We start from the raw sequence: 112,919 nt of genomic DNA on the forward strand, positions 1-112,919 counted from the left end.
CTGGGGAAGAGGCCAGCACGTGTGAATGTCTCTCTGCATTGTAGAGATGCTAATCCCAGGATGCTCTGCATGCAATTTCATTGTGTAGGAGGTCCCCAGTGCTTTTTACTCCCCTGTATGTTGTTCTGGACTTGTATGTGAATGTGTAGGGAGGAAAGCTGAAGATTAGAAATGGCATTCCTGGGATCAAGTCACCTCTCCTTTTACTTCAAGCAAGATGTTCCTTCGCCTGTAAGAAGAAGGGAAAGTTACATGGCAGTAGGATCCTTATCCAGAAGTCAATCTAGGTTGGGGCCAGAAATCTCAGGTCAATGTCCAGCTGTACCAGAAACAGATCCCTCTCTTCTCGAGCATTAGAAGTGGGTGTGGGATAGGGACAGAGGACAAAGGAGGTGTGTAGGAAACAAAGACCAGACTCCACTGGATATAAGACAAAGACTACAGATAACACTATACTACAGTTAAAAGGAAAGAAGCACATCTATATATCCAATGTGAAAGAAAGCCCAAGACATATTAAGTAAAAAAAGAAATCACCAAACCACAGAGATATTAAATCCCATTTATGCTTTTTTAAGTCCAAAAAATCTAGGGAAGTGAGTGAGAAAGGAATGAGGGTATAAAGTTTAATGTATTTAAATATTTTGCAATGAGTATAAACTTGTGTGTTACTTGCAATTAAAAAGTATATTTTTATAGCAAAAAGTATATATTTTAAGGCAGAAGTAGGCTTGGGAAGGGAAGAGGAGGGGGTCCCTAGGGGTGGAAAACAGGACTTCCATGAACAAACCAGCCTCTGTCCCTGAGGAAGCCCTTCTCTGTCCCCTCACTGCAGAACATGGGACTATCTTCTATATGGCAACTTAGAAGAGAAAAGTGAGGTCTCTGGTCCTCTTTAAGTCCCAAAGGACCCCAAGAGCCGAACCCGTTACCAGGATGCCCCCAGGGATCCATGAAAGAGACAAACATCCAACTGGTAAGGAAAAGTGGAAAGAGGAAAATCAGGAGGAGGGAAAACTCCCAGATTCTCCAATAGGAAGATTTATTTAGACTCCCAAGTTCAGCAATGACTAAAACAAGCTCCTCATAGGAGGTTTCCACATCCTGTTGCAAACTTAACCCCAGCTCCAGACTAAAGATAAAACTTTCTACTGAGTCACCTGTATTTTCCCTTTTGATTCTAACGTCATGTGAAAATGTCGAGCTCCAGAGATATGAAATGACCTGCCCAAGATGAGACAAAATCTGCCTTCAGAATCCTAACCAATGCTTGCTTGTTTGTTTGTTTTTTTAATCAATGATACCGTACTGCCTTATTTAAAACCCAACATTTGTTTTTGTCAGTTTTCATCTTGACCCCAACCCCAGTCCTAAATCACAGTGGGCTCAGAAGCTTCTGGCCCCAGCCCAGTGGAAGCAGCTAGTTTTGTTTTCTGTCCCTTCTGTCCCATCTCATCAACCAGAAATCTCCCTCCTGACCATGTTTCCTTCTTGAAAAGGGCAATCTCGCATGGGAGGACACGAATGGATTTGTTTGCTGGCCTGAAGTTACTCTGAGGTGGGCAGGCTCTTTTCTGCACATTGCAGAAGACGACTATCACCAGGAGGGCTTTGGGGTTCATGCCAAGTGGGCCACCTCCTTTCTTCTTCCGGATGCCTTACTAAGGCACCCTCTTGACCCTAGCGATGGAGGAGGACCACAGGCTTTCAGTGACCATTGTGCAAGAGCCCAAGACCCTGAGCTGAAGATTGGAAGAGAGATCCCGAAAGATAATTTGTGGTGGGCAGAAATCAGTAAACTGGGACAAGAGCAGCAGCTGAGTCCAGGGGTCAGTGTCTGGGAGTAATTTAGGAAAGTTCAGTGCTGACAGCTGTGTCTGGAGGCGAGCGTCAGGGCCAAACCAGCTCCTGGGCTGCTCGGCTGCTTCAAGCTAATGAAGCTCTGGCTCAGGACACAGAGACAGCTGTGGTGTGGCAGAAGTCAGGGTCCCTGGGGCCCCAGGCTCAGCCTTGCTGCTTCCCAGCAGTGTGACCTTAGGCAAGTCCTTAAGAAAGAAGAAAAAGAAACATCCACTGAGTGAGCGCAATGCCCTTTCATGTGTCATCCTCACTACTGCTTATCGAGAAGGACAATGTCCCTATGTTACATGGGGGTAAACATTCTCCAGGTAACCAAAGTCCTTGTGGGCTATCTGGTTAGGGAGCAGGAAGACAGAAGTGGGATTTAGAGCCTCTAAGCTCAACTTCTGGGCTCTTTCTCCCGAGATTTAGCTTTTTCCCATGTAAAACAGGAGCAAAATGTACCCACCTTATAAATGAAGTCACCCATAGCGGTTTCTAAACCCTACCCTTCTCCCAACCTGGGTCTTGAAGAGTAGTAGCCACCTTCTTCTTGGGAATGGAGTAATCGTTAACTTTTGCCCCTCCCCCAATCCCGTTGGTGGGCACCTTCTTACTAGGAATGAAGTAATCTTACTTTTGCCCTTTACCTCAACCAGGTTTGAGGATCTAGGCCCCAGGAGGTGCCTGTAAGGGAGGGGATTTGGACTCTGGTTTCCCCTCTGCCCCATCCCCAGGCTTTCTCCCGATTCTGGAGGGCTGGCTCCCTCATCTCCTCCTCCACAGTTTTGGCAGGCGGACTGATATCAGTGGGTGTTCCCAGTAAAGGGGAACTCTGAGTCCAGCTCCAGGCGCCCTTTCCCCCACGGCCCAGGGCAGCCTCCTGCCTTAGATACTGCGGGTGGAGAGCCCTCTGAACTCCCAGCCCCTTCTTCCTCCTCCAGGTCGGCGAGAGCAGGTCGCTAACCCCCTTCCTCGCCCCCGCAGCGAGAGGAGAAAGGGCAATAGGGTCCCGGGGGCGGATGCTCCGAGATCCGGGAGAGCCCTGGGCACCACGCAGCTGAGTCCAGGAAATGCATCCCGGTTCTGGGGTTACGAGGGGAGCTGTCCAGCCCCGCAGGGTGAGCTAGAAGAGAGAGTGGGCCAACGCCGACACGGCGGAGGGAGCGGCGGGCGCCAGGGCCGGGTGGGGCTGTGACTCCCCCTCCAGCCTGCCGGCCCCGGGCGTCGCCCCCGCCCCCCACGTGGCCGCAGCCGTCCCAGCCCTTGCGAGGAAGCGGCGCGGCTTCCTGGGGCTTGTGCCGGGGATATAGGCGCCCCCGCCCGGGCCCGGCTCAGCGCCACCGCCCCTCCTCGCCTGCTCGCGGCGCGATGGCCTCGCTCCGGGCTGAGCGCGCAGCCGGCGGCCCGCGGCTCCCTGCGACCCGCGCGGGGCGACCGGCTGCGCTCCGCCTCCTCCTCCTGCTGGGCGGTGAGCGCGGCGCCCCGGGGCCCGGGTGGGAGGCGCGGGAGGCCCATAGAGGAGGGGGCCTGGACGGCCGAGACCGAGAAACGGGCCCTGGGTGCGGGAGGGTCAGCGCTGTCCTCGGGCCGTCCCTTGGCCCCACTTCGATGAGGGCTCAGCGAGAGCTGCTTCCCACTCTTGGAGGAACCTAGGGTCCGGGCCTCGCGGAGAGGTCTTGGGGGTTGGGGAGGAGGAGGAGGATTTGGGTCTGGATGTGAGTGGGAGGGAGCTGGTATCAACCCTCTCTTCCAGTCACTGAGGCACCCCTTGGAGGCTTGGATTATTCATTTTTCTTCTACTGAAAGTAGCCCTGACTTCCTAGGGTCTCACACCCCTCCTCCAGACTCCACTGCTTAGATCCCCGCCATCCCACCTCCCTCTCCCATTTCTGTTCACAGCTGTCCTGAAGCCCCAGGAGTCCCTGGCTCAGGTTCCTCCCACTGAAAGCAGCTTGAAGCCAGAAGGTGTGTACCCGCCGCGGCTCTGGGACGGTGACCTGGGACAGCGAGGAGAGCCAGGTCGGTGGGGAGGGTCCCTTTCCCGCAACCCCAACTGGCAGCCCATTAAACCCCCTTCTGTTCTCTCCTGGGGTTCCTGTGGTCTTTCTCCCTCTCATCCCACGTGACCCGCCCCCAGCTCTGAGCTGGCTCCCCTCCTGGGTGGGTTAGAAGACCCCAGAAAAAGTGTGTGGCTGTTCTCGTGGGGCTGGCACATGGAAGACATTAACATTTTTCTGAACTGAGACTCTTTCCCTGGAAGACTTTCTGAGACTCTCCTGGTGTTTGCCATGTTTGAAGACAGGAGCAGTGGAAATACTTGGACCCGAGGGCTTGGGGGGAGGCACGGGGTTGTGGTCAGTGCGAAGCAATCTGTGCCCACAGAGGACAAGATGGAGAGCTATGAGAGGACTATCCAGATTTGCTGGCAATCGTATAAGGAGGAGATGGACTCTATCCCCAAGGATTGGTGTGACTGGGACATGATTAGCAGGTAGGGGCAGTGCCAGGCAGCTTGGGCCAGGGGTGGGGCCTCCTCCTCCTGGGTGAGCCTTGAGTGAGTGAGGGGCATTCCCCTCTTTGGCCCAGTCCATACTCACTGTAGTCTTCCCTTACCCCCAGGCCTTATAGCGACCTACAGTATTGCCTGGAGCATTTTGCAGAAGAATTTCATCTGGGCTTCCCCAATCCCTGGGCAGAAGAGATCATCTTTGAGACTCACCAGATCCACTTTGCCAACTGCTCCCTTGTGCAGCCCACCTTATCAGACCCCCCGGAGGATGTGCTCCTGGCCATGATCATAGCCCCCATCTGCCTCATCCCCTTCCTCGTCACCCTTGTGGTGTGGAGGAGTAAAGACAGTGAAGCCCAGGCCTAGGGTGGTATGAGTTTTTCCACAGCCATCTTTCTCCTTTTCCTTGCCACCACCAGGTCTCTCTTCCCCTCCCTGCCTCCTTCTGTCAGTCCCACACCTACCACAGATCCTTGGACTGATGAAAGTGGAAACCCAGTGGTGTCATAGCACAAGTTCTGTAATCTTCAAAATAAAACTTTTTTTTTGTACTGTCCTCTCCCCATCCCAGAGTTTCACCATTCACAGCTCTGCTGGGCAGCAGAGCTGGAAGAATCTGGATAGCAGCACTGTTTTGTTCACTTGCCTGCTCCCCACTATCCCCCTCCCCCCACCTGAAGCCTCCCCCCACCCACTCACTGCTTCCTCCCAAGGCTGGGCCTTTCCTGTCCATATCCAAACCCAGCACCAGGAAATATACAGGAAAGAGACTCCCTTCCGGTCTGGACAGCAGCTCGGGAGGGTGGAAGGAGCAAGGGTGGAATCTCTGCTGTGACTTCTGTGAGGAGGAAGGGGGACCACCTAGGAGCTCTGAATTTCCCTCTTCTTCATGCCTCAGTTTACTCCCACAGCCTGGGAATAGGAACTGTGATATGACCAAAAAGAGTCCATCCCTGGGCGCCTGGGTGGCTCAGTGGGTTGGGCCGCTGCCTTCGGCTCAGGTCATGATCTCAGAGTCCTGGGATCGAGTCCCGCATCGGGCTCTCTGCTCAGCGGGGAGCCTGCTTCCCTCTCTCTCTGCCTGCCTCTCCATCTACTTGTGATTTCTCTCTGTCAAATAAATAAATAAAATCTTTAAAAAAAAAAAAAAAGAGTCCATCCCTAAGGACCTCAGGATTGAGGGCAAGGGCAGTGGGGACTTTATTAAGTCCACCACAGGACTCCCCTTCCAGGTCCCTGGCCTCCTCCTATTTTGTCCTGGACCCTTGGGGGTGGGGCCTACAGCCTGGCAGCACACTGCCCCCTGGTGTCCACTAGAGCTAACAGCCCGGAGATGGACATGATCTGGAAGAAGTTCAAGGCTGAGGAGACTGGACCCTGAGATCAGACATCTGTCATCTCCACAGCACTCACTAGTTCTTAGCTAAATCCTTCTATCAGCTTCCTAAGCCATACTGATACTTCCCTAAGACACTTCCCACTTTTCTAGGGACATAGCCTCTGAACTCATCATTTTATATATAGAAACTCTTATATGTTCCTCAGACAGTGAGGCACAGTTGTTTGCCAGAAGACCTTCACCTCCAGTTCTTCCAGATCATCACAAATATGAGAGAACAACTTTGTTCTCCATAAAGACACCTGTTTATTCTTTATGGCACCTGGAGTCTCTTCAGGGACTTTTCGTTCCCTCCTTTCTGAAATATTTACCTCCTTGAGGACATGCATATCCATTTGCTGGGACATGCCAATCTATTCCATAGATATGTATTTGTGTGCTTCCTAGAATCTATCTGTTCATCCTTGGAGACAGACTTCTCCTTTCAGGACATGTCTGTCTCTCTAGAGGCATATCTGTTTCCTGGGCATTTTGAGCTTTCACCTGAGATAAGCCTTTGCTATTTTTTCATTAATGCATTGGTCTTCCCCAGGGATATACCTGTTCTCTTCTTGGCCCATATTTGCCTTCATGTGTTTTACTAATGTACATCAAGGGCATGCTGGTATAAGATACTGTGTATGGTATATTTTGTTGAAAAAATAAGATAGGCCTTGGTTTCTGCTCTCAGTGACTTCCATCTAATAAGGAAGCTCACATGTACACAAATAAACAAAAGCAGTGGAGTGTGTGATGAGAGTCTTGCAAAGGATACAAACCAAATGTTATCTAAGTGCAAAAAAAGGAGGGGTCACATCTAGCTGAGGTGTGATCACAGGAGGGTGATTGTGGAGTTAGTACATGACTAGGCCTTAAGATGGAGTGCATTCCCCTTAGGGAAAGGAGTTAAAAAAAAAAAGGTGAATTAGTAAATTACTGTAATATCCTAGGCTTGAGAAAAAGAGGACATGGGCCAAAGAAGTGATGAGTGAGGAAGCAGAAAATAAAAAGGAGATGATTAAAAACAGGGGAGGGAATCCTCCAATGCCAGGATTTTGGACATGAAGGAGAGGAGAGGTTAGGGCTGACTCAGGCTTTGAATCTGAGTTACTAGGACAATGATGGAAGTAATGATAGAAAATAACTATTGGGAAGAGGAGCTGGCAAGAAGAAAAGGATGTACAATATGAGCTGCCAATAGAACAAGCTTTTATGTCCCACAGAGAGTTAGAAATGGGAGGGGTAGTGGTGGTGGTGGCAGCAGAAATACAGATTTATTAGTGTTTTGCACAGAAATGCAAAGCGAAGCCATGAAAAGGATGGACGTTCTCAAGACAGACGTTGTTTTGAAAAAAAAAAAAAAAAAAAAAAGCTGAGTTAGGTTCTTAGGAAACATGCACATATATTTTTCCTTTTTTCTTTTTTTTTTAAAGATTTTATTTGTTTGACAGAGATCACAAGTAGGCAGAGAGGCAGGCGGGGGTGGGGGCGGGGAGCAGGCTCCCCGCTGAGCAGAGAGTCCGATATGGGGCTCTATCCCAGGACCCAGGGATCATGACCTGAGCCGAAGGCAGAGGCTTTAACCCACTGAGCCACCCAGGCGCCCTGAAACATGTACATTTAAAGAATGGGGGGTCGGGGGGGCAATGAAACAAAGAGAAAGATCAGAGAGACAGTAGCAGAACAAGGATAAAGCAGTCCCCTGGAAGCAAAGGAAATCATGCCCTTTAAAAGAACATAATAAATTGATTGGTTCATCCATTCATGCAACAAATATTTTTTGGGCACTTTGGTAGGTCAGGAACCGTGCACAATGAAGGATGGACTTGAGTGGGAGAAAGGTTAAAGATCAGATAGGAAATTGAGAGGGTGACAAAGTCAAGGAAGCAGTACATATTTTCAGGTACGGGTGACCTGAGCATGTTTGTCAACTAGGGGAGAGGAGACAAGGAAAGGAAAAGAGGGAAGATTATGCACATAGTAGTTGTAGAGGCAACTGGAAAAGAGAGGTAAGAAGATATCCCAAAGTGTTGGTCTTGTAAAGGAAGAGTGACACTTCTTCCTTTGAGTCCAAAAGAAAAAAAGTTGAAGTGGAAAGGAATTCTTGTGTGAGAATCAAGTGTGGTGACAGACAGAGAGGGAACAATTAAGAGGTTCAAATTTTTGACCTCAAGTTCACAAACTAGGAGGGGCCTTCTGCAGAAAGGAGATGGAGACCCGTGGAATGACTTGTTGAATGGAAACATTTGAAGAGTTAGTTACCTGGAGGGATGTTACAGGGAGTCAATAAAAGACAGTGCTGGGCTGCACTGAGAGCCCAGCAGTGAAGTCAGTCAGGGAACCTGGGGCTCAGCCAGCATGTTCTGTGATTTTTTCCAGTAATACAACTCGGCCCAGGAATTGGGGAAGGTGGGTGTGGAATGGACGTGGGGGCAGGAAGCAACAACCCTGGTCTGTTAAGTGACCAGCAGGTAGACAAGCAAGGGGGACAGAATGGGGTAGTCTAGGCTGGGTAAGGAATCAAGTAAGACCAAATCGGGTCCGGAGATTTGAGACTAGCAAAGTGAGAACGTGAGAGATAGCTGTGGTCAAAGCGGGCAGCTCTGAATCACGGAAGCCAAACCTTTTCCAGAGATAAAAGCTACAGATGTGCTCCCACGGGGGCTGCAGGAGACCAGGGAATGGCGGAATCGAAGGACATAGCAACTGAGGAAACCGGGGAATTATGAGGCATTTGTTAAATGCAACCGACACAAATGTTAATATTAAAGGAAGCCCAGCAGAGGGGGGAAAAGCCTAGGCAATTCTACCGTCAAAGAGTGCCGCTTTGGATAAGTCACTGCCCTTCTCTAGAACTGAATGAGAAGACTTCTCGGGGCTCTAGACGGTAAGAATTTTTAGGATAACGGCAAGGGACTGGCTGATCAGCGAGACCCCTTCCGTTGGGCCGTCCCTCTCCGAAGTGGCATCCGGAACCTTTCTGCTGTGCTTTTTGTCCGGACGTGCCGAAGCGGAGGCCGGAAGTCCTTTGCCCGGACGTTCCGGGTTTCCTGGACTACTACAATGGCGATGAGTTTCGAGTGGCCGTGGCAGTATCGCTTCCCGCCCTTCTTTACGTGAGGCTGAGACCCCGAGAAGCCCCGCTGTGCCTCCCTCCCCTGCCCCAGACCCCGGGCTCAGCCCTGATGCTTCAAATGGGGAGGGGGAGAAAGGACCCGGTCGCCACCACTCCCAGTCCCCTACATTGTCCCCCAGACGCGCCTCCGGCAAGTGCTGCCTCTCGCTCTCTCACTCCCTCTAATTCTGCGCCCCACCCCCTTCACCCGGCAGGTTGCAGCCGAACGTGGACACTCGGCAGAAGCAGCTGGCCGCCTGGTGCTCGCTGGTCCTGTCCTTCTGCCGCCTGCACAAACAATCCAGCATGACGGTGATGGAAGCTCAGGAGAGCCCGCTCTTCAACAACGTGAAGCTACAGCGTATCCTCCCTCAGGCTCTTGCACAGCCCACACACATGCACTTCCACGCTTTCCCACATGCCCAGACTTCATACCCTCTTTCACCCTCAGTAGGCAGGTTCCCACCCAAACTGGACTTGGGAAAGAGCCGGTGTGTGTGTTATAGCTGTCTTCCATTTTATCCCCAAACCCCAACGCTAAATGCAACCTCAAACCTCCTTGCCCTGGCTAATGACAAGGACCTGGGTGTCATAGAATCTCTGCCCTGAAGCCAGGTCCCAAACTTTTCAACCCAAGCCCTTTTGACTGTGAATCTCCGGTCCCCTTCTGAGTGAAGCTCAAGCTCTGGTATTACCTTTGGTAATTTTCGCCACCTACTCTCTTCCTCCCAGGAAGTAAAGGTCATTTGTTTTTGCTGCCTGATTCATACCTAAAATATCTGTGGAGAAAGTCTGAAGGAAGGAGAAAGGACAGAGGGCGACAGATGGTAGTACCGTTCATTTTTAAAGTGATTCCCTTTAATTGAACTAGTTGCTCTTTGCCTTCCTCCTCCCAATATCCAGGAAATGCCAATTTATAGCCTGTTGGGGAATTGCACATATACGTGTGTGGGAGGGAGAGGAAGGGGACCGGTGGCTCTCAACATGACATTGGCCATGAGAATTTTTATCCTACCCAACTCAGTCCATTAGTGCCCTTCCCTTAACTTCAAACCAGGCAAGCTTCCTGTGGAATCAATTCAGGTTGTATTAGAGGAACTAAGGAAGAAAGGTGGGTTCAGGGCCTCAGATTTCCTTATTTTTCCTCCTACTTGGCTTTTCCTGAGGGCAGATTGCCATAAGACTTTGCCTTTTTTTTTTTTTTTTTAAGATTTTATTTTTAAGTAATCTGTACAGCCTATGAGGGGCTCTAACCCACAACCTTGAGATCAAGAGTCACCCACTCCACCAGCGGTGCCAGCCAGGTGCTCCACAAGTCTTTGCTTTTAACAACTTTTTTCTCTCCCCTGGCTTGGAACCCATAGTGTTCTGTACAATAGGTAGTCCAATTCCCGGGTCTTTTTTCCCTGTTGGTATTCACCACTGAAATCTCTCCATCTGTGTTCTGAGATCTGGAGAGAGAAAGGAAGAGAATTGGTGCCTTGCAGTTAGTAATAAAACAGATTTTACTTCCTGAGAGCTGGGTCTCTTCCACTGTGTTCCACCTTGGTTTTGCCTTCTGTCCCTTCTTAGCATAAGATGCTTTCATAAGTATCTTTTTTGCAGGGAACCTGGAGTGGTTGGATAAGAACAAGTCTAGCTTCCTGATCATGTGGCGAAGGCCAGAAGAATGGGGGAAACTCATCTATCAGTGGGTGAGACTATTCCGCCATGGTGACCCATGGCAGAGAATTGTATCTATGTTCAGCAGATACCTGGTGTTCCCAGGTCTAGACTGAGCAAAGTGGGCAGGGGCAGAAAGAGGAAGTATAGGTCTTCAGGCATGCCTCTTTCAATGACTCAATTTCCCTGGCTGTGTAGAACTTCCCTGCCTTTGACTGCAGGAGGCCAGAGGCTACATGAGGCTGTGTTTGGAGAATGCAATGCTGGAACCATGAGCGCTATTGTTGGCTGGAGTCTCTGGCCACAGAAGATAAATGAGGAAAGGAAGGGAAGGAAGAGAAAAAAAAAAAAAAAAAGCCTGGGGCCCCTCCCCCTCTGTACCCTTTGGGGCTGTCCACCGTATGAATGAGACATTCTGAACCAGTATGGGTGTGGGGACAAACTCTCTCCCCACATTCACAGCCACCACCAGCCCTAAACTTTCCCAAGGGAGAGAAGAGGGGAAGAAGCATCAACAACCCAAATATAACAAACTCATGCCACCTATTTCTGAACAGGAAAACAGAATGAGAGGTCACTGCTCAGACATGTGAAGGCCTGTGGTTTTAGTGGTTCCGTGTATGTGTGTACATGTATAAATATAGCACCTGTGGGGTTTGTGGTGGTTGGGCCACTCCTGCCGAGGTGACAGTGAGCCTGGTTTGGGAATAGGTACCATTCCTGGGTCAGATAGGTGGAGCCGGTGAGCTCACCTTTTCCCTGGGATTTCAGGTCCTTATTCAACCCCCATTTTCTGTGTCCATAGGTTTCCAGGAGTGGCCAGAACAACTCCGTGTTTACCCTGTATGAACTGACCAATGGGGACGACACAGAGAATGAGGGTAACGCTTCTCCCTTTCCCCCCAGTTTTGTGATCTGAAGCCTCTCCAGTCCTTGTTTGACAGTCAGACTTCCCATCCCTGCCTCTGAATTCCAAATACTGCATAATACAAGGCCTTTTAACCCATGTCCAAGGTTTCCCTAAACTACCTGAATTTATATGCATAATACCCCCAAATTTTGTCTGTGGGGGTGTATGTGCATTATTCTAGGGGTAGAGTCCATATTAAAAGATTTTCAAGGGTATCTGTGACCCATGAAAAGTTAAGAATTACTGGTGTAGATGCTGAATGAGGAACCGGGGCAGGAGATTAAGCTGAAGATCTCATTCCCTGCTGACACAGGCCTTTCTTTCACCCTTTATACTTACAGAGGGCTCAAGATTTGTGGGCGTCAGCTGAAGGGATTGGGCCAACACCCCCATCCCCACCCCCGGGCCTTTTAAATACTTTGGTTTCTGGCCAGGCAAGGATTTGTATACTGTTTGATTTTTACATAGTGTAAATATATTCTTAGCTCTTTTATCTCTGGCTTCACATTCTGATCCCTAGGCTCACCAAAAGTTCCAATCTCAGCTGGGGAAAAAGGGGTACCTCCCCTTTCTGCCAGGCTCTGGCTGCCGTAACAGAGTTTACAGCTCTTGGCTGTTGTTACCCCCTGCTCTGCAGGCCTCTGCTTGCTACTCCCACCATCACCCCATGACTTCAGTGCTGCAGCCTTGCCCAGCCCACCACTCGTGCTGGGCAAAGCTAAAGGCTTCCTCAGAAAGCAAGCTCCCTGACTCAAGAGGTAGGCCCCCGTAGGGGGGGGTGAGGTGTGCGAACCTGTTCAGGCTTGCCACCTGCTTCTCACCTCTCCCTGCAGTATCTTGCCATATCTTCAGATACTCAACTGGCCCTTGGCTCCCAGCTTTGTTCCTTTTAACTAGGTAAGGGCAGATACCTGTGCTGGATCTTAACAGTCTCCTGGTCAGAGGTATGGCTACACTTCTTTGTGTTAGGACAGGTGCTCCTGATGGCAGTACTAGAGTTGGACCCTAATGGGTCCAACTAGGGTCAGAATCCAGTGACAAGGACCTTGACCTTCCTAGGCTTCACTGTCCCCTGCTCTGTGGTCCACAGCAGGTAGTGTCATTCTTGTACATCAGACACTCATGGCGCAGGGCTGGGGGATACATATGAGGGTTGAGTCTGACAGAAGAACCTGGACAGGGAGAATAAGCATGAATTCTCATTTCATGCTGACTCAGGCTTGCTTTCAGCCCTTGCTCTAAGGAGTTTGCAGGAAGGGTTGGCAGCAGCCACAGCAGTATCGATGGCACATGTCTCCCCTGGCTTCAGGGTCTCAGCTTCCAGCTAGACTCTGCTCCTCAGGGGCCTTGAGCCCCCAGAAGCAGAGTATCCCTGATCCCCATCTCTCCCTATCCAGAGTTTCATGGGCTGGACGAAGCAACCCTACTTCGGGCTCTGCAGGCCCTACAGCAGGAGCACAAGGCTGAGATCATCACCGTCAGCGATGGCCGGGGCGTCAAGTTCTTCTAGCGGAGACCTGTCTCCTTTTACTTCTTACCTCCCACCCTTCCAGGGCTTTCAAAAGGAGACAGACCCAGTGACCCCACAGACTGGATCTGTGACTCAACCAGACTCAAAAGGGCTCCAGTCCAGGGATGGGTTTCCCAATTACCCGGTGCGTCTGTCCCTGAGGAAGGGTGAGGCTGAGGCGCCAGGGGAAAAAAAGATGTGCTTCTCTTTGCCCTACCTCCTCTCCCATCCTCGACTGTCCCCGAGCCAGGCAGGGTCTGTAAACCTTTAACTCCACATGTGTTCACACACGTAAGTACATACACACATGCGCCTGCACAAGCTTCTGTCCCTGCCCCTTCCCCACCCCCTTAGCTGCTATTGCCTCCCCTCTCAGGCTGGTGCTGGATCCTTCCTAGGGGATGGGAGAAGCCCTGGCTGCAGGCAGCCTTCCCGGCAATATGAAGGCTGGGTGATTTATGTGATTTACGATATTAAAAAGCTCAACCCCACTTGCCTGCCTGCCTTTGGAAGTTACTACTGGAGTGGGCATGGGGAGGGCTGTGAAGCGTTGCCCCCAGAGTCAATCCCAGCCTAGGAGAGGGAAGAGGCCTATGGCCTTTGTAAATGAAAAGGTCCTCCAGTGCTGGCAGACTCCAGTGGGCCTGTGGTTTTACATCTGCTGGGTGGGCTGTGTGGGGGCATGCTGATGGAACACAGCTTGGGGACAGACTGCTTGCTTTCTCTGAATTGGAGTAACTTAGTGGCTTCCCCTTCCCTCACGTCTCCCCCACCCCATGAAACCCCTAAACCACTCTGAAGCCCCTCCCTCCATCCTTCTGGTCTGGGTGGGGTCGTTGAGGCCTAGGGGAGCTGAAGAGGTGTAGACCGGATGTGGACTTTGGTTTATTGGGAACTTTGGCAAACAGAAGGAGGAGGAAGGAGGGCCCACGTAGCAAAAAACAGCTACTGTGGCCAGGGCCGGGCTTCGGCCAAGGTAGGAGGTGGAGGGGATGGGTGACCGGGTCCTTGGCTTGGGGGAGGGGCTTGCCCTGGGGTGCACACACCCATCCCTGTCCCGCCCAGAGGGACAGCAGCTTAGGAGAAAACCAAACCTTTCCACTGACCTCTGTTTTGTCGGCCTGGGGCTACCCCGGACAAACAGGAGGGGGTGGCGCTACCTTATCTGGGGCGTGCAGGCGGGTGGTAACCTTCCCTTGAACCTCCCCCCTCTTTAGAGCCCGAGAGTCGCGGTCACGTTTCCTCTCCCAGCCCCAGCATCGTGCCTCCTCCGCCCCCCCTGCCCCCCCTACCCCCCCCCGCCCCCAAGCAGGTTTGCGCACTCTGCGAGCGGACACACCTCCGTCTCGCACCCGGTCAACCTCGGAATGAGCCTGTAGGAGGGCGCGCGGGGAGGCGGGGAGGCCGGGAGGGCCTGCGGCCGGGGGCGGGCCGGGGCGGGGCGGCTGAGGTGAGGGGCTGCGCGCCCCGCTCGGCGCGCTGCGGGCCGCTCGGAGGGGGCGGCCCTGGGGGCGGTGGGGCTGGGGGCGGGACCGGGGGCGGGGCTTCGGGGAGGGCCAGCCAGGGACTGGGGGCCCCCGGGAGCTCAGCCGGAGCGCCGCGCACCCGGCCAGTCCGCCTGTCAGGCCGCCTCCTGCAGCCGCCCGGCTAACTGCCTTGTGGCGCCGGCCCTTCCTCATGCTGGCACCCCCGACCCCCGAGACTGCGATCCCCATGTCCCAGGCGGAGGCCGACCTAGCCCTGCGGCCCCCGCCGCCTCTCGCCGCCGCCGCCGGTCCGCCCCGCCTTGGGCCCCCTCCGCGCCGGGTGCGCCGCTTCTCCGGGAAGGCTGAGCCCCGGCCGCGCTCTTCCCGTCTCAGCCGCCGCAGCTCAGTCGACTTGGGGCTGCTGAGCTCTTGGTCCCAGCCAACCTCACCCGTTCCGGAGCCCCCCGCTCCTCCGGACTCTGCTGGTCCTGGCCCCGCGAGGAGCCCACCGCCTAGTTGTCCAGAGCCCCCCGAGGGCACGTGGACCGGGGGAGCCCCCGTGAAGGCTGCAGACTCCGCGCGTCCAGAGCTCGCGGGCTCTGCAGGAGGCCCGGGGTCCCGGGATCCGCCGACAGTCCCCGAAGCCGCGGCTCGGGAGCGGCAGCGGGAGCAGGAGGAAAAGGAGGATACGGAGACCCAGGCCGTAGCAACGTCCCCAGACGGCCGATACCTCAAGTTTGACATCGAGATTGGACGTGGCTCGTTCAAGACGGTGTATCGAGGGCTGGACACCGACACCACGGTGGAGGTGGCCTGGTGTGAGCTGCAGGTGCGGCTGGGCGCCCCCTCTGTGGCACCTCGGGATGGGACCCTGTGGAGGTTTTGGGATGAGAAATCTAGGAGACAGCAGCAAGGGAGAGATCTATCTTTCCTGTCAAATGTCGGGACACTCCTGCCCACTCCCCCTTGCTCTGATGATCAATGGATCTAGCTGATTCTGGGCTGCAGAAGGATAAACTGAGACAGAGGCATAGGGTGGATCCCCTATGGGTTTTGGTCATTCTAACTTTAAAGTCTCTATACTCAACTCTGAGAGTTGGAAGATAGGATGCAAAATCCGTTAGGGTGTCAGTTCAGATCTGAGGGGTGACTGGCCTCACCAGTCTCCTGCAGTGGTTACTATCTCTCCCCTTCCCTTTCCTCTTAGTCTTGAGACCCTCAGTATGACCCTGGTCCTCCTCCTCCTTCACTGTGGATCTTTGCCGAGTGGGAGACTGGGATGATGGAGGCTGGGAGCTGGGGCAGGATCCTCTCCACTTCCAGAAGATTTAGAGTGGTGGTGGCAGGATGCGGCGGCCTTCCCAGGCCCCTTCGGGAGCAGTCAGACTTCTAGATTTCTCCACAGCTGGGGGAGGGGGAGACCAAGTGCTCCAGCCCTGGCCTGAGTCCAGTCCTGCTCCTCATCTCACTGTCTACCTGGGCTTTCCCTTCCCAGACCCAAAGGCACTGAACCCAGTGGGCTCTAGGGGGATGTTGGTGTGAAGGACCTTCTTTCCACTGAAGGAAGAACCCAGTTAAGTCTGAGCCAGCAGCTTTGGATTCAAACTGGGGGGCAAGGCCTGGGTAAGGGTCCTCCCCTCCAGCCCTGGCACTGGACTCACCCCTTGCGCCTGCCAGTGCCGCTCCCCAGGCTCTAGGCCAGGAACAGAAAGGCAGCCAAATGGGGGGTGGGGGGATGAGAGGTAGGCGGGACAGCCATTGGGCAGGGGGTGGTCTTCTGGCGCCTGGTCCTGGATCTTTCTCTGTAACTCCCTCTGCAGCCCTCCTGCCTCCTGTCTGGATCTAGCAGTTCCCAGTTTCTGGGGCCAACCCCCTTGAAGGCCCCAATTCTCTGCCTGCCGTCAGCCTGCTGCCTGCCTGCTGCCTGCCCACTGCCAGCCCCGGGGCGTCCCCTCCCACCCCATGGCTGGCCTGGGAGGCCACAAAGGCGCTATTGAGCTCAGGACTCCTGGACCGGGCTGCATAAAGGCCCTTGTGTCCAGCAGGGGGTCCAAGGGTGGCCCCAGGCCCAGGATGGGCGTGTCCTTGCAGCAGCCTAAGGGGGCGGATTGAGAATTCAGGGTATACAGCCCGTTGGGCAAGTGATGACCTAGCCTCATCTGTGGGTTCCAACCCTCACTGCTCCTCAGCACCTCCCCATGTGTCCCTTCCTCCTCTCCGTGGGAGTCCTGGGCCTGTTGTGACCTTGACCTCCATCCCCTACCCCACAGACTCGGAAACTGTCTCGAACCGAGCGACAGCGATTCTCCGAGGAAGTGGAGATGCTCAAGGGGCTGCAGCACCCCAACATCGTCCGCTTCTATGACTCATGGAAGTCAGTGCTGAGGGGCCAGGTTTGCATCGTGCTGGTGACCGAACTCATGACCTCCGGCACCCTCAAGACGTGAGCTCTGTGCCTGGTGGTAGTGTTGGTTGGTTGGTGGGAGAGCTGTTGGTGGGAGGTCCCCACTGCTTCTGGAACTTCTCCCAGGCTCCTCAAACTCTAGATTTAGGTTCCAGACCGGGTTCACTACCTCTCACCTACCCCTACTGCGTCTCTGCCTGGGTGAGTGGCAGTGTCCACCCAGCATTGCAGCCAAAACTCGATCTCCCCAGATGCCTCCTTTATCTCCACTCTTTGCATCTGTCTTCCCCCATCAGTCTGTCTCCAAGGCCTCCTTATAATTCCCCATTCCGCCTTCCCAGTTCCATCCACTGGCACTCACTGGTTTGGAGCCCTGCAGCAGCACCTTCACAGGCCTTCCCCCACTCTGCCCTCACCTTTCCAACCTATCCTATCTTCCTGCAGTCTGGGGAATCTCTCCTTTCCTTCAAGGCTTCCCACCGCTCTCAGGTTAAGGTCCACACTCTGCCTATGCCCAGATTCCTTAGGATCTAGCCTCATCTTGAGCCTAGGTTCCACAGGAACTGAATTCCCACTACCTCCTCCCACCCCACCCTGTTGCAGTTTGGGTGCCTTTGAGTCAGTCCAGTGTCCTCTCCGCCTGGAAAGTCTCCATCCCTTCCCCTTTTCACCCTTGAACCCCTACTCATCTTTCAAGACGAAACATAAAAAAGTTATTTCCACTCTGAAGCCCTCCCCCATGCCCAAGGCGGTTAGTCATTCCCTTCCCGCGCTCCTCAACCCCTTCGCCGCTGCCCTATCTACAAGTTCACCGCCGGATCCCTTTTGTACTCTCACGTCTAGCCACCACGCCCCCGACTCAGTTTCTCTCTGGAACGCCGCGAGGACGTGAGCTAGAATAATGCTGGCAGAAGATGTGTAGGCGATAGTGCCGGTGGGAGCCGGGGAAGTTCCCAGCCGAGGTCCCCTCCCCCCGCCTCCGAGTTCCCCGACGCGACCCTGGCAACGTGCCTTTCCCCCAGATACCTGAGGCGGTTCCGAGAGATGAAGCCACGAGTCCTTCAGCGCTGGAGCCGCCAGATCCTTCGGGGGCTTCATTTCCTACACTCCCGGGTACCCCCCATTCTGCACCGGGATCTCAAGTGCGACAACGTCTTTATCACGGGCCCTTCAGGTTCGGTCAAGATCGGCGACCTGGGCCTGGCCACGCTCAAACGCGCCTCCTTTGCCAAGAGCGTGATCGGTGCGTCCCTCCAGGAGGTCCTTGCTATTCCTACCTCTCCCCTCCCCAATTACCCCCTCCCCAACAACGTCAGAAGAGACCCCGGGGACCCTTTCTTCCCATAAAGGCTCTTTGAGTTGCACGGAATTAGGAGAGCATGGGGAACATGGGGAGACCTATGGCACCCCCCCAACACACACAGTGGGGAAGGGTCCTCACTAGTATTCCAGGACTCGGGGTGGGGGGGGGGGATTTGCACCTTCCGGCACCCCCTGGCTAGCTGGTGGTACGCCCAAGAGGAGAGAGGAAGCCAGAGGAAGGCTCGGTAGCCTGATGCCCACTGTGGATCCTACAGGGACCCCGGAGTTCATGGCCCCTGAGATGTATGAGGAAAAGTACGATGAGGCGGTGGACGTGTACGCATTTGGCATGTGTATGCTGGAGATGGCCACCTCAGAGTACCCTTACTCCGAGTGCCAGAATGCCGCGCAGATCTACCGCAAGGTCACTTCGGTGAGAGGGGGTGGGGAGGACAGAGAATTCCAGGTCACCTCCCATTTTCCTGCCCCAGTCAGCCTGTGGTCAATGCCGTTTCCCTTAAAGAAAACCGGCTAGACGCGAAGATGCTCTGGTAAACACCAAAGTATAGCGGAGGCACACACGCTCCCCCCACCCCCGCACCCCCGGCCCCCCTCCCCAGTCCTAGCTGTTTAGAATAATGATGTGTGTAGCGCTCCCTAGAGTTTACAAACGGTTTCACATCTGATCTTTCACGCGGAGGGTGAGCAGGGAGGGCCTCGGCTGTGCCCTGCGCTTTACAAACGGGAAAACTGGCTCAGGGAGACCTGTTCAAGGTCATACTGTCGATACGTGGCGGGACGGGGATTTGAAATCGAACCGTCTAGTAGCTGTGGCGGGGCTTTGACGATTGCACGCTCCGTCGCCTCGGGTGGGGTGCGGCGGGGAAGCAGAGAGCTGGGGCGCAGAGGTCCGGAGGCGTCATGCAAACCCCTTTCCTCCAGGGCACAAAGCCGAACAGCTTCTACAAGGTGAAGATTCCCGAGGTGAAGGAGATCATCGAAGGCTGCATCCGCACCGATAAGAACGAGAGGTGGGGTGGAGGGGCGCAGGGTGGGTATTAGGGGAGGCTTGGAGGGCGGGCAGCGGCCAGGCTCGGCTCACCGGCGCCGCCCTCAGGTTCACCATCCAGGACCTCCTGGCTCACGCCTTCTTCCGCGAGGAGCGCGGCGTGCACGTGGAGCTAGCGGAGGAGGACGACGGGGAGAAACCCGGCCTGAAGCTCTGGCTGCGCATGGAGGACGCGCGGCGTGGGGGGCGCCCACGGGACAACCAGGCCATAGAGTTCCTGTTCCAGCTGGGCCGGGACGCCGCAGAGGAGGTGGCGCAGGAGATGGTGAGCAGGGGACAGACTGACCTGCCGCTGAGCTTGGGCGGGGCTGTGGGCGTCGACTGGAGGGCCCCGAGTGGGGTCCCTCGGTGGTGCGACTGGCACCCAGCTCACCCCTCGCAGAGTGTTTTGTAAGCGTCTCCTGGCCCCTCCTGCCTTAACGCACTCACACGCACACCCAGTGTGCGGACTCGCTGAAAGATTTCCTTTTCCAGAGGGTTCTCCAGCCTCCCAGGTTCTCCTGGGTTCTCCAGCCTCCACTCCTCCAGTGCTCTACTTTCTGCTGATCCAGTTTTCCTGGAATGCTCTTCTCTCCAATTTATCTATTTATTTTTCATCTTTTCACCCTCCACCAACCTTGTGTCCACCCCTCCCCTCGCCCCCGTCTTCCTCCATGCTGAGAACCATGAATTTCAGGAAACCCATTCCCTCTAGAGTCAAAATTAAATGCTTCTTTCCACTTCAACAGGTTTTTCAGTACAGGACCCACCACCATCGGTCTTGTTTTATACTAGAGGACATTCCTGTCTTTCTCCTCTACTAGACTGTAAATTCCTTGAGGGCAGAGACTGTGTTGTATTGATTTTTCTGTCTCTGACAGTGCATGGCACGTGGTTGGAGCTCATTAATAATCCCACATTTGTATATGGCTTCAAGCACTTCCACGTGCCTGTCAGTGTTGGTACCAACCCTGCGTGGAGTGATTCTGTCCTGATGTACTGATGAGGAGATGGAGGGCTCTAAGAGGTTGAGTATCTTGTCCAAGGTTCTGAGCGAGTAAGTGGCAGAGCTAGATTTAAACTTGGGTTGTTCAGATTTTAAGTCAGAGCACCCCCACCCCACCTCCCTTACATGCACAGCGAAGCTTGTCCTTGAGATGAATAAGGACATGGTGAACAGAAGCTGCCAGACCAAGAGAGGCATACCTAGGAGGTAGAAGATGGAGAGCTGGTTTAGGAAGGCCAGAGGTGGGGGGGGGGGTAGGAAGAGAGTTTGAGATTTCTTTCTTTCTTTTAAGATTTTACTTATTTATTTGAGAGAGAATGAGAGAGAAAAAGGATGAGAAGGAGAAGGGTCAGAGGGAGAAACAGACTCCCTGCCAAGGAGGGAGCCTGATGAGGGACTTAATCCTGGGACTCCAGGATTTGACTTGAGCCAAAGGCAGATGCTTAACCCACTGAGCTACCCAGGCACCCGAGTATGAGATTTCTGATAGAAAAGTAGTTATTGAGGGGCACCTGGGTGGCTCAGCCCGTTGAGTGTCTGCCTTTGGCTCAGGTCATGATCTCAGGGTCCTGGGATCAAGCCCCACTTTAAGCTTTCTGCTCAGCAGGGAGCCTGCTTCTCCCTCTCCTGCTCACCCTGCCCATGCTCTCTCTTTCAAATGAATAAATAAAACCTTAAAAAAAAAAGGAAAGAGGGGCGCCTGGGTGGCTCAGTGGGTTAAGGCCTCTGCCTTCAGCTCAGGTCATGATCCCAGTGTCCTGGGATCGAGCCCTGAATTGGTCTCTCTGCTCAGCAGGGAGCCTCCCCCCACCCCACGCCTGACTCTCTGCCTACTTGTGATCTCTCTCTCTGTCAAATAAATAAATAAAATCTTTAAAAACAAAACTCTTTTAAAAAAAAAAAAAAGGAAAGAAAGAAAGAAAGATGGCAGTTAAGAGGGTAGGGATCATCTGTGCTAGGTCTGGGTCAGGAACCTGAGAATGTGTGTGAAATGTGGCATAAGAAAGAGCAGGTCTCCGTAGCACAGCTCACACTGGACTTGGGATCTGACCTTGATCCTTTATAGGGATTCTTGATGACACCAGTGACGTCTTTAGGGGACTGTAGAGAATGTAAAGATGTAGAGAAGAATCCCTAGCTTCTGGTCACTAGATGCCAGTAACACTGAGTTTTGACAACTACAAATGTCCCCAGATATTGCCACATGTTCCCCTTTCCCCCCTGAGTGCAGCTGACCTACTAGACACCCATGAACTAGTCACAGCTTTCTTTACGTCTAAAATAGAGCTAAGACCTCCCTTGGCAAGTTGCGGGGAGGATTTCATGATGGTGATGTAACAAGTTGCTGGTTCATCAACGAATGTTAGTGCTCTTTCTCCTGGAGAAATATTCTAGAGCCCCCAAGAAGGCATCCTGATGTGTCTTGGAGCAGAGTCCTCACCTCAAACTGTGTTCCTCCCCCTCTTAACTCCAGGTGGCCCTGGGTTTAGTCTGCGAAGCTGATTACCAGCCAGTGGCCCGCGCCGTACGTGAACGAGTTGCTGCCATCCAGCGAAAGCGTGAGAAGCTGCGCAAAGCTAGGGAGTTGGAGGCCCTCCCCCCTGCACCAGGACCTCCACCAGCAGCTGTCCCCATGACTCCTGGTGGTCCCCCCAGCGGCTTCCCCCCGGAGCCCGAGGAGCCCGAGGCGGACCAGCACCAGCCTTTCCTCTTCCGCCATGCCAGCTACTCATCTACCACCTGTAAGTCACCCTGGACTGGGGGATTTGGGACGTGACCTTGGTCCCAGTACCCTTGGCCTCTGCCCCCTGCCCAGAAGTTCGGTCCAGCAGCACCGTCCCTTCCCCTGCCTTCCGTGTCTAGCTGTGAACTCCTTCTGGGAAGGAACTCCCACAGCGCCAGGCCCCTCCTTGCTCAGGCAGCCCCCCTGCTCTGCCACCATTCCCCTTTATTTCCCCTTTTTTTGATCCTCTCCCTCCCCCACCAGCGGATTGCGAGACTGATGGCTACCTCAGCTCCTCTGGCTTCCTGGATGCCTCAGACCCTGCCTTTCAGCCCCCTGGGGGGGTGCCATCCAGCCCTGCTGAGTCCCATCTCTGCCTGCCCTCGGTGAGAGGGGGTCACTGTGGGGGGCTCCCAGCCATTCCAAGCCTATGACCTATCTTTCTCCCTGTGAAACCCAACCCCATGACCTGGCCCCATGTCCCTGGAAGCCCTGCACTCTGTCTTCATCTTCCTTAGTTCTCTCTGCCTAGTGCCCCAGCACCCTTGACCCCATCTCCCTGCATCCCAGTGATTATTGTCCTCTGACCTCCTAAAAAAATGTCCTATTTCAGGCTTTTGCCCTGTCCATTCCACGTTCTGGCCCTGGCAGTGACTTTTCCCCAGGAGACAGGTAAGTTCTGGTAGGAGCTGGGGTGCTGGAGTGACACATACGGCGCTCTGGGGTCCCGGTGTCCACTTTGACACTCCAATCTCCTTTCCTTTCCCAGCTATGCCTCGGATGCAGCGTCAGGCCTCAGTGATGTGGGAGAAGGGATGGGACGCCTGAGGAGACCCCCAGGGAGAACTCCCCGGCGCAGACCGCGATCCCGGCTGCGGGTCACTAGTGTGAGAAAGGGCTACAGGGGATGGGGAATAATCTGCAGGACCAAGATGGAAACTGCCAGCGCGGGGGGTGGGGGTGGGGGGCGGGGTAAGGGAGGCCAGCCAAAAAAGAGAGGGCAGTATGTGACTGGTACCCTAAAGGCAGCCAGTCTAGTTTCTGATACCAGGCTTTGGGAACGGAGTCTGCTTCTCTCAGTTCCAGTCTTCCCACTGCCACTTGGTTGGAGTAGGCTGGGGACATGTGATGAGGACGGAGGGCCTGACATCCTTCCCTCTGCTGACCTTGAATCTGAAGGTCTCAGACCAGAATGACAGAGTGGTTGAGTGCCAGCTGCAGACGCACAATAGCAAGATGGTGACCTTCCGCTTCGATCTGGATGGGGACAGCCCGGAAGAGATTGCAGCTGCCATGGTGAGGGGGAAAGAGAGGAGGGGACAGAGCCTTTGGTTCCAGGACAGGAATCTCCTGTCTGATGTCTCCTGGTGCTGAACTCCCCCTTCCTCCCGCCCAACAGCAAGGGTTTTTAAAGCACAGTAACACTGAAGACATCTCTGCCCTTGGAAGGTGGGGGAGATTTTTATTTATTTTGTGAGCTTCAGATCCTCAGCTGGAGCAGTCGGATAACATGAGGGTATCCATAAGTGCTGTGGTCAAGTACACGCTACACATGTGATCCTGTGTCTGTGGGTAAAGGGTGGCCTGGGGGCAGCAGGGGGGAAGAGGCAGAACTTAGTCTGGGTCTTGACAACAGCAGTGACGACTGGAAAGGGCGGGTCTGGAGGAAGTACAGCATAAGGAAAGGCATGGAAGTAGGGAGTCACTTGGAATGTGGGGCTTGCGGGGGCGGTTTATGAGGAAACCTGGGTCACTAGAACTAAGGGTTCCTAGAGGAGAAATGTGGAAGCAAGGTTGGGCAGAAAGAGTTAGAGAGTGTGTAGTATGGTGAGAATAGGTTTTAAGAAGACTATTCTTCCAGGGAAAGTGGGAGATGGTTGGTGGGAGGGAGTCCAGTTGGCAGAAGAATACGATAAACTACAAGTGATCCGAGGAGAAAGTGAATTATAGGGAAAGGGAAGAAGAAAAGGAGCGAATCTGAGAGTTATTTCAGGAAAATACATTACTCTGTAATCCAGTCATTTTTTGATGTAGTATGGGGCATGCTCAGTGAACACTTGAGTGGAAATGATAGGGGGTTAGGAAGAAGGGATTTCATGGGTGACTTGTAGTGTGGAGAAGATAGTAGTGGTCGTAGTGGGAGCAGACCGTTAAAGGAGAGGGAAGCTGGAAAATGAAAGCATGTTTTCTTAGGGGTCATGATGAGCTTGAATAACAGGGGCAGGCAAGAACCTCCCTAGGAGCAGGAAGCAGTCAGGCAGGGCTGGATCTAGGATCCAGAAGTGGATCTAGAGTTGCCAGAACAGGAGGGAGAGTGAAAGGAGATGAGCTTGCAAAGCCAGAGGCAGAGAGGGTCTGAGAGTGGGTCTCAGCGGATACCCTCTTTTCTGGGCTGGGGAGGAGTAGGTCCCCAGAAGACACAGAGGTGGAGCCCGAGAGGCTGGAGGAGCCCCTGAAGATGTTAGCGAAAACTGAGTGAACAGAGAGTTTCAAGGAGGTGACATAGGATGAAGCCCGAGACAAGACCACACTGGCTTTTGTCAGAAGAAGGTCTTTGGGGGAGAGCTTTCAGTGGAGAGGGGGCAATGGATGCCAGTAGTGCAGGAGAGGGGGGAAAGAGAGAAGCATCAGGCTTCAGGAACTCTCTTTAAAGCTTCTCCTTCATCATGTCACTCACCTCGTATCAAGGACAAAGACAATATCATGTGGTGCAGAGGCTTATCGTCTTCCCTCTAGCCATACTGGGTTCTGAGTGGTCCTCTGAAGAGGCTGGGTGCCTTTCCAACTTCTGTCTCCGTCTGCTCAGGGCTGCCTTGCCTTGAAAGGCTTCGTTCACCAGGCTTTTAATCCCGCTCAGATCCCACACAGCCAGAGTGAAACCGCCCCCCTCCCCCCGCCCGCAATGGACCACAGGGTCCTCTGCTCTCTTTTCTTTCCCTACCATTGTACCCTCCACTCCTCTGCAGCGGAATTCTCCTGGGGCTTGGATCTGCTCTGGCTTTTTTGGCCCCACACCATTAATGGCTAACCACCTATGGTTAGAGTAAGGTCCCAGTTCTGGAGCATGGCCTTTGAAATCCACAGCACTCCCAGTTCTGCTGCGGTCTTCACTGCATCGTGAATGTGCCAGGTCCTTTCATGCCTCAGAGCTACTACTCACACTATTCTCCCTGCTCTTCTCTTCCCGATGAACAGCATGGAACCGAGGAAGGGCTGGGCTTTCACATAAGACCTGAGTTCAAGGGCAATCCTCTCCAGTCCCCGCCCTCTTCTGGAGATTTGTACTGTGCCTCAATAAACTTTGTATCACTCAATAATGTAGATGATAATACTCATTTTGCCAAGATGTTCTGATACAGCATATACTTTATGAGAGGTGATAGATGTATGAGAAATGAAATTATATAAGAAGTATCCACACATGATAGGTCCTCAGTGAAGGGTGGCTTTCTCACTCATCCTTCCAGGCTCAGCCCTGTGAAGCCATTCCAGCTTCCCTTATCCTCCTGGATGGCATGATCTGCTCTCTCTTGGGAATGGCATTTTTAAAAATTGCAGCAAAAAGCATTTAGCATAAAATTTGCCATCTTAACCATTTTTAAATATACAGTCCAGTGGAGTTAAGTATATTCACGTTGTGATGAAACAGATCTCCAAGACCTCTTCATCTTGCAAATCAGAAACTCTGTACCGTTAACTCTCCCTTTCTCCCTGCTGGGATACCATTTCTCTATACCTTGATCACAATGCCTTTCCTACCACAGGCTGACTTGCCGTATATTATGTGTACGTCTCCCTTTCACTAGATTTTGGGCTTCCTCGGGGTCAGGACCTTGTTTTATGCTTCTCTGTATTCCTCACCTAGAGTAATGCTTGGTACATACTGTGTGCTCAGTGTTTATGAAATTGAATGTTACACTTACCATCCATTGCCTTATTTTTACTTAGCAGATGAGACAGTGCAAAGAACTCGGGCTCTGGCTTTAGACAAATCTGGGTGCACATTTTGTGATTTTAGGCAGACTGAACTTAACCTTTTGGAGCATTGGTTATCTTTGAACTCTCAAATGGGAATGTGCATACAGAGCCTGGGGAGCCATTGTCATCATTAAATGAGATAAGACCCTGGAAGGAAAGATCTGGGGTAGAATGCATCCTAGGAATGTTAGCTCCTGTCCTCCAAGCTGTCATTCTTACACTGCAAGTTGGTGGTTGGCAGAGCAGTGGGGTGAAGGGTTGGCTCTTAAAGATCAGTGCAGGGGGCTAGGGAGAAGTGGGATCACTGAGCCCTCTCTCCCCTTCCTGCTGACCCCTTGCCAGGTGTATAACGAGTTCATTCTGCCCTCGGAGCGAGCCGGCTTCCTGAACCGTATTCGGGAGATTATCCAGCGAGTGGAGACCCTGTTGAAGAGAGACACTGGCCCTGTGGAGGCTGCTGAGGACCCTCTGGGCCCCCAGGTCAGACCCCTGAGGTCACCTCCACCTCTCTGCTCCAGACTTACTCCTCTCTGCCTTCGCCAGTGCCCTTGGCTGTTAACTCCTTCATCTCTGGGACCCTAACACGATGGCTCTTGCCCCATTTGAGAATCTGATGAAAGCTGTGGGCCCTCGTTCTAGAAAAATGTGTTCAATGCATACTTTTCAACTCATTATTTTGATAGGATTTCAGACTTACAGAGAGGAGCTGCAAGAATTGTGCTAAGAACTCCTAGATACCCTTTGCCCAGATTTGCCAGTTGTCAGTGTTTGGTCACATTAGTTTTGTCACTGGCTTCCTCCCTCCCCTCTCTACATGTATGTGCACATATTACTGTTTTCTGAACCACTTGAGAGCAAATTATAGACATGATACTCCTTTACCTGTAAATATTTTAACACATACACTTTTGAGTCCCTTGAAAGTCCTTTATGGACTCCTAGAGGTTCATGGGGTCCCAGCTGAAGCCCGCTCTGAATGTCCCATCTAAGACTCAGCTCTTCCCCACTGTGACCATGGGCCCCATTCTCTCCCTCAGGAGGAGCCAGCACCATTGCCTGCCCTCTCGGGCCCCCTCCCAGACCCATCGCGTGGTATGTACAGAGTTCTGTCCCTACTCTCACAATCCTCGGGATTGTTTCTGGGAAGGGCGTAAGGAATGGGGGACTGGAACTCAACACTCCTTCCTCACCCGCAGAGCTCCAGAACTGCACCTCCCTGGAGCAGAGGAGCTGGGCAGCCTTCTCCACCTCCTCATCTTCTTCTGGAACCCCTCTGTCTCCTGGAAACCTGTTTTCCCCTGGAAACCTGTTTTCCCCCGGAACCCCTGTTTCCCCAAGTCCTATCTTCCCTATGGCTTCTCCCCCGTACTCCAGCCCCTCCCTGTTCTCCCAAGTGTCTTCAAATCTCTCGCCACTTTCCCCTGGCTCTCCACTTGCGTTCTCCCCCAGCGCTACCCAGGTCCCTGACCCAGCCTCTCATTCTCTGCAGAGCTCTGTCCTCCCATCTCCACCTGCCTTCTCTCCCAGTGGCTCCCAGGTCACGCTGACTCCTCCTTCCTTTCCCCCCTGCCCCTCCACATCTCCCCTCCCCTCCACCACAGCCGCCCCTCTCCTCTCTCTGGCTAGTGCCTTCTCACTGGCTGTGATGACTGTGGCCCAGTCCCTGCTGTCCCCCTCACCTGGGCTCCTGTCCCAGTCTCCTGCAGCGCCCCCTGCTCCTCTACCCAGTCTGCCCCCACCTCCCCCCGCTGCTCCTTGTGACCAGGATAGGCCTTCACCTCCAGCGGCTGAGATGGAGAATGAGGTGAGTAGGAAACCAAGAGGTGTGGTTAGGGGCACTTCGTTCTGGATCATTCCCCTCCTCACGGACCCACACTTTGTAGGCCCTGCCAAATCCTGCTCGGCCCCTTCTGGGTGAAGCCAGACTCGAGCCCATCTCTGAAGGTGAGGCTTCTGATCACTGACCTTCCGCCGCCCGTTATTCTCATTTCATATCCTGCCCCTGCTTTCTCTCCCTCCTTCCATGACTCCTTCCTTGTCACTCTACAGAGGGAAAGCCGCAGCTTGTGGGGCGTTTCCAAGTGACTTCATCCAAGGAACCAGCTGAGCCTCTTCCCCTGCAACCAGCATTCCCGGCTCTTTCCAGTTCCCTGAAGCCTCCAACCCCTCAGCTGACCTCGGAGAGCTCAGACACAGAGGATAGTGCTGGAAGCGGGCCGGAAGCCAGAGAGGCTCTGGCTGAGAGTGACCGTGCCGCTGAAGGCCTAGGGGCTGGAGTTGAGGAAGGGGACGATGGGAAGGAACCCCGAGTGGGGGGCAGCCCCCCACCCCAGAGCCATCCCAGCCCGGTATGGATGAACTACTCATACAGCAGCCTGTGCCTGAGCAGTGAGGAATCCGAGAGCAGTGGGGAGGATGAGGAATTCTGGGCTCAGCTGCAGAGTCTTCGGCAGAAGTGAGTCTGGGGAGGAAGGACAAGAGGTAGACTCGGGAGAGCAAAGCGCGTGGCCAGTGCTCATGCTCCTGGTGTATCCTCAGGCACTTGTCAGAGGTGGAGGCCCTACAGACACTGCAGAAGAAGGAAATCGAGGACTTGTACAGCCGGCTTGGGAAGCAGCCCCCACCGGGTATCGTGGCCCCGGCTGCTATGCTGTCCAGCCGCCAGCGCCGCCTCTCCAAGGGCAGCTTCCCCACTTCCCGCCGCAACAGCCTGCAGCGCTCTGAGCCCCCAGGCCCTGGTGAGACTGCAGTGGCCCAGCTCCCATCTTTCCCGGGTCCCCTTCCCTACTGATCTGGCTTTCTTCCAGGCCCTGGGGGTCTGCCCCTTGGTGTGGGGGGACTAGCCCCCCTCTCCCCATGGCCCCTTCCCTCACTCAGTGCTCTCCCTCCCCATCCTGCACCAGGCATCATGCGAAGGAACTCCCTGAGTGGCAGCAGCACCGGCTCCCAGGAGCAGCGGGCAAGCAAGGGGGTGACATTCGCCGGGGATGTTGGCAGGATGGTGAGGGCGGGCCCAAGGGAGGGCGAGCCCAGGGAATGGTAGCTGATGCAGCTTCACCCTCCTCCCATCCCGGAGGTTTCTTCAGTGTCTTTTCTTTTCCCTCCAGTGAATTCAGAACAGAAGCCATGTGTCTCCCCCACCCCAGGGCCCACCATGGAGCCTGTGCTCTCAGAATCTGCTGACCAACACAACTCTGCAAGAAGACCCCAGTACTGAGGGAGTAGAAGGCCAGAGGGGCATGGAGAGTGCTGCTCCATTGTAGGGAAGAGCCAAACATGTGGGAACTGTTTACTGTTTAGAAGGTGCCAGTTCTGCAGCCTACCATCTTCATGCCTCCACCTCCCCAGCCCAGGGTCAACCACTAAGCAATCCCATTCAAGCCCTGATGCTTCTAGAGGGCACACTCTAGCTGAGCAAGTATAGGGGGTGTGTTCACTCTAGAATTCGCAACAGCCAATAAAACTGCTGGAAACTAGGATTCTGTGACACCGTATCTGTTGTGCCTTTAAGAACTGGGGGTCAAGGGACGCCTGGGTGGCTCATTTGGTTGGGCAGCTGCCTTAGGCTCAGGTGATGATCCCAGAGTCCTGGGATCAGAGTCCCACATCGGGCTCCTTACTCGGCAGGGAGCCTGCTTCTCCCCCTGTCTCTGCCTGCCATTCTGTCTGCCTGTGCTCGCTCGCTCTCCCTCTCTCTCTCTGACAAATAAATAAAATCTTTAAAAAAAAAAAAAAAAAAGAACTGGGGGTAAAGCCTTGTGGGGTACGGCAGGGGAAAATTCAGAAGGGACTCTCCTCACAATGGGAATCAAGGCTTGCAGCTCCCCAGCCTTCTGACTTCCTGCCAGCAGTTTGTGAGGAAACTGCAAGGTCAGTGATCCACTCAACCAAACTAAGGTCTCATCCAGACCCCAACTTAGGCCTAGAGAGGCAGGGCCAAGTGTAAAAAGAAGGAAGACTGTCCCTCATCTTTCATCTACTCTCTCTCTCAGAGTGGGAAAAGGCAGGAAAGCTGGAGTAAGGATGTGGTTTTTAAGGGTAGAGGACAGAAGAGTGACCTTCCCTCCCCCAAGACGTGGTTCAGTCTCACACAACCCAGTGACCCCCCCCATGATCTCTCCCTTAAATCAAATGGAAAAGATCTCACGGAAACATTTAAACAGTTAAACATTTACAGCTCCCCGGGGCAAAGCCACTGCTGCAGCTATGGCCTGTGGATCTTTCCAACAGTCATGTCATTTGTCAGCCTTAACACACTCATGTGGCTCCAAGAGAGGTGACTCAGTTTATTACTCTCAACCTAACCCATTTTCCCTACTTTAGGCTCCAACATTACATAGAGCTGCCACCCCCACCCCCACAACAGCTAAACCCCTGGGAGGTAAAGAGGGTAAAACCACAAAGTCAGAAATCCTGAGAAAAGCCAAGGTCGCATAACTCTCAAACAAAGAAACAAAATACAAGGAGGGCTCAGTGACTGGACACAGTCTGTGTAAACTGGGCAATATTCCCTTGACCGGGCCAAATGCAAAAAAATTCTTGGGCTCAATCATCGTCCAAGGTTGAGGCCAACAATGCTGGGTGCAGGCTTCGACTTCTACAGGGTCATGGGGCATCATTCACCACGTGAAGGGGCTCCAGCAGGTTGGAGACGTGCAGTGCCCATCGGGTTTAGGGTCCTGATGCTCTCGCCAGGGCGCGGGCTCGGGCAGCTTTGGCCTCGTCCTCCAGCTCATCTAGGAAACGCTCCTGGGACACGGAGTAGAAGGTGTAGCCATCTGGGAAAGTGGGTTCAGGAAATCTCTTGGGAGTACGCATATTGCCTTTTCCCAGACTCTCTCCACCACCCTTGTTACTCTCTCACCCTCCCAAATCAGTGATTCGATCTTCTGCCTTCTGCTTTTCTGAGCCCTGACCCCGATTCCGTTATTACTAATAAGTCATATTAAAAGAGCATTTTAAAATGACAAAATAAGGTACCTCAAACGCTGGCCTCGGCATCAGAAATGGCCAAGACTTTCACAGCTCGGGCTCTTTCTAGCAGCCCCACATTGCCCTACTACGCGCCTCTGCTCCCCTTCCCTTGTCCCCATATGCCTTCTACTGAGCCTACAGTCTGGACGGATACAAATAGCTAACACCAAGGCCCCGATGCCCAGGCCGGTCACGATGTTCCGGGTCCGCCGCTGTGGCAGATTCTTCTGCCACTGGGCGAGCTGCACCTGCCGCATGAACTGCAGCTGCTCGGGAGTCAGCTTCTCCCGAGTCGGGTCGATGCGCTGAGCCACAGGGCCCTTTCCACTCTTTGCATTGAGAGGGTCACCAGCTCCCGGGGCTGCCATGTTGCGGTTCCGCCCTCTCTACGCCCAGGGCGCGAGGGTTGCTGGGAATAACAGGGGATCCTGGGAGTTGTAGTCCGCGTTTTCTTTCCCGACGCGAGTGCGGCTCTTGACCTTAGCGGAAGAGCGGTGTGGGCGAAGGGGGAGGTGGCAAGTGGCCGAGCTTTCTGATTGGCTGAGGGGTCCGCGGCCGTTGGGGCGGGAAAAGGCTGTGGAGGGCTCGAGGCCGCAGTGGGCATTGGGTTTTCCTCGCTTTTGAGGTGAAGACAAGCACGCGGAAGGCGAAAGATTCTGTCTGGAGTGAAGCTCAGGGGGTGGGTTTATGGATCCAGTGAGTCGCCCAGGTGTCCCCCGAGGCTTCTGAAGATGGACAGACCTGTGAGGTCAAGATTGGCTTCCCTCAGTGATTTCCAGTTCGGAGCTGTCGCCACAGAGACAATCGAAGACGCTCTGCTCCACCTGGCGCAGCAGAATGAGCAAGCCGTGCAGGAGGCTGCCGGCCGGATGGGCAGCTTCAGGGAGACCCGGATCGTGGGTGTGGATGCCGGGCTGGGGAACGAGTTTCATGGGAGACGGGGCCGGTGGGGGGGGGGGGCACCCGTCTTTGAGTCACCGACCTGGAGATTCCGTTTACCTTATTCATCCAAATAAGTGTTGTTAGTAACTACTAGATGCCTGGTCCAGGGGATGTGGGAACGGACGAGACCCCGCAGCACCCCACCCTTGACTTCAGCCCCTACAGAGTGCTTACCCACACACCACTTGGGGGAGAGCGGGGTAGAACCGACATCCAGATTCGAACAAATCTGTAACTGACACCAAGGACGGTTAGATAAGTGACGCACCAGATAAAAGAAGCTTTTATGGGGATTGAAGGGAGTGATAGGGAGAAGTGAGAGTAAGAAGAATTAAGGTAGACCTTGAGGAAGGATGGCATTTTGGTTGGCGAAGGTGGAGGAGGGGGACGGCATTTCTACCCAAAGGGTATGATAACCGAGTAAAGCTATGGAAATAGAGAAGCTTGGGGTGAGTGTGGAAGAAGAGTTGAAATTAAGACCAGAAAAGTCTGGAGACATTCAGTGTGGAAGGCCAAGGGGAAGAGTTTATACATAGCTTACTAGGGAAACAAGACGGCATTGAAGGTTTTCAAATATGGGAGTGATGTGACTTTAGCCTTTGCCCTAGAAAAAGATTATGTTGGCTCTGATGTAAAGAATGATTTGGAGTAGAGAGAGAGAGAGAGGAGGGAGGTGGACCAGAGGAGTCTGTGTCAGTAGTTAGGCAACAGGGCAGATGGAATGACAAGGGAGGATGGATTAAAACATTTCAGAGATAAAATCTGGAGCTCTGCAGTGGATGAATTTAAGAGGTGAAGAAGGTGAAGATGACTGTGCCAAAGGGTTGAGCCTAAGAGAATGGGAGTATAGTGGTGCTGTTAAGAGAAACACACACATTCATTTAAAAAACAAAAAACCCAGGAGGAAACGTGACCTTTGTTTGGGAAGGTAACAGATTTGGTTTGGGATCTACTGAGTTTCCAGTGCTTGTAGAACATCTAAAGTAGAGTGTCTGGTGAGCTGTTTAAAAAATAAGTCAGAAGAGAAGTCAGAACTGGAGATAAAGTTTTAGGAGTTATCTTCATAATGATACTGTTGAAAACTGGCCGAGAATGAGTCTGAGAGGGAGAAAAGAAAAGAGAAGCAGGTCAAGGTCAAAATGTTCCCTAGGAGACATTTTGTGTTCAGGCACTTGTTGTAGGAAGAAGAGTCATGAAGGGAACTAAAAATATGGCTGGGGAGAAAGGAACAGAACCAAGACACCTTGGGAAGCCAAGAGTTTCCCGAAGGATGACGGTCAGCTGTTTCACATGCCTCAGGGATATGAACGATGGAATAAAGGTTGCAAAAGGGTGATGTTATTTAATAATTTGGACATATTTGCTGGCCTTTGAGATCATTGTTGTAGCAAGTTGGGAAAAGTAGAAGCCAAACTGCAGAACAATAGGGAATTCATGAGGAAATGGAAGCAGCAGGTTTAAGCCAGCCTTTCAAGAAGGTTAGCAGTGATGGAAACTAGGGAGATAAAGAGCCGTAGCTTAATAGAAGGGGAGAGTCTTTCAGTTAATAGATGTGTTTATAAGTGCAGGATGGAGAGGCAGTAGGGTAGGGAGGCATAACCGTTATGCATTGCACCTAACCCTACCTCAGTTTTCTTGGCAAGTTAAACTAGAAAATAGAAACAATCACCCAGATAATTCAGACCCAAACCAAAACAAAACCAAACAACTGTATACTCACAAACAAAACAGAAAGGAAGCTTAAACTCCAGCAAATAAAAGGACTAATAACATACAATTATGTGTTTTAGGGTATTTTGCTTAACTGCTTAAGCTAATCTGCTCATTGGCCACTGCTAGCAGGGTTTTAGTTTTTGTAACAGTAACGTTTTGTACATATGTGTAACACATCAAATGGACTGTTCAGCTTTGTGCTAGCATGACTTCCATGTACCTAAGAAAGTCGAACTTTCTCTGAAGACACATGGTCATTCGACTGTGCATAATTCTTTACTGATCAGTGCTAAAAGTCCCAAGTTCTACAGGAGCTTCCTTTGTTAAGAACTAACATTTACCCCTGTTTCCACCCTCTTAATGAGATTGCAAACTAAACAGAATTCTATCTGGGGCTGTTCTTTCAAAGAGAAACAGAGGCAGCCTAAGATCTTGCCAAGGTATCTTGCCCTTCCCACCTTCCCATTGACTTTGCCCCCCCTCCCCCAAAGTGGGCTATGTTCCTGATCTAGGGGATATTTCTTCCAAACCAGCCACTCCATAGTAACAAACTTGTTCCTGGGGAGAAGTTCAGCCACCACAGATTTCACCCAACAAACTGGTGGTGGGGAGAGGGTGTCCAGCTGTAAAGTGAATCGTGTTTGTAAAGCAATGGGAGTTCTCTAGAGGGCGGTTACTAAACAAACACTGTTGTAAAGAATATTGAAGCTCCAGGAGGGCCTTTTTCTGTTCCTGTCAACATTCCACTGAAAACAGAATATAGGGGCTAGGGTTTTTAATCCATCCAAGAATCTCCCTTGAAGCTGGAGTTTCCCAGCATGGTGTAGAGGCCAACTGAGCCAGCTGGTATGTTTGTGTGTAGCTGGCCAAGCCTTTTATCAGCTGGGACCCACAGGAAGGCTCAAGGGTCACTGAGGGGGCTTGGGAAGCCCTTGTCTTTGGCGTTCAGTCAGTCTCCTTTTCATGCCTCTAATCTGCTTGTTGGCAGGAAAGGGAACTCAGCTCAGTTTGGGTTGTTTGAGTCCCCTTTCTCACCCCCTGACCCTCTTCCCTTGGCCCCATCATGGCTTTTACACAATGCCAGGAGTTCACAGAATGGTTTTAGTTGCATCTTGTGAATTAGTCTCTTCTCTCTTGTTTCGGCAGAGTTTGTTTTTCTCCTGTCTGAACAATGGTGTCTGGAGAAATCCGTGAGCTACCAGGCTGTAGAAATCCTAGAAAGGTAAAGCCCTGGGCGTAGTGGTACCTCTTAGAAGGACTAACGTACCCTTTAAACATCTTAAAAAAGACAAAAAAAAAAAAAAAAAAGACAGTCGCCCTTCAGCATGAGACCTGCTTTGGCACCCTCTACTGCTTGCAAATGTCCCGTTTTTCAGCCAGGGACTAAGACTGGAGACTGGAGATAGGGCAGAGCTTGCTGCACAAACTTCCTTTAGTTTGAGTGAGTGTGGATTGATTACTCTCCCCTTCCCTTCCTTCTAGGTTTATGGTTAAGCAGGCAGAGAATATGCACCGGCAAGCCATGGTCCAGCTGAGTGAGAAGAAGGAGCCTCAGAATTGGAAAGCTCTGAAAGAGCAGCTTTCCAGCAAGTTTGTCCTGCGTCTTGTGTCGTGTGTTCAACTGGCGAGCAAACTTTCCTTCCACTACAAAGTAAGGAGCGGGGGTCCCTCCTGGGCACCTGCGTGGTAGCAGAAACCAGCTCGTCCGCAGGCGACTGTGAGAAACTGCCTCCTAAGCTAGGTGTTATGACTCCTGTAGAAATTCCAGAGTGCAATTATGCTTCCTAAATAAGCACACCTCCTACACACACACACACACACACACAGGTAGTTCTTTAATAGCCTACGGTTCTGTTCCCAAAGTGTAATTGCTGGACAGATGCCATCATTTATGCAGGTCACCTTTCCTCCCCTTGGACTCAAGGACAGTTTACGTAAGGTGCCTGAATTGCCAACAGGCCTATCAGTGTTAAAGACAAACAGTTACATTTATAGGGGATAAAATGTTTCCATACCCCTACCCGATGCCTGTGTGGTAAAATATCATTCCTGCCACAAAGATTCACTGTCTTCTGTGGCCAGAGGCTGCACTTGGTGCCATGGGTACAACAAGTGAAAATATTGCCAGCACCCTCAAGGAATTTATTATCCAACGGGAGGAGACATGCAGGCAGATAATGTGGGAGCGCGCTCTGCTGAGTAAATACAGACAGCTATGCGTGTACCTCCTTGGCCTTGGAAAGTCAAGCAAGTGTATTTAAAGAAAACGACTTCTTGAAGGCGGGTAGGTAGGCGTGGGCAGGAGATGGGTGGATGCTAAGAAAGAGGGAGAGGCATTCAGGAAAGCAGGGAAAGAGGAAAGGGAGGAGAGGGAGATCCAGACACAGGAAGCAGCACGTGTACAGGTTTGGAGAGCTGCACAGTCTCAGGAATTGCAAGTAATCCTGTGTGACAGGCGTGGGGCGTGAGGGGCCAACTGCCAAGAGAGACGGCGAGATGAAGGCATGGGCTGGACTGTGAAAAGCTTTGTATGCTACGCCAAGATGCGTGATCTTTAGTCTGACACCTCTCTCTCTCTCTCTCTTTCTCTCTCGCTGTTTTGTTTTCCTTTGCTCAGATAATCAGCAACGTTACAGTCCTGAATTTCCTCCAGACTCTAGGGTATGTGCACAGTAAAGAAGAACTGCTGGAGTCAGAGCTTGATGTTTTGAAGTCCCTGAACTTCCAGATCAATCTGCCCACTCCCCTGGCATATGTGGAGATGCTTCTGGAGGTGTTAGGTATCTACTGTGTCGGAGGGTGTGGGTTGGCATCTTCGTAGAAGGCAATAAGCATGTTCCCAGGGCTTTGGAAGCAGTGGGCAGAACCTGCCAGTGGGAAATGGCAGGAAGCCTGAGATGACCGAATCCCGTGTTCCTTTGGTACCTGTCAGGGACGGAGACTCAGGTCTCAGCGTCTGGCTGGTCTCACTGGGCACTTTCTTATTACAGGATCAACGAGGTGATTTTCTAGAGGGATGAGATAAGAGGGGAGCAAGCAAATATATTCTAATTGTGTGTACACGGCAGATAGAGATTTCTCTATCTTCCCCTTTATCCTTTAAAACTGACCTCCAACTAGGAACGCCTGGGTGGCTCAGTGCATTAAAGCCTCTGCCTTCAGCTCGGGTCATGATCCCAGGGTCCTGGAATCGAGCCCCGCATCGGGCTCTCTGCTCAGTGCGGAGCCTGCTTCCCCCTCCCTCTCGCTCTACCTGCCTCTCTGCCTACTTGTGATCTCTGCCTGTAAAAAAAAATAATAATAATTGACCTCCAACTAAAGAGGTTTCCTACAGTAGAAAACATTAGCTCAAGAGCTTTGTGTCACATGTCAATGGTGATAGTGATCAGAGAGGACCCACTTACCGTTCTTTGCCATGCCCATACTCCATCTAGGATACAATGGCTGCTTGGTCCCAGCCACACAGCTTCACGCAACCTGCCTGACCCTGCTCGACCTTGTCTATCTCCTGCATGAACCCATATATGAGAGCCTGCTGAGGGCTTCCATTGAAAACTCTGTACCCAGTCAGCTGCAAGGGTAAGCCAACTCCTTCAGGTAGGCCCCTTCCAGAAACAGTGTTTGAAGCACACCTCGAGAACATACCACGGGAATGGAATTTACCCAATAAGGCATCCAGTCCACAGATAACCTGCACAGGTCACTGGTTTTAATGAACTCCCAGTATGTTACTTAGATGCAGATGACTGAGCCCCACCAGCAAAAACTGGAAAGGATTTTGCTTTTAAATTTAAATGACTGCAGGTAATTAACATACTTTCTTTCATAGTTCTTCCTTTACTGCTGTTTAGATTTGAGATTACTGGACTGCCTTTTAGTCGCTTAGAAAAAAAAGACAGTCATAGGGTTGCGACTTAGACAAAAGGGTTTGATTACTGTAAAGTCAGACGGGTAAAAAGGCTCACAGTTCCAAGTGTTAGGGAGGCAGATGGGACAACAAAAGCAGATAAACCAGTCGGAAGGCTCAGGTTTTGATCCCAGGTGGGTTGGGGGAGGAGGCCAATTAGCCATCACTTGGGCATTTCCTTCGGTATCTAAAAAAGTCCAAGATTATCAACATAAACAACTCATAGTTGAAGGCCCATGGCCCTCAGATTTGGAAGGTCAAGTTCCATTCAAGCTCCAAAACTGATACGGTTTTAATCACTCAGGGAAAAGTTTGTTTCAGTGAAGGAAGACTTCATGCTGTTGGCAGTAGGAATCATTGCGGCAAGTGCTTTCATCCAAAACCACGAGTGCTGGAGCCAGGTGCGCACCCCTGAGCAGGACTGGTGTGGTCAGAATTCACTCAATAGAAAGCATTCTCCCAACGGTTAGGGGAAAAGATAAGACAACTTATAAAAAATAAGTCAAGACCCAGCATGAGGATGAGTAAGCAGGATTTGGGGGGCGGGAATACTAGGGCAGGCCCGAAAAGCCCTCTCGTTTTCCCCTTATGGAACTGGAAATGAAGGGTGACATTCAGCTTGTTCTTCTCCCTTTCTGATGACAACCGGCTATTATGGTCAGGTCCAGTAAGTATGCGCTCCCCAGTAGAAGCCAATGTCTAGGCCCCAATGCCATCTTCATATTTCATAGACCTTATCTCCAGCAGAATAAAATGTCTAGTAGAAACTTTCCAGGCTCTCACTATCCTAATGTCACCTGGCCATTGGCAAACACTGGGATCTGGATTTAATCTCCTCTGCAAATGCAGAGAAACAAAAAAATTTACATATGGCTTGAGAGAACAGGCCAAGGGATGTGTCTGTCTGTGCGCTAAAACACGGTGAGGTTATTTAGTAATACGGAGTCTGTCTCCTTCTGTAGGTTGTGGGGCATTTGCACAGCATCACAGGCATTGCCTTGGAAAGCATCGCAGAGCTCTCTTATGCAATCCTAACTCACAGCGTGGGAGCCAACACGCCTGCACGAAAGCAGCCGGCTCCTCCCCACCTGGAGGCCAGAGCTCTGAGGGCCGCCGCTGCCTCCAACACATGAGGTGCGCTCAGCCCACCAAGTATAAACAGCCTTCCTCACCACGCTCAGCCCTCCTTCTGTTTACTCTCTGTATCTTTTACTCTGAGTATCTTTTTGAACTATGTTTTTGTATTCCAACTTCATGCTCCTTTTTCTGCACCAGAGAGAGAGTTAAAGTTGACAAGCAGGTCCTTTTCACTGTTATCAAGACTGAAAATGCCAAGGAGCTGGGAGGAGACAGAACATTAGTGAAGTTGGTTCGTTTTTGTTTAACAAGATAGTTATAGCTTTTCCTTAACTATTCACTTCATTGAGAGAGGACACCAGACATGGAAATTAGTATTAACCAGGGGCTTGAAAACCGGGACTGTTTGGGTGACCTTGACTGATCATCAAGGAGGCAGCCTTTCTCTCCCCTTCAAGTTAGCTTAACATCTCTGTTCTGTCACCGAGATGTACACAAATGGGGCTTCCTCTACAGCTGACTATCTCCACGAGTCTTTTTTAAAAATAACACTAATCCATCTCTAAACATGTTTCGACAGAATTTCCACAAACTGCACTTGAACTCAACACTCCCAGAATATAAAGTACTCTATCTTAGTCAACAACAACAAAAAAAAACCAACAGTACACCTCTGGGCAGTTATTAGACTGCAGTTAAAACTTTTATTACAAATAATTAAATCTCTGCATAATGTCTCAGACAATATCAAACACCATTTCATTTCATATTTCTAACAGAAAGCAGAGTAGGCAGTCAGCACGAGAACCGAGACAGGACAAGTGTTAAATTTCAAGCTTCTGATCATACCACCTGGTGACCAAAGCTGATATGTCACTCTCTCACATTATCCAACTGTGCGTCTCACACATCTCGTCGACTCAGTGCAGACTGAAGTTTCTAGTTCATATTTTAAGTGCAGGAAGTTGAGAGAGATAAAGCCCAGTGAAAATACATCAATCTCAATTCAACTCCATTAACAATAACAACAAAAGCAAATTTAAATTAGTTTTGAGGGGAAGGGGGCAAGGGAGGTATGGGGTTAAGAGCCAAAACTATGACAAAGGCTGGTAGCTGTACAAGGCATGTTGTAGCTCTGGAAACTGTCACATGATATCCTAAAATAAAGTGGCTTTTGTGAATTTTTTTTTTCCTTTTTGGTATTGTAAACATGTGCTGTTTAATAGTACCCGAATTTAATTTAAAATACTTTTTTCTCTTTGCAAACAAAACAAAATTTAAAGCCTTTAAGGCAAATTTATCTTCCTCAGGAAAAAAAAAGTTACTTGTTATAAAACTGTGAGGACACCCAAGCAAGCCCCCACTTGAGATTCGTCAGCATGAACTTGAGAGCTTTTGTCCACTGTTCCTCAGAGTTAAACTGGGTTTTGATGGAATAGGAGCCGCCACTGCCTCCTGTGTCTTCAATCTTGCCTTTCTCCACATCCATCCTGCAGACGGACACAGCAGAGCTCATTAGTAACTGAGATCCGAGTTAAGTCAGTTCAGGCAAATGGGCAGGGACTTGGTCATGGGACCATTCACGTCATTTTATCTAGTAAAGAACTCTTGGCAAGGAATGGTAGTGTATTTTGGATTTGCTTGAAAGCCAAACATCAAGAAGGCTGTCACAAGAGCCTCATTGTCATTGCAGAGTACAGGGACAGGACACACACCCAAACAAATGAGAAGCCTGCAGCAGAGGGTACGTGGGGGTTACAGTACTCCTGTCTGTTTTCCTAGGCATCCCTGAACTCAAGGGGAGAGAAGGGAGGCAGAAGAAAAGAAATGCTTTGTTTTGGGGTGACAGAAACAGCTCGGCCTTACTCTCTTGAACTAAGGTCTCCGTCTATCATTGGGCTCTTATAAAATTTGACCAAAGGAAGCATTCTTATTTATTTCCAAGGGCTTAAGGGGAAAAGCTTCCGGGAATTAGAGAACTGGTTTGACCTCTGTGCTAAGAAAATCCCCCCAAAGCCCCAAAAAGAATATTCTTTCTCCTCAGGGACCAAGTGGTCACATTCAGTCCGGCTCGGAATGTTGACTCTGTCTCTGCCCATCAGTGTCCTGTGACTCTGTGGCATTTTCTGCTTTCCCACCATTTACACACTATGTCTTGCTTCCACTCTTACTGTCCCTTAAATCCTGCTCAATTTGGTCCTACTCCATGTTCATTCCACATTAGGGGATACTGACCTGTAAGGAAGACAAAAACGTGTCTCGCCTTTTTCTACCTCTTCTTTGAACTGCTGCACACAGTCCAGGAAAGCCACCATGGCATGGTCAAACTTGTTGTCCCAGAAAAACCGCAAGCCCCCAGAACAATATAATGGCAGCTCCTGCCCAGGAAGAGAGAGAACCAGCTAAGGGGGTGGCACTGAGACTGGCTACCAGCGATTGTTCCCAAGCCTAGCAATCCCTCGAGTGGTGTTCTGTCCGTATTCCACTGGAAACAGTAAACTCGGGCCAATACGAGCCACCAAGAACTGCTTCACCATCACTGGAAATGAATTAAACCCTTGATCTCACAGTGATCCCTTTCCCACTCCAGCATATGTCTCCTCTGATCTGCCCTTAGCCCTTTGCAACAGATTGTAAGAACCTATTTTGTGTCTGCAGTCCCCAGAAGGCTAATCCTGACCTAGACAAGACCCCAAACAAGACATGGGATCATGAGGTGCCTCTAAGAAAGAAACTAGGAAATGCTGTTATCAAAAGGAAACCATTCCCTCAGGAGGTACAAGGATTCTGCCTTCCAGTGAGAATGGGGCTTCCCAGAATACCTTAGATTTGTCTGTCAGAGACTCCAGATACGAATGGTTTCCATAGGGAACGAGCCGATACCTAAAATGGAGATGCACACGGAGACGGATACAGGACTCCTGCTGAAGTGATTACTGGAATGTTAGAACCCAGTGATTTTCAGGCTTCATCCTCCCAAGGACAACTTTTATTATTCCCACCCCTCTCCCTCATCTCCCCATAGACTCCATGTTTAAAAGATGTTGTTACTGAGCCAACTACATTTATTATATAATTGGCTGGGGGGGCCTTTCATTGGAACATGTAGGTTTTGTTTAGGCTGAAAAAAACAAAAGCTGAAAACAGCTTGAGGAACCACCAAGGTTCTGGAGAAGCTGGGCTGGGAACCACAGCTCTGGTCATGCAGTTCAAGGACTGCTGCCTGAGTGGAGAGAGCCCTGTCGTAAGGGGGATGATCAGAAGCAGAGTCTCCACAGACAGAAAACCCTCACTGTGTTGGGAGCAAGGGCTCCTGGCCCAGCAGAGGACTCCCAGGTTGGAGATACAGATTATATCAAGGACACACCACACCCCAAGAGAGGGGGGCATTTCTTACCTCTGAAATTTCAGACCCATCTTATTGGCCAGGGCGTGGAGCAGCAACACCGTCTGACCCCAGGCGGCATTGATCTCATTCCATTCCACGGGCACACTGGGCAGGCGACCCAGTCGGAAGTTATTGATGGTGCCAAACTGTCCACTGTGCCTGGAGGAAGGTGGGAGGGTGGGGGGAAACACAGGGAGACCTTAACACTCAGCAATTTGAGGCTTCCAGCTCGCACCTAAACCCTTGCATAAATCTCTCACCCCATCTCCCCATTCACATACCTCAGCTCTACTGGGCATTTTATTTACTTAAGTAAGCTCTGTGCCCAACGCGGGGCTTGGACTCACGACCTCAGGATCAGGAGCCACATGCTCTACCGACCGAGCCAGCCTGGAGCCCCTCTACTTGGCACTTTAAATACACATCCAAACGTGAGTCATCATCTTTCTGCTTGTGCTCAGATGCCGAAGCAGAAAGGGGCACATCATTCCTGAACTCTCGCTCTCTGTTCCCTCCCCTCAAAAAACACCAAGCCCTCTTGACTGGACTTCCTAAATCTCTCCAATCTGTCCACTTTTTTCCAAACTCAGTGCCGCTGCTCTATCTTTTCCCACTTAGAGGCCACCTAACAAGTCTCCTTACCACTGGCACTGCCAACACTTCCCGCAGCGCAGGTAAAGCGACCACTCACAAAATGCTTCAGTGGTTTCCACTGCCCTTTGGATGAAGCCCAAATCCCTTCATGAGGTCTATGAGCTCCTTGGAGAACTGGTCACTCTCCAGTTTCATTATCTAGTCACTCTCCCCTTCACACTCAATCGCCAGTCACAATAAGCTCCTTTCAGGTCTCTGGACTCACCACCCCCATGTTCCTCTGTTTCTTTGCACATGATGTTCCTACACCAAGAACAATCCCCCCTGCAGGCTTCCCCTTCATGTCTCAGCTTAAACATTAACCTCCCCTGGGGCAAACTTTCCATGGGGCCTTCCCATATTGCACCCAGTGCCTTTATATGGCCCGAGAGCTCTCCCCGCCGCTGTCGGGGGTCACAGTCACCACGCCGCATCACAACAGGTTATCACACAGCCATCCCTTCCACGAGATTCTAAGCAACCAGAAGGTAGAACGCACACTGTGTGCTATTGCCCTTTGGGTTCTTAACATGGTGCCCGCCATGTATGAGATGCCCAAAAGATACTAGTTAAATGGACAAAACGTCGAATAAATACATCAATGATCCTAGGGGGAGCACCTGGGCAGATGACAAGGTTTTCATGGGACTGGGGGGCTCATGTGTACAGTCCCACATGGTGGGAGGCGGGCACCCCAGCCTGGTGGTCAGCAGCTAAGGTGCAGGCGTGCAGTGCTCCCCCGACCCTCCTCACCCTCCAGCCCACGTTACCAGATGTGGAAGGTTGCATTGAAGACATTGGTTTTCTTCAGCTTGTCCAGCTGCATCTGGGCATAGCGCATCTGGTTTTCCACGCTCTTCAGCTCATCGTCCAGCTCCAGCTGTTGTCGCTTGAATTCACTGTACTCCCGCTGGTACCTGTGAGCAGCAAAGGGGCCGCTGAAGGCTGCTGGTTCAGGACTGAAACTTCTCTCTCACCACCCGGCATAACAGTTCAGTCTGGTGGTTATGGGGAGACCTAGTTACAGCATCCTTTCCATTTGGCACAGATCCCATTCAAAGGAACATACAGGCCCTAGTTGTTCTGCCTGCGAGGGACCGAAAGGTCTCAAATTCCAGCTGCCCACATGCAAAAGGTAGAGGAAAACAGGACTTTCCTAAACCCGGGCCAAGCGCTTCTCGTATTTCTGATCCTTTACAGAAGGGAGGTGAGGGGGTTAAGAGTGGCTTTTTCCTTGAAATGACCGTAACTGAACTACCAGAACCTCACTTCTATGCACCTACCAGTCCTTTAGAGTTAGATACACCATTTCCAAGGAAACTTGCTCACTACTTTGAAAAGATTAATTTTTTCTCTATCACCTCCCCCACTTTAGTTAGTGCCGCCACTGGGTCTCCTCCCCTGGACAGAGGATTCTCTCAGGGCAGGATCACCAGTGAAATTTTGGGGCTGGGAAAGAACGAATGCAGGCCACCATGCTCATCTTTCCAGAGCAGGATGTGCGTTGGGTGGCTGACTTACGGTTCCCGACATGATGGAAATGCAACTAGAACCCTCGTTTCTCTGCTATTTCACCGACACACTTTTTTCACTTATGTGGGCATGCCCCTTCATATAGAACCCTCTCAACAGATCTCAAGAAACAGGGCCTGAGGGGCGCCTGGGTGGCTCAGTGGGTTTGGCTCAGGTCATGATCTCAGGGTCCTGGGATCGAGCCCTGCATCGGGCTCTCTGCTCAGTGGGGAGCATGCCTCCTCCCCTCTCTCTCTCTACCTGCCTCTCTGCCTACTTGTGATCTCTGTCTGTCAAATGAATAAATAAAAAATTTTAAAAGGGCTGTCTGGGTGGCTCAGTGGGTTAAGCCTCTGCCTTGCCCCCAGGTCATGATGTCAGGGTCCTGGGATCGAGCCCCGCATCGGGCTCCCTGCTCAGTGGGGAGTCTGCTTCCCTCTCTCTCTGTGCTTCTCTGCCTACTTGTGATCCCTGTCTGTCAAATAAATAAAATATTTAAAAAAAAAGAAAGAAAGAAAGAAAGAAAGAAACAGGGCCTGGAAACAGTATGTAGGATCTGGAGCAGACAAGCTGCCAAAAGACAGGTGACTGCAGCTTACAAAGTACACAGACACATTCAGTTAGAAGCCACTTGTCCTGGAGCCTCAGGCCAGGAAGACGGAGGAAGAGGGTGACGACTCACTGAGCTTCCTCCTGGTCCAGTCTCTCAGCCTCAGCCTGGACCTTCTCGAGATTTTCCGCCACCATCTTGCGGTTCTTTTCCACCTCTTCCAGCTCCTGGATCAGCCTCTCCTCCTCCAGTGCCAGCTCCTTTAGCTCCATTTGTAGCTGTTCACTGTCGTCCTCGTTCATCTGCTCTAAGATCTCCAGACAGCGCCTGCCGAGCACACAGGCAGAATATACTCACTGCAGGAGCCCGTTATGCTGTTTACCTGAGCACAGCTCCCGGGTCAGAGCCAGGCCGTCTCAGCATAGGGACAGCTCTCACATCCAGACCTCAGGTTCCCGGCGCCAGCTCTAGAGGAACTCACTTGTAGTTCTGACACTCATTTTCGGTGACGTTGAGCTGAGTGTCGAGCTGGTCTAAGAGAGTATCTGTGCATTCCTCGCACAGCGGGTGGTCCACATCAGTCTGGCCTGACATGATGTCAAAAAGGTCCCCAGTGACCTGGAAGGGTGGGGTGGGGGAGAGTCAGGGTAGGGCCTGGCGCCCGCGACCTATCAGACCACCCCCTCTAGGAGCCAGGCCTCCTGCTGCGACGCTGCCCACTTGCCTTCAGTCTTCGGCTGAGGTTCTCCATGGTGCCGCCGTCAGATGCCTCCCCGATCAGAGTGAAGCTGTTGGCACTTTCAGTAGACATCATCCTGCAGACAGCCCCCCGCCCACGGGCCACATGAGGGAGCAGAGAGGCCTCCTCCACCGACTGTTGTTGTCAGTGGCAGGGACTCTCAAGCACCGGCTGAGGGGTCTCAAGGCGCATACGCACTCCTAGCCCGACTGACCTCCCAAGGGTACCTCTCTCCCAAGGGAAGGCCATGCTGGTCTTCCACAGGGGCACTCAGCTCGAAGGTTGGCCTGGATGGACTAAGGAGGGGAGAGGGGGCATCAAAAACTGACATGTGGGTGTGTGTCTACAGCAGAAAAGGAAGGAGAATCAGGAAAGACCATTTTTAAATCTTATACCCCTCGCCAGCAGCCTTCACATGCATCAACGACTAAGAACCTGAACGTCTGACAACACCTGCTACTCTAAAGCTTTTCAAGAGCCCATCTCTTTTATCGTCATTCACTCCCTCAGACTTTCCATTGTCCCTTCCCACTGTGTGAATGGCTACAGGGCAAACCAATACTGGAAAGGGCTGGGCCAGGTATAAGAGAATACATCTTTTCTGGAAGAGCCAAAAGGTTAGGTGATTTATCTCCACCACCTGGCTCCAGGTCTCAATTCTGGGTTCCATTAAAATTCTATTGGCCTCTGGCAAGAAACAGGGGGCTGGGAGTGGTAGGCACCTGGCTGGGGGGATGAATCTGCGAGAGACACCATCCTGGCGAGTTTCAAGAAATGGCTCCTGCGAAGGAAATAAGAAGGCATTAGAACTCTGGCAGCTTGGAGGTGGGAGTCCCAAACAGCCTCAGAACTATCTGGTTTTAACCTTGATTGATAACTGCCGGACTTGATAAACCAGACACTTAAGAAATAGGAATTACCTAGCCCATCCTCAGATATGTGCACTAAGAGAGGACCCCGGTACAGACACACCCCAAGTCCCATGTGACTTTTTATGGGAAACATCTCCCAACTATGTTATACTCCACTGTAGTTAAATTTACATTTTCTCAACACTTCCCAGTTAGGGGTAGGGGAAGAATGCCCTGAAACACCACACAAGAAAAAAGCCGTATCAGACTGCAATGAAGTTTGCCGTGGCATACAACAAAGTAGGTAATTTATACGCTTTTGATACTTTGATATAATTTATGTGTGATCAAATACTTAGACATCTACCTTTGACAAAGAAAATGATCACTGATGTTATCACAGTTTAAAAATGACATGTTTGGGGTGCTGGGGGGCTCAGTAGTTAAGTGTCTGCCTTCAGCTCAGGTCATGATCTCGGGGTCCCGGGATAGGGTCCCAGGTTGGACTCCCTGCTCAGCGGAAGTCTGCTTCTCCCTCTCCCTCTGCATTCCCCAACCCCTGCTCATGTGCACGCAGTCTCTCAAATAAAATCTTTAAATAAACAAAAATGACATGTTCTCTAATACTGATGATCCTTTCTAGCTAGAGTAATCATATTCTAGTCCAAACTAAGCTACTTTTTGAGAATGGAGAGGAGTGGATATTAATAATTAGCTAGGACAACAGATATAAACCAGGCATGCCTTGGGATGACCTGTGTGTCCAGGTCATTTCCCACCTATAATGGCTGGTAATTCTGCTTCAAATAAAAAGCCTCTCCCCACATTTTAAAATTATGCCTCATTTGTCATCGTGTGACCTCAGAAGCACTTCTGGACCTCCTCCATAACCCACAGTGGCCTGATCACGTAGAATATCTCTTGTTAACCAAAAATCCCAAAAGTCTCGGGGCTCCTGAAGCACCAAGTACCCTGCAGAAACCCAGTTTGCATTTCAGTGTTTCATACCTCTCCTGGGTTAGCCTCTTCCTCTTGGGTCTCTCCTGGTTTCACCTGGGCAGTGGCAAGTAATGGAGCTAAGGACAAGGAAAATACCAGAATTAGAGAGAGCCTTAACAAAGCTGGAGTGTGTATGAAAGTACGGGAAAACAAGGAAAAAAAGCCTCATCACCACTCCCACCTCCACCTTTTCCTTTAAGTACCATCTGCACATAGATAAACCTTTTGTCTTCCTCCCCTTACCCCCATTAAATCAGATTAAGGAAATTTCTTTTTAGATTAAGGAATTTTTAAAAAATTTTCCCACTGTAATATCACGATTGTGTTTTGAAAAAGACATCTTAGCACAAGTGCCATCTTCCAGTCATTCGCTAAAATGACCAACACAAAGGGAGAGAGGAGAGGTACCCCACTGTATGTTCTTTAGGTCTTTTAGAAAACATGGAGTTCCTTTGGCAACATACATGCGAATTTACAAAAAAGGTGATACAGTGGACATCAAGGGAATGGACGCTGTTCAAAAAGGACTGCCCTGCAAACATTACCATGGAACAATTGGAAGAGTCTACAATGCTACTCAGCATGCTGTTGGCGTTGTTGTGAACAAACAAGGACAAGATTCTTGCCAAGAGAATTAATGTACATGTTGAGCATATTAAACACTCAAGAGCCAAGATAGCTTCCTAAAGCCTGTGGTGGAAAATGATCAGAAAAAGAAGGAAGTCAAAGACAAAGGTACTTGGTTCAACTGAAGCGTCAGCCTGCCCCAACCAGAGAAGCCCACGTGGCGAGAACCAACGGAAAGGAGCCCGCGCGGCTGGAACCCATTCCCTAATTCATGGCATGAAAAATTTAAGCAAAATAAAAGATGTCAAGGCTGTAAAAATGTTTCTCTTGAGCAGAAGTATAGTGTCCTTTCCCCTCCAAAAATATTTAAAGCAAACTTTTTGTCCTAAAAAATAAAAATAAAAAACAAAAAGACATCTTATCTTTCAAAAATACTCACCAAAACATTTACAGTATCTTTACGTTTGGGATTTCCTCCAACATAATTAGGGGTGAGAGGGGAATAGACGGGGGTATAGATGAAACAGGATTTAAATATGCATTAATAATTGTCGAAGCTAGGTGATGAGTATATAAGGTTCCTTTTATACTCTGAAGTTTTCCATAACAAAAATTAACATCTCCTCTCCTCCAGAAAAACTTGGAAGGAACACGAGAGAACTTTCTGGGAAGATGAAACCATTCTACATCCCAATGATCTGAGTTACACGAGTGTATCCATTTTGTCAAAAATGCACAGCTAAGATTTGTACATTTAAAGGCATGACATTTTTGAAGATATAGAGAACACAAGAATGGTGAATGTGGCTTCTTGTTGAAGCAGGGTGATGGATATGAGGGAGTTCACTATGCTATTCCCTTGACCAAATGATTGAAATTTTCTGTAGTGAAAGGTTAAAAATATATTAAAGAGGGGCGCCTGGGTGGCTCAGTGGGTTAAAGCCTCTGCCTTCGGCTCAGGTCATGATCCCAGGGTCCTGGGATCGAGCCCCATGTCGGGCTCTCTGCTCAGCAGGGGGCCTGCTTCTCTCTCTCTCTCTGCTTGCCTCTCTGCCTACTTGTGATCTGTCTGTCAAATAAATAAATAAAATCTTTAAAAAAAAGGAGAGAGAAATTGGTAGCAATGATAACAGCTAACACATGAATACTATTTGCCCAGTATATCCCTAAGTACTTAAGTTTTTCATCATACCCAATCCTTACAATAACCCTGAGGTCATTTTACATTTTACAGATAAAGAAACCAAGAAACCAGGGCTTAAAAAGTAAAAGTAACTTACAAAAAGCCATCCAGCTAGCAAATGACACTTATTTTTTTTTTTAAGATTTTATTTATTTATTTAACAGAGAGAGATCACAGTAGACAGAGAGGCAGGCAGAGAGAGGGAAGCAGGCTCCCTGCTGAGCAGAGAGCCCGATGCGGGGCTCGATCCCAGGACCCTGAGATCATGACCTGAGCCGAAGGCAGCGGCCCAACCCACTGAGCCACCCAGGTGCCCCATCAAATGACACTTATGATTTAAATCCAAACAGGCTGACTCTGGACCCAAGAGCTTATTTATCTTTTTTTTTTTTTTTAAGATTTTATTTATTTATTTGACAGAGAGAAATCATAAGTAGATGGAGAGGCAGGCAGAGAGAGAGAGAGGGAAGCAGCCTCTCCGCTGAGCAGAGAGCCCGATGTGGGACTCGATCCCAGGACTCTGAGATCATGACCTGAGCCGAAGGCAGCGGCTTAACCCACTGAGCCACCCAGGCGCCCCCCCCAAGAGCTTATTTAAACTACCTATTCAGTCTTTTCTTTGTTTTGTCTCTAACTTCATCCCACTTCTTGGACTTTAAGAAACTGTTCCTCCATTTACCTAATGTTGGCCACCGGATAAGTCACTTAACCTCTCTGAGCCTCAATTTCTCAACTGTAAAATGATGACTGTACTCCTCCATTGGGGTTGTTGCAGGGATAAGTGATATAATGCATGTAAGGCACTTGCTATACGGTAAGCCCTCAACAAAAATTGTTTATTATTATATATACATATTCCTTTACTCTGAAACAGTAAGAGCAGAAAACTAAGGACCCTTCCTTAAAATAGGAAGCTCTCAGAAGCACACACTGTCAGAACTCCTTCATGTTCCCGACTAGAAAACCGGGAGGCCGAGAGATGAAATGACTTTCCTAAGTTCACAGCAAGTTTGTGGCAGATTACAAAGACAGCCACCTTAAGACCTACATCTCCAAAGCTGCCCTTTTCCCACGATCTTGACCACCCTCTTTCCAAGGGTCTCCCTGACCTGTGAGCTCCTGGATGGTGACACGATCCAGGATCTTGAAGCTCGTGTCCAGTTTCAGGGGCTGGCTGCAACGCTGGCACACGAAGCTCACTTGCATGGTGCTGCTGGAAGTTTTAGACCCCTCCATCCCTGCGGCGGTAGAGAGGCGATGTTAGGTTGAATCAGCGCCCTTGAACTCTAGGTCCGGGGCTACCACCTGCCTTGTTGGTATAGTGAAGGGGGGAAATCCTCGCCCACGCCATTCCCTGTAGGAGCGGTCGGATATCAGGCGGACCCGTTTCCGGGAAAGCCCTGGCAAAGCCAGTTTACCAGCCCAGAGTCTGGGAGCGGCTTCGACAGGGGCCGTCAGGGTTCCCAGGCTCACTTCTAAAGCCCCGGTTCAGCCCCCGAGCGTCACCTCGGGACCCGGAGCCCGCAACCCTGGTCCAGTCTACCGCGGGGGCACCGTGGCGTCAGGTCTCCCCGGGAGGGACGCCTCCAGAGCTGCCATAGCACAGCCTTCTGATACTTCCCTATCGGCCAGCGGAGGACTTCCGCCCGGACCGGACGTGACGTCATGACCGCCTTGCTGTGGCTCGGGTGGTCGGTCGGGCCGTACTTGTTTACGGGCCCCGCCGCGCCACCTAGAGGCTGATCTGGGAAGCGCGGCAGGCGTTGGCGGGTGGGCAATAGTAGTGAGGAAGAGGCAAGGATGAGTTAGGAAAGAAAGAGGAGCCTCACCCAATCTGCAACTCTGTGTCTTTTCTTTAGATTTGTTACTTCTGAGAAGAACCACTTTAATTCTTCTTGAAGTATCAGTTTTAAAACTTTCTCCTTGGGGGAGCTGGGCTCTCTTTCAAATGCCCCTGAAAAAGTGGTAGACACACCTGGGAGGGGAAGGTGAGGAGGTAAATTTTATCCTGTTCTACTTTATATTTTAAACTTTTAGCTATTTATTAGAGAAAATGAAGCGTTTCAGATATCAAATATCAAGTTATCGAAATTATAAAACTAAAACATTTTATCTTGATGCAGGAATAGACCACAATCAATGGAACATAATATAGTTTAAGAATAGACCAAGTTTACAGGGGTTTTAGTATATTGTAAAAGCTCGTATTTCAAATCAGTGGGGAAATGAGCTACTTAATAAGTGATGACTGGATCCAAACAGTCATGTAGAGAGCAGAGAGCTGAATCTCTACCTCCCTGTTTACCCCGAAAGAAGCTCCAAATTGGTCACAAATTTAAGAATCAAAACCACAATAGTTAAAGGTACTAGATGAAAGCATTAGTGAATATTTGGAGTGGAGAAGATCTAAGTATGATGAAAATCAAAAGCAAAGAGGAAAATATGGAATTCTACCCCTTAGAAATTAAAGCTTTCTGAACTGTCAATGACACTGTAAAAAAATTTACAGAAGAAAAGTGTAGAATATAGTTGTGGCTCATAAGACAGGTGAGTTTCCTCAATATACAGAGATCTATTTGATCAAAATACAGAACTTTTTCAAAAAAACCACCAAAGACCAGTAATGAAATGGGCAAAATATATGAAAAAGTGAGCTCGCAGAACAACAAATGGTTGATAAAGAAACAGATGTTTCATTTCATTTGTAATTAAGTCAATGGAAGTTAAATGGGGAAGCATTGTTGATTTATGAGATTGGTAAAGGCTAAACCAGTTGATAACATCAAATGCTGATGAGCATTCATGAAACTCTAAAATAACATCGGCTGGGAATGTAAATTAGTATAATCTTTTTGGAGGTCAGTTTGGAAACATCTATCAAATTCTTTTTTTTAAAATAATTTTATTTTATTTATTTGGCAGACCAAGATCACAAGTAGGCAGAGAGTCAGGTAAAGAAAGAGAGAGAGAGGGAGGAGTAAGCAGCCTCCCCGCCGAGCAGAGAGCCTGATGTGGGGCTCAATCCTAAGACGCTGGGATCATGACCTGAGCCGAAGGCAGAGGCTTAACCCACTGAGCCACCCAGGTGCCCTGGAAACATCTATCAAATTCTTAAATGTTCATATTCTTGGACTCATAAAATATCTTTCTAGGAATTTACCTAATAGATATACAAGTACACAAATATATACGTCCAAGAATGTTCACTGCTCAATGTCCTTCAGCCATAGAGGATTGTTTAAATAAACTGTGGTATTATTCATTCAGCAGAGTACTATGTAGCCATGAAAAAGAATAAAGTAAAATTCCTTTTTTTTTATTCATTTTTTTGACAGACAGAGATCACAAGTAGGCAGAGAGGCAGGCAGAGGAGGGAAGCAGGCTCCCCACTGAGCAGACAGCCCGATGCGGAGCTCAATCCCAGGACCCTGGGACCATGACCTAAGGCGAAGGCAGAGGCTTTAACCCACTGAGCCACTCAGACAACCCTAAAATTGCTTTTTATTTGGTAAATTTGGTCACTTTGATAATAGTCAGAAAGAAGGGCAAAGGTGGCTCTAGGGAGACTAGCTAAGAGGTTTCTCCATGAATTGAGCCAAGAGGTGTCAATCGAAATAAAAATTATAGGCAGTATACATGGTATGATTTTATTTGTATAAAAAATAACATGACATATGATATGACCTGTGTTACGTGGACAATGGGACAGAGACTTTTTCTTCTACTTAAGACAAGTTTGTACTGCTGGATTTTTTTTTAAATAAGCCTATAATTCATTTAGAAGATCAAACCTTTACAGGAAGATGATTTTTTTTTTTTAAAGAAGGTATTTAGGGTGCCTGGGTGGCTCAGTGGGTTAAGCTGCTGCCTTCGGCTCAGGTCATGATCTCAGGGTCCTGGGATCGAGTCCCGCATCGGGCTCTCTGCTCAGCAGGGAGTCTGCTTCCTCCTCTCTCTCTCTCTCTCTGCCTGCCTCTCTGCCTACTTGTGATCTCTCTCTGTCAAATAAATAAATAAAATCTTAAAAAAAAAAATAAAGAAGGTATTTATTTAACAGAGAAGGAGCACAGGAAGGGGGAGCGGCAGAGGGCGAAGAAGGCCCTCTGTAGGCAGGCCCTCTGCTGAGCAAGGAGCCTGATTTGGGGCTTGATCTCAGGACCCTGGGATCATAACCTGAGCAGAAAGAAGTCACTTAACTGACTGAGCCACCCAGGTGCCCCTATAGGAAGATAATACAACAAATTCAGGAAGTTAGGGGGTTAGTGTCATAATGTTACCCTTAATCTCACCACACTGTAACTTTTATGGTTTCCATTCAGATGGGTTAATGTGTACTTTAACAGTTGTATTTGTATTTATAATCTGTATGTAATTTTTGTATCTTGTTTTTAAAATTTAATATTACATATTATATTTTTCATTTTGCTACACAATTTTTGTAATTCCCATTCTCATATACTGCATTATGTTACATCAAATGAATGGCTTTAATGTATTTCTTCTTTGCTGGAAATTTCCATTGTTTCCAGCGTGGCTGATTACAATAATGCTGCAATGAAAAGCTGACGGCTTCCTTGTGTTAAAGTCTCACTATTGGGATTATTGAATTAAAAGAGCATGGCTAGGGGCGCCTGGGTGGCTCAGTGGTTTGGGCTGCTGCTTTTGGCTCGGGTCATGATCTCAGGGTCCTGGGATCGAGCCCCGCATCGGGCTCCCTGCTCCGCGGGAAGCCTGCTTCCCTCTCTCTCTCTCTCTCTCTCTGCCTGCCTCTGTGCCTACTTGTGATCTCTGTCTGTCAAATAAATAAATAAAATCTTTAAAAAAAAAAAAAAGAGCATGGCTAGGGGCGCCTAGGTGGCTCAGTGGGTTAAGCCGCTGCCTTTGGCTCAGGTCATGATATCAGGGTCCTGGGATCAAGTCCCACATCAGGCTCTCTGCTCAGCGGGGAGCCTGCTTCCCCCTCTCTCTCTCTGCCTGCCTCTCCATCTACTTGTGACTTCTCTGTCAAATAAATAAATAAAATCTTTTTTTAAAAAAAGAGCATGGCTATTTCATGTCTATTGACTAACATTAGCAATTGCTTAGAAAGCGGTTGCACATAATTATATTCTTCCCCCAGTAGCATATTAGAGAGTCTGTTTCACAATACCCTGGCCAGTATTAGATATCATATATCTGATGAATAAAGGCAAAAAAAAAAAAATGGCACTTCCCTGTTATTTTCACTGGCGTCTTTGGTTACTTGTATATATTGGCTTGCTGTAGTTTCTCTTTTGTGAATTTTGTTTGCATCTTTTGCTCATTTATCTGCTAGGTTCTTAATATTTTTATTAATATTTTCCATCAATTTATGCAACTTCTATTTAATTAAGGTGTTTTCCAGATGTGCAAAAATTTTACATTTTTATAAAGTCAAATCTTCTCTTCTTTTCCTTAAGATTTTATTTATTTATTTGAGAGAGAAAGAGCATGAGAGGAGAGAGGTCAGTGGGAGAAGCAGACTCCCTGCCGAGCAGGGAGCCCGATGCAGGATTCGATCCCGGGAATCCAGGATCATGATCTGAGCAGAGGGAAGTTGCTTAGCCAACTGAGCCACCCAGGTGCTCCAAATCTGCTTTTTTTCTTGGTGACTTATATTGTTTAGAAAGTTGTTTCCATGGGATAAATAAATATTAAAATGAAATTTAAAATTTTTGAAGATTTTATTTATTTGAGAAGAGAGTGGGAGAGAGAGCACGAAAGCAGGAGAGCAGAGGGAGAGGGACAAGCAGATTCCCCACTGATCATGGAGCCTGAGATCGTGACCAGAGCTGAAATCAAGAGTTGGACACTAGGACAGAAGTGAGGAGGTGGAGGGGCACCTGGGTAGCTCAGTTGGTTAAGCATCTGTCTTCCGTTCAAGTCATGATCCCAGGGTCCTGGGATCAACCCCCACATTGGGCTCCCTGCTTATCGGGCTCCCTGCTCCCACTTTTCCCTCACCCCTCTCTTCCCTGCTCGTGTTCTCTCTCTTTCTCTCTTTCAAAAAAATAAAAATAAATAAAATCTTCAAACAACAGCCACAACAAGTGAGGAGATGGAGAAAAGCATACTCATATAAGATGCATTATACAGGTAAAGCTAACAGGACCTGCTCATGAATTAGATGTGGCAAGAGGAAGGAAAGAGAGGAATCAAGGTTGACAGTTCAATGTTGGTTTGAACAACTAAGTGGATAGTTGTCTTTTACTGAGATGGGAAAGGGCAGGAAAATAACAGGTGTATGGAAGAATCCAGAATCCTGGTTTGGCCATATCATGCTTCAGATGTCTATTCGTTACCCAGATAGGACAATTGGAGCTCAGTAAAGATGTCAGGACTACAGATACAAATTTAAAACGATCTGCATACAGATGGTATTTATAGCTATGAACATGGGTGATACCTCTTAGGGAGAAAGTGTAAGAGGAGAATAATAAAGGATGTAGGACTAAGCCCTGGAGCATGCCACCATTAGGAAGTAAGCAGTGGAGGAAGACCCAGAAAAGGGAATAGGTCACCAGTGAGGTTGGAGGAATGTTGGAAAAACAGCTTGCCATGTGAGTGGTTAGGGGTGCCGGGGTGGCTAAGTCAGTTAAGTGTCCAACCCTTGATTTTGGCCTATAATTTTTGGTCATGATGGTAGGGTTCTGAGATTGAGCCCCATATCGGGTTCCAAGTTCAGTGGTGAGTCTGCTTGAGATTGTTATCTCTCCTTCTCCCTCTGGCCCTTCCCCTGCTCACATACTCTCTAAATAAATAAATAAAATCTTAAAAAATTTTTTTTTAAGATTTTATTTATTTATCAGAGGGGGGCGGAGAGAGCGAGCACAGGCAGACAGAATGGCAGGCAGAGGCAGAGGGAGAAGCAGGCTCCCTGCCGAGCAAGGAACCCGATGTGGGACTCGATCCCAGGACGCTGGGATCATGACCTGAGCCGAAGGCAGCTGCTTAACTAACTGAGCCACCCAGGAGTCCCTAAAAAAATTTTTTTTAAGTGGAGTGGTTAATGTGTACCACCCAGAAATGCAAGATGAAGAGAGGTAATCCCTGGTGCTATCAGCATGGCAACTGGTAACCTAACAAGAACAATCTCAGTGAGAACATGGGGTGGGAGAGCCTGATTGGAGTGGACTGGAATGAGTGGGAGATGAAGTAAAGTAAGAGACAATAATATCATTCAAGAAATCTTGGCATGGGGAAGAGCAGAGAAATGGAGTGATAGCTACAGAGGAATCTGGGTCCATTTTTCTCAAGATGGGAGAAATCTATCATGTTTGAAAATGATCCAACAGAGAGAGATAAATGTAATATAGGGGAAAAATGGATAATCACAGGAGCAGAGACCTAGAGAAAGTGAAGTGTATGGGACCCAATGCACGAAGAGTTGGTTTTTGATCGGAACAGGGTCTTTCCTTTAATGAAAGAGGAGGAAAGGCAGAAAGTACTTATGGGCTGGCAAACTTAGTGGGGAGAGGAAGTTCTCATTTGTTTCAGAGGCAGAGGCAGAGGCAGATTCTTCATTGCCTTCTCAATGAAGAATCAGCCAAAATCATAAATTGGATGTGGTAGGGGAGGAATTGTCGAGGATTAAGGAAATGAGAAAGCACGACAGTCATTTGGAGTGTACGCGAGTACACTTGTCAGGGACAAGTAATAGGTTCTCTGCAGTGTTGTGCACCCATGTGGACATGAATTTAAAGTGGTACCAGTCATCAGTAATCACATTTGATTCACAAGCACCAGAAATGAGTAGTTCGGTAAATGTAGTGGCCCTCAACAATTGTTAACTGAATAAATAAATAAATGAGTGGAGTGTTACATAAAACGTTTGGACAGGGAAGGAGGAAGGAAAATAAAGAACGAATGTGTATCTGTCGTCTTACAACCTACCTAAAGATAAAACACAATTATTTGAAAACAAAGCCATATTTCAACAAATACAAACATATGAAGTTTTCAACTTAAAGTTGTTAATTCTGAAAGAAATGCAGGGTAATCACATACTTAAGATAGGATGAAGTTAATTTGGAAAAGCATTCCTAAAGTTAACTTCCAGATCAGAGTTTACACTGATCTGTACACTAGGTACAAGTGTTAACAGAAAGCAGAGGTAAAATAGAGAAAACTAATAGACATTAATAAGGAAGACGGGTAATATGGGCTCTGTTGCATATAGTCTTGAAGAAATGGAAACAGACCTGGAATTTGGAAGCAGCGATAATAATTATATAGTGTAAGGAGTAACCTCTTCATGTTAAGCACTAACAGGTAACTTAGTTGACAATAGCTGCTATTTATCTGATCCCTGCCTTGTGTCCACACAGTGTTTGTTAGGTTTTTTTTTTTTTACATATTTATGATTTCTAATATTCACAAACAGTCCACAGAATTGCATATTATTTATTTATAATCAAAATTCCTTTTTACAGATGAGGGAATTGAGACCCAGCATTTCAGTCATTTCCCAAAAATATCACAGAAAGGAGCTGAGGTAGGATTAACCCAAGTCTCTGATTCCAAAGGCCATAGTCAATGGCACTTTATTTAAAGATTTTATTTATTTGACAGGCAGAGAGCACAAGTAGGCAGAGAGGCGGGCAGAGAGAGAGAGAGAGAGAGAGAGAGGGAGGGAGGGAAGCAGGCTCCCTGCTGGGCAGAGAGACCCAGGACACTGGGATCAAGTGGGAAGGCAGAGGCCTTAACCCACTGAGCCACCCAGGTGCCCCAATGGCACTTTATTTAATTGTGTATTCCTGCCATTTCCCTTGTGCTTAGCTTAGAGGCCTTCCCGGGATAAATGCTGAGCAGAAAGAATGACTCCAAAATGTAGATTAGACAACCTGCCTTCTTACTTAATTCAAAGGGACGCCTGGGTGGCTCAGTGGGTTGAGCCTCTGCCTTGGGTCTCAGGGTCCTGGAATCCAGCCGCGCATTGGGCTTTCTGCTCAGGGGGGAGCCTGCTTCCCCCCGGCCCCTGACTGCCTCTCTGCCTACTTGTGATCTCTCTCTGTCAAATAAATAAATAAAATCTTAAAAAAAAAAAAATAGACCCCTGGTGTTCTCTACCTCAGTCATTTCCTAACATTCCTCAAATTTTGCAGTAATGTTGTCAGGTTATTTTCTGCTGTCTTTCACCAGTATTAAGACCCAGGTGGTCAGAGAACTTGAGTCTTGTTTAACTTTTGACTTCCCTGAGATGTGCTTTTCTATTTTTTTTTAAGATTTTATTTGTTTATTTTGAGAGAGCGAGGACTCTCTCAAAGCAGGGGGAAGAGGCGGAGGCAGAGAGAGAAGCAGACTCCCCGCTAAGCAAGGAGTCTGATGCAGGACTCAACCCCAGTACCCTGGGATCATGACCCCAGCTGAAGGTAGAGGCTTAACCGGCTGAGCCACCCATGTGCCCGAGATGTGCTTTTCAGTACAGGAGTCACTAGCCACATGTGGAACCTCTGAATCGAGAGCGACAATAAGTGTAAAATCCATACTTGATTTCAAAGACTTGGCTTGAGAAAAGAATGTGTAAGATCTCATCCATATTTTTATATTGATTACACATCGAAAATTTAATGTTTGGATAAACCGGGTTAAATTTATGATTAAAATTACTTTCACCTGTTTTGCCTTTTAACGTGACTACTAGATAATTTTTACTCACATAAGTGCCTCGCGTATTTCTAGTCTCTGGGACAATGCTGTTCCAGGGCCTAGTACAGGGTCCTGCCCCTATTTTATTGCGCGAAATAACCAGTGTTAAGAGACCGAATGAATGGATGGATGAATGAAGAGCTATGGTCTCTGCCTCTTATTAGGAAAATAGAATATGGCATTGTCCTGTAAGTCAGGAGATCGGGGTTCTGGTCCAGGTTTACTGGAAATACTATGCAGCCTTGGACAAGCAGTGCCCCACTCTGGGTGTCAATTTGCCCATCAGGCAGCTAATCCCTGAGGTCTCGAAGTGTATGAGAGTAAGTGGCGGAGAAAGGTGGGGAAGCCTGGTACCACAGGATTTGACTTCTGTTTGGCTCCAGCCTAACACTAGGGCTTCGGCCGACGGGAGGAGGCAGCAAAAATCACAGACTAGAAGCCCCGAGTCCCGCGCCGGGACCGCCGGCTTCCTTGGGCCGACGTCACTGGGGCGCGACGGCGTGGTCCTCCCGTCCCCGAGGCGGCAGCGGTTCAGAAGGTTCCCCCCGGCAAGGGCGAGCGCCGACCTAATGGAAGGTCAAACAATACTCGAGTCTCTCTAATGCTCAGTTTTCAGCAAACCACCTTCTGCCACCCTCCTTCCCACTTCACCCTTACCCGGCACAGGAAGCCAGGGGATACGAGTCCTGCCCCAAGCGTCCAGTGCTGGACCCTAGCGCGGCTGCGCAGGGCACGTGCGCTTCTCCGGAGTCCCGGCGATTGGCTGTGACGTAACTTCCGGCGTGAGCGGCGAAAGCCGGGAGGGCGAGCGAGAGAGCGAGCAGGCAGCAGGCAGCAGGCGGGCGGGCGGACGGCACGGAGGGAGGGAGCGAGCGAGCGAGCAGTGAGTGAGCCAGCGAGGGCGGCCGCGTCCCTAGAACAGCCGAGATTCTTCCCGTCCCTCTGATCCCCTCCCCGGAGCCCACAGCGCCTCCGGTCTCCTGTGGAGCGGACACGGCCCGGCCCGGCCATGGCCTCGTTGCTGAAGGTGGATCAGGAAGTGAAGCTCAAGGTAGCGGCACCGGTCCGGGCCTCCTGACCCCTCGCTTCGATCCCCAAGCAGTCTGACCGGCTTCCCACTCCCCGTGGCGTCTTTGTCTCCCTGGGGACACCAGCTCTGAGCTTCCGCTCAGCTCAGCCCAGCCCCCCACTCCCGGAGATGGCATCGGGGGAGAGGATAATATAGGGTGGCCTTCTGAACCACGTCTGGTGGTGGAGAGCCCCGGTGAGACCTCCGCAGACACGTGGTGGACGCAGCACCTTAGGCCAGTGACAGCTGGAAGTCCCCCAGCTCAGCAACGTTCCCCGCCTCCGGATGCTACTGCTACTCTCTCTGCCCCTACCCTTGGTGTCAGACCTGCTTGGTATCCAAGGCTAGGTCTGGATGGGGGCTTGGCACGTTTGTGAGCTCATATCTCCCCTGTCTACCTGCCTTTTGTTTGCTCTCAAATTCAGACAGCTTCAGACTCAGGGAGGGAGGGTGAGAGGGAAGACAGGTGGCTGCTACTCTCAAGCCCCGCTTCCCTCTCCTGAGATGGAGAAATGGATCCTCAAAAAGATAAAGTATTTGCAGTCTGGGGGCCTCTCAGCTTCTCATTACAATTATAAGGTGAGGGGAAGACAGCTGGATTTGGGTTTTCCCATCCTGCTGGTACCCCTGTTGCCACCTACTGACTTGCTGTTACTGAATTGCTCTCTTTGTTAATTTTAGGTTGATTCTTTCAGGGAGCGGATCACAAGTGAGGTGAGTGCAATAAATAGAAAAATAAGTGTTGGTTGATAGTTCGGAATTTCCCAGAGAAGAGATCTATAGAGAGAGACCTTCCCGCAGTTATTAATTGAAGTGTATTTTCCTTCATCTTCAGGCAGAAGACTTGGTGGCAAATTTTTTTCCAAAGAAGTTGTTAGAACTCGATAGTTTTTTGAAGGTGAGAGAGACCCTTTTCTTTTCTTCAAAACCCTCCCCCCCCTTTTTTTTGGCTCTGGTCTTTCTGTCAAATGGGAGAAATCATGTGTTGCTTCTATTTTGTTTTGTACAGTAAAACACTCTATTTCTTGCCCTTCAAATGAAATACTTCTTTGTTCATTTTGAAAAGACTAATATTGTTTTGGGGGTGGGTGTCTCTCTTTCAGGAACCAATCCTAAACATCCATGACCTAACTCAGATCCACTCAGACATGAATCTCCCAGTCCCTGACCCCATTCTTCTCACCAATAGCCACGATGGACTGGACGGTGTGAGTGTCCTGCGTTTTTCTTTGTATTCTAAAGCAGTAGTTCTCTGTTCTCTACTTCCTAGTCAATTTGAACATGTACAGAGGAAACAGTGGCATTAGGATCTAGGAATGAGGGCTCTTACAGACATGCTGATTCCAGTATACCACTTTTAGACCCTGATTTTCATTTATAGCATGAAGTGTATAACCTGATGCTACTCTGTCCTAGAGTGAGTGCCACATAAGACTGATAGCTGCAGGTTCCCTCCAGTTGTCTGGTCTGTCCCTGTGGCTCTAAGCAAGATTTTTCTCACCTATGTCAGTGTCTTATTTTTCTTTTTCCTTTAAAGATTTTATTTATTTATTTGACAGAGGGAGATACAGTGAGAGAGGGAGTACAAGTGGGGGGAGTGGAAGAGGGAAAAGCAGGCTTCCTGCCAAGCAGAGAGCCCAATGCGGGGCTCGATCCCAGAACCCTAGGATCATGACCTGAGCCGAAGGCAGATGCTTAACAGCTGAGCCCTTCATGTGCCCCTGTGTCAGTGTCTTGAGTATTGTTACAGGATGAGCAGTTTTTATTGTGTATTGGACTGTAGTCCCTGTCTTTGTTAGGTATCTTTAGCACCTAGTGCTTGTCAAGTTACATGACCACGTTTTATAATAACAGTGATAACACTGTATTGTTGTTTGAGTTACTGTCTCATTGATAGAGCTTGCAATTCTGGAAAGCAGAAGCTGTCGTAATCAACTTTGTATCCCCAGCACCTAGTTCTATATCTGGTACATAATAGGTGCTAAGCACATGTTTGTTGATTGAATATTGTGCTTCTTTGTGGAACCAGAAGATGTGTACATATTCCCTTAATGATCCTCACCCTGCATTGACTGGTTCATTTTTCCTGTTGTTTATAGTATCCCCTCCCCCCAAGTGCTTAATATGTCAGTTGAAAGGTTGATCTTCCCAACTAGAGTGTAAGTTGCTTTGTGGCAAGAATCTATCCTTAAAGCCCTGTATGTGCTTAGAAAATTGTGTATAAATTAAAACAACCTGTGGGGCAAAGTTACCCGAAGGGGAACTTGTGATAGGGATATGGGTGTGAAGAGCAGGCTAATTCCTGTCTCTATCCATAGCCCACTTACAAGAAGCGAAGGTTGGATGAGTGTGAAGAGGCCTTCCAAGGTAAGAGCCAGCCCTACCACACCTACTCCCTGGTTTGCAGCCCTGAGCAGGGGGATTGATCTGGCAGTCTCTGATCAGGAAATAAGATCAGACTTGATTTTCCAGAGTTCCCATTCCCACGTTCTCCAAACGTGGTCATAATTTAGCACCCAAAACCTAATGTCCCAGTAAACAGGGAGGGCTTTGCTTAGTGCAGACTGCCAAGGGAGAGAGGTTGGAGGTGGCTGCACATTTCAGGTTTTTCACAGAAGTCCAAGCTCCACATTATTTTCTCTTCAGTAATCATTGGTACATTAAATCTTTAGAGCGTATTTTCATTTCCTGTTATTCAGACTTTTGGCATACTTTAGACACTCATTTGTTAATCCATACATTTTCTTTTTTTGATTCTGTTGGTGGGGTCATGGTTTGTAGGTAGGATTGTGGCAGATAAAAGGCAGAGGTCCTAGCATCTCATGGCTCTGGGGAAGGAGAGAGAAAGGTGGGGGGTGGGGGTGTTAATGTCCTGCCCTCCACCCCAGTCGTTTGACCTTCTTCATGTCCCTGCCAGGAACCAAGGTGTTCGTGATGCCCAATGGGATGCTAAAAAGCAACCAGCAACTAGTGGACATTATTGAGAAAGTGAAACCTGAGATCCGGCTGCTGATTGAGAAATGCAACACGGTGAGGCAGGGGCTAGTGACCTATGGGCTGATCCCAAAAAGCCTGGCTTGAACTATGAAAAGTGTTGGATGTGGGGCAGGAAGTATGGATATGATAGAGGAGTTAGCACATGAAGTATCGTGGCTCCCTTGCTCCCAGCATCTGGTCCTAGTTAGCAGCATGGGCTGTATACTTCATGGCTTTGGCAGAAAAAACAAGGATCCTCATATGTACATATTGGTCCTCTCACCCTTCAGGTCAAAATGTGGGTACAGCTCTTGATTCCCAGGATAGAAGATGGGAACAACTTCGGGGTATCCATTCAGGTAACGTGCTTGCATACAAACTGGAGAGGAAGGTTCAGAAGGCTTACTCTCCTTTTCAACCTGCTTTGTTTGTTTTCCCCTGGTCTGCTCTTTGGATGACATGGAAATGACTTGACCTCAACACCTGAGTTTTTTGTTTTGTTTTGTTTTTTTAGGAGGAGACAGTTGCAGAACTAAGAACTGTTGAGAGTGAAGCTGCATCTTATCTGGACCAGATATCTAGGTAGGACTTCTTGGGCTTGGCCCAGGAATTGGGGGCTGGTGACATGGCAAGCACTGTCCAGGGTCTCATGCAACTTCCTTTTCTACTCTCTCCTTTTAGATATTATATTACAAGAGCCAAATTGGTTTCTAAAATAGCTAAATATCCCCATGTGGTAAGTAAGGGTTTGGGGTCTGAGGGTGGACGTGGAAGGGAAAGGGAGGAGTGGCCATTGCCTGGCAAGAGCTGCCTACGGACAGGCTGGCCTCGAGACTAGGCTTTTCCTCCCTCCTTTCAGGAGGACTATCGTCGCACCGTGACAGAGATTGATGAGAAAGAATATATCAGCCTTCGGCTCATCATATCAGAGCTAAGGAATCAGTATGTAAGTAGCCTTGGTCCCTGCCCTCAGTCACCCTGGCTGTTTGTCCTGGCTCTCATTCTCTTGCCGCTCCCTGGGGTTTGAGATGGAGGATGGAGTGGGATAAAATGAAGAGGGTAAATTCTCATCAGCTGAGTGTTGAGAATTAGAAGCTCATTGAAAGTGTGTGGCTGGGGATCTCCCTTTCTGTCTGGATGGCAGGGAGTGCTGTGCAGTGTAGTTGTGAAGGTGTGGGCAGTGGAGTCAGACAGGCTCGGGTTCAGAGCCAATTCTTCCTGTAATCTGGCCTTGAGCAAGTTGTTGAACCTTAAACTTCAGTTTTTTCATCTGTAAGATGGAACATCATATCTATGGCATGAAGATGGGGTTTTTTGTTTTGTTTTGTTTTTTACAAAGATGGTTTTTAAAAAATGAGTGAAATAGGGGTGCCTGGGTAGTGCAGTTCGTTAAGCATCCAACTCGTGATTTCAGCTCAAGGCTTGATCGTGCATAGTGGGACTGAGCCCTGCATCGGGCTCCACAGTCAGCCCGGAGTCTGCTTGAGGTTCTCTCCCTCTGCCCCTCCCCTCACTCATGTGCATGCGTGCACTCTCTCTTAAATAAATAAATCTTTAAAAATAAATAAATAAATAAATAAATAGAGTAACACGTTGAAAGACCCAGTACCAATTGTTGGTTATGATAGGTGCTCAAGAAATGTTAGTTGTTATTAGACGCCTGGGGCCTGGGAAGCTCCCAGGGACCCCTGGTGTTGGGATCCCTGAGCTGGGGTTCCAGTGAGTGAGATTAGGATTCCGCATATGATTGCTTGGGGCTTTGTGGGGGGTATCTGGTTTCTTTGGGAGGTTGGGGTGGAACAAATTTGATTCCCTGGCCTCTTCTCCCAGGTCACTCTACATGACATGATCCTGAAAAATATCGAGAAGATCAAACGGCCCCGGAGCAGCAATGCAGAGACACTGTACTGAGGCCAGGGCCAGGGCCAGGGGACTCTGTGAGTCTGGCTCAAGACCGACATTGCCTTGGTTTGTTACATGACTATCGTGATGGGGAAACTGGCTGGAAATAGTAATCCCACCTCTCTCTGTTTTTAGTTAGAGTCTAATGAAACTCTCATGTAGTTCTGTGACGTGTTTACCTCTTTTTTCAGGCCTCAGGAACTCTTCTATTTCCTTCCCTAATGCCCCACACCCGACATGTCCTAATTTCTGGAGAAGTCCAGCTTTGTGTGAGCAGGACGTTGGCACAAGAATACTTGTGTTTTCTCTCCCTGCCCTCGCCCTCCTGTGTCTTGAGCTTTGTGTTGTTTTTTTTTTTTCCCCCTTCTGTTGACTAGTTGATTAGAAGCTGAGGGAACTGGAAGGAAAGTGCTAGGTGTTGGGGGGTGCTGTCCAGCTCCTCTCTGATGTCAGGTTAGTGTCTCTTGCCACTGTGTGGGACATTGGATTCTCCCCCCAGTTTCCCTGATGATAACTTAGGGTCTCCCATCTGCATACATCCCACCTTGAACCTGATCATGACAAGAAACACCTTAGGCCTTCTGCCAAGTCCCTAGCTCCTTGAGATGTTTTTATAACTAGGATTTTCACATACATATATGTGTGTGATAGACACATACGTACAGACATGCACGCACATGCCTTCCTACTCCATTATCTGATTTCTCCATCCCATCGTCTGTTGTTTTCCTGTGTCCTGTCACCCCCATCCCATGAATTCTGTCACACACACATCATTCAGAAGCTGATAGTAGTCTTAGTCCTCACCTACCGGGGCCCATCGTTCTGCTATTATATATATATAGCCTCTCGGTGCCCAGAGGCTGATGAATTGGAGGAGAGATGAGAATCAGAGGATTTGGGGGAAGGCCCCTTCCTCTGCGACTCGGGTCTTTTGGGGCGTTACTGCAAAGGCTGGTCCTCTGACTCCTGGGTGCCTCTTCTAGGCCAGTTGTAAATCGGGGTGAGTTGTCTGCAGCTGTGAAGGCCAGATACTGCTGCTTCTGTGGGGCTTTCCTGTGGGACAGATAGTTCTCTTATTTATAGTATTGTGCTTCCAAGGAAAGCAGCACCTGCGTATATGTGTGTGTACGTGCACACACCTGCGTGTATGCATTGTGTGTATGTGAAAATCCGCTGGGCAAGTCAAAACCACAGAAGAGTTGCCTCCTGTTCCTCAAATCTTCCCGAGCTCTCACTTGTTACAGCTTTTCTCCTAACCCTCCACAAAGCCCCACTTTCATTCTGCCGCTACTGGAGGGTCTGTATCTGCGGTCAGCCTGCCAGTGACTCTCTCTGTGTCTGTTTCTGACTTTACTTCTTCCCCTGTCTTCCTCTTGCCTTCAACCCCAACCACATTTCCACCCAGCTGCATCATTTTTACTCCCGGTATGCTATAGAGAAGGAGTCAGGATGCTGTCTTCCCATGAATAGTACTCAGTAACAAACCAATTGCATTTTAGTTGGGCAGTGCCCCTACCTACCCTCCAGATCCCTTCCAGCTAACCCCCCCCCCACCATGTGTTTCTCAGTTTCCCTTTTTGTTTGTTGGATTATTCTGCTGCCCCTTCTCACTCTATCACCCTTGGATCGTAATGTAAAATTCTTTTACCATGTCAAGAAATTATTAAAAATGCAGGTACTTTGACCTCTTTCTAAAGCTGCAGACCCTGTTGCGATGCTCTTGGTGGCTAGGGACATGCCCACACTCAGGTGCGTGCCTGTGGGACCCCCCACCTCCACGTACACCTCCAGCCACCCTATTGGGTGTTTTTATACCAGTTGAGCTGCCTCTTTTCTCTCATAGTGGAAAGGCTGAGGCTTCTGCCTACCAAGAGGCAGGGGTGGGTCCTTCATTTGTGGTCAGTCTGAATTATGTGAAGGTTAGCTCTTCCCAAACCGCTAAGCTGCTTCTGTCTAACCTGCCCAGATGGCAGTGCCTTGCTCCCTCTGCGCGTTGATACCCAGGAACTGCCAGTAGAGGCTGCTCTAGTTCCGTGGCTGGGGGATCACCTGGTTTGAGGCACAGCCTACCGGCTCATTTTCTTGACCTTCGATGAATTCTCCCCACTGAATAGTGTCTTAAATTTCTTGAGGAGATGCCAGGGATTCCTGCTTTGGGTTTTCCAATGACTTGGGAGGGCCGTCTAGGATTCTAGCTGTCTCTGAAATAAAGCTTCCTCAACTTCAACCTTGCAGAGTAGCCTTTTGATACCCAGTGATTCCCTCACTGATTCTCTGCAAAAAGAGATTTAAGGTCTGAAACGGAGGAACATCTGCTGTATTCTGTTTCAGAGCTCAGTAGCAGTAGCTAACAATTTTTGAATGCCTTCCCAGTGTTGGGCTCTGTTAAGTGCTTTATGTGAATGAGCATATTTAATTTTCATGAGTCTGGGGTAGGTGACTTCTCCCTTATGGGTGAAGACAGTGAAATTCATGAGAAGTAACTCCTCTGAGGTCCCACAGCATAGTGATCTGACCGCTGAGCCCGGGTGCTCACCTTTCCTTTCCCTCCGACTAGCTAGAAGAGACCTGATACTTTTACCAAGCAAGGGCTTGGCCTCTGGCAGCCGGCCAAGCACTTACTGCTGAACTGGGCTGTGGGTTGTGGGAATATTGGCAGGTGGTCCTTGCAAGGAGGCAGGGAAATGGATAATTCTGGCGCCTGCCTGCAGCACACGGCACTTAACTGGGCGTCTGAGGTTTGCATTCTCCCTCAGACCTGTTCTGAGTGCAAGGTGGAGTTTAGAGTTAATCCACATGGCCCTCTAGTCTGGTCTGAGTGACAGCAGTCAGGACTCCTGTCGTGCGGCGGCCAGGAGCCCAGGGGCAGGGGAGAGCCTATGCACGTGGAAGGAGTGCCTGGAGCCAAACCACGGAACAGAAAATTGGAACCGAATTATATAAATTAAGGTCAGAAATTTCCTGTCCAGCCCACAGGGTGGAGTTTTCTCCATCCCTATCCATCCTACTGAATATAAGCCCCGATTTGATGTTAGTAACTGGAAGGAGCCGCTGGTAGGACTCTCCTTAGCTCTCCGCATTCACCATGAATCTCAAGGTAGTGCTCGTATTCCTGGCATTGTCCCTCATTACCATCTTTGCCCTGGCCTATGTCTTGCTGACCAGCCAAGGTGGCTCCAGCCAGCCTCCCCGCTGCCCCTCCGTGTCCCCCAGCGCCCAGCCCTGGACACACCCCGGCCAGAGCCAGCTGTTTGCAGACCTGAGCCGAGAGGAGCTGACAGCTGTGACGAGCTTCCTGACCCAGCAGCTAGGGCCAGGCCTGGTGGATGCAGCCCAGGCCCGCCCCTCGGACAACTGCATCTTCTCGGTGGAGCTGCACCTGCCCCCCAAGGCTGCTGCCCTGGCCCACCTGGACAGGGGGAGCCCCCCACCTGCCCGGGAGGCACTGGCCATCGTCTTCTTTGGCGGACAGCCCCAGCCCAACGTGAGTGAGCTGGTGGTGGGGCCGCTGCCACGGCCCTCCTACCTGCGGGATGTGACGGTGGAGCGTCACGGGGGCCCCCTCCCCTACCACCGCCGCCCCATGTTGGGAGCTGAGTTTGCCCAGATGTGGAAGCATCTGAAGGAGGTGGAGCTACCCAAAGCCCCAGGCTTTCTGGCTTCTGTCTTAAACTACAATGGCTCCACTTTGGCACCTCTACATGCCACCCCTAGTGGCTTGCGCTCAGGGGACCGTGCTACCTGGATAGCCCTCTACCATAACATCTCAGGTGTTGGGATTTTCCTTCATCCGGTGGGGCTGGAGCTGCTGCTGGACCACAGGGCCCTGGACCCTGCCCGCTGGGCGGTCCAACGGGTCTTCTACCTTGGGCGCTACTATGCAGACTTGGGACAGTTGGAATGGGAGTTTAAGGCTGGCCGCCTGGAAGTGGTTAGGGTTCCTCTCCCCCTGCCAAATGGGGCTTCATCCTTGAAGTCCAGGACCTCCCCAGGTCCTCTCCCCCCTCTTCAGTTCTCACCCCAGGGCTCCCAGTACAGCGTGCAGGGGAACCTGGTGGCATCCTCCCTCTGGACATTTACCTTTGGTCATGGGGTGTTCAGTGGCATGAGGATTTTTGATATTCGCTTCAAGGGCGAGCGAGTGGCCTACGAAGTCAGTGTCCAGGAGTGTGTATCCGTCTATGGTGCCGATTCACCCAAGACAATGATGACCAGATACTTGGATAGCAGCTATGGACTTGGCCGTCACAGCCGGGGCTTGGTTCGGGGTGTTGACTGCCCCTATCAGTCTACGATGGTGGACATCCACACATTAGTGGGCACAGGGGCAGTCCAGCTGCTCCCAGGGGCTGTGTGTGTGTTCGAGGAGGCACAAGGACTACCCCTTCGGAGGCACCACAATCACCTCGAGAGTCATTTCTATGGTGGTTTGGCTGGCTCGGCCCTTGTAGTCAGGTCTGTGTCCTCTGTAGGCAACTATGACTACATTTGGGACTTTGTACTGCACCCAAATGGGGCGCTGGAAGGGCGGGTTCATGCCACAGGCTATATCAACACGGCTTTCCTGAGTGGGGGTGAGGAGAGCCTCCTCTTCGGAAACCGTGTGGGGGATCGAGTGCTGGGGGCAGTGCACACGCATGCCTTCCACTTCAAGCTGGACCTGGACGTGGCAGGTGAGTGCTCGGGTGAGAACTGAGGCTCGGGGTGGAGCAGAGGGAAGGGAGACCCCCAGATGGAGCCAGAAGCAGCAGAGGGGCAGGCCGGCACAACATACTGTGGTAACAGAGCAGGGGCTGATTGGAGCGTATTCGGCTGCAGTCAGCCTGAAATCCTGGGCGTGCTGGGTATCTGGCCGAAGGTAGAGGGGTGGCCCTACGCAGCCCTGATTACCCAGCCCCTCCGCCTTGCAGGGGTGGTTGTGAAACTTGGCTTGAATGCAATGGCCAGGCCTGGCGGCCTTTGTCTTGATTGCCTCTGCGGCTAGCGAATTTGCCCCAGCAATTGGGGCTGGATTTGGGGCTCTGAGTTTTCTTCCTGATTCTGGGGGACAGTGAAGGAGGGGAAAGCAGGGGCCTGCGCAGAGATAGGAAGCAGCCTAAGGAGGTTTTCAGCGTAAAGGTGGTCCTGGGGCACGGGGGTGGGAGGTGCTAGTGAGGGTTGCTTCACAGGATTTCATAAAACAGGACATAGGATGGTGGCCCCACCGTCCTCCTGGGGAGAGCCATCCTACCCCTGCCAGAACATGTCCTCACCGCCGGACCTCTGGTGACACAGCAGGCATGCAGTAGGCTTGCTGCAAGTGTAGAAAGGGGTTTTTCAAGTGGGGCTCAAAGCAGAGAGAGGACTTCCTGCTCCTGACGGATTTTCGTCAAGAGCAAAATAATGAATTTAATCAAATCACGGGCTATTAGACCCAGAACAAAAAAACAGAAATCTACCAGACCCTCGCCAAGCTGAGGAGGGTGGGGGAGAAGGGGCAAGAAGCGGCTACCCAGGTATCATGCTCTGTAACCATGCATCCTTCTTGTCAGACGGTTTCTTACCCTCTAGACCATAAACACGCAGTTTGGGGTTGGAGGAGAACTAAGAAAATAGAATGACTAAATAAACCTATTACCTAAATTATTCTTTGACATATTTGGAATAGGACTTGGATTTGAAGTTTCTCTTCAGCACTTTTGGCATTAAAGAGCCTTGTCTCAGGCAGTGAAGTTGAGTCACAGGTCCTGGATCCCTGGAGTGTGGAGCTGGAGGGACAGGCAGCAGAAGTGCTGGCCTCAGTAGGGCGCGCTCTGCAGGGTGCTGGGGGCCTTCACCATCATTCCTGTTTAAAGGCATGGACACCCCAAACCTGCAGAGCAACACCAAGTGGGGAAGATGGATGTACATTACAAGTGCAATCGCGTTCTAGGGAACTTCCAGACAATATAAGATCTCAATCTAGTCCCAGAAAAACAAAAACAACAACACATCAAAGTGGTCCCCAGCTTGTGGAGGTGGAAAGCAAAGTTTCAAGAGCTGGGATGAAGATACAGGGTGCTCTGGAGGGAGACTGGGTTTTTCCAGGCAGCTCCTGCAAGACAAATTTCTCTTTCATGGTTCCAAGAATGTAACTAGCCACCTGCGTGTGCTTTTCCACTTGCAGAGCTCAGCCACAGAACAGCTTTTATTATGCCCGCTGTAGAGATGGAGAGAGAAAAGTAAAGAATCAGCCTAATATCTACCGGGTAGACCGGTGCTAACAGAGCTCTGCAGTGATGGATATTCTCCATCTGCCTTGTCTGATGTGTTAGCCACTCGTCCTATGTGGCCAGTGTGACTGAGGAACTTGAATTCTTAAATGGAACTAGCTACTTGTGACTGGTCATAGCCGTATTGAAAGGTGAGGTTCAAAGAGGATGGGCTAGCACTCGAATCCAGGCCTTCTGGCTCCCAGCACGGTGCTCTCTGACGAGCTCTGCCGCCCTTTGTCAGGCCAGCGCAGTGGGCATCGTGGGGGAGGACAAGGGACTCTCTCACCTGGTGTGGAACTCCTCTCCCCCCTCCCCCGGCAGGGCTGAAAAACTGGGTGGTAGCCGAAGATGTGGTGTTTAAGCCTGTGGCAGCCCCTTGGAGTCCAGAGCACCACCTGCAGCGGCCACAGCTCACCCGGCAGGTCCTCGGAAGGGAGGACCTCACAGCTTTTTCCTTGGGAGAGCCCCTTCCCCGCTACCTTTATCTGGCTGGCAACCAGACTAATGCCTGGGGTCACCAGCGCGGGTACCGGATCCAGATCCACAGCCCCCTCGGCCTACACATGCCCCTGGAGAGCGACATGGAGAGGGCCCTCAGCTGGGGGAGGTGAGGAGGGCTCTGGGCACTGGGTGGTAGGGAAGGACGGGTCCTCTTCCCCGATCCCAGCTCTTGAAGACCCCAACTCACTGCCCTTGGTTTACCATTCACCCTTGTGCCTCCCCTCAGCTCCAAGTAGATATGGGATGGGAAATGCTGTCCCACAGAACCTGGCCCAAAGGACTTCGAGGCCGAGAATGGCCCCTGACATTTCCTGATACCACCTTCCTTCAACATTCCTGGTCAGATACCAGCTCGTGGTGACCCGGAGGAAGGAGGAGGAGTCACAGAGCAGCAGCATCTATTACCAGAATGACATCTGGACCCCCACTATGGCCTTTGCTGACTTCATCAACAATGAGACCCTCTTAGGAGAGGTTGGTAGCCCTAGAGGCAGAGGAGAAGGGCAACTGAAGCCTGACGTCTTGGCTGCCCAGCCCCTGACAGTAGGTTGGAGGGAATGGTAGGTTTCCAGTTCTCCGATTCAGGGGCCAATGCAGGTCATCCCTCTTGAGGTGAGATTAGCCCAGGGGACAGTGAACACCCTACGGAGCTTCTCACAAGGTCACCCTGCCAGCTATGTGGACCTGGGGCTGGGTGGAGGTGGAAGTGAGGCGGAGGCTAGAGGTTGGGGATTGTGGCTGAGGAGGGGTGGGTCTCTGGGTTTCGCCTCCCCAAAGTCTCAGCCTCTCCCTCTTCCCGCAGGACCTGGTGGCTTGGGTTACAGCCAGCTTCCTGCATATCCCCCATGCTGAGGATGTCCCCAATACAGTGACTCTAGGAAACAGAGTTGGCTTCTTGCTCCGACCCTATAACTTCTTTGATGAAGATCCCTCCATCTTCTCCCCTGGCAGCGTCTACTTTGAGAAGGGCCAGGATGCTGGGCTCTGCAATGTCAACCCCGTGGCCTGCATCCCCAATCTGGCGGCCTGTGTCCCAGACCTGCCCCCTTTCTTTTACCAGGACTTGTAGCCCCAAGGGTGTAGTGGGACAGGGAGGGGAGTTGCTGAGACATTTGTACCTTTCTCTGTTCCCACTTCCTGCTCCCTTGATTTCTATCCTCTTAACATTCGTTAGGAAAGAGTCTCCCACACTGAACCCCTATGTATCCCTTCCGTTAATTCTTATTTCCAGTTCATCTTGTTTAAACGATGGATGTATACAAATGATATGATTATTAAAAAGTTCAAGCGAAACACCACAAATTCTACCACTCAGAAATAGCTAGTGTTCACATCTGGTGAGCATCAAACCAGACGTTTCTTTATGCATGTGCATTGGAATGGAAGAATAGATAGAATTATGTAAAAATAGATGGTGTGTGTGATTTATAATAAAAGGTACTACAAGATTTTTTTTATTGCTCGTGTTTTTTCTATTTGACTTTGGAAGTATCTAGAATCCCCCGGAGAATATTAAGGACTCTGGCCAAGGAAATTAGCAAGGGAAGAAGAGAGGGCAAGAGGGACAGACCAGGCCAAGGAATGCCGCTTGGGAAGCTGCAGGGCTGGGGGTGGGGGGTTTCCTTGGAAGCAGAACAATAGTTCCAAGTTACAGGAAAGGGAACATCTGGCCCTGGAAGGTGGGGGTTGGAGGAAGAAGCCTGGGCAAGGGGGACAAGGGCTGCTCTGCACAGACCCAGCTCCTTACCGGTGCTGCTTCTCCAGGCTCAACTGGTCAGTTGCATTATTTTTAAACCCCCTCTCCTGCTGCCTCCCCCAGCTCTCCCCAGTTCCAACCCTGACCCAGAGAGCTGAGTCTGATTTGTAGCCTGGAAGACAAAGCCATGTAAGGTCTGTGGAAATCACTGCCGTCCTGCTTCAGGCCCGCCCCCCAAGCCTGGCCTGCCCCGCCCCCTCCCCAGCCTTCCCGTGTCCTTCCCACTCTCCCCACCCTCAGTATCCTGAGCGGCTGAACACTGGGAACCTCAGCCAGAGTCCAAGAGGCCCCCCACCCCCCGCCTCCCCTCCATATAGGATAAGAGTGATCTCACTCTGCTGACCTGAGAACACACATCTCTACTCTGGTTCACGGACAATGAACCAGAAGACCACTCTGCTGCTCCTCGCTCTAGCCGTCATCACCATTTTTGCCTTGGTGTGTGTCCTACTAGCCGGCAGGGGAGGAGATGGGGGTGAACCTGGCCAAGCTCCTCACTGTCCCTCCGTGTCCCCCAGTGCCCAGCCCTGGACACACCCTGGCCAGAGCCAGCTGTTTGCAGACCTGAGCCGAGAGGAGCTGACAGCTGTGACAAGCTTCCTGACCCAGCAGCTAGGGCCAGGCCTGGTGGATGCAGCCCAGGCCCGCCCCTCAGACAACTGTATCTTCTCGGTGGAGCTGCACCTGCCCCCCAAGGCCGCCGCCCTGGCCCACCTGGACAAGGGGGGCCCTCCACCTGCCCGGGAGGCACTGGCCATCATCTTCTTCGGCGGACAGCCTCAGCCCAACGTGAGTGAGCTGGTGGTGGGGCCACTGCCACGGCCCTCCTACCTGCGGGATGTGACGGTGGAGCGTTACGGGGGCCCCCTCCCCTACCACCGCCGCCCCGTGTTGCTCCGAGAGTACCTGGACATAGACCGGCTGATCTTCGACAGAGAGCTGCCCCAGGCTGCCGGCCTCCTCCACCACTGCTGCTTCTACCAGCGCCAAGGACAGAACCTGGTGACGATGACCACGGCTCCCCGAGGTCTACAGTCAGGGGACCGGGCCACCTGGTTTGGCCTCTACTACAACATCTCGGGGGCCGGGTTTTTCCTGCACCCCGTGGGGTTGGAGTTGCTGGTAGACCACAAGGCTCTGGACCCTGCCCGCTGGACCATCCAGAAGGTGTTCTTTCAAGGCCGCTACTATGAGAGTTTGGCCCAGCTGGAGGACCAGTTTGAGGCAGGCCTGGTGAATGTGGTGCTGGTCCCTGACAATGGCACAGGTGGGTCCTGGTCCCTCAAGCCCCAGGGACCCCCCGGTCCGCCGCCTCCTCTGCAGTTCTATCCCCAGGGCCCCCGCTTCGGTGTCCAGGGGAGTCGAGTGACCTCCTCATTGTGGACTTTCTCCTTTGGTGTTGGAGTTTTCAGTGGCCCCAGGATCTTTGACATTCGCTTCCAGGGAGAACGACTAGCTTATGAGATCAGCCTCCAGGAGGCCTTGGCTGTCTATGGTGGAAATTCCCCTGCAGCAATGCTGACCCGCTATATGGACGGCGGCTTTGGCATGGGCAAGTACTCCACCCCCCTGACCCGGGGGGTGGATTGCCCCTACGGGGCCACCTACGTGGACTGGCACCTCCTTCTGGAATCACACACCCCCAAGACAATACACGATGCCATTTGCGTATTTGAACAGAACCAGGGCCTCCCCCTGAGGCGACATCACTCAAATTTCTACTCCCACTATTTTGGGGGCCTTGCAGAGACAGTGCTGGTGGTCAGATCTGTGTCGACCATGCTCAACTATGACTACGTGTGGGATATGGTCTTCCACCCCAACGGGGCCATAGAGGTCCGACTCCACGCCACCGGCTACATCAGCTCAGCCTTCCTCTTTGGTGCCACCCGAAGGTACGGGAACCGGGTTGGGGAGCACACGCTGGGCACGGTCCACACCCACAGCGCCCACTTCAAGGTGGATCTGGATGTAGGAGGTAAGACATCCCTGGGGAAGCAAGGACTCCCGAAAAGGTATCTCTTTGCTTTGGGGTTTGTGGACGTTATCCAGGAAAGGACGAGTTGAGCGGGAAGGTTGGCTGCTGCATTTTCTTTTGCTCCCAGCTCACTGGCTGGGTACAGAGCTGCCACCCTTCCCCTCCACATGACCTCATCAGAAAATCTTGAGAAATGGCAAAGCTCGGGGAGGAGGACGGATCTGGGCTCACAAGATCCCCTTTGCCCTCGTCCCCCTCTTGTTCTCACAGAGGCCCCACTTCAGGGAGGCGGCCATGTTTCGTAGTTCATTCCTCTGTGTCTGGCCTGTGGTGCCGAGGTTTTGGAGGACCTGTTTGCCTCTTGCCGAGTTCCTGGCACACGCACACTGGTCATATAGCCCCAGGTTATACATTTCCTTTGGGAGTGAGCCCCCCTTTTTCTGGGTACCATACCCTTAAATACAAGGCAGTAAAGTGGGTGCTGTGGGATGTTCCGATAGCTCCTGGGGTTGGTGGTCACACAGAGACACACATGATGTCTTGGAGTCCGTCTCCTCGCTTTGAGTCCACCACCCATTTTATTCTGGTCTGTCGGAGATGAGTCAAAGCCTTGCTGGGCCGGCCTTCTCTCTGCCCCTTCCACTCTTCTCCCTCTCAGATCCAGGGGCCACCTGCCCGCCCTGCCAGCTTGCTGCCCCGTCTGGCTCCAACTTTCCTAGAAGGCCCTTCCCCTCAGAGCGCAGCTCCAGCCTGCCCTTCAGCTCCCCCACCCCCCACTCCAGTGTGGCCTTAGCCAGGCCCACACCCTTCCCTGTCCCCGGAGCGCCACAGGTCAGTCAGGCTTCCTGCTTTTGCTCCTGCGTCGCCCCCTCCTAGAACACCCAGCTGGGTCATCTTTCAAGCCTGAAAGGCACCCAGGAAGGCCCCCTTTTCCTGCCTGCACCTGTATTCCTGTGACCTTGGACCTTGAATGTGCTCCTCTCACACTGGCCGCCTTTCAGGGCTTTACCTTCCACAGCCTCCGTGAGAGCCGGAGGAAGGGGATGGGGTTTCACTCCCCTGTGCCTCCCAGGGCTGAGCCTGGTCCTCTCCAGTGTGAAGGGTTAGTGAATTAGTCCCTGAAGAAATACTTTATAGGTCAATAGCTTTGGCTGAAAGACCAGAGGTTTCCTGGGGAGGAGGAAGGAAGCAGGGTCACACTCCATCTTGGGTTTCTCCTTGGCCCCACTCTGAGGCGGTGAGTGGCGGGGAGGGGACAGAGTCCAGAGGCAACAGGGCAGCTGCATGACTGACCCTCCCTCCCCCCCACCTCTATCCCTCCCCTACAGGACTAGAGAACTGGGTCTGGGCTGAGGACATGACCTATGTCCCCATGGCGGTCCCCTGGAGCCCCGAGCACCAGGTGCAGAGGCTGCAGGTGACCCGGAAGCTGCTGGAGACCGAGGAGCAGGCCTCCTTCCCCCCAGGAGGCGCCCGGCCCCGCTACGTGTACCTGGCCGGCAACCACAGCAACAAGTGGGGTCACCCGCGGGGCTACCGCATCCAGGTGCTCAGCTTTGCAGGGGAGCCGCTGCCCCAGAACAGCTCCTTGGAGAGAGCCTTCAGCTGGGGGAGGTGAGTGATGGGGTGTCAGAGAGAAGCTGGGGGAGGAATGAGAGGGAAGGGCGTGTTGGGAGCTCAGTTCAAACTGTACTGGAGCATTGTACTGAGAGCTGCGTTAGGGTTTCCCAGTTATCGAAACGCAAGCTCTGGGCATGTGTTCCCGGTGCCGGGCAAAGGCCCGGGCGGGAGAACCCTTTCCCATTCTGGGTGTGGGGAGAGGCCATCCTGTGAGATGGCCAGGGAACGAACAGAAGGGTGTGGAAAGAGGTTGGCCTACCCATCCCGGGGGTCACCAGAGTCATTGTGTGAATGAGACGGGAAGCCCGGGGTCCATGCACTCAGCTCCCTTCCATCATCATAATCAGGCAGCAGGACGGGGTTAGTGACCGTGGAGGCCTGACCAGTGCCTCCCTAGGTACGAGCTGGCCGTGACCCAGCGGAAGGAAGAGGAGCGCAGCAGCACCAGCATCTACAATCAGAACGACCCTTGGGCCCCCACCGTGGAGTTCGCTGACTTCATCAACAATGAGACCATTGCTGGAGAGGTCAGCTCCCCCCCGAGGGTCCTGGGAGGGAGACCAGGGCACAGAGATGAACCCCACCTCCTCTGTAGTTCCCCGACACCGTCTGGCCTCCCAAGGCCTAGAGCTGACTCCTGCCTTCCTGCATCTTTACCTGCTGAGGGAGACTTCCCAAGCTGGGAGCTCATTTGCTGAGACACTGGCCGAGGCCCCAGGGCTCCAGGAGGGCTGAAAGGCAGGCTCTCTTGTGTCTAACCCTTTGCTCGTATCTGGCTTGACTTCTGAGGGATTCATTTATGAATGTCAGCCTTTTCTGCCTCTTCAACCCTGATCTCCCGGCTCTGTCCTCATCTCAGTCATAGATGGGGTGGGGGAGAGTGAGGGACAGGTGAGCTGAAATCGCCTGTGGGTGTCCTCCCTCTGGGGTGGGTTAGCCATCGGCGCTGGGATGGGAGATGTCAGAGGTAGAGGGCCCGGGCTGGGACAGGGAGGAGGGGTTTCTCCCAATATGAAACTGACTGAGGCTTTGACTCCTGGGCAGGTAGGACAAACTGCTTAAAGACTTAAGATCCTTTCTCAGCTCAGGTCTTGATCTCAGCATTGTGAGTTCAAGGCCCACGCTGGTCTCCACTGTTGGGCTCCACGCTGGGTGTGGCGCCTTCTTTAAAAAAAAAAAAAAAAGACTTAAGATCCTTTTGAGGGAAAGTGGGCTAGTGAGCTAAATCCCCACATCCACGGCTGCTGTAGGAGGCAGGCCTGTCCCTCACGAAGCCAGGCCTCAGGATCCTCTTTCTTCTCCTCTGCCAGGACCTGGTGGCCTGGGTGACAGCTGGTTTCCTGCACATCCCACATGCAGAAGACGTTCCCAACACGGTGACTGTGGGGAATAGCGTGGGCTTCTTCCTCCGACCCTACAACTTCTTTGACCAGGACCCCTCCTTCGAGTCTGCGGACTCTGTCTATTTCCAGGGGGACCAGGATGCCGGGGCCTGTGAGGTCAACCCCCTGGCTTGCCTTCCCCAAGCTGCTGCCTGTGCCCCAGACCTCCCCGCCTTCTCCCACGGGGGCTTCTCTCACAACTAAGGGGTCCCCGGGATGGGGAGTGTGCCAGGGACCCCAAGGCCAGGCTGTGGGGAAAGGAGCAGTGGGCGCTGGGCCAGGTGGCCTGATGCCTTCTTTTCCTTTCTTCCACCTGGAAGCTCCCCGCCTCCCCTTCCCCCCAGGCTCCCTCTCTATGGCCCTCCCTGACACCTCCTCCCTGCTGGGAGCATCCTGAGCCTGTGATGCCTGGCACTGGGGGAGGGGCAGAGATGCGCCTGAGCTTTGTTGACCCCAGACCTGCTGGGTTCCTGTCCCAAAAGAGAAGAATGGCCAGCTGATGCCCGGACGGATGGCCAAGCTTTTCCCAGAAGACTCCTGTTTTTTTTGCTTTCTGGTTTTCCCAAATCTTTTTAACCCATCTCCGAGCCTCCTCGCTTCCTCCCTTGGGGAGTGAGGATGGTGTTGTTGCACTGGGAATACTGCTCTAGAAACCCTGGGATAGTCCCCTTGAAGCCCCAGGGCAGGGTTCCTGCCAGGCCAACACCTCCACGGATGAGCTAGAAGGAGTTCCTTAGCCCACATTCCTCTTACCCTCCTCACCCTCTCCCTTCCCCCGCCCACTGCCTCCTCTTCCTGTTCCTACTTGTTCTTATAGCCTGGGATTTCTCTCCCAGCCCTGGGAGGACGTTCCTCTGTCCCCATGCTCCCCTAGTCTTTATTTCTAACGTAGGTCTCTTCTCCTGGCTCTCTGTCCATGGAAGTCTCAGAATGCAGAGGACAGCTAGTTTCAGAGGACAGCCCCGTCTGTCCCCCTGTGTCTGTCACAACTGGAGGCAGAGTGGTCCCCACCCCTGTCCCGGGGCAGGCTGTGGGTCCCGGAAGTTCTTTCCCTGGCAATTCTCTCCGTCCCCTTTGTATTCACCTGCTTTGCACCCTCTGGCAAAGGAGGGCCACACAGCAACAGCTCAAGGGAGCACTTGAGGCGGATCTGTGGGCACTGGGGTATTGAGGAGTGGTCATTCATGCCAGGGGTGTGAATGAGCCCATGTACTCCGCAGCAGCAGACCCTGACGGCACGTGGGCGCCAAGGGTGGGAAGCAGTGAGACCTTGGATCTCCAGGAGCCACCACTTGTAGCCATGCCAAGGAAATGGGGAGTGGCTCCCACCACGCCACTGTCCCTCAGGGGACCTGGGTGAGGGGTGGGTGTGCCCAAAGTGAGAGATTGCAAACCAGAGAAACATCCTTTCCCAGAGGACTGATGAACTAAATTGCCTCATGGTCTTACAACACAGTGCTGTGCAGCTCTAACAAGAAGGCTCTCTCTGTGTGTACTAATAGGGAGTGATGTTCCAGTGAAACGGCAAGGCACGGAAGTGTGGGTGGCGCCCTTCTCCCTCGTGTGGTAGAAAGGAGGAAACTATAAGTACATATTTACTTATATATGCATATTCAGAAGAAACCAGTGATAACTGGTTGTTTTTTGCAGAAGGGAACTGGGAGGCGGGGATGGGGGAGGGAGGGTACTTAGCATTCTATACCCTTTTGTATATTTTGAATTTTGAGCCATGTGACTGTATTCCTTGTTCAAAATAAATTAAAAAAAAAAAAAAACAAAACAAAAAACGGGCCCAAACAGGACCCGACTTTGTTTGTTATTTTGTTATTGACAAGTCTTTTAGGAAGGGGTGAAGGTAGGGGTGAGGTAAAGGGAATGAGGATATGGACCCAGGGACTCAATTTGGTCAAGTTTCTGAGACCCAGAGAAACGGATGCAGCCTCTGACAACTTCTCTGCCCTTTCTCCTACCCCTGTCCATCCCTGAAGACAATGTTAAGCCTCGGTTGTGCTCTCTTGCTCCCTGTCTCCATCTCTGTCTCTGTCTCTCTCTCTCTCTCTCTCGTTTCCTCTCGGTGTCTCTTAAAATCAGAGACAACAGGGAGCAATGGAGAGAGGGGACTTCTGCTTTGCTGGGAGTCTGGGCCAGGTCAGGAAGTGACGTGTTGGAAAAGGATTTGGGATTCCACTCCGCTCCCGACCAGAAGGAGATCCTAGGTAGGTCACAGAAGTTTCTGCTCCCTTCTGAGCTGCTCCAAGCCCAAGCTCACCTGGGGGTCAAGGAAACAGTGGATGGGGACAAGTCAGAGAGCTGGAGAGAAACTAGGATCCAAACTAGGATCCTTCCAGGGAGGAACACTGGAGTAAGGAGAACGGGGCAGTTCAGTTACGGCATGGCCTGGGCAGGAAGCAGGAGGGACAGAACAGACTGAGGGAGAGGAGGGACTGGAGACTGGGACAGAGTAGAAAAGGGATGGATGCCATGGCCAGCTGTGACTCGAACGCTGACTTTGTATTTCCTCTCTCCCTGACCTGAGTAGTTTCTCTATTACATGCAGATCCATTTTCCATCTCGTGTGGCTTCCTCTTACGGCCAGCCGCAGGGCAGTCAGTGCCGGGGGAAGCTGGGGGAAATGGAGAGACGGAATGCTGGTGTCCGCCCCACTCCTTCCCATGTGAATCTCATGACCTTGAACCCCATGTCCACACCAAAGCACATGAATGCTCACCAGCTTTTGTCGGAAAATGTGACTGTGTGTGATTGTGTCTCTACGTCTCCCCAGGGGGACTACCACTCCTGCCCCAGCCTCAAATGAGAGGAGGCAGGAGGGACATGTGGACTGTTAGAACACCTGCCCAGCTGGGGTCAGGAGGGCTGCAAGGTGGACCCCCAGCCCCCTTCCCCAACCCAGTCTCTTCCTTCGACCACTGAGGCCAGCTTTAAGTGTTGGCCTCGTGTTTGTGACCCAGTGACAAGAGTGTATACTCACCAAGCATGTTAAGTTCTGAAGGAACCAGTGCCCACAAAGCTAGACTCTTTAGGTCATGGGCTCCTTGCTCTAAGAGAAGCTGGACAAGGGGAGCCTCAGGCTTAGCTCAGAGGGCATAGCTGGGACTTCTCTAGGAACACAGACACTAGAATGCTCTGGAAGGGGCATAACATGTATTCTCCTGCCTCTGCTTTCCCCTGGGAAGGGTTCCAGCCCCAAGTTAAAGAGGATTCCTTCATGCATTAGCAAAGATGTACAGCGTGCCTTCTAAGGACCAGGCCCACACGAGGCACAAGGATACATTAGTGAATAAGACACACAGGTTTTGGGGGCGCCTGGGTGGCTCAGTGGGTTAAAGCCTCTGCCTTCTGCTCAGGTCAGATCCCAGAGTCCTGGGATTGAGCCCCGCATCGGGCTCTCTGCTCGGTGGGGAGCCTGCTTCCTCCTCTCTCTCTCTACCTACTTGTGATCTCTCTCTGTCAAATAAATAAATAAAATCTTAAAAAAAAAAAAATACACACAGGTTTTGTCCTCGGAGGAGCGAGGCTAGTAAAGGACAGTTGCAGTCATGACTGCAAGGAAAGGGGAGGAAGCCAAGAGCAGAGTCTAATCCTAGGGGCTGGGGAAGGCTTCCTGTGGGACAAAATGTCTAAACTGGGGACAAGGAGGACAATGGAGAGAACTTTCCAGGCTGGGGAAACAGCATGATCAAAGGCCAAGAGGTAACAAAGCAGCACCATTGAAGTACCCAAGTTCATTGCCAGGCATGTGGGCTATAAGGAGAGCCTGGAGGGACAAGCAGGGGACAGATGAGGCATGTTCCTACAAGCCCTAAAGAAAAATGTGGAGCCATGAAAGGATTTGGGGCAAGAGAGTAAGAAGAGTCAGATTTGCCTTTCAGGACATTCCCTCTTGCCCAGATACAAAGAAAGGAGTTGACAGAAGACCTGGCCTTGGGCAGTGAGTCAGAAGTAAGAACTGATGGTGGCCTGGACATCATTTCAGGTCCCAGGGCCCCGGGGAGGACTCCTCTGGGGAGTCTGGCCTCCTGTTTCAGAGAGCCCCCATCAGAATCCCACATCTGGGTTCCTCCCTCCTCCCACCTTCTGCTGAGGTTGCTGGGAAAGAGAGGTGGGATCTCTGGCCCCTGACTGGGCTTTCTCCAAGCAGCGCATTACCTCCTGAATGGAAGAACATTATAGTTCATTTAATGGGATCACTTGGGAAAGTCAGTTGCTGAAGAAAAATCCCACCCAACAATCAGGCTCTTCTGAAGTTGGTATGGTTATGTGATAATTGGTTAGATCATCCCTGTAGACTTTAAATGGTGCAAAGTGGGTTTGAAAATTAAACCCCCATAAAAATTAAATTAAACCCCCATAAAAGAGAAAGTACCTTGCCTACCCCTGATAGCATCTTTGACTGGGGTTTGGCCATGAGGATGGGCTCAGTAATTCCACAGCCTCTTTATCTGGTTAAAGGGGAGCCCCGCCCTTCAGGCTCTTTCTAGAAGGTTCTCCTTCCATTATCCATCCACTCTTCTGCTTGTATTTTCCCTCCCTCTTTTTTGACTGGTTCTTCTCCACTCTCATCTTGCCAAGCCTTCCACAGGGACCCTGAATCTCCTGGGCGGGGGGAGGTCTTTGCTCTGCCTGTGGCTTTGCAAAAACTCCTTCCTCCAAGGAGTGTCCTCCCGCAGTCACTCCTCCACCCACTGCCCTCCCTCTGCTGGCCCGCAGCCACAGAGGCCGCGACAAAGGTCACCAGTGACTTCTAAATGCAAAATCAATGGGCCTTTCCAGCCGCCTACTTTCTGGATGGCTCAGTGACATTTGACCACATCGCCCACCCCCTTCTTGAAATTCTCTGCCTTGACTTCCCCGCATTCTGACCCCTCCTCATCCGTATTTGCGGCTTCTCATCTTCCACACTGGTTCCTTTACCTCTGCTCCCCTACCAGCCTACATAGCCCCAAACTTAGGCTTTTTCCAGGACTCTGTCTTGGGTCTCCTGTCTTCTCTGTCCCAAAGTCCTCTGCCGGCGATCTCGGCCTCTCTTACTTAAACTGCTAATGCTTGCTGTTGGCCCAAATCTGGATTCTAGAACATCTCTCCTATGCTCCAGACACAGAGTCAACCGCCTTATTTCTAGGCATCTCTACTGGGACTTCCCAGGAGCACCTCAAACTCAACTTTGTTCCCCCTTAAACTTGCTGCTCTGCAAGAACGTCCTTTCTAGTGAAAAGCCCAACAGGTCAGAGGAAACCTTTGTGTCACCTAAGATACTGGGCTCATTCTCACCTACCCACACCCAATAAGGCACCCAGTCCCATCACCCCTGCCCTTAAACATCTCAGACTCTTGCCTTCTCCTCTGTCCTCAAGGTCGCTGGTCTCATCCTGGCCCTCTCTGCCTCTGGTCTGTCCCATACCCAGGTGCCCTTCCACACCGTAGCCACTGCTATCTCCCTACAAAACAGATCTGAGAGGAGCATGAGCTGTGCACAACAGGTGGGCCCGGCTGACCACTCAGGGCCTCTGGGGCAGCAACTCCGCTGAGACACCGCGTTCTGGGGCCCAGTCTTCAGCCTGCAGACTAGGGGTGGACTCTGGCTCCCAGGGATAAACTCATCCCATTCATTGAGGCCGGGGCCACATTTATTCAAAGGGAAATATGACCCAAGGAGAGGAGCAGGGCTGTGGTCCTGCCTCCTGAGTAATTCTCCAAAAGGGCCACTTTTTTAGCAAGTTTTTAGGGTCTTTGACCTGACAGCTGGGAAGATTTGAATGAAATGATATCAGAGGGGACAATGTGACAGCAAGACACATCGGGAAGGTGTCAGGGGTGGCCTCTGTTATATTCAAGCTCTCCCAGCAGCCAAGACAAAGGGTTCTCCCTGATCGTGACCTACCTTCCCATATGAGGGTCTGATAATACCTCACTAGAGCGAACATTTTTGACCTCTGCTTGGCAATACTGGTCAGAGAAACCCCACCCATCATAACAATGTGTTCTTAGCTGGGAGCTGAGACAGTAACTTCTCCAAGAGCCCAGACTGGAGCTCCCTGACTGGCGTGCTGCCTTGTGGCCAGAGCTAACCCTCGACATTAGATCCTGGTCCCTCTCGGGCAACTCTCTCAGGTCCTTTCCCTCCTTGGGAACTCTGTGCTGTCATTCGATAAACTTTACTATCGCTGAATAAACTTTGCTTTGCCTCCCACCACTCCTGTCTGGTCGACCTCTTCATTCTTCAAAGCAGCATGACCAAGAACTGTGGTTATGGTAGGAAAAAATCCTGTAATACAGGAGAATAAATGGTTTATCTTTGTATGAAGGACAAAAATATGACTAAGCAATTCACAAAAGATCTACAAATAGCCAATAAACATATGAAAAGATCGTCTGCGTCTCCAGTAAATATGAAATAATATTTATAGTATATATATAGTATATATATAGTATAATATATATGGTATATATACTATGGTATAGATACTATATACTATATATAGTATATAAATTATTTCATATTTACTATATGAAACTATATATATAGATAGTATATATAGCATATATATACTATCTATATATACTATACTATATACTATATATATACTATATACTATATATACTATCTATATATATACTATATATACTATATACTATATATATAGCATATATATACTATATATACTATACTATATACTATATATATACTATATATGGTATATATACTATACTTTATACTATATACTATATATATTATATATATACTATACATGTATATAGTTTCATATGAAATAATGAGATACTATATTTTTACATGAACATTATCAAAAGAATTTTAAGATTGACAGTATCTGGAACCTGGGTGGCTCAGTCAGTTAAGCATCTGCCTTCAGCTCAGGTCACATTCCCAGAGTCCTGGGATCGAGCCCCACATTGGACTCCCTGTTCAGCAGGAGGCCTGCTTCTCCCTCTCTTGCTACCCCCTGCATGTGTGTGCTCTCTCTTGTCAAATAAATAATCTTTTTTTTTTTAAGGTCAATAGTATCTTGTAATGCCAGTGGTAAGAACAAAAACAAAACAAAACAAAAGATTCTGGTACCTCATATTCTAAAGGTCGCATGGCCCGTTTCCTGCCTCCGTGGTAGTAATCCTATTGTCCCTATCTTGATGCAAGTTCTCTAGTCCTTCATCTCCATGTTACTGCTCAGTGGATGGGAGACTGGGTATGGCTTCTGCTCCCCAATACTCAGGGGTAGGTATTAAAGGTCATGTTTCTTTATGTCTATGTTAGGCAACAAGCTCGGTGCCCTGGTACCTGGTTGGCAGGAAATTCAACAACATGTGCTCAACTTCAGGGTTAGTGAAGACTGTAGTCTGGGATCTGGGGCGGGGGGACAGTCAGCCAGTCTTCAGGTGACAGCAGTCACTGCTGTTATGTTCGTTTTCTGCGGCCCCGAGACCAGCTTTGCTAGGGCAGTGAGTGGGGGACCTGCCCTGGGGGACGACGCACACCCGCTTTCTCCTGCGCCAACTCTCCCAGCTCTGAGATGCCTCACCGTCCACCCGCAATTAGGACCTTTCTTGAAACACGTACCACACAAAACTTCCTGATCTGATCTCTTCTTCCCCCATTGGTCCCCACCTCACACCAAATACACAGACCTTTTGGCCCTTTCCTGCCCCTGCCGGGCTGTCTCGAGTTTCTCTACATTTGAAACTTCTGTTTCCTTTGGCTGTTGTATCTTTTCTCTTCCCCACCACCTCTCCCACTGATGAATATATTCTGCCTGCAGGGTCGATCTAATGTCTTCCCAGGCAAATCTTCCTGGGCAGGTCCATGTTGGAAAGGATTCTCTCCCAGACTGATGAAGGAAGCATGTGCCCTCCGGGGAACCCTCAGTCTCTTCTTGTTGCCCTGGGGACCAGGCTGCCCAGGTGAGTGTGGCCTCCTCCCATTACCTGGCAGAGAAGGGAGGTGGCTTCCCCCTCTGCCTCTGCAATGTTTTCCTGGAAGTGGAGGGCTGTGGGCTTCTAATTAACTCCACAGCCAGTTTGCCAAGCCCCCTGACCTCTGACTTGGCCCATCAGTCTGACTTAAAGGGGAGACGAGGGGCTTTCTGTTACACTCTGCACCTGCCCCTCAATTTCTGACTGGCTCCACACCCTATGCACTGCCCTCCAGTGATCTAGGGTGCTCAGAGCCTCCCCGCTGTAGATCTGGCTCCAGCTTCAGCCTCCCAGCTCCCCACAGGTGCTCTGTGTTCTCAGCATTACTCTCCAGCCTGCTGGTAGGGGTGGGCAGGTGCGTTTCTCTCCCAAGCTCGTAGCCAGGAAAAAGATTCTACCTGGAGAGTGGAGGAAGAACCCAAGGACTGTCCCTTTCTGTTCCCGTTTCTTCTTCCTCTTGCCTCCCTCCAGCTGTATTATTTCCAAAACCTACCCTTCCCCCAGCTTGGTTCCCCGACCCTGATCCTGAGTGTTTGATTTGGAACAAGGGGACAGAGGCTTACGTGGGCCACTTAAAGTCCAGGTTCCTACTTCAGCTCCACCTCCCGAGCTTTGTCTGACCCCTGGCCCCCTCCGGCTCCACCCCTACCTCCATCTGCCCTCAGCGGCTTATCGTCAATGTGCCCATCTCGCCTCCTGCCCAGCAGCACCACTCAGAGACCAGGACACTCCAGAGACCCAAAGACATCTTGCTCCCAGGTTCTGTCTTTTCTCTTTGTATTTTCCATCCTGCATAATGATTCAGGAGCCTAAGGACCGTCCACGAGACTTAACGATGGCTATCTTCATTATCTTGTCCCTGTGTAGTGTGCTGGTGACAGGCATGGGTGAAGGTGGGAGTGACAAGGGAGTGGAAAGGGAAGGTGAACCCGGCCAGCCTCCCCGCTGCCCCTCCGTGTCCCCCAGCGCCCAGCCCTGGACACACCCCAGCCAGAGCCAGCTGTTTGCAGACCTGAGCCGAGAGGAGCTGACAGCTGTGACAAGCTTCCTGACCCAGCAGCTAGGGCCAGGCCTGGTGGATGCAGCCCAGGCCCGCCCCTCGGACAACTGCATCTTCTCAGTGGAGCTGCACCTGCCCCCCAAGGCCGCCGCCCTGGCCCATCTGGACAAGGGGAGCCCTCCACCTGCCCGGGAGGCACTGGCCATCATCTTCTTCGGCGGACAGCCTCAGCCCAACGTGAGTGAGCTGGTGGTGGGGCCACTGCCACGGCCCTCCTACCTGCGGGATGTGACGGTGGAGCGTTACAGGGGCCCCATCCCCTACCACCGCCGCCCCGTGTTGCTCCGAGAGTACCTGGACATAGACCGGCTGATCTTCGACAGAGAGCTGCCCCAGGCTGCCGGCCTCCTCCACCACTGCTGCTTCTACCAGCGCCAAGGACAGAACCTGGTGACGATGAACACAGCTCCCCGAGGTCTACAGTCAGGGGACCGGGCCACCTGGTTTGGCCTCTACTACAACATCTCGGGGGCCGGGTTTTTCCTGCACCCCGTGGGGTTGGAGTTGCTGGTAGACCACAAGGCTCTGGACCCTGCCCGCTGGACCATCCAGAAGGTGTTCTTTCAAGGCCGCTACTATGAGAGTTTGGCCCAGCTGGAGGACCAGTTTGAGGCAGGCCTGGTGAACGTGGTGCTGGTCCCAGATAATGGCACAGGTGGGTCCTGGTCCCTCAAGCCCCAGGGACCCCCCGGTCCGCCACCTCCTCTGCAGTTCTATCCCCAGGGCCCCCGCTTCGGTGTCCAGGGGAGTCGAGTGACCTCCTCATTGTGGACTTTCTCCTTTGGCCTTGGAGCTTTCAGTGGCCCCAGGATCTTTGACATTCGCTTCCAGGGAGAACGACTAGCTTATGAGATCAGCCTCCAGGAGGCCTTGGCTGTCTATGGTGGAAATTCTCCTTCTGCTCTGCGAAGCCGGTACACAGATGGTGGATTTGGCTTGGGTCACTTCTCTTCAACCCTGACCCGGGGGGTGGACTGTCCCTATGGGGCCACCTACGTGGACTGGCACTTCCTTCTGGAATCACACACCCCCAAGACAATACACGATGCCATTTGTGTGTTTGAACAGAACCAGGGCCTCCCCCTGAGGCGACATCACTCAGATATCCACTCCCGCTATTTTGGGGGCCTTGCAGAGACAGTGCTGGTGGTCAGATCTGTGTCGACCATGCTCAACTATGACTACGTGTGGGATATGATCTTCCACCCCAACGGGGCCATAGAGGTCCGACTCCACGCCACCGGCTACATCAGCTCAGCCTTCCTCTTTGGTGCCGCCCGAAGGTACGGGAACCGGGTTGGGGAGCACACGCTGGGCACGGTCCACACCCACAGCGCGCACTTCAAGGTGGATCTGGATGTAGGAGGTAAGACATCCCTGGGGAAGCAAGGATTCCAGAAGAGGGGACTGAGGTCTCCATGTCTTGCTTTAAGAATTGTCACTGAGGGGCGCCCGGGCAGCTCAGTGGGTTAAGCCTCTGCCTTCGGCTCAGGTCATGATCTCAGGGTCCTGGGATGGAGCCCCGCATCCGGCTCTCTGCTCAGCAGGGAGCCTGCTTCCCATCTCTCTCTCTGCCTGCCTCTCTGCCTACTTGTGATCTCTCTCTATCACATAAATAAATAAAATCTTTAAAAGAAAAAAAAAGAATTGTCACCGAAGGATTAAAAGATTACAAGTGAAAGTCAGGTTCCTCAGAGCTTTTCACGCTTAGCAGATCAGTTATTCTCCCATACTTAAGAAAAAAATTCTTCCATATTTTTAAATATAGCATCTGCAATATTTAATAAATTATAACATTTGTTATATTGTATACTATCTGTATCATATACTGATGTAAATATTTTGAATTTTCATTATCAAAATTGGATCATAACATACATATATTTTGCCACTTCTGTTTTTTTCACATAACAATGTAGAATTCATGCAAACAACAAATAGTTACTGAGTGCTTTTTTTTTTTTTTTTTTTAAGAAAGGGAGCAGGGGGAGGGGCAGAGGAAAAGAGAGAATCTTCAACAGGTTCTACAGCAGACACAGACCCCAAAGCAGGGCTCCATCTCACGACCCTGAGACCATGACCTGAGCTGAAATCAAGAGTTGGACACCTAACCGACTGGCCACTCCCGCATCCCACGAATGGGTATTTGTGCCAGTCACATCCCTAATGCAATTTAACAAATGAAACAGCAACCCTGCTCTTGAGAGGCTTACATTCTAATGGAGGAGTGGGCAACATGTGGAGTGCCTTGAAAAATGTGTATGATAGAAATATTGTTATGCTTAACTGCTCTATGCCTCAGTTTACCCAAGTGTAAAAATGGTGTAAGAGTGCATTCTTAGTAAGACTACTAGAGGATTAATGATGAGTACCTTAAAACAGCATCTCTTTAAAAATATATGTTTATTTATTTATTTCCCTAATCTCTACACCCAGCATGGGACTCGAACTCACAGCCCCAAGATTGAGAGCCTCATGTTTTTCTGACTGAGCCAGCTAGGGGTCCCCAAAACAATTTCTCTTTTGAAATAATTTTAGACTGAAGAAAAGTTGCAGACATTGTCCAGTTCCCATATACCCTTCACCCAGCTCCCCCTAATGTTAACATCTTATATAATTGCAATATGGTGATCAAAACCGGGAGGTTAATATTATTACAGTACTATTACCTAAATTACAGACCTTATTAGAGTTTTATTAGTTCTTCCATTAACTTTCTTTTTCTGTTCCAGGATCTAATCCAGGATCCCACACTGCATTTAGGTGACTTTTCTCCTTAGTTTTCTCCAATTTAAGACAGCTCCTTGGGCTTTTCTTGTATTCCATGACCTTGACATTAGGGAAGATTTTGGTCATTATGTTGTACAGTGGCTCTCAAATTAGGTTTCTCTGTTATTTTCTCATGATAAGATTGAGATTGTACTTCTTCTTCTTTTTTTTTTTTTTTTTTGCAAGAAAACCAGAGAGATGACATTATGCCCTTCTCAGTGCATCATATCAAGGGGTATATCAGGTTGATATGTCTTATTACTGGTGATGTTGACCTCAAGCACTTGGTTAAGATGGCGTTTTCTGACTTTCTCCATTTTACAAGTTAGTACTTTTCCCAGGCACCTGGGTGGTTCGGTCAGTTCAGCATCTGCCTTCAGCTCAAGTCATGATCCTAGGGTCCTGGGGTCAAGCCCCATGTTGGGATCTCTGCAAGGCTGGGAGCCTGCTTCTCTCTCTCCTTCTGACTATGACTCTGCCTGCTTGTGCTCTCTCTCTGTCAGATAAATAAGTATTTATTTATTTCTTTGACAGAGAGAGCAGGAACACAAGCAGGGGAGTGTTGGGGGTGCCCCAATAAATAAACTATTTTTTTTAAGTTAGTATTTTTCCATTGGCAGTTAATAAATATCTTGGGGTGGGGTGCCTGGGTGGCTCAGTGGGTTAAACCTCTGCCTTCAGCTGAGGTAATGATCTCAAGGTCCTGGGATCAAACCCCAAATCAGGCTCTCTGCTCAGAAGTGAGTCTGCTTCTCCCACTCTCTCTGCCTACCTCTCTGCCTATCTGTGATCTCTGTTTGTCAAGCAAATAAATAAAAACCTTAAGAAAATAAATATCCTGGGGCAATTACTTTGATGCTATACAAATATCATGTTTCTTTTCTTCTTAAATTCTTGCCTACTAATTTTTACCATCTGTTGGTAGACTTTTTTTTTTTTTTGGCAAGAATTATTACTGCAACATTTCCCTATTGGTCATTTCAAATTTTTTTCTTTATCCTTTATTCATTATTAATTAATTAGAATTCTCCACAAGGAAAAATTTTCCTCCATTGACATTGATTTATATATGCAATTATTTATAACCGCACAGATTCATGGATATTTATTTTATTCTAAGGGGTTAATACTATCCCAGTATTGGCCATTGGGAGATGCTTCCAATTGGTTCTTGTTCCTTTCAATATGCTGCCATCCTTTTTTGAATGCTTCTTTCTTTTTGGCACCATGGGATGTTCCTTTTTTTTTTTTTTTTAATTCATTTGAGAGAGAGAGAGACACCCAGGTGCCCCAAGATGTTCCAGTTTGAGCTTGTATTTTCCCTGCTCCAGCCCTGGAATCCAACCACTTCTCCAAGGAGCTCTGGCTCCTTTTTACTGGAGGATGCTCTTTAGAAACCAAGCCCAGGGCACCCAGGGTGCTCAGTAGCACTGGGCTGTCATTGCTTTTAGGCTCGCTCCTTGGACTTCGCTAGAAAATCACGTTATGTATTCTACCTGGCACGCACATCTCTCTATCTCCACACCTAAGCAAGGATGGCTCTTCAAGCTCTTTGAACTATGCCTGACACGTAGTGAGAAGTATTAACCATTGTTGTTGTCATTATGGTCCATATGAGCCCATTGTGTGGATGTTCCAGAAAGAACTGTTGGCCTTTAATTGTCACCTGTAGTGTGGACTGGGGGCAGTGAATCCCCAAAAGGAAAGCAAGATTCTACTGCTACTTTGGCATATGTTCCTTACTGCTCCTTGGTCTCAAGTCAAAGTTGACTCCCAACAGGGTACCTAGTTAGATTCTAATGAAAATCATTCAAAATTCCCGGAGCTCAAGGAACAGACTCTACCTTTGGCCCTGCTCTTAATTCCTCGCCAAGCACCAAATGATAGGAAGCACCATCAAGCTCCGGCAGCATTGGGCCCGGCTCTGATTTGCCTTCCCTCTGACTTGTCTGTCTGCTGTCTGCGTGTGGTGCACCCACTCTGTGTGGCTCTCCTCTGTGTGCTGCTGTGTGGGCAAGGCAGAGCCAGAGTGAGACCAGGGTCCCCAGCATCACCACAGTGCTAACCTCCTGCCCTTGGTGACAAGCCTGAGCATGTTACTTAAATTCCCTAAGCCTCAGTTGTCCCATCTCTACAATGGGCACAAGGGTAGTTCCTCCTTCATAGGGCTGCAGTGTGAGTAAAGCACCAATGCCCTGCAGTGTGCAGAGCTCCTTGAAGGGTAATGAATGTGAGCTACCGCTGTTATTATGGTCATGATAAGGCAGTTCCGGTGATGCTATGGGGTTTCATTCATGAGCCACAGACCCTTTCCTTGGGTCAGAAGGAATCAGACTCTGCACATGGCCTGCTAGGCTGCTCCAACCTCAGGGCAACCATCCTCCTTGGCCAGCCCTCAAAGGGATGAGGTCAGTGGAGGCCCGGTCACAAGGTGTCCGGGATTATTCCCAGAAATGACATCAGGCAGAAACACCATCACCAAATCTCTGGATTGGGGTATCTTGGGGAGAGGGAGGGAAGCAGGGACACACTCCATCCTGGATTTCTCCTTGGCCCCACTCTGAGGCGGTGAGTGGCGGGGAGGGGACAGAGTCCAGAGGCAACAGGGCAGCTGCATGACTGGCTCTTCCTCCCCCCCCACCTCCATCCCTCCCCTACAGGACTAGAGAACTGGGTCTGGGCTGAGGACATGACCTATGTCCCCATGGCGGTCCCCTGGAGCCCCGAGCACCAGGTGCAGAGGCTGCAGGTGACCCGGAAGCTGCTGGAGACCGAGGAGCAGGCCTCCTTCCCCCCAGGAGGCGCCCGGCCCCGCTACGTGTACCTGGCCGGCAACCACAGCAACAAGTGGGGTCACCCGCGGGGCTACCGCATCCAGGTGCTCAGCTTTGCAGGGGAGCCGCTGCCCCAGAACAGCTCCTTGGAGAGAGCCTTCAGCTGGGGGAGGTGAGTGGTGGGGTGTCACGGCTGGAGGAGGTGAACTGTAAGACGGGCCCATGTGGCTGAGAAGCTATGTTGTCCCAACCTCCCGCAGGTGTGCATGCACATACAATGTGATTGCACATGCAATCACAAACGCGCATGCACAAACACATGCTCCTGGGCCACAATCTTAGTGCCGCTCAAAATGAAGCCAGCCCACTGCACGGAGGGAGGGACGGAGAGCTTCGTGCTGAGTCAAACATGCAGAGATGTGGAAGGCGGAGTCCAGGCTGCGGGCACACGGGGCTGCACTGTGCCATTCTTTCAACTTTTCTGCATGTTTAAAATGTTCACAATGAAAGTCGGAGGAAAACACCAAGAGCAAGAGAGGAACGTGGGTTGGAGGGAATATACTGTCCTCACACCCAGGCAGTCGACATCCTGGGATGGCCTGAGGATGGGAATCAGGTCCCGTCTGCACGCACACATCCAGGGTGCGGGCTCAGATCTGGGTGGGCGCATGAGGATGCCATTCCCACCTGAGGTCTGAACGATGCACCCGTGGATGTAGGAGATACGGGATATGGAACGAACTCCAGAACTCTGTGGGACAGAGAGACAGAAAGAGAACAAGTATACAGAGAATGATAATGAGGTTCGACACCATGAGACCTTTATGCTCATTTCCCCTCTGTGTTCCCTCTTCGGTGGGGCTTCGGGCAGTAGGACAGGTTGCTGACCTCATGCTCTAATCTGGTCTTCCTAGGTACGAGCTGGCCGTGACCCAGCGGAAGGAAGAGGAGCGCAGCAGCACCAGCATCTACAATTTGAACGACCCTTGGTCTCCCACTGTGGACTTTGCTGACTTCATCAACAACGAGACCATCGCAGGGCAGGTGAGCTGAGAGGGAGGAGGGGAAGACAAGCCGGGGAGGGAAGGGGAGCTAGGATGAGCCGCCTCATTCGCTCCTAAGCTGGATTCCTTGGGGGTCTTTAGAACCTACTGGGAAAGAAAGCTTTGTGATTTCATCTTTTTCCTGGGCTAGTGAGCTAAATCCTCACATCCACGGCTGCTGTAGGAGGCAGGCCTGTCCCTCACGAAGCCAGGCCTCAGGATCCTCTTTCTTCTCCTCTGCCAGGACCTGGTGGCCTGGGTGACAGCTGGTTTCCTGCACATCCCACATGCGGAAGACGTTCCCAACACGGTGACTGTGGGGAACAGCGTGGGCTTCTTCCTCCGACCCTACAACTTCTTTGACCAGGACCCCTCCTTCGAGTCTGCGGACTCTGTCTATTTCCAGGGGGACCAGGATGCCGGGGCCTGTGAGGTCAACCCCCTGGCTTGCCTTCCCCAAGCTGCTGCCTGTGCCCCAGACCTCCCCGCCTTCTCCCACGGGGGCTTCTCTCACAACTAAGGGGTCCCCGGGATGGGGAGTGTGCCAGGGACCCCAGGGCCAGGCTGTGGGGAAAGGAGCAGTGGGCGCTGGGCCAGGTGGCCTGATGCTCTCTTTTCCTTTCTTCCACCTGGAAGCTCCCCGCCTCCCCTTCCTGCCAGGCTCCCTCTCTATGGCCCTCCCTGACACCCCCTCCCTGCTGGGAGCATCCTGAGCCTGTGATGCCTGGCACTGGGGGAGGGGCAGAGATGCACCTGAGCTTTGTTAACCCCAGACCTGCTGGGTTCCTATCCCAGAGAGAAGAATGGCCAACTGATGCCCGGACGGATGGCCAAGCTTTTCCCAGAAGATTCCTGTTTCTTCTTTTTTTAATCTTACTTTTTTTTTTTTTTAACAAGATATAATTCGCATGCCATTAAATCGCATGTACATTAAACATGTACAAGTTAGGGGTTTTTAGTATATTTACAAAGTTGTGCAACCATCACCCTATCCATTTCCAGAGCATTCTCAACACCTAAGAAAGAAACCCCGGACCTGTTAGCACTCTCTTTTCCCTCCAACCCCTTCCCGGCTCTAGGCAACCACTCAGCTTTCTGTCATTGTCAATTTTCTGATATTCTGGACATCTCGTATAAAGAGATTTGTAGAGTATGTGGCCTTCTGTGATTGGCTTTTTTCCATCAGTGTCACGTGTCTGAGGTGCGGACGTGTTGGAGCAGGTGTCCGTCCTTCGTTCCCTAATGGCTGAGGCCCGTTCCACCCCGGGGATAGACCACACTTTGTTCATCCGTTCTTTCCCTGACGGCCATTTGGCTTATTTCCACTTCGTGGACAATGCCGCGGTGAACCTTCATGGACAAGCTCTTGTGCAGACAAATGTTTTTGTTTCTCTTCAGCACACCCGAGCGTGGAACTGCTGGGGCATACGGTCACCTGAGGCTTAACCTTTTGAGGAATCACAGACTGTTGTCCAACATGACTGCGCCATTACTTATCCCTTCTTCTTTTTTTTTATTGTGTTAAAACATACATTACACAAAATTTACAGTTTATAAAAACTGATCATTTTTAGAGGTACACTTGAGTGTCATTAACATTCAGAAGCCTTCTGGGGCCTTCCCAGCTCCTCCTCTGTCCTTGGGTCTGGAATGAAGACGAGGCCTCCAGAGGCCAGCTGTTCTCTTGAATACCAGGGCAGTGTCCCCACCAGGCCTGTGTCCTTCTTATTCCAGAACATTCCTTCTCCTCCCTGTGTTCCTCCTCCTCGTGCTACTTCAGCTTCTGCTCCCTGGCGTTTCCCTCCTCTCGGTACCTGAATAAAAATGTCCCTCCTGTCATCTTGTCATCTGTCTCCTCTGCCAAATCGTCTTCTGAGTTCCTGGCATGGATGGAGACCACAGGGAATATGCTTTTGAGATAGGATGGTCAAAGGACAGAAGCAATTCAGGGGGTTTTGTGGGTGGAATGTTCTAAGGGCCATGAGTGACAGTGGTTTCCGTTCCAACAGCCAGCCCCCCCATGACCAGAACATCACTGAAGATAGCAACCAGAAAGCATCCGGAGCCTGGCCCTAAGGCCAGGGGCTGTCTGATCAGGGGCAGGCATGCCAATGAGCCAGGGGTGTCCCAGTGAGAACCAGCCTGGCCTGGTCAACAGCCTCCAGGGCCTCCCATCCCCACTGGCCTTCCTGGGGTGTATACTGTGGATGAGGATAAATAAGAACTAGAAGAGTTTCCAGAAAAGAGTGTGGGGGCAAGAGTAAGATTGGGAGATGCCTCCAGACTAGAGAAACCCATGGGGAAAGTGGTGTCCACACCTCTGCTTGGATAACTTGCCTACTTGTGTCAGTCTCTTTTCTAGAAAAGGGGGTTGTGGGGTCAGGAAGAGAGGGTCTTCCTTTCCCAGGAGGAAGGCCAGGCCACTGACCCAGCCCTAGGGGAGGGCAAACCATGGCAAGAGGGTAATTGAGGGCACAGAGATTTGAGTCCAGCTCAACTTGAGAGCAGATAGAAATGCCAAGACACCACAGAAATCCTATGGTTCCCTCGAGAACTGCCTACACCCCCAGGTTAACCAAGTGATGTGGAAAGGAACTGAGTTCTGGCAAAGGGACCTTCATACAAAGACTAAAAGCCATGGGAGCCACACTGTTGATTCAAGAATAGCAGCAGGATATGGTGAAATATCTCAGATGGAGAAGGGGTGAAGGCAGAGCTGGTTAAGACAGTTAAACTGATGCTTCTTTCCATTTTGTTTCTAAGGTCAGCAATTTAGTGTCTCTTTATCCTCTCAGCCCGGATAAATGCCCTGTTTTGACTTTCTTGTGTTTCCTTGTGTGAAAAACTTTGAACCATGATGGGTATAGATGCTCTCCTCTTGGCTCTCCCCAGCCTGCACCAAACAAATGCGGAGAGGAGCCAAGAATCCTTCTCTTGGCTGTTTCAGCTCTGCTTCTCCTCTTGCAAGAATGGGGAGAGGGGACACGTGCTCCCAGCCTGAGGTCTGTGTGAGGGGTTCTGCTACTGTGGCTCACCTGCTAACCAATAGGTGTGTGATGGGCTCCCCACTGGGGTCAGAGGGGATCATCTGAGCCACTCCAAAGGAGTGGGTGCGCAGGGAGTGCTCAGGAAAAGCCCTGAGGCAGCCTCGTTGGAAGGCCTTCCTGGGAACACACGCTTCCAGCCACAAGAGAAAGAGTAACCGGACCCTGAGGAATAGCCCAGAGAGATCCAAGGGTCAGAGTAGCAAAGTTGTAGGGGAATCCTGGTGAGTGGGAAAGAACTCTGGGAATGTGGGTCTCTGGACCTACAGACCCCACTTAAAGGACCTCAACCACCACACACACACACACACACTATCCATGTAAGCTGGTCTTTTAGCGGCACCTGCTTCAGGTCCCCCCTCCAACACATGGCCCATGGCTGATGGTTGACCATATTTGCTCCACTCAGGCTTTGTAGGCAGGTATCTGCAGCTTCTATATAATTCTTCCTCTTCCTCCCCACATCTGGACTCTGTGACTGGAAATCGATTATAAGGCTTTTATCCCAGACACCTGCCCATGGCATATTCCTTATACTCCTTGACCTTATGTCTGTGGGCCAGAATATGATGGGGGACTCCCCCTTTCTTAAAGACCCTCAAGGAAAGTGAAGTCTCAGTCTTTCCTGCTTCTCCCATTGAAATGGAGCCAGGATGATGAAGACCAACCCGGGTGAGGTAATTTCCATCTGTTGCCTCACAACAACCTTGAGAAGCAGATATTATTATCATTCCCATTTTACAGATGAGAACACTAAGATTCAGAGGGATTAAGTAACTTGCCACAAGTCATCTGGCTAATAAACAGGGGGCTGGGCTTGAACCCAAGCCTTTGTGGAATTATAGCTGACAGCTTTCTCCTATCCCACTGTACTTCCTCACTGCCTGGCAGGCCTGGTTAAAGAATTCAACAAGGTGATATTTGAGAAGTATTGTTGAACTTGGTACCTGATCCATGGTAAGTGACCCTCTAAGAGCAAAATCAACATGCAATGGACCAGAACAGAAATATGCACAGTTGCCTTAAAGCAAAGCCTCTTGACCTTGACTGTGTATTAAATCATTGGTGGAACTTGTAAAACTCTGCATACCAGGCTGTACCTCAGACCAATCACATCAGAGTCCCTGGGGGTGAGGCTCAGATATTAGCAGCTCTTAAATTTCCCCATGGTGATTTTTTTTTAAATTTTTTATTTATTTGACAGACAGAGATCACAAGTAGGCAGAGAGGCAGACAGAGACAGAGAGGGGGAAGCAGGCTCCCCACTGAGCAGAGAGCCCGATGTGGGGCTCAATCCCAGGACCCTGGGATCATGACCAGAGCCGAAGGCAGAGGCTTTAACCCACTGAGCCACCCAGGCGCTCCCTCACCATGGTGATTCTGACGTGTATCCAAGGTTGAGAAAACTCTGGGACAGCAGTTCAGTTCTAAGCTTGCCAGAGGAATATTGATATATAAAGATCTACAAAGAATGTGTCTAAAATATATAAATAATACGTTCATCAGAAGGTGCAGTAGGGGCGCCTGGGGTGATCTCTGTCTGTCAAATAAATAAATAAAATCTTAAAAAAAAAATAAGAAGGTGCAGAAAAGGAGCATTAGTGAATCCAACCCAGTGGGATAATCTGACCACGTGTAGAGCAGAGAAGCCAGCTCAAGCCTGGGCATGTCCAGCCCTGGAGGCACATTAGCCACTTGGTTGGAGGCATGAGACACTGTCAAACGTAGCCCATGATCAACTTCTGATTCTGATTCCCAGCTCCTTGAGCCAGCTTCCCATCACACCTTGGTCATGGAAGGAAAATGGGCAAGTCAATTATATCTCTTGTATACATGAACTAATTGATATTCTGTTAAAAATTATTTTTGCTTTGACAGTTACCATAAATGAAGATTCACCTGCAATTGTTCTTTTGATGAATTTAGATCTTCCTGAAAGATGATCTCCCTGGGTGATCTGATGAATCTGGTTTCTGACTTAGGTCCCTCCCTTGGACTGTGGTGAATTCACCAAGAAACCATCATGGGATGCCCTGGAGATATCAGCCAGACTCTCCTGCTACAACCCACCTAGCCTTGCCTAGACTTCACATCTAACTTCCAGAGCAAATTCTCACCTTCCTTCCTTTCTCCTCCTACAGTTTTTCCTTGGCCAGCTGAACCCCAGAGCTCCTTGGGGGCACCTGGGTGGTTCAGTTGGTTAAGGATCCGACTCTTGATTTTGGCTCAGGTCGTGATATCAGCATTGTGAGATGGAGCCCCACATCAGGCTCCACACTGGATGGAATCTTAAGCTTGCTTAAGCTCTGCCTCTCCAGCCCAGCTTGCATGTACCTGCGCTTTCTCTGTCTCCCTCTCTAAAAGAATAAAAGTGAAAATAAATCCCAAGAGCTCCTTACTCTCTGCCAGACATATGGGATCATTCATAAATCAGTTTCAGCACCCCCTGCCATCCTGATGTCCCACACTCTAAATGCTCCAACCATGTGGCCTTCCCCATTCCATTCCCATCCACCCGCGCCTCTGTACCCCCTCCTTCCTTACTCTGGTTCTTCCCTCTTCGTCCTCCCTTACTCCTTCCTGCATTTATTCATCCTCGAATAGCACTCCCTGAGCAAACCTAGTTGCTTTGTTCTCCCTGTTCCCTTGGTACTTTGGACAGAACCCTGCAAAGAGGTTCAGTGCTGAATTCTAGTTCACTGTCTCCATGTATTCTCCCTTTGCTCTCCATCTGAGACTGAGCTCTCTGGGGCAAGACCCATGTCCTGTTGGCCTTACTGGCCTGGTGCCTAGCATTATGGGTGACCCACAATGCCCATTACAGGTGCTTAAATACATCTTTGTTGAAATTTGAACAAACAATAACTATTGCTATAGTCAAGTAATTCTCTGTTTTATAAGAAGACATTTCATATCCAGTTTTTCCTTTTTGACTACCTCTTAAAGGAAGATCTAAGAAAGCCCCAGAATTTCAAGTGAAAAATCACCCAGGCCGTACAGGTTAGGCCAGGACATGGGGCCAAAGGGCGACACTGCTGCGCTGAGCCTGAGCATTCCCTCTCCAGATGAGACCTGCACCGCTGGAACCATTACCCAGCAAAGGTCACAGAAAGAGGGGGAGATGGCACAGAAGGTTTCTGAGTAGGTGAACATTGGCAGATCTGAAATCAGTTCCCCACACTGGGCTTTTCCTGATACAGACAGGAGAGGTCCAGAGCCTGGGATGGACCCCAAGAAGCATGGGGTGGGAGAGTTAGAGGCAGAGGCTGAGTATTGGCCCCCCAAATGCTCTAGCATGGGGCATGCACATGGGAAAGGTGTTTGTGAGGCAACATCCCCAATGAGTTCACGTTTTCCTCATTCCACAACATGGCATAGTGTTCGTGGTGGGGTTTCTAGAGCTAGATTGCTGGCGTTTGGTTCTGGCAAATGTCACCCTTGGGGAATTTATTTAACTTCTTTGTAGCTCACTTTCCACACCTGTAAGATGGGGACAGTAATAAGATTTACCTTGGAATTTTTATGAGGATTCAATGAGATAATCCATGTAATTTTCCAAAACCAGTTCTTGACGTATAGTAAGTGCTCAATGAATACTAGCCAGTATTTCATAGTTCATTAACCAGCATCTACTGGGCACTTCTGCTACTTCATAAAAACCCGCCCTGGGGGAAAAAAAAAAAAACAAACAAACCAAAAAACCAAAAACCAAACGAAACAAAAAAAAATCACCCTGAAACTTAATGACTTAAAACAGGAAATCATTTTATTTGTTATTTGTTCCATAGGTCAGCTATCGGGGCTGGGCTCAGATGGGAAGTTCTTCTGCCGGAATCACCCAGGATCACTCACACAGCCACAGATCTCTGGCAGTAGGACTGGAGCTGGATGGTGTAATTTGGTGTCACTCGCATGTCTGGTGGCTAGAGCTGGCCATCAGGTCACATGTTACAGCAGTGAGTCTCAGCAGACCAGCCTTGACTTTTCCCCTTTGTGGCCCAGCCCCAAAAGGATAGCCCTAGTGAACGGAGGCTTTCCGAGCCAAGGCTTGAGATCAAGCCCAGGGTCAAGGGATGGAGATGTAAACTTCACAAGTTGCTAGGAAGACAGGCAAAGTCACAGTGCAAAAGGACAGTGGGCCGTGTTGAGAACTGTCACAGCCATCTACATAGGCTACCATGATAAACACTCAGAGTTCAGTTCTGAAAGCTGGAAGAAATGTTTTCATGGCCCCCAGAGCTCAGAACAGCAGGGAAAATGTTGAGACATAGGAAAAACAACTGTAATGCAAGGTTTGAACATGAGGAGTGCCCCAAGATCAGAACAGTGAAGTGCTAGGGGATTCAGGTCAGTTTATTCCTTTACAGTGAGGAGGGGTGAGCTTTAGTGGGTTGGAAAGGCTTTATTAGTTTGCCCCTGAACATGGTTAGAATCTGGACACGAAGGGGGTGGGGGTTAGGGAGAGGATGGTTGGGTTATGGACATTGGAGAAGGTATGTGCTACAGTGAGTGTTGTGAAGTATGTAAACCTGGAGATTCACAGACCTGTACTCCTGGGGCTAATAATATATGTTAATTAAAAAAAATAATCTGGACATGAGGGGATGGGGAAAATTGTATTCCAGGTGAAGGGAAGAGCAAATTTAGGAAAACCAAGGTGTATCAGGGAAATCCAAACCCATCTAATATAGAACTAGAGTGAGGGATCCATGAAGGAGAGATTGGAAACATAAGGCTAGAAAGATCACCTGGGGTCTGATTGTGACTAAACTTGAATTTGAACTTCATTCTGGAGGCATTGGGGAGCCTCTGGATATTTTTTAGATGACCAGTGAGAAGAACTGTATTGTAAGAAGACTGTTTTGCCAGCAGTCTATTGGAGGACTTGGGCCGTCAGCGAGAAGGGGAGTAGGAGATCATTCGATAAGGGACTGACTAGCAGGTCTAGGCAGAGAGATTGACAAGGAGCAGCAAGAATAGAAAATATATGGTCAGAACCCAATGAGGCAGCATTGAGGATGACTCAAAGGTTGCCAGGCTCAGTGCCTAAAGGATGGAGGAAGAAGAGAGGTGTATACAAAGCAAGAAAGTCCAGAGGAGGAACAGGTCTGGAAGGAACTCGTGGATTTGAGGAATGTGTGGGACACCCAAGTGGTGTCCAAGCCGTGTCCAACATCATGCCATGGGAGGAGGAAGAGGAGAGAGGAGAGGAGGGGAGAGCTTGCTGGAGCAACCCTGAACACAAGGAGGGCGAACCCTTCAAAATAGCTGTCAGAAGTGCCAGATGTGGCCAAAAGATCAAGGAAGAAGGATGAGAAAAGGCCAATCAGCAGATATGACAGTGAGAAGGTCATGTGGACTTCCCAGTAGAGCAGACAGAAGTTGCACCGGGCTGAGGAGGGAGCAGCAGGCGTCCTACTTTCTGGAATTCAAGGTTGGAGAGATCCCCTGAACTTCCGGGACTCCAGTGCCACCCTCCTTCCACTTCAGCCCTACTATAGTAAAGGAAATCTTTAAACTCCTAAAAATAGAGCAAACACTGTCTTTCCCTTTCATCCTAGAGGAGGGAAGCATGCAAGACTCTCCTTGCCTTTCTCCCTCTGTCTCCTGCCTGGCCGGAGATCCAGCAGTGTCAGGACTCGTGTCCAGGGAGACAGGCGTTGGCGGGACAGACGGCTGTTTACTTCCTAGCAGAGCCCTGCCGTGTTTTCATAGCTCAGAATAGTTCCTTGGCCCTTTGCAGGCTTGGGGGTGGGGTTTGGGGGGCAGGGAAACCTCACTGTTTGTTTTCAGGACAATTCCAGGCCTCTTCCTCTTTCTCTGCATTGTGGTCCTCATTGGGGAATTCTCAGAGGGGGTAAGGTGTGGGCTCAAAGGGTACAAGACTACTGATTTCCTAATTATCTCCCCCCAGCTGTGCTCCGGAAGAGGGAAGGGCTCATAACTGGCTGTGCAGTGTGGTGTTTTGGTTGGGACAAAAACGCTCCGGCCATTAAGGAAAGAGTTGATTAAAAGACTGCAGGGCAGAGCTGGGGGAGAAAGAGAGGGGGGAAGAGAAGGGGGAACTGCCCCCTCCTCCAGTCTCCGTCTGGGCTGGCTTCCAGCGTCTGTGCAGGGAACTCCCCTCTACTGGAGACCCCCAGAGGGCTTCTTGGACCCCTTTTGCCTGGCAGCTCTGGGCTGCACACTGGTATCTGGAAGTTGCCCAGAGGTGGGAGGAAAAACCAGCTTCACTGAATATTCCTTTGAACTCTGAATTTTTACTTTTATATTATTTATTTTTTAAAAAGATTTTATTTTATTTATTTTATTTATTTGACAGAGATCACAAGTAGGCAGAGAGGCAGGCAGAGAGAGAGGAGGAAGCAGGCTCCCCGCTGAGCAGAGAGCCCCACGTGGGGCTCGATCCCAGGACCCTGAGATCAGGACCTGAGCCGAAGGCAGAGGCTTAACCCACTGAGCCACCCAGGCGCCCTGAACTCTGAATTTTTAAAAACTATGTGACTATGTTGCCTTTTTTTTTTTTTTAAAGATTTTATTTATTTGTTAGAGAGAGAGCGCAAGCACAGGCAGACAGAGTGGCAGGCTAGAGGCAGAGGGAGAAGCAGGCTCCCTGCCGAGCAAGGAGCCCGATGTGGGACTCGATCCCAGGACGCTGGGATCATGACCTGAGTCAAAGGCAGCCGCTTAACCAACTGAGCCACCCAGGCGTCCCGCCTTTTTTTTTTTTTTTTTTTAAAGTAATCTCTATACCCAGTGTAGGGCTCAGATCCACCCCTGAGATCAAGAGCCCACCTCCCCACCAACTGAGCCTGCCAGGTGCTCCATAACTACAGGACTTTGGAAAATATTTTAACGAAGAAGATATGAACACATTTATCTTCTCCTTCTAGCAATAATGAATCATTGACTTCTGTTGGGTCATTAAAAGTCAGGAACCACGTCATGGGAACTCCTTTTCAAGGGAGCACCAAAGAGTCGGGAATGTTAACACAGGACGAAGGGTGGCGGTCACCAAGTCTCCTCAAAACTGTTGACAAAAGTCAAACCCAGACGACTGTAGTGACTCAGCCAAGGTCACACAGCTCTTTCATCTTCCCTTGTAATCTTTTATTTTCCTGTTAAATCCTGGCGATAGCAGCGGGGGAGGGGTGGTCTTTGGGGCCGCCCGCGGGAGGCCTGAGGGTGTCTCTGAGAATCCTCTAAGGGAAATCAAGACCTTCCTTCTGTCCCACACCCACCTCTACCACCACCACCACCACCACCACCACCCCCCCGCCCCGGCAGACCCCACCTCACTCCACCTCCCACTGGACTGAGCTCTGGCAGCCGCAGGACTTAGTTTCCCTTCTTGTTCCTCGGTCCCAATTCTTTCAAAGAATTTCAAAGAAGCCTTGAAGCAAGGAAGGGATGGCATCTTTAGCTTGAGTCACATTTCCTGTCTCACCTTGGATAGCCCCTCTTTGCCTCCGGGGTACAGACCAGAAGGAAGGGGAAAATGAGCTTTTTGCACACGGTTCCAACCACTATATTGGAGACTTACTTCCCGTGCCTCTGCCTCTGCAGTGCACCGTGGACAAAGTTTAACTCCTGGAAGGAAGGATGAAATTTGACAGCAAGAATGTGTCCTGAGGGCTCACATGATTTGGCATTGCCCAAGGGTTGACGTGGAGCAGGAGAACTGTCTACCATCTGGTGGGGAGGGGACTGGTTGACCATGTGTGGAAACAGGATATTCTCTGGAGGGAACAACAGCTTCTCTAGGGAGGACAACAAGGAAGATGGGGGGGGCGGGGGCAGGCAAAGGGTGGCCGGTCCATGCTTCCTGTCAAAGTTCTCATCGTCCACCTGATGTTGGTAGAAGGCAGACTCTGGGGCGTAAGGAGAAGGTAGTGAACAGGCAGCTGTTCACTGTTGACAGTGAAGCAAATGCCCTCTGGGGTTTTTCTGTGGACAAAATGTCCAGCCCATCCTGAGACATGAACCACGCTCCCCCCACCTGGTCAATAGATGCACAGTTCAAGGTCCTGAAGCTGAACTTTCTCACCACGCCAGCGATAAGTCAGCCATTTTCACCGGCTAACAATGATTAACCCAACTCTCCCTCCACCTGCTTTCCCCAATCTGTTTTTGTAAAAAATCAACAGGGGGGCGCCTGGGTAGCTCAGTGGGCTAAAGCCTCTGCCTTCAGCTCAGTTCATGATCTCAGGGTCCTGGGATCGAGCCCCGCATCGGGCTCTCTGCTCTGCAGGAAGTCTGCTTCACCCTCTCTCTCTGCCTGCCTCTCTACCTACTTGTGATCCCTGTCTGTCAAGTAAATAAATAAAATCTTAAAAAAAAAAAAAATCAACAGGGCCACTCATCAAAAAGGTGACAGTCGTCCATCCAGCCAGTGTCTACTGTCTACCCCCGAGCACCTTACCCCCACTGATCACTAGGTAGGAAAAAAGAAAACAAAGCAAATAAAGAAATTAAAAAAAAAAAAGTCAAACTGTATCTTGTACGTTTCAGCTGTCATCCTTTGGAGAAATCTACTCTGCTCAAAGCCCCAGATCCAAGCTGGGTTTTGCATGCCTGCTTTCCTGCGCAGACAAGACCCTCTCCAGGGATGACAGCGGAGCAAGACAAGGCAGCTCCTTCAGCAGCACCCAGAGCCCCACCCAGAACAGAGGACGTGGCTGCAGGTGAAGTCAGAATTCCTTTTTGGTAAGAAATGCAATTTTTGGATGAGGTGTGCGGCAAATTCTGGCTCCTTTTCCTCCTCACTTTCCTGTCGGCAAATAAACTTGTTCGAGTGAGTGAGTCAAACTTGTTCTTGGAGAAGGAGGTGCCAGGACACTGGAACCAGCTGTGCTTACTTAATAACAGACCAGACTGTACTTTCTGGCCCCTTTCCTTAATGTTCCTTAATGTTCCTCCCAAACCAAGAGCCCCAAGCCTTTGAGTTTCTGTTTGTGGAGAAAGTGCCTGAGGAGAGCCCAGCTAGTGTACCTGTCAAAAAAAGGGGGAGGGGGCTCTATAATTTTCCATTTTCATTGCTTCCCAGACTTCATCTCCCCAGAGGGCATTAGTAAGTCTTGAGTCATCTCCACTGAGGACAGAATAAAAAAGAAGTCATTTATATTTGGACAAATGGATTCAGCTTTAATTTAAAGTTCTGCTTTAAATTTATTTTATTATTTATTATTTTATTATTAAGTATAATTTAAAGGTCCACTTGACCTAACTGTCGAAGGCCTGGCCTCTCAACCCCACTCCATTGTCAAGGTCCCTGAGAACATGGGGGTTTAACGTTGAATCCTCAGGCGCTTTGTTCAGGAAATGTTTGTTGAGTTAAACTGGAAAACTTCTTGAAGGGGAAGCTGACAGGATTTGGGGGAAATGGTGGAACCCTGCCTCTGGGAGACACGTCTCTAAGTGAGTGAATCCTCACCCAAATCTCTAGCAACTCACATGCTTTGTCCACAGTATTCACCTCAAATACCTTTGATTCACCTCAAATACAAGTCCTTTGAGGATCTGAGAACTCTAATTTTCTCTCTTCAGCTTTCTAACAGACTCGGGTCCTTTGGGGCCTCACTCTTTTCTGCACACGATAAAAATTTGCTGGAGGCGGCAGGATGGAACTGGAGGGTAGAAAGGTAAAGATCAGTAAATGGTCTCGTGACGTACACAGTTGCCCCAAGAGGGTCCCCCTCCCCGGAGGGCAGCCTGCCAGAAGGCTGCCCAGTATGCCCAGAACGGGTTATCAGCCCCATCATGTGTCTCTATCAACATGAACCCTCTCCCTGCGGTTCTTCCAGAAGATAGGGCTCTCCACCGGCTCCCCACCTACTGAGCACATGGTGGAAGACCTAGACAGTGGCCTCGGGATATTTCGTCAAAGGATCTGCTCTGTTCACCCTCGACTCACCCCAGACCATAAAAGCTCCAGTCCCCAGAGATCACCACAATAGTTACTGAATACTTTTGAGGAGGGCTTATCTAGTAGAGGGAAAGGGCCATCTCTTTGGTCGGGGCCTCCTACCCGTGCTCTTGCAGTCCTGACAATGCAGAACACTGCCCTGCCCTCCACAACCCTGCCAACCACAAGCCTCACCAGCAGCACCCCCACCATTAGCCGCTCTCTAGCCTAGAAGTGGGGAGATGGGGTTGCTTGGACCAGCAGAGACAATGTGGTCAAGGGCATTTGGAATCAGCTTGAGTGGGTGGGGGCCCAGGGGAGGTGGGGGTGAGACTCCAGGTCATACCTCCTGGATGACATTGTAATCATTTCCAGCATGGAATGTTGTCAACCTTTGCTACCCACTCATTAGCTCTGAGTTTCTTTTCCTTGTCCCCAGTCCACTCCTTACAAGGCAATATGGACTTACCGATGGAAAATCCAAGCAGGTTTTGAAAAACTCTATTCCAACAAGCTCTGATCTTTGAAAATGTCAGTCTGTGACCTGATTCCACGCCCAGCTCCCTTCAGAGGTCTAGGTGACCCAGGTGTGTGAGGCTTTGGTCTCTGCATGGCTACAGGATGATTTCCCCTCCTGTAGGAAAGCGGGCAACATTGTTTCTCGTAACTTAGTTTCTGTTACTTCTATTTATTCCTTGTCCTTTATATATCTAGTCTCCAGGAAGTCCACTGCATTGACTTCCTGGAGATTAGATATATAGATATATATAAAATCTCCAAATACAAATGAAAGAAAGCGCAAACCCCTCAGGGAGATGCAAATTAAAACCATAATAAAATATCACCTTACATGGGTGCCTGGCTGGCTCAGTCAGAGGAGCATATGACTCTTGATCTCAGGGTTGTGAGATCAATCCCCGTGTTGGGTTTAGAGTTTACTTAATAAATAAATATTTTTAAAAATATTTATCACTGTACACCTGTGAGAATGGCTAAAATCAAAAAGACAAGAAATAACAGGTGAAGAAGGATCTCTCATGAAATGTTGGTGAGAATGTGAATTAGTAGAATCACTGTGGAAAACAATATGGAGTTTCCTCAAAAAATTAAAAATAGAAACATCAGGAGCATCTGGGTGGCTCAGTCGATTAAGCGTCTGCCTTTGGCTCAGGTCATGATTTTGTAGTCCTGAGGATATAGCCCCATGGTAGGCTCCCTGCTTAGCAAGGAGTCTGCTTCTCCCTCTCCCTCTGCTGCTCCCCTGCTCACTCTCTCTCTCAAATCAATAAATAAAATCTTTTTAAAAATTAGAACTACTGTATTACCCAGTAATCCACTTCTGGGCATTTACCCAAAGAAAACAAAAACACTAGTTCGAAAAGATATATACATTCTTCTGTTTATTGCAGCGTTATTTACAATAGCCAAGATATGGAAGCAAACCAACCATCTATCCATAGATAAATGGATAAAGAATAGATGGTGTGTCCATATAGAGATAAGAATAGACACACACACACGTGTATACACACACACACACACACACACACACACACACAGGAATATTACTCAACCATAAAAAAGGATGAGGGTTTTGTCATTTGTGACAACACAGATGGACCCAGGAGGGTTTATGTTGAGTGAAATAAGTCAGACTAAGAAAGACAAAGATCACACGATTTCACTTATATGTGGAATCTAAAACAAACAAACAAACAAACAAAATGAATAAACACGAAAAGCAGAATCAAACCAATAAATACAGAGAATAAACTGATGGTTGCCAGAGGGAAAGAAGGGGGGAGGAGGGGCAAAATGGGGGAAGGAGAGTGGAAGATACAGGTTTCCAGACCTCATGGGATGAATAAGTCACCATGATGAAAGGTACAACGCAGGGAAAACAGTCAATGGTATTAAAACAGTGTTGCATGGTGACGTTGCATGGTGACAAGCATAGCACAATGTGTAGAGATGTCCAACTGCTATATTATACACCTGAAACTGATGCAACATTGTATATCAGCTACATTCAAAAGCATTAAAAAAAAAATACGGAAGCCCTTTCCGGAGTCCCCAGTCACCAGCGTGCTGGTGTTTTTACAAAGAACTACATCGTCAGCACATTGTTTTTGCATGAACACACATTCATTCTACTGCTTGTTAAACTTGTCTGTTAAAACCCCAAAGGTCCCAACCTGAAGGACATTAAGTGAATTAATCAGTGCATTCAAAGATGATTATTTCCTGGCCGTAAGAGCTACCGAGACTACCCTGGGAAGAGGGTTTGAACTCCCAGACCAGGGGGCCCTTCAGAGATCCCTCTGCAGATAAAAGAGGCCCAGCAAGGTGATGGTTCCCCGGACGATAGAACTTACCACATTATAAAAGGAATATTCTTAAAACATGATAGCTAAAGCACCAAGACTTGTCTTTGTCTTCAAATAAGTGCACTTGCAGACAGGAAGTCTCTGCAAGAACCAGGGCAGTTGTAGACTCTGTCCTGGGTCCCTGGGCTGGCTTCAGAGCCAGAGGGCAGCCCTTGCTCTACCAAGCAGCATGCCAAAGTTAATAATTGGCCTGGCCGAGTACATGGCAGATCAGGCTGTTTTTGTGTGCCCGTTTTTCTATTTTACGTAAATCACCCCGGACATGTTTGAATCAACCTACCGGTGATGCACCTTTGATCAATAGATTTTAGACAAAAGTGGTTTTTGAGTCCAAAGATCAGGGCTGGGTTGACCTGCAGGGCAGATCCAGGGTGTATAAAAACAGGGGCAAGGCGCGGGCTGATAGAAGAGCAATCACCACCAAGTCCGTCATCGCAGCAAGGGCTCAGCTGAAGGCTGGCCGAGGCATCAGGAGTGAGGATGGAGCAAGGAATGAATGCCCTTCATGACTTTGGGATCCAGTCAACGCACTACCTCCAGGTGAATTACCAGGACTCTCAGGATTGGTTCATCTTGGTGTCCATGATCGCAGACCTCAGAAATGCCTTCTATGTCCTCTTCCCCATCTGGTTCCATCTCCGTGAAGCTGTAGGCATCAAGCTCCTCTGGGTAGCGGTGATTGGAGACTGGCTCAACCTCGTCTTTAAGTGGTGAGTAAGAGCCAGACAGAGAGGAGATCGGCAAGGGAAGAGGCTGGCACTCTCTCTGGAAATGTCTGTCCATTGGAAGTTGCCTTCTCCGTGCTATTCGGGAAGCCACGGGCTACTCCCCTCCCAACTTTGGATCATCCACTTAAAGAGGGAAGACAGAGAAAACCCTGTCCATGAGTTGAAGACACAGGCAAGGCTATTTCATGTGGATGGAAGGCCAGCTGTTCGACTTAGTGAAAAGGCTGATGTATAGCTTATAAGCGAAGAAGTACAGTTTTATTACTTTGAAGCAGGATTGGTAACATAAAGATAGATGGATGAAAGATGGTGTATGAAAACAGGAAACGTGTTGGTAACTTAAAAATCCATGGCATGGATGGGGCGCCTGGGTGGCTCAGAGGGTTAAAGCCTCTGCCTTCGGCTCAGATCATGATCCCAGAGTCCTGGGATCAAGCCCTGCATCGGGCTCCCTGCTCATCGGGGAACCTGCTTCCCCTCCTCTCTCTCTGCATGCCTCTCTTCCCACTTGTGATCTCTGTCTGTCAAGTAAATAAATAAAATCTTTAAAAAAAAAAATCCATTGGATGGAAAAATGAGAAGCAATCCAGAGAACTGGGCTCCAGCCCTCGTTCAGCCACCCACCAGCTTTACATCCTGGGCAAATCAAAGCCACTCTCTGAGTTTCTGTTTTATAATCTGTAAACTTAGGTTATCTCTGGGACCTTAATAATAATTCTAGTTAACATTTATTGAGCTTTTAATAGGTACTAGGCCATGTGCCAAGAGCTTTGCTGTGGGGTTGTTGCTACAATATAACAGATGAAGAGACAGAGGCATTGAGATAAGTGACCACAACTCGATCAACATGGTGGTCAACAGGCAGAGGCAGCACTGAAGCTCAGGCAGGCTGATTTCAGAGGCAAGGTTCTTAAGAACTAGGTTATAGTCAATGCTGATGAACTGACTGTCTCAGGGGGCAGATGGTAGTCCTAATTTTAGCATTTGTCAATTTTTCCATCTTTGGGGTCACTTTCAATCTACTGATGGGTCATGCTTGCAAAAATTCTATATCTTTTACAATGGTTGGCCAGTACCAGTTGACTCCAGCATATGACTGGTTTGGCTTCTATTTCCACATCTAGAAAATAAAGAGCTTGGGCCAGCTAAGACCTTTACCATCCCTAAACTATCTATGTTTACTGTCAAGTGATTCAGAAGATGCTTCTAGGTCTAATATTCTTTGGCCATAAACAATAAATGTCTTTTAGTATCCAAAAAAAAATTTGTCATGGCGTTTAGAGGACCAACGTGTATCAATTGATTCTGAAACCTCTGTTGAGAGGTTGAAGAACTAAATGCTGTCTGTAATACCCCTATTCAGCAGCATGACCCTAAAAAGTAAACAGGTAAAGGGTTATTTTAAACATCTGATCTCAGTTGAAGGACCATGGATTTTCTCTTGAGTTGGCAGAGGTCAGAGTTAGTGGCTATCTCTGATGTCGGTGAAAAATCACTATTCAAGTCCTGGAGGGGCTGAACCTTGACACCTGTTTCCACAGTGAAAAGCATATCTAGTGCTTTATCTAGTACTTTTAAAAGGGAAGTGGTTTGGGGCACCTGGGTGGCTCAGTGGGTTAAGTAAGCCTCTGCCTTTGGCTCAGGTCATGATCTCAGGGTCCTGGGATCAAGCCCCGAATGGGGCTCTCTGCTCATCGGGAAGCATGCTTCCCCCTCTCTCTCTGCCTGCCTCTCTGCCTACTTGTGATCTCTCTCTCTCTTAAAAAAAAAAAAAATAATAATAATAAAGGGGAAGTGGTTTGTCTGGGCTGTACCCTCTTCCAAGGCACAGAGAATACAAAGTAGTGCCTGAAACTATCTCTGTCCTTACAGAGAGCAATTCTTATGGCAAGGAGGCCACATCTCCTGAGGGTGACTGTCCCTGGGGTCCAGGCACATTATCTGATGTGGGAGGAACCCCAGGACTCCCTGAGACCTGGCGGAAGAGCATAGGGACCTGGCAGGATTTGCAAGTCCAAGGTGCAAACTGTGGTTCTTTTTTTTTTTTTTTAAAGATTTTATTTACTTATTTATTTGACAGAGATCACAAGTAGGCAGAGAGGCAGGCAGAGAGAGTGGGAAGCGGGCTCCCCGCTGAGCAGAGAGCCCGATGCAGGGCTCCATCCCAGGACCCTGAGATCACGACCTGAGCCGAAGGCAGAGGCTTAACCCACTGAGCCACCCAGGCGTCCCGCAAACTGTAGTTCTGTATGTGTCCTTCCTGGACCAGTTCTTCCTGGGGTTTAAAAAAAGTCACAGAGCTTCCATTAATATGGATTTTTAGGATCTCGGGTTTATTTCTGTTTGAGTAAATACTACTTTCGAGTCGTTCCAAATTCAAACGTTATATAAAGGATGTACCAGGATAAGTCTCCCTCCCCTACCACTCACCAGCCACCCCATTCCCCTTCTTGGAGGCAGCCAAAGCTAATAGTTTTCTGTTTCAGATCACATGAATCTTCTCACACTACTCCCTTTTCCCCAAGGTGTGGGCTTCAGGCAAAAGCGTTCCTTCAGTAACTCCAGATGCTGGTTCTGCTTTTCTATAGGATTCTGTTTGGACAGCGTCCATACTGGTGGGTCATGGACACAGATTACTACCGCAACACATCTGTGCCGCTGATAAAGCAGTTTCCAGTCACCTGCGAGACTGGACCAGGTGAGAGTCCCCGCCCCAGTAGAGACAGAAGCTGGGTGGACCTCGCTCACTGTGGCCACCTCTCAGCAGTCACTGTAGATGAAGCTGTCTTTGAGGGGACAGGAGGAGGACCGCTCCTTCAAGCTTTAGTCAGTCTTCAGTTGGGTACAACTCCATGTTAATTTAATTCAAGGAGGCCCCCTGAAGAGCACATCTCTGCTGATTTAGAAATCTGCCTAATGTTTCCAGAATCTGAATGGCTAGTCCAGAGAGGCAAGGGTATTCTTATAGGCAAAGGGCTCATGAGAGTAATGGCATTGTGGCCCTTCATCCGGGGAGGGAAATCAGGAGAAGGCTAAGCCCCTGGTTTATTCTTCCCCAAGGACCGGCCAAGTAGAGGTATCTTCCTGAACCGACTGTCCAATCCCACACCATGTTTGTGCTTTTTTTTTTTTTTTAAGATTTTATTTATTCATTCAACAGAGATCACAAGTAGGCAGAAAGGCAGGCAGAGAGAGAGAATGAAGCAGGCTCCCCACGGAGCAGAGAGCCCAAGGCAGGGCTCCATCCCAGAACCCTGAGATCATGACCTGAGCTGAAGGCAGAGGCTTTAAC

At 50.2% G+C, this 112,919-nt stretch overlaps 10 protein-coding genes and 1 long non-coding RNA gene across 32 annotated transcripts in view; 8 read left to right on the forward strand and 3 right to left on the reverse strand.

Moving 5' to 3' along the window:
- The first annotated feature begins 3,100 nt into the window (after positions 1–3,100).
- RAMP2 (receptor activity modifying protein 2) lies at positions 3,101–4,907 on the forward strand. 2 transcript variants are annotated; one of them, XM_013046010.2, is made up of 4 exons: positions 3,101–3,310; positions 3,742–3,807; positions 4,225–4,333; positions 4,462–4,907. In XM_013046010.2, exons 1-4 carry the CDS (start codon positions 3,211–3,213, stop codon positions 4,715–4,717), a joined length of 531 nt encoding a protein of 176 aa, XP_012901464.1. In that variant the 5' UTR covers positions 3,101–3,210; the 3' UTR covers positions 4,718–4,907. The 2 variants fall into 2 exon arrangements, with proteins under 2 accessions (XP_012901464.1, XP_004772713.1); XM_004772656.3 differs by having other exon boundaries at positions 3,109–3,310; positions 3,742–3,861.
- Positions 4,908–7,346: 2,439 nt separating this feature from the next.
- Positions 7,347–13,417, forward strand: VPS25 (vacuolar protein sorting 25 homolog). Of its 2 annotated transcripts, none has more exons than XM_004772651.3 (6): positions 7,347–8,845; positions 9,060–9,205; positions 9,902–9,955; positions 10,450–10,538; positions 11,312–11,387; positions 11,758–11,909. In XM_004772651.3, the coding sequence occupies exons 1-6, from the start codon at positions 8,793–8,795 to the stop codon at positions 11,784–11,786; spliced, it is 447 nt and encodes a 148-aa protein (XP_004772708.1). In that variant the 5' UTR covers positions 7,347–8,792; the 3' UTR covers positions 11,787–11,909. The 2 variants fall into 2 exon arrangements, with proteins under 2 accessions (XP_004772708.1, XP_004772707.1); XM_004772650.3 differs by lacking the exon at positions 11,758–11,909 and adding an exon at positions 12,814–13,417 and having other exon boundaries at positions 7,357–8,845.
- A 1,003-nt stretch (positions 13,418–14,420) lies between these two features.
- On the forward strand, positions 14,421–29,340 carry WNK4 (WNK lysine deficient protein kinase 4). Of its 3 annotated transcripts, none has more exons than XM_004772654.3 (19): positions 14,423–15,221; positions 16,663–16,835; positions 17,819–18,039; positions 18,374–18,531; positions 19,041–19,129; positions 19,216–19,432; positions 21,627–21,894; positions 22,140–22,261; positions 22,489–22,547; positions 22,645–22,762; positions 23,055–23,171; positions 26,196–26,333; positions 26,891–26,945; positions 27,050–27,657; positions 27,737–27,797; positions 27,903–28,308; positions 28,392–28,591; positions 28,757–28,854; positions 28,961–29,340. In XM_004772654.3, the coding sequence occupies exons 1-19, from the start codon at positions 14,604–14,606 to the stop codon at positions 28,961–28,963; spliced, it is 3,729 nt and encodes a 1,242-aa protein (XP_004772711.1). In that variant the 5' UTR covers positions 14,423–14,603; the 3' UTR covers positions 28,964–29,340. The 3 variants fall into 3 exon arrangements, with proteins under 3 accessions (XP_004772710.1, XP_004772711.1, XP_012901477.1); XM_013046023.2 differs by lacking the exon at positions 28,757–28,854 and adding an exon at positions 15,888–15,965 and having other exon boundaries at positions 15,107–15,221; XM_004772653.3 differs by lacking the exon at positions 28,757–28,854 and having other exon boundaries at positions 14,421–15,221.
- Positions 29,341–30,119: 779 nt separating this feature from the next.
- LOC101679441 (cytochrome c oxidase assembly factor 3 homolog, mitochondrial) lies at positions 30,120–31,240 on the reverse strand. Its single transcript, XM_004772643.3, has 2 exons — positions 30,982–31,240; positions 30,120–30,631 (listed from the first exon to the last, which is right to left on the reverse strand). The coding sequence occupies exons 1-2, from the start codon at positions 31,193–31,195 to the stop codon at positions 30,525–30,527; spliced, it is 321 nt and encodes a 106-aa protein (XP_004772700.1). The 5' UTR covers positions 31,196–31,240; the 3' UTR covers positions 30,120–30,524.
- A 134-nt stretch (positions 31,241–31,374) lies between these two features.
- On the forward strand, positions 31,375–39,505 carry CNTD1 (cyclin N-terminal domain containing 1). Of its 4 annotated transcripts, none has more exons than XM_004772645.3 (7): positions 31,375–31,727; positions 34,629–34,704; positions 34,965–35,133; positions 36,136–36,262; positions 36,917–37,061; positions 37,694–37,790; positions 38,352–39,505. In XM_004772645.3, exons 1-7 carry the CDS (start codon positions 31,559–31,561, stop codon positions 38,520–38,522), a joined length of 954 nt encoding a protein of 317 aa, XP_004772702.1. In that variant the 5' UTR covers positions 31,375–31,558; the 3' UTR covers positions 38,523–39,505. The 4 variants fall into 4 exon arrangements, with proteins under 4 accessions (XP_004772702.1, XP_004772701.1, XP_044936663.1 ...); XM_004772644.3 differs by having other exon boundaries at positions 31,378–31,727; positions 36,100–36,262; XM_045080728.1 differs by lacking the exon at positions 31,375–31,727 and adding an exon at positions 31,984–32,218 and having other exon boundaries at positions 36,100–36,262.
- BECN1 (beclin 1) lies at positions 39,148–50,532 on the reverse strand. Of its 8 annotated transcripts, none has more exons than XM_013046002.2 (13): positions 50,395–50,532; positions 49,998–50,126; positions 47,148–47,215; positions 46,011–46,069; positions 45,516–45,584; positions 45,274–45,364; positions 45,031–45,167; positions 44,682–44,876; positions 43,258–43,404; positions 41,864–42,013; positions 41,289–41,349; positions 40,702–40,844; positions 39,148–39,956 (listed from the first exon to the last, which is right to left on the reverse strand). In XM_013046002.2, the coding sequence occupies exons 2-13, from the start codon at positions 50,122–50,124 to the stop codon at positions 39,788–39,790; spliced, it is 1,416 nt and encodes a 471-aa protein (XP_012901456.1). In that variant the 5' UTR covers positions 50,125–50,126; positions 50,395–50,532; the 3' UTR covers positions 39,148–39,787. The 8 variants fall into 8 exon arrangements, with proteins under 8 accessions (XP_012901456.1, XP_012901457.1, XP_012901458.1 ...); XM_013046003.2 differs by having other exon boundaries at positions 50,362–50,532; XM_013046004.2 differs by having other exon boundaries at positions 50,307–50,532.
- Positions 50,533–59,360: 8,828 nt separating this feature from the next.
- PSME3 (proteasome activator subunit 3) lies at positions 59,361–66,206 on the forward strand. Of its 2 annotated transcripts, none has more exons than XM_004772640.3 (11): positions 59,361–59,605; positions 60,305–60,337; positions 60,459–60,521; positions 60,727–60,831; positions 61,942–61,990; positions 62,541–62,653; positions 62,890–62,958; positions 63,114–63,181; positions 63,281–63,335; positions 63,459–63,545; positions 64,430–66,206. In XM_004772640.3, exons 1-11 carry the CDS (start codon positions 59,564–59,566, stop codon positions 64,508–64,510), a joined length of 765 nt encoding a protein of 254 aa, XP_004772697.1. In that variant the 5' UTR covers positions 59,361–59,563; the 3' UTR covers positions 64,511–66,206. The 2 variants fall into 2 exon arrangements, with proteins under 2 accessions (XP_004772697.1, XP_004772695.2); XM_004772638.3 differs by lacking the exon at positions 59,361–59,605 and adding an exon at positions 60,060–60,202.
- Positions 66,207–66,346: 140 nt separating this feature from the next.
- Positions 66,347–72,686, forward strand: AOC2 (amine oxidase copper containing 2). Of its 2 annotated transcripts, XM_004772641.3 has the most exons (4): positions 66,347–69,177; positions 71,059–71,344; positions 71,583–71,712; positions 72,041–72,686. In XM_004772641.3, exons 1-4 carry the CDS (start codon positions 67,590–67,592, stop codon positions 72,305–72,307), a joined length of 2,271 nt encoding a protein of 756 aa, XP_004772698.1. In that variant the 5' UTR covers positions 66,347–67,589; the 3' UTR covers positions 72,308–72,686. The 2 variants fall into 2 exon arrangements, with proteins under 2 accessions (XP_004772698.1, XP_044936667.1); XM_045080732.1 differs by lacking the exon at positions 72,041–72,686 and having other exon boundaries at positions 71,465–71,711.
- A 522-nt stretch (positions 72,687–73,208) lies between these two features.
- On the forward strand, positions 73,209–94,455 carry AOC3 (amine oxidase copper containing 3). 5 transcript variants are annotated; one of them, XM_045080731.1, is made up of 6 exons: positions 85,778–85,906; positions 86,626–86,677; positions 86,786–88,344; positions 92,408–92,693; positions 93,436–93,565; positions 93,809–94,455. In XM_045080731.1, exons 1-6 carry the CDS (start codon positions 85,837–85,839, stop codon positions 94,082–94,084), a joined length of 2,373 nt encoding a protein of 790 aa, XP_044936666.1. In that variant the 5' UTR covers positions 85,778–85,836; the 3' UTR covers positions 94,085–94,455. The 5 variants fall into 5 exon arrangements, 4 of the variants coding, with proteins under 4 accessions (XP_012901408.1, XP_004772692.1, XP_044936666.1 ...); XM_013045954.2 differs by lacking the exons at positions 85,778–85,906; positions 86,626–86,677 and adding an exon at positions 73,209–74,489 and having other exon boundaries at positions 87,862–88,344; XM_045080730.1 differs by having other exon boundaries at positions 85,779–85,906; positions 86,626–88,344.
- Positions 94,456–105,522: 11,067 nt separating this feature from the next.
- On the reverse strand, positions 105,523–109,037 carry LOC101675581. Its single transcript, XR_200836.3, has 3 exons — positions 108,888–109,037; positions 106,982–107,146; positions 105,523–106,234 (listed from the first exon to the last, which is right to left on the reverse strand). It is a non-coding gene; the product is annotated as an uncharacterized LOC101675581 (long non-coding RNA).
- A 117-nt stretch (positions 109,038–109,154) lies between these two features.
- Positions 109,155–112,919, forward strand: part of G6PC1 (glucose-6-phosphatase catalytic subunit 1) — a 10,547-nt gene continuing 6,782 nt past the window's right edge. The window contains exons 1-2 of one of the 2 annotated variants that reach the window (XM_004772628.3): positions 109,155–109,439; positions 112,216–112,325. In XM_004772628.3, coding sequence (XP_004772685.1) covers positions 109,396–109,439; positions 112,216–112,325 — 154 coding nt within the window. In that variant the 5' untranslated portion in view covers positions 109,155–109,395. Of the gene's footprint in view, positions 109,610–112,215; positions 112,326–112,919 lie in introns of both variants that reach the window. The other variant, XM_004772627.3, reaches the window with a different exon arrangement.

The sequence above is a fragment of the Mustela putorius genome, unplaced genomic scaffold (assembly GCF_011764305.1).
Source record: "Mustela putorius furo isolate JIRA1106 unplaced genomic scaffold, ASM1176430v1.1 tig00000487_pilon_pilon_pilon, whole genome shotgun sequence".
In the NCBI taxonomy this organism is placed as follows: Eukaryota; Metazoa; Chordata; class Mammalia; order Carnivora; family Mustelidae; genus Mustela; species Mustela putorius.

Coding starts and splice junctions, on each gene's coding strand:
- AOC2 (XM_004772641.3), top strand. CDS start 67,590: ATGAATCTCAAGGTAGTGCTCGTATTCCTGGCATTGTCCCTCATTACC. Junction 71,345..71,582: donor AGGGCCCTCAGCTGGGGGAG/GTGAGGAGGGCT, acceptor ATTCCTGGTCAG/ATACCAGCTCGTGGTGACCC. Junction 71,713..72,040: donor ATGAGACCCTCTTAGGAGAG/GTTGGTAGCCCT, acceptor CTCTTCCCGCAG/GACCTGGTGGCTTGGGTTAC.
- LOC101679441 (XM_004772643.3), bottom strand. CDS start 31,195: ATGGCAGCCCCGGGAGCTGGTGACCCTCTCAATGCAAAGAGTGGAAAG. Junction 30,632..30,981: donor GGCCTTGGTGTTAGCTATTT/GTATCCGTCCAG, acceptor CCACTTTCCCAG/ATGGCTACACCTTCTACTCC.
- BECN1 (XM_013046002.2), bottom strand. CDS start 50,124: ATGGAGGGGTCTAAAACTTCCAGCAGCACCATGCAAGTGAGCTTCGTG. Junction 43,405..44,681: donor CTGGACCAGGAGGAAGCTCA/GTGAGTCGTCAC, acceptor TGCTGCTCACAG/GTACCAGCGGGAGTACAGTG. Junction 41,350..41,863: donor ATGGGTCTGAAATTTCAGAG/GTAAGAAATGCC, acceptor TCTCCATTTTAG/GTATCGGCTCGTTCCCTATG.
- AOC3 (XM_045080730.1), top strand. CDS start 85,837: ATGAAGGAAGCATGTGCCCTCCGGGGAACCCTCAGTCTCTTCTTGTTG. Junction 88,345..92,407: donor GGTGGATCTGGATGTAGGAG/GTAAGACATCCC, acceptor CCTCCCCTACAG/GACTAGAGAACTGGGTCTGG. Junction 92,694..93,435: donor AGAGCCTTCAGCTGGGGGAG/GTGAGTGGTGGG, acceptor TGGTCTTCCTAG/GTACGAGCTGGCCGTGACCC.
- RAMP2 (XM_004772656.3), top strand. CDS start 3,211: ATGGCCTCGCTCCGGGCTGAGCGCGCAGCCGGCGGCCCGCGGCTCCCT. Junction 3,311..3,741: donor CCTCCTCCTCCTGCTGGGCG/GTGAGCGCGGCG, acceptor TTCTGTTCACAG/CTGTCCTGAAGCCCCAGGAG. Junction 4,334..4,461: donor GACTGGGACATGATTAGCAG/GTAGGGGCAGTG, acceptor CCTTACCCCCAG/GCCTTATAGCGACCTACAGT.
- VPS25 (XM_004772650.3), top strand. CDS start 8,793: ATGGCGATGAGTTTCGAGTGGCCGTGGCAGTATCGCTTCCCGCCCTTC. Junction 8,846..9,059: donor CGCTTCCCGCCCTTCTTTAC/GTGAGGCTGAGA, acceptor TTCACCCGGCAG/GTTGCAGCCGAACGTGGACA. Junction 10,539..11,311: donor GGAAACTCATCTATCAGTGG/GTGAGACTATTC, acceptor CTGTGTCCATAG/GTTTCCAGGAGTGGCCAGAA.
- PSME3 (XM_004772638.3), top strand. CDS start 60,128: ATGGAGAAATGGATCCTCAAAAAGATAAAGTATTTGCAGTCTGGGGGC. Junction 60,832..61,941: donor GCCACGATGGACTGGACGGT/GTGAGTGTCCTG, acceptor CTCTATCCATAG/CCCACTTACAAGAAGCGAAG. Junction 63,546..64,429: donor CAGAGCTAAGGAATCAGTAT/GTAAGTAGCCTT, acceptor CTCTTCTCCCAG/GTCACTCTACATGACATGAT.
- WNK4 (XM_004772653.3), top strand. CDS start 14,604: ATGCTGGCACCCCCGACCCCCGAGACTGCGATCCCCATGTCCCAGGCG. Junction 22,262..22,488: donor CCCATCTCTGCCTGCCCTCG/GTGAGAGGGGGT, acceptor GTCCTATTTCAG/GCTTTTGCCCTGTCCATTCC. Junction 27,798..27,902: donor ACTCGAGCCCATCTCTGAAG/GTGAGGCTTCTG, acceptor GTCACTCTACAG/AGGGAAAGCCGCAGCTTGTG.
- CNTD1 (XM_004772644.3), top strand. CDS start 31,559: ATGGACAGACCTGTGAGGTCAAGATTGGCTTCCCTCAGTGATTTCCAG. Junction 31,728..34,628: donor CAGGGAGACCCGGATCGTGG/GTGTGGATGCCG, acceptor TTGTTTCGGCAG/AGTTTGTTTTTCTCCTGTCT. Junction 35,134..36,099: donor AACTTTCCTTCCACTACAAA/GTAAGGAGCGGG, acceptor TCCTTTGCTCAG/ATAATCAGCAACGTTACAGT.